The sequence below is a fragment of the Microchirus variegatus genome, assembly GCF_963457635.1.
Source record: "Microchirus variegatus genome assembly, chromosome: 8".
Classification (NCBI taxonomy): domain Eukaryota; kingdom Metazoa; phylum Chordata; class Actinopteri; order Pleuronectiformes; family Soleidae; genus Microchirus; species Microchirus variegatus.
This window is the reverse complement of record NC_139809.1, coordinates 26,370,764-26,492,659: the sequence shown is the minus strand read 5'-3', so window position 1 is coordinate 26,492,659 and position 121,896 is coordinate 26,370,764. Positions and strand designations below refer to the sequence as shown.

General features: G+C 41.0%; 2 protein-coding genes across 3 annotated transcripts; both read right to left on the bottom strand.

Moving 5' to 3' along the window:
• Positions 1-6,493: 6,493 nt before the first annotated feature.
• On the bottom strand, positions 6,494-62,895 carry trim44 (tripartite motif containing 44). Of its 2 annotated transcripts, none has more exons than XM_083894409.1 (6): positions 62,698-62,895; positions 59,717-60,381; positions 56,686-56,763; positions 44,263-44,559; positions 37,247-37,269; positions 6,494-8,768 (listed from the first exon to the last, which is right to left on the bottom strand). In XM_083894409.1, exons 2-6 carry the CDS (start codon positions 60,341-60,343, stop codon positions 8,684-8,686), a joined length of 1,110 nt encoding a protein of 369 aa, XP_083750535.1. In that variant the 5' UTR covers positions 60,344-60,381; positions 62,698-62,895; the 3' UTR covers positions 6,494-8,683. The 2 variants fall into 2 exon arrangements, with proteins under 2 accessions (XP_083750535.1, XP_083750536.1); XM_083894410.1 differs by having other exon boundaries at positions 59,717-60,377.
• Positions 62,896-93,806: 30,911 nt separating this feature from the next.
• fjx1 (four-jointed box kinase 1) lies at positions 93,807-99,288 on the bottom strand (the record flags this gene model as incomplete). Its single annotated transcript, XM_083894301.1, has 2 exons — positions 93,807-94,014; positions 97,982-99,288. 2 exons carry the CDS (start codon positions 99,286-99,288, stop codon positions 93,807-93,809), a joined length of 1,515 nt encoding a protein of 504 aa, XP_083750427.1.
• Positions 99,289-121,896: the final 22,608 nt, after the last annotated feature.

Genomic DNA, 121,896 nt, shown 5'->3' with positions numbered 1-121,896 from the left:
GCGACTGGTTACCAGTGAATTTTAGAAATAGAATTTTTACATTTTGAGCCTAACCTTTAGAGAGTTGCAAAGTTAAACTCCTCCTTAGAGTCCGAGGTCAGCAGGTCACATGTTATTTGTGGTCCCAAAAACCCATTTCAAGACGCGAAGCACCTAGACCAGGGGTCTGCAACCTGCGGCCCCAGAGCCTCATGTGGCTCTTCAGCCCCTCTGCAGTGGCCCCTTGAAGTGTCCTATTTTTTTGATATATTATTTGTGCATTACATTCGATGTCTACGTCAAATGCGATATTGAAAAACCTCCCCCGAAAGGCTGTTGAATTAAAGTAATGTGTACATGAAGAAGTACACAGTCGGAGACATTTTCTCCTCAGGCATAAACTACATAAAATCGTTTCATTTCATTTCTTTTCCCCCACACTTTATAAGAGGTGTCAACTGTTTTTTTTTTGTAGTTCTAAAATGTCATAAATGGGCCAAACTGTAGTTCTTTAAAAATAGTATATATGTATATACAGTATATATATATATATAAAAACTTACATGATTTTAACTTAATTTTAAGAGTCAAATATTTTTTTTTTTTGTGGCTCCAGATTGATTGTATTTGGGTGGAGAAGTGACAGAATGGCTCTTTTAATTCTAAAGGTTGCAGACCTAGACTGTGGAAATCTTTAAAAAGCAGTTCAAAACTAGTTAGACTAGGGTTCTTGTTGTTTTATTCCTTTTATTGCCTTTTACCTTGTTTATTTATTTATAATGAGAGTCTATGGACAAAGATTTGTGTGCCTTGGACAGGAAATCCAGCGTTTTTTAAACAACTTATATATTTATCGAGGGCCCTGATGAAACTGCAGATCGCAATCCATCTCATCAAACCTGGAAGCATGCATCTAATCTGGCAGCCTCGGGGGCAGACCCCGGAGGCCAGGCGGCCGCACCCTTCCTCTCCTCGGGGCCGAGACTAGAGCAATTACCGCTGCTGCTTCACACACAGACCTGTGTCACGGACGCAATTAACAAGCTCCGGAGGAGCCTGGGCAAGCAGAGAGGGACAGACTGTGTACACAGCATGAATGATGAGAGGCATGAGCGGGGACGAGGAGCGAGGACGAGATGGAAGGGAAAACAAGGGGAGGGTTGGATCAAATGGAGTTGCCAGGGTTTTTGGAGAACAGTTAGCGTGGGTGGATGTCAAACTCCTCTGAAAGGGAACAGGAAAAACCTACATCTAAGGGATGTTAAAGAAATCCCTCACACACACACACTCAAATCCTTTTAAGGACTGTCACTGACTTACATTTTATTTGGAAGTCAGTTAATGCCTAACCCAAATCTTAACCTCATCACAATTCAAATAAAAGCCCTAAACGTAATTATTTGGACCAGGTTTTGGTCTCCACTGGTGCCAGAAAAAGGGGTCCTTAAGAGTTAATAAATACAAGCACACACACACACACACTTATGCACACTCAGCCATTTCTGTGTCAGCAAAAACTAACATTCTGACACCCTGCATACATTGTTTTCCCTTCCATATACCTCAGGGCAGAGATTTTTTTTTTTTTTTTTTTTTTGGAGAGCGAGCCTGCAAATGCAACACTCTGCCACCCACTTCTCAGTATTCTACATTCATCCTTGTCGTGAGGATGATTCATCGGAGCCGTGACAGAGCGGGTGTGATGTGTTGCAGCTCCCAAAAGCAACAGCAGTAGGTGTTATCTGTGCGGGGATGTTCATTTTATTCAGAGCCACGTTCTATTATCAGCTGGAGGAAACCAAGCATTATTTTTTATTTTTTTTTCCCACTGCACACAAAACCCATCAGCATTGCGATCTCTATTACCTTCGCATGTGACCAGTTTTATGTCTCCCTGTTGCAAGCTGAAATTTAAACTCTAATCCTCATTGTAAACCCTGGTACCATCTGCTGCTCTTTTCTGATCACATCCCCTCAGTCTCCTTCCTTTTACATCCTATTCTACAAGTGATTGAGCAGGACGTTCAGCCAGAAAAGGATTGCACAGAGGTTAGAGGCAGAAGCCCTCAGATGTCTTTGCCGACTCTGGGATGTAAGAGTGATGGAGGCTGTCGAGGGGAGAGATGGATTTCCTGGCCAGTCTCGTCTCCACCCAGTCATTGTTCATCAGCTGCAGCTGCCAGACAGCTGTCTGTACCTGCCTCCTCTGACAGATGCCTGCCGTCAGTCAGTCAGTGCGGGATGGTCCGCAATCTGCATCACCTCCTCCCGTCAGCTGGGAATAGATTTGCTTTTCATATTTAGCTTCAACTCCATTTCATTTACGCTCAGCGTGCAGGGCTCGAGAGAAAGAGGTGTCCGTGACTGAAGATACACACAAGTGTTAGGATGAAGATGCCCTTGATTTTTAGTCAACGTTAAACGCTAATTTCACCCACAAACCAATTCCATTTTGTTATCTAAATGCATGGCAAACACACACACACACCCACAGAGCCACAAAAGCCACCACGGGGGGATACAGTATCAAAGCCCCTCATACCAGCACATGTGATGTCAGGTGATGAAATCGTACGTTCTGGTGTTTCAACCAAAAGCAAATTGTGGGAAATGGGAAAACCTGTAATCTAACACCTTTTTATTGTGTGTGTATGTGTGCGTGTGTGTGTGTGGTGAAGCTAAAGGGTGAAAGATGAATGGAAAAAAAAGTGCATTTGCTTGTGAGACAAGTAATACATTCTTTTGAATGATAAGAACATGCAATCTGGGGAGGAGCTGCGGCTCTCTGCAAATGAAATGTCATTTTTCACAGGCTGGTGCACATTCTCTCTCTCTCTCTCTCTCTCTCTCTCTCTCTCTCACACACACACACACTGAGGCTGCTGCTATTAGGCAAAATCCCTTTTTCTCCTCTGAGCTCATGTACACTTAGAAACAGGATCATTAAGGCGCCTTGTGGTGGCCCGATGGCTGGTGGAGCGGCTCCATTACTGCGAAGCTACAGCCTCTAACTGTCTTTGAAAATGATGGCAGAGAAAAGACACAGAGAGAGAGAGGGAGGCGGCCGCCGTTAAAGGCAGCAGCCAAATCTCCATCACCACTAGGCAAGCGTGTCACGTCACTAATTCAATCACACGACCGATGAAGCAATTAATTCACGTCGATAAAAACTGCACAAATTGTCCCTCGTTTTTTTTGCACACCAGTAAAGAGAAGGTCCTCACAGCTGTGCTCGTGTTTATTTTCGTGTTTCCTCCTGTGATTCGGTCAAGTGAACCTGGACGAGCACTAGGTATAATTGGCTGTGGAGGGGAAAAAAAACAACAACCTGAGTGAGCGCTTGTGGTCTCCTCGGCTAAATAAGAAAGATCAGACGATCTCCTCTCCATTTCCTCAACAGGCCACGCCGTCCACATCTCAGTGTGCTATTATTGCTTTGATCAGGTTGGGCCTCACAACAGATGATGGCATAATGACAAGTCACAGACTAGGTTTGCTCGTATGTTGTTGTACGGCTGTTTGAAACATTTCTGCTTTCAAATATCTAAAAAAGCATGATTCAATCTTTCCAACTGTCTTAAAACCCGTACTTTGTAATCATATTCAAGGCAACGGGATGTTTCATTCATTTAGGTCGCCGTGTTTTACAAAGGGTTTAAATAATAAGCTTTTAAACGCTCTAAATTGCACTCTGTATTAAAATAAAATGCCAGGACTCTATTAACTTCTGCATCTGCTGGGGGTCCTGCAAAAGTTTCACAATAAAAGCTTTGCCACAAACAGTAATGGAAAGAGGGAACAGAAATGCTTCTACTTTGAAACACTTGGTGTTTGTGACATGTGACGGAAAAAGCCATTGATGATCTGTTCAGAACAGCTGTAGTGAGGTGTCACGTCATGCTCTTCAGTGGCAAACAGTGAGCGAGGGGAAGTTCACTCAGGTCTTTCACTCAGTATACGTTCAGATGCACAGTTTAATCAAGCTAAGGCCTTAGTCCGACTAAGACAGACAATGGGAAAACTTGCCGAGTCAGAGTAAACATCCGGAGGAGAAACACGATTTATTGGCTGTGTACGTCTGACTCCGCCTCCATAGGTGGCGCTATATCTCTCTATAAGCTTGTGCATCTTGAATAAAATTCCTGCTGAAATTTACAACACAGAAAAACAAACAGCGAGATGAACAGTGAGATGGATCGTGTTGTGGTTCTGTGTGTTTCGTACATGCTGTACATGTTAATCTTGATACAAATTAGACAGAGCAGTGCTCTTGTGGTTACTGTCTGGGTCAAAGACTAGGGAGGAAGTCCAACTGCAGTCCGACTAAGCGCATACGAGCAGGAGTAATCGGACTATGAATCGCAATAGCTAGGTATCATAGTATGACTAAGACTAACTCGATTTAATCAGACTAACATGTTTACATGACATTAAGAAAACTGAATAATTGTCAGAAATCTGACTTTTAACATGCACGTAACACTTAAAGGGGAAATAAGTAGTTTATAGTGCCATCTAGAGGAGAGGCTGAAATTTACAACAAAGACCTGCTGCTCTGCTCACCCCCTCCCTTCCCTGAGCGCTACGGTATCCGCAGCTGGTCAAATGTCGTCCTTGTCGTCTTTCTCCGTGTCAGCAGATGAGGTTCGTGAGGTGAGGGAGAGGGCGAGCTACCGCGGCCGTAGCAGACGAAGCGGAGAGAGTGGAGGTGGGACTTCCTCTACAAGTAAAGAGACGCTTGTTTTGTTCTCTCGCGTTTGTCCTTACAGGCTCCGGTAGAAACATGGCGTCTCGCTGCTAACAGTGGCTATGCAACCGCGGTCCGCGGTCATGTTATTTAACATGACTTTTTGAAACACTACGAAAATGAAACAAAAACTATTATACAGCGACTAGACAATGCAGGAGCACATAATATGTATAAACAAGTGGATTTTGGGTTATATAAACCCATAAATACTACATATTGTACCTTTAAAAAAAGCTGAATGTTTTGTGATCAAGTCAAGTGGAGCGAGAACAGCAACTAACAAGAACTCTGAATTTGTTTACCTTTGTTCTATATTCAATGAAGTATCTTTGGTACAAAACAACATTTTCTGAAGAAAAATAAGTGCAATTTCAACAATATTATGCCTAAACATTTACACAGTCACAGGTACCTGGAAGTGAAAATAGTATTTCCCATTATGATTAGACCTTATTCATAAAGTGAAATTTTAACAAATTCATCCTATGAATGGCCTGTGGGCCAGATCCAGCCTACCAAAGGGTCCAATCTGGCGCACAGGCCACATGTTTGACACCTCTGGTTCAGATGATGTGACTGGTGAAGTAGAAGATACTGATTAGTGTCTAATGGCTATGTTAAAGGCCAGCAGAGCATGTGGTGTTGCACTGGAAATGGTACATCTCTGGCAAAAGTAGATCAAGTGAAGAAGAAATTAGCTCATTCTCCAAGGTTCCCACTGATGCTGATCGGACCCTGAAAATGATGAATGCATGTGTGCATTGAATAGTTATTGGACCTGGGTGTGAATGCTGCATTAACACATTCCCACTGTTGAAAAAAACAAAAAAACAGGATAAAAACAGTTTTTTTTGACCAGCAGGAAACACGTATGAATCAGGAAATGAGTTCAATCTCATAATGCCATGATTCTCCCCCGACTTCTTTTTACCGTGTATTTAGTAGTGCGATAGAAAGAAAGAGTCCCCTGGTGGGAAATAAATCACATGCCGTGCGTTTAAATCCATTTACAGAGACAAACAAAATCATTGAAGGGTTTTGGTGCTTGATCATTCAGGAGCGACTTAGGGAATCCTGACGATCGATGCCTCATGTGCTAAATCATTAGGCCCCATTATTTCTGTACAGGCACAAGAGAATGCCAACCCGGGCGTTTAACCACCGAGACTCCAGTGGTCATCAGCTGAATTAGTTTTTCCTCTGTCGATATGTCAATTAGCAGAGATAAGGCATGCTGAGAAGTCATTAATGGAACGGATGAAGCAGCTCAGGAAGAGAACAGGTGTGAAGCCACCGTGTGCCACATACTGCGAGTATGAGAATGCTTTCTGATTGTGGCTGTGACTTGAAGAATAGTGGTTTCTAGCTGGTTTGGGTCTGCAGGCGTGAACCCAGTCTGCATTTAAATCAATGTTCAGAGAAGCAGAGACCCAGTGGAGTTCTCGTGCTCCAGTCCCCCTTTTTGCTCCCAAACCTCTTATTCCCAGTCCTATCTGCACGGGTTGCCGCTTTGAATTTTAATGAAAGAAAACTAGAAATCCCCCTTCCTGTCTGAATTTTCTCTATAGACTCCCTCTCCACCTCTCTCCGTCCACGTACGTTCAAGATATTCTCATTAATGAGTCTAGGATGACTGGTGGTTTTCAGGCATTTACAACTTATAAATAAAGTACATAGTTCTTCAAGCAAATTTGAGACACTGGCCGTTTATTGATAGATTTAAGACAAAAAAAATAAGCTAAAAAAACATCAGAGAGACTGTTGACAGTCAGACTTCTGTTACACAAGAATAAAGAAAGAGCTGTTGGAGATTTTCCAACAGGCTGCTGATTCACCAACATTCCCCTTAAGCACATTTTAGTGCATCACTGCAGTTGTGAAGTAACGCTATCAAACATGTCTAACATCTATTAGTTTTTTTCATCCCAGTTTAGATGAAACAACACCCACTAAGAAAAGACTCAACAGAGCAACCGAAGGCTTCTCTGTTAAACCCGATCAATGGGGGGGGGGGGAAGTGGGCGACGGTCTCAACACGATCAATCACATTAAAACAAACTGCTGATACAGACAGGCTTGCGGCGGTACATCGTGAGTGAATGCGATGGCTGAGCAGGTCAAGGTACAAAGTAGTGGACAGTAATCTGTCACGCGCTGCAGATTAAGCCAGGAGTAATGAGCCTTTACACGGGAAACTGAAGCTGAGAGAGAAAGCTATTTTGCAGAGTCCAATTACAGTTTGATTTTCACCAGAAAAAGGCTCAGCAACATTTACTAATCAATAGGTATCAAAACGTACCCCGCATCTGATAATGGACTAACCAACCACTTTATTATTAGGTACACAGGACATGGTCTTCTGCAGACCTTAGTGGTTTCAAGTGGTTATTTGAGTTACTCTGGCCATTCCAGTCTGGCCATTCTCCTCTGATCTCTGACATCAACATTAAGGCATTTTTTTGCCCAGAGAACTTCAGCTCACTCGATCATTTGTCTTTTTCGGACGATTCTCTATAAACCCTAGACATGGCTGTTGATAAAAAAAAATCCCTGTAGCTCATCAGTTTCTGAAAAACTCAGACCAGCCACCAACAATGATGTCAGATTTAAGGTGACATTTCTTCTTCCTTCTGACGCTCAGTTTGGAATTGAGTAGGTTCATGCCTGTATGTATTAAAGGGGACATATTATACCCTATTTCTCCAAGTTAACCAAGTTTCCGGGTGTCCTAATGAACATGTCTGTGACATGAAGCACCACAGCAGTTCAATCACCCTGCCAAAACAGCCCTGTCCAGAACGCTCTGTTTAGTAGTACCTCTTTAGGTCCACCTTAAAAAAAAGTAAAATGAAAATTAAGAGACAGGAAATGACATCAGCCACAGAGGCTACTGGGAGCTAACAGCAGTTAGCATTTGGAAAAGTGATAATTTGCAAGCTCTAGCAGGCAAATTGCCGTCATATATAACATGTATCCACTGGACAGATAAATCCTCTGAGGATGGAAGTTTGTGTAGAACTCTGTGCTGCACTGTGGAGCCAAGAATCTAACTTTTCGTGGACAATTCAAGTCTTGTGACGTCCCAATGAGCGCGGAAGTGAACATCGAATGTTTTATCTCCTTTACTTAGACTAAAGAGGACCACAACGTCATCTTTTTTCACACTTTGCTGACTGATAGGGCTAAAAAAGTTGATTTTGCATAATATGTCACAGATATATCCAATGAAGTGAAGCGTGGATTTTACAGGCACAGGAAAAAAGTCATGACATGAATATACAAGATCATAAAGAATCAGCAGGTAGGGCAGAGTGTCATGATCACCGAAAAATCCAGTACAAAACACAAGTCATTTACATTTCCTTCTCTTTGTTGTTATATAAATATAAAACCCTTAAAAATCTTTGTAGTAAATACTTTTGATGTAAGGCACTGTGGCATCTGACAGACATTCCCCACGCATCTCTGAGCGCATCCTCTGCTTTTGCCAAAACAACAATATGAAAATGATACTGCGAATAAATGAAGAGTGAAGCTCACAGCGGTACAGATATTTCCCATCCCTCACATCTGTTGGGCTGAACAGATGCTCCGCTCGGCTGCCGACCCAGGCCTCCTTTCTCTCTGACTCAGCCAGCCTCGCCAGTAAGCCAAGGATGTGCTTGGCTGTGAAAATTGAGCCTGATGATAATTGATTGCACACGACTTGCATGCCTCAATTATAGAAAGTTGGTAGGTAGTGAAAGAAATTAAGAAGATTTTAAAACAGAAAAGACATTGGCCATCCATATTTGTCTCAGCAGCCTTCTTCAAGGTCATTTAAGGAGAGAGGGAGGGAGGGAGAGACAGGGTGGTAAAGAAGGAGATGGCTGACAGAGTGAGGGCCAGGCTGACAGCTGGCAGAAGCAGACACTGAAGGACAGGTGGATTTAGGAAGATTCTGCTGTGCTGGTATCACGGGGCGTGGTCCATGGATGGGCCAGAATCATCGTCCTCAAAATCTTGAGGGCTGAGGGGGTCGGCCCTCGGCTCTTGTAGTCTGAAAGACAGAGAAAAACAGATATACGCAATCCTCTAAAAGCTTCATTCACATTAAAATGAGCAGATATACCTGGGATGATACCTGGGATGCTGACATTATGAGGAAGTGAAAAAACAACAACATAGGTTGCTTTTATAATTGATTATTTTACAGAGGTAACTATTGTGTGTCTTTTACTTTGGTCACTCAATTGTGATTGATTTGAAAAATATTAAGTGCTGACCTAAGTTGTAAAAAGTAAGGTTAGCTACTAACATTTATGGCGAGCAGCCACAGATGAATGCGCATCATAGAATTGCACTGGCAATGCTGTGCCCTTAGCAAACTGAAAAGAAATTAGCATGTTCACCCCCGTAATGTGCCCCCACTAACGCTAATTAGAAACGAAGCTAATAAAAACCAGTGTGCACTGCGGCGTCATTTGACCTTGGAATGAATGGCAATCAAACACAATTCCGCTGGTGAGAAACTGGAATTAAACAGGCTTTCTGATAGGAACGGGAACTGGGTATCACCCTCTCTTTCACAAACAAACACACACCCACTGCCAAGCACACCCATCATGGAAACAAAATAAACTCTTGTGATACGTAATCACCTTCAATCAAGCTACGCCTTAAGTAGAAATCATCCATTCTGTCCGTTTTGTATTAGCAGGCCTGCGGTGGCAAAGACAAAGTGATAGCTAAACTGTGGGGACCTGTAGCGACTCGAGCCCCGGCTGATAGATTCATTTCCACTTGAGACAGTCCACACTAATCATATGCTCTAATTGGACAGTGTCGTGAGGGTGATAGAGCGCCGCTCCTCCCTCGGCAACAACACTCTCACCTAACTTCCCTCCATCTTTCTGACTATAATACCCCCTGCATTAAATCGACAGCACCATATCCACTTTAAGAAGACGACACGTCAGTATGTATTTTGCAAACACTTAAGGTCATTACATGAATGAAGTAGAGGCATCGACTGAAAGGCTGCACATTCACTTTAAATGGGGGCAGTGTTGGCCGAGATGCCCCCCCGTGCGGCACAAGTCAAGAGGTGTTTTTAAATCATTGCGAGCACCACCCTTTAACATTATGTGATTCGAGTATTCCGACACAGGTGCTACCCAATCGAACCGCATTCATGACCCAAAGCTCAATCGGCACACTGGCCAAATCTAGCCCATGGACAAGGCTGTCGTCTAGTGATGGGAGGAAGATTTGGCTCTTTTGGCTCAGCTCACTGAGAAAAGTCGCCTCTCTGGCTCCCAAATGGCCCTTCATTTAGTATCACTCGAAGCCTAATTTAGTAATTAGGCTAAAATTTTATTTTTACATAATGGTATGATGATAGTCTGTCCTCGCATGGGATTGGCCGCACGGTGTGTGCCCATCAAAATAAAGCGACTCAAAGATTTGGCTCATTTGCGGACGACACATCACTTACTTTGCTTTAACAACATTGCCAACCAGGACCATGTACTGTATGTAAAAAGTGGATGTAGTCTTCCGGTTTGCTCAGTGAAGCCGACCAGGAAATATGAATATACTGAATAGCCACCAGGGGGGCTCCCTGAGAAAGTAAATGGGGAAATTCTTCTTCTTCTCACTTGATTAACAATGTCAGTAAACATCTTCCTGAGGAGTTAATGGTTTTTAGGTTCTTCTTCAACTGAACTGTCAGTTTCATAAATGATTTGTCCATTAAGTGGAAAATAGACGATTAAGTGCGGCACATGCGAGTGAAAGCTTTATTGACAGATGGTGTCGTTCAATAGGAGCGTGGTTGGAGGTGACAAAACCTCAACATGGCATCAGTCAAATCGCAATTCTCACCATGCCAGACACACCCAATGTCAACACTTAAAGAAACAGACATACTTCAGTCAGCCTCTGAAGTGCTGCATTTCAATTAGATTTCTCCAATGTGGAAAGTTTTTTGATTTAATGAATTCTTTTACTTTTTTTTTTAAATATATATTTATATATCTTTTTTATAATTATAGATTAATTTGGCATTGTAAATTACTGTTGTTTTTAACCAACATCTAATACTGGGCATCCCTAGAAACTAAATAATAATTTGATATTATGTCAAATAGGTAATCATGCAGGATTAAAACAAATTCCAGATGAATCAGTTTGATTTTCCTACACTCTGTGCATTTCTGTGCCCTCTGTCTCTGTCAAGGACACACATACATCCATTTCTGCCACTCTGATGCTTCTGTTTCTTGATTCAATACTGCTCCAGCACATATGTTTCAATTCCTCTGCCATATGCGGCGTAGTGTCTACTTCCTTCGTGTTGGTTAAAAGGCAGCGATATCTTCCTGAGCTCTGCTCCGCCGAGTGTTTCCGTCTGACATACTTCTGCTGGCAGAAACAAATAGCAGCTTCCTCTCCTCTCCTCCTCAAGGAGCACATCCTCGCACAACAATAACTCGCAACAGGGCGTCTCATCAAAGAGCAGTCGCTAATGTGTGCATGGGTGAAAGCAAGCTATAATACCAGAGCAAAGCTATAAGCAGAGTCCTGTTAGCCTTTCAAGCTTTAACAGAGTTACTTGGAGGCCACACTATAAACAACATTTTTTTAGCCTTTTCACAAGGCTGCGACAACAGAAAGTGCCAGACATCACGAGGCAACAAGTACAACTCATGGACTGCCCAAAGAAATGACAATATTGGACACTGTACGCATCTATATCGGGTTAGTTGCAGTAAATATCTGAGACAGCAATTATTAATAACTGCCGTTTCCTTTCAAAGCCTTGGCAAATTGACCACCTGTATTTTTATTTGCCACGCAAATCTTCGTTCAGTATTCAAATTGTCTCCTGCATCGTACAGGCTGTTCGCACTTTGCTGTCAGTGCAGCATACAAAAGTCTGCATTAAAGCTGAGCCAGGCTCGGCGCGCTCACATTCAGCATTCAGCTCCCTCCCGTCCAACACAGCATTTGGGGTAAAAATGTCGACGGATTTTTATTTGTGTAAGGCAATTTCTTCTTGCATCTCCAGTCAACCAAAACAGTCAACCCGCTCTTTGTGAGGAGAGAAAAAAAACATACAAAAATATATTCATATGGTACAAAGCAAAGCTTCCACTGTGGCAAATGAACTATTTATATTCAGATGGCCGCTGCTAAGCCTTAGGACACACGGATGTATTAACTTATTTATTCCACCCTCAGGAAAAAGGCCATTACACAGAGAGAGAGAAGAAGAGAGCAAGAGAATGGCAGGATTTTGTCTATGAGAGAAAAGACAGAGTGGAGCTTCAGTATATGACTAAATGTCAGTGGGTGGGTAATAAATTTCCCAACAAGTCAAAGCCCTCGCTTTGTTCTTTTTTCTGAATGTTCATCTTCCCTGGCCTTAGTAAAAGATCACTTTGCTCTGTGTGTGTGTGTGTGTGTGTCCTGCGACTGGGTTCTTTCCATCCATGACTTATTCATCAGCTTTAATGCAGTCGATGTATTATTGATCAGGACCGATCATTGCCTCCTCCTCCTCCCCTTGGTGTGACCACGCTCTGTGGACAGTGGTGAGCTAAGGGATTAGGAGGGCTGCTGCAGAAATCTCTGTCTGGGCCTCGGTAAACGGCTTTATATAAAGTTTTAGAGGGTAAAGTAAGTAGTTTATAGTGACATCTAGAGGAGAGGCTCACATTTACAACAACAAACTGCTCCTCTGCTCACCCCCTCCCTTCCCTGAGCGCTACGGTATCCTCAGCCGGTCAAATGACGTCCTCGTCGTCTTTCTCCATGGTGCGGGCGTACGGTCAGGTACTGGTGTTCCTTTATCCGCTGTAAAATCATGTGGTCCTCCATTCTAAACTCGTAAAATGATCCGCTTTCAGCCTCGCCTCGACGCTCGTTTTGTTCTCTCGGGTTTGTCTATACAGGCTCCCGTAGAAACATGGTGTCGTGGCAATGCAACAGCGGCCCGCGACCATGTTATTTTACATGACTTTTTGAAACACTACGGAAATGAAACAAAAAATATTATACAGCGACTAGACAATGCAGGAGCACATAATATGTATACAAACGTGGATTTTTTGGTCATATAAACCCATAAATACTACGCAGTGTCCCTTTAAAATACTTTTTTAAAAATGTGGAAAAAATCCGGGTCACCACAAAAAGACGAAATTAGTCGAACTAGGGCTGCACGACGTATCGTTCAAGCATCGTCACTGTGATGACGGCAGGGAGGGTTTTCCCTTTTTTAGAACATGTCAATTTTTGTTAGTTAGAACTAAAGGGAGGGAGAAACTAGAGGAAGCGACGGTGGCCACATCCAGACGGAAACAGCACAGGATATATCCAAATTTCAGATAAAAAAGTGACTATTTATGCATGGAGGAAAATAACCAATAACTGTAGTTGTTGCAGCCCAAGAAGGGGAGCAGTCCACATTCTGATTTCGACTTAATTCCCTGCTCTTGGATGAGAAGCTACTGGAATCCACTCCTTTTGAGCTGTGGCAGCCTTGCGAACTCGACCCAGCCTCATTGCTGTATGAATAATCATGCTGCAGTGGCAATGGGAGGAGAAGGAGCAGCTGAAGAGCAAAGTGGGAGTCAGTGATAGGGGAGCGAGGTTTTTTCTCGATTAAGCCAACAGGTTGAATGAGAATATATGCATTTCCAGTGGTGGTGATGCTGTTTAAGTGTGCTCCCTCCCAGGAAGACAGGAACCATTTCTCAAGCCCTGAGGGCCAATGAGGTTTGGTCTAATGAGAGAAGATCTTTAACGGTTATTGATAGACCCTTACTCTTAGCCTTTACTTCCCAGTGAGACAGTTCACTCTGTCACCACTTAATGACGTAAAACGTGTCACTTCTGTGGGATGATTGAACACTACAAACAGCTTTGTGACTGGAGATGACTGTCATATGGAATATTATATCACATAAAAGAGTGTAGCACCATAATGATCTGAGGAAAACAGTCATTGATTTGTAGAATGCAACCTAATTTGAAAAAAGTCAGACCAAAGGTTATTATGGGTCATTTAACATGTCTGAGCTAATGCTCTGCAAAATCTAATTGCCATTGTCCTGTAAAGGTTTACATCTTTATCTCTCGACTGCTGCCAACTTCCCTTTCTCTCTCTATGGATTTATGCTCCTTCCTTTCATCTGAGAGCCTCATCTAAGGATGTGCAATTTAGAAATAGCCCCTGCGCACACTTTTCCTTAAGAGCACCCATGTGATCTTCCTAGCACTTTGCACCGTGATGATCCTGCCAGCTGCAATTTAAAATAATGGATGTGTCCTAACGAGGGGGAATGTGAAGGAAAACCAAGAGGGGCAAAGAAGTGACTCAAAGAGGTGAAGTATGTAGACATTCAGCAATGTGAAGACAGGAGAACAAACGGAGGATACTCGTAGCAACCCTGACCCTTGACAAGGAGTGACGTCATCTTTTCTGGGACTTGAAGCTAATGCTACAGCCACACTAATCCATTTTGATATTTCAATCAACATTTTTAATATTTTAATCAACATTGCCCCAGAGTTTGGAGCCCAAAACTCTGCAAAGGCTGCAAGCTAATTTAAAGTTTAAAAACTAATTCTACAAATTAGTGCTACAAATTATACGAACATATTTCGAAAAAGCGATTGTTTAATACATCCTTTTAAAAATAAATACAATATTTGAATTCTTTGAATATTGGTCTGTTGGGCAACATATATTTTCTAGGGCTTACAATTCAATTTAAGTGCTGTTAAAAAGATTTCAATTTGATTTGGAGAACTCTGACCATAACCTTCCCCAACATTTAATAAAATTACCTTGGAAATCATCCAAAATGCCCAAAAACATCTCATAGGGCCACAAAAGAGACAGAGACCTTTTAAAACAATGACATAGTTACCCACATTTGCTTACTGATTGGTTCTTAGAGAACATAATTGCACACAACTGCCACTTTTAAATAAAAACATAGTAGAATGGCTGCAGCTGAGGCTAAGGGACAAGCGATGGAGAGGTGATGTGTAAGATCCATGACGAATGTGTTTTTCAGGAGTTCCTATTAGATTCTCAGAGCCTCAGGTCACACAGGCCATTATCAGATAATGAGGTATTTTATTTCTGGCTCAAATGCCAAGAAAAGAAATGTGTGAATTGGAACACAATCATGAACCATCTATGGGGAATCCTCTGCAAATGTCACATGTGCACAAAAGTCCTCTGCACAGCAAGTCACTGGTGCCTTTCTTGATAAGATGGACCATTGGTTGATGCATTAAGTATCCCTTAAGCATTAAAATCGGGGGTCTCAAACTCAAATGACCTGGGGGCCACTGAGCATCTAGCCTGGTCAGTTGGGGGCCGGTCAACTGTCGACTGTTCAGAAGGGGGTGGGCGATATAATCATAACACTAGTTATAGTCATGTGGCACACAACAAATCAAGAAGCTGTATTTCTTTTCAACAGAGAAACAAATTCATCATACAAAAATCATCTGTTTATCTAATAAGTTACAGCTGGTGTTACTAATTCTGTATGAGCTGAAATCATCCGTTTTGGCGCCTGATAAAAAGGAAATTGTCAGTTTCCTCAAGGCACAACATCTTAAAGAGCTGCTCATGTTATCCTTCCCAACCTTGATAAATGCTAAGATCGTTTCCCTTGAAAAGCTTTAAAGTTATACAGCTCTTCCAGACATGACTTCAAGTGTTGTTGTTGACATTACATTTTTATACACAGGCCTGATGTTTGGGGTATGTTAGGTTTTCCTCTATTTACATTATATCATAATGTAAGCAATGATCTGTATTTACAGGTAAAGTGGATCCTGAACTGTGTCTATGTCATCTATGTCATCTTAAACATACTGTATGAAGTCGATATTCTACAATTATCTACAGAACAGAAGTTCCTTTTTTATTTGACAGTAACACTTATTATCAGCATTGACCATTGCTTCTCATGTCAAATTGGACCCCAATTTTCAGAGCTTACAGGAACATCACCATAAGATTTTTCCTTTAATCATTTAAAAGAGAACAACATGAAAAATATCAATGCCCACGTGAATACAGCACACACACAACACAAGCAAATCCACATTGCTGCTATATTGAAAATTTTGTATTTGATCCGTATTTTATTGCATCTTATTGCTTTTTATTTTTTATTTCTTGTGTATTGTAAATATTTTATATTTATCTGGAAATTCTTCTAAATTTAGATTTTTATTTTATTATATTATACTTTTATTTTATTTTATTAGTACTTCACAGTTGCACAGAGGGGCTTGTTTTGCAATGTCATTTCACTGGGGTGTACTTGTACATCCACATGTGACAAATAAAAATCTTGAATCTGTTATCTTGTCTTATTAGATAGTGCAAGTGTTGCTGTTCTTTTACACTGTGACATCAGATCTCATGCCATGTCTCTTTTAAAATGCAGAAGCTCAGGTTTTCACTGCTAAAAGACAAACAAGAAACCTGTCAGTTACTGGCACTAACACGTAATCTAAGGAACTAAAGATAATTGTGAAAATAACTCAAGTCTCTGGGACGTCACAAATAAAGAACATGGAAAGATAAGGCTTGAGAGGTCAGGAAAATCTTGTGGTCATTACTTTAACAACTTTTCAAAGCCAGATTATAATGCAAATTGTGTTCACTCTTACATCTTCTGTGTAAAATATCATATTCTTCCAGAGCTTCTGTCCTACCCTGGCAGAAAGAGAAATACCCTCAGTGAGCATGACGGCAGTTATCGAAGAGTGAGGACTCTATTAAGATTCTGTGGGAGCACAGGTGCTGCCATCTGTGCAGGTGTTGTTGAGCTGTTTCATCAGTCTTTAAAACCTCTGACACATCAGCTGAACTGATCCGATGTGTTTTGATGATGTGACATAGGAGGCTGGATGAACTGGACACAACCCAACAAACACAACTGATGAATGTATTTAGCATCTGTTTGCAGCAGAAGTATTCAGACATAATATGTTAACCAACTTAATAAGGAGCCTGGGGTTTATAAAGATGAGACATAGCAGCTTAAATAAAAGTTGTCTACCGTATCCAGTGTTTTCTAATGCTAATGTTCACACGTACACACAAAACAACCACAGAAGATAGCAGAAATATTTATATGGATGTCAAAACTCCCTGGGCATATTAACGATAAATCCATAAAATCCCTTAAGAGCCCACATTGGAGCAGCAGCCACTGTTGCAGAATTATTAGCTTTGTTTACATTGTGATTTATTGTGCTGGGGGAGATTAATTTCCCCCAGGAAATAAAACTGTCTGATTGTGACATCCACACTGACCGGTGCACAAAAAAAAAACCTGTTGAAAAATAATATCTAAAATTAAAATCTGATAAAAAAATATGAGGAAATGTGCTTTCTGCAATTACATGTTGAATCCAGTTTCAAACTGGACTCAGCCTATGTGTATCTACAGTTCCCAACCTGGCTTTTGACCCTTAAATAATAAAAACAGCCAGTACAGAGAAGATGAAGACAACATCAAGAAAAACTGATACATTCTTGGACTGATGAGGATGCCGAGGTTTTGCTTTGTCGGCTCTTTTAAAATTTAAAATGATTAAGTTTTATGGATAGTAGAAGGAATTTCACTGGACATGGAACCAACTAGAGAACACAAATTGTTTTGGTCTGTGAAGTAATAGCGTTGCTAAGATGGACACTCTTTATTCAATAAATCAATTTTCTGCTAGTGCTTTCATAGGAGTCCTAGTAATAAGCGAAAGCTCATGCAATCCCGTCGTGCAACAGTTGGAACCAGAGCTACGCCATATTGGCAGGAGGCTGCGCTGTTCAATTCCACACATAATACAACCAGCAGCATATTATGTCAGCCAACTTTTCTTTTCACCGGCTGAATTCATACAAAGCGAAGATGGTGGATATCTGTTGTGTTTCAAGATGCCAAAACAATGAGAGACAAAAAACAACAACAAAAGATCATGAGAAGCAACCAAATTCTCCAAAGTATTATGAGGGAATGTTTCTCAGAAAGTTGAAGATACTGCAGGTACAGCTACAGCTGTCCTCATACTCATGAACAGCACCCAAGGACATTTTAAGGATCAGATTCAGGTTTGTCAGGTACCCAACCCCCATTGCTCATTGTTAATTGGACAATTGACCCGAGCCACTGGTGGGCCACATCCAGGGTACTCCTTGTGTTGGTCATAAGCTCGGATAAATGGGCAGGTTGCATCAGGAAGCCAAATCAAATATGTGGATCATCCACCAAAAGAGAGGGAGAAGCCGAAAGACAAAAAAAAAAAAAACAAGGTTCTGTGATTGTGAAGTCTGTCAGCTTGAAAAGGGCACTGGTGCAATTCATTTTTGCAGAAATGCTTCCTGCCAACATGGAGGAGTAAAGAAACTGAGTCACATATTATGGACTTGTGTATGCATGGAAGCATGCAGACTGTGTGACCCTAGAGACAGCCTTCCATTCCATATATACTGTATGATGCACTTTCTGTACTGACTGTTACAAACAGTAATAGTCAGCTCCTTTCAGAGTCACCACTCTATTCACATCACATTCAATGGGATTATGTTCTCCTACTGGAAAACAATGCGGGCACCCTGTGGTGTTTCCATGCTGCTCCAAAGACTTAATCAGTTCACGGAGGAAGCGGAGAGACAACGCACAACAGGCAATGCATCATGGTGCTGGGGACATGGAGCTGGGGGCTCTTTAATACGACCCCTTTGTGAGCACCACAGCACATTCCTGAGAGGAAAATGGGAGCGGCTAGCATAAATCCATCTTATCATCCAGCAGATGTAGCGCCTCAAGAATCCCCCCCCCCCCCATGTTCATGAATGACATTATCTTAAAACGTACATCAAGAAGTGTGGTGCACACCCAAGACTGTGTGCAGTCAACTCACTACTAGATGATTGCAAGTATCACTGCCTCTCTGTGTTCCGACCGTGCACAGTGAGCCAGAAGGGCTCAATGATGTGGAAATAAATTGTGTGCTGATGCTCCTCCAAACAGAATAATCACACAGGTTTGTCTGCGCTGCAGCCGCTGCAACGATTTGCATGAGCTAATTTTCTTGCTCACTTCGACGCAGGTGCCCCGCCGTTCATCATACAGAGGAATTAATGTGAAGCAATTCAGATAAGAGCGTTGGACCACTGTAACGTCTCAATCTTACATTGGTTCATTTGGTGATTTTATGATTTCTCTGGCCGTGGGGGCAATTGAGGAATTAATTGAGGAGAACTGCTGCAGTGCCGTGCATGCAAGTCGGAAATAAAACTGCTCATTAATGTGAAATTAAAATTGACCTGAACATAAAGATAAAGTGTGCCTGCTGTCACTTCCTTCATGTATGACTGTGTGTGCTCCATCATATCAGGGGAAATACTACGGATGAACCCAATATGAAATACACAAAGAACAGGACATTGGAAAAAGAAAGACAAAAAAATCAGACAAGATCCAAAACTAGGCTCAATACCACTTTTTTTAAAACAGATATCACAGCCTTCAGTTACTACAGCTTTCCTGATATCAGTCTTTTTACGAAATGCCCCTTATCTTTATAACTTTCTTATCTTAAATGATGTCCACATAGCTCAAATGCTCACTACAGTGTGACATTCTGACCACATGACTTTGATGGAGTATGTCTCTCTTTACAGCCTGTGCTTTGTGAAGCATTTAAGTCGTATCTAGGGTTTTTCGATCATATTTGATTTTATGTTTTTTTTTTTTCCGACATGTGAATAATTGATTTTGACCCGTAGTGGACGGATACCAATACAGAATATTGTAATAGTTCGCCCTGATCCAAACCCTCGAAATTTACCATAAATATTCCACAGAGCACAGATTGTAAAAAAAATCTGGGCTGTTTATTTCTTCCTTATGGGAGCAAAATATTTTTTGGACAGTTTCGAACATTATGTTTTTGAAAGCTGGCTAAGGCAACATGATAAATGAATCAGCGCAACTGCCATAACAGCTTGGTAGTTAAAAAGATGCAAAAATGACTGTATGAGACTGACTTCGGTATCAGTAGATGATCAAGATTATGAATCTGTATTGGCGCTGGACAAGACAAAGTGATACGAAGCCATTCCTAGGAAATATCTTTCAAGCTCTTCTTTTACTGAGATACTATCTGACAATCAACAATTACCCTGAGCAGTGCACCAATTTTCCAGAGCTGCTCCTTTTGGTCACAAATTAAATAGCAATGAAGGACGTTAAGAAAATCCTTTTTTAAAGGAGAGCAAGAAGGAGATAATGGAATTGCAGGCTTAATGCGTCCCCACTGTATAACAAAGAGAAAGAAGAGAGTAGAGACAAGTTGGGTGTAGTCTGCTAACAAGATTTTAAGGAGGGTTAACTGTGTCAGTTTTCTTCTTGTGTTTGACTTACAAATATGCAGCTATTCATTTTTAAAGCTCCCATAGAACGGAATTTCCAATTAACGCTATTTTTTTTTTTCAGCCACTGCTGAGAACGCTGGGTTTTATTGTATTCTTGGGCTCTGCAAGCAGTCTGAAAAAAGGCTGGATCCAGAACAGCAGATCCTCCTGCTCCAGGCACTAGTCCGGGCACATCCAGTTGCGTACATTGAACCGCAGAAGAAGAACTTCCGTTGTGGAGGTGTTTCACGAGCGACAGTGTCTTCCGACTCTGGGTCTGACTCCGGTTCAAAGGCGTAAAAGGGACTGCGACGGGGAGTCGTGACAAAGCCATTTCTAAACATTGTTAAAACAATGTTTTGATAATGAGTAGCAGTGCATCCACTGTTCCAGAGGGAGGAGCTGTGCTTCTGAAAGCTGACTTGTTAATTATTTCACTTCCAGGTACCTGGCCAATCACAAGACAGTCAGGAAAGCTCTCGTTGGCTGGCCAATCACAACACAGCTCTGTCTTCTGGGGGTGAGATTTCAGTCTGAAACAGCGCAGCTGACGAGAGCTTCAGTGAGGAGAGATTTTGATCGGCTGGTTTGCAGCAAGTAGGTTTTTGACCATAAAAACAAGTTAATGTATGTAAGTAGACCTCCATAAATCACAGGACCACTCTATGGGAAGTTTAAAACATAGTAACTCTCTGATCCATGGTGAAAACCCAATAAGTATCTGCATCAAAACAGAGAAATGTGCTCCTTGTTTATGTTTTTGTTTGCCGTTTCAGTGAAGACAAGACCCAGCTCAGGAGTGTTGCTGCTCAACTTAACAAGTTCAGTTTACAGAGCACAACGGAGGCAATATAACACAAAATGTACAGAGTAGCTGACAATGAAGATATTACATAAACATACAGCTTTACTAGTTCTCAAAATGATTCCCCTTTAGTCGAATACCATTAATATTAATTATATCTGGAATAATAAACACACATTTCTCAGGTGTTGGCAATAAAACAGGTTGTGCTTCCGATTATCATCAATAGATAAGCCCACAATTTGGTGATAGTGTATATTTGCCATGCTTTTGATATCTTTATTAATGTACATGGAACATTTACATTAACAAAAACTAATAGTAATACTAATTCTACTACTATGATACAGTGTATTTAATTGTACAATATATACAAAACCTATAAAAAGAGCATTAGAATTCAGGTATTGAAAAGTGAGCACCTATACTGCCTCACACTCTCCTATAAATTATTTCTTACATGCATGTTGAAAAATCGATACAATATACCACTACACTCCTGTACTTTTTACTTCCTTCTGTATATCCCTTAATTTGCCCACACCGGGTCTGCAATGCTGGCTCCCGTCTCTCTTTCCATGCCCTTTGTCATCTCTACAAACGCCATCGTTTTAGTGTTGCTGAGGAGAGTCCTTCCCACATGGATCTGCAGAGTCATGTGACCGCTGAGTTGGCTCTGGCTCATGGCCACGCAGCCATTACAAAGACTGACTGGTCACATCGGCACCCCCACACTTGGCATGCTGGCAAAGCTGCCCCCCTGTTGCCTCTTTCAAACAACTCCCTTCATTTACAGCAGAACGCCGGCGCCACGTTGCATCATTGAACTGCCCAGGTCCTTCTTGAGCTGCCCCAGGAATTGCTCTGGAGATGTATTAAAATTAAAAGCCTGTTTACAACACACTCGGAGCAATGATATCGACTCCCCTACACTGTCTGTACTATCTGAGATGGAGAGTTGTCAGATGCACATAGTGCCAGAGGAAAGGAGGAGGAGAGAAAAAAGAAGGGAGAGAAAGAGTTTGTCTGAGAGGCAGAGAAAAACTGACAGCGTTAGACAACAGACTGGCCATTAGGCAAAGCCGTCTGTCACATAAAATCTCCCCTCTTCCCTGAATCCAAGTCCTGTCATCCAAGGCCTCAGTGTGAAGGACACCCAGACAGACGGCACAAAAAGTTTGGGCCGCAAAGTGTCACAACTCTCATTTTGCCTGATAAAAGTCTGCTATGCTTCATCCATCGCTCACACGATTTTTCCTATTGCAAAATGTCTGCCACTCTGTGAAGTAATGGACTTTCCTCTGGGTGCTGCAATAACAATCTTCTTATTACAGCACAGAAGGATCAACATCGATTATCTCTCTACTACGAACCCAATTTTACAAGAAAATATATGCAAATTGTCCAGTGAAAAACAAATATGGCAAAACTTAACACATAATTTGTGTTTCATTTATCTAAAGTGAAATTAGTCATTTTTAAAAGCAACATGGTTAAATGTTAACACTGCAAACACAGTGAAATACGGTGACAGCTCCTCTGTGCTGCCTGTCCAATAAACTTTTATGTGTGCTAATGCATCCTGCAAAGCATCAGCTGTAAAAGGCTGCCAGACCCCTATCAGACATTTCAACTTTAGGCAAACTGGAAGCAATTTCATAGTTACAAAAATCGAGACACATCCCCCGTACGCTTGGGATTTTATCTGTAACCACGGGTGAACACATCATTTCTCATTAAAACATGCAAATGGGCCTGTGCACGTGGACATAGTGCTACAAGGTCAAAAAGCAGTGACGGTTAATGGTTTACAAAAATGACCAGTGGGCAAATGGGACCCCCCTCCCGATCAGAAAAAAGCTATTAATTTTTCACTCACATCCAACCTTTCACAGACCAGTGCCGGATTAAGGTGATTTTGTAAAGTGCATGTTAAATCTCCCACCCATTAGAATACCGAGGTAGTTCAATCCCAGCCATCTCCTCATCCGGCACTATAAATCCACATGGTGACGAGGGCTGTCTTTAAGCAGCTGAATAAAACATACAAAGCCATGATGACTGCCCTGCTGAGCCCTCACACACATGTGCTGTGAGGTTGTTGTTAAATCCGGCTGAGGAAAGAATACGTCCTCCAGTGCTGTGTACACAACCGGAGCCGCTCCTGTGGTGACAGTTAATACCTTGGGCCACAGGTTTGATAAGACACTGATTCATTGCCCCTTGGTTCAGTGTGTCACTGTCATCCTCCCACATCTACGACATACTAAAATCAGACCTGCAATTTCACCTAAGGGGTGAAAACACTGTGATGCATGTATGTGTGTGTGTGTGTGTGGACTTGTATTTCTTACCTCTTCAGGACCTTTTATGGCATAAACACTGACTTTGTCAGGACTAGTAGTCCGTCATGGAGACCAAAACCTGGTCCTAAAGAGGCAGAACATTGTTTCTGAGGAACTGGTTAAGTTAAAATTTGGGATAATGCTTTGGTTAGGCTGTCGAAAAGAATAGAACTCATCCTCTCTTTTGCAGACAAAAGTAAAAATGTGTCCAAAGACTCCTTCCTTGCGGGCTGTGTCTTTCTACTTATTATCTTAGCCATGTGACTGTGTGTGTTGTTTATGTGAGTGTTTTGAATTAATAATTCATGTTTACACACACTTTACTTGTGTGTGCAGGAGCACTGCAAGCATGACGGCATGTACGGCCAAATGGCCACAGATCCAGTGTGACCATGTGCCTTTAGGATAAAACACAGGCAGAGGAGGTGTGTGAACGAGTGAGTGAGTTCCAAGAGCAGGGCAAGAATAGACTGTGATTATGTTTGTTGATATATGCACTGACACTTTGCCTAACGCATGTCTACACACCAGTGATTTCCTCAGGTGTTGAGATGAACTTGCTTATCGACACAGCTGAGGAAGTTCAAAGGTACCAAAGTAAGAAATAGGGATCAAATAAAATGTATAGATGTGGCTATGTGAAAATTAACGAGAGCAGCCATTCCATAACAAAGGGATATCACAGCTTATTTGAAATTCTGAACATGAGGCCCATGAAAACCTTGAAAATTGCAAGTAGAAATTATCTTTTAAATATTTTCCTGGGCATACCTAGAGGATACAACATAAATGGTCTATACAGTTATTATTGTCTATAATATATCTTTCAAACGAATGGAACAATTTGCAAAGCAGCTACTCAAAATCAATCAATCCCTTGTGAACAGAAAAAGTGCTTGATTGAATGAAATTGAAAATCGCTCCATTTCTTTTATTAACTCTCATCGCCCATGTGCAATACTTTCACAGCGCACCAGGAGGATCACTGAACAGGACAAATCACTCAGAAAGCACAAACCTGTTCAGATCAGACCAAAATCTAATAATTCCTTCCTTGTGTTCTAAACTTCATGTCTCGCAAATGTCCATCCAATTGAGGTGTACCACACCTCCAGCTACTGGAGAAAGAGTTGTTCACAGACATGCATTGTCTCCAGAGGATGAACTCCTTTGGCTTCTGTGATGCCATGAATTTGTGTCACCAGATACAACCATGATAATGAACCTGTGGTTGCTACAGAAGACCTTTACCTCACCATATGGGATGTCCATCCTACTAGAAAAGCTACTGGGTAAAATTAAAAACTTTTTTTTTTTTGTAAAATGTCTTGACAACTACTAATTGGATTGCTATTTGTGGTTCAGTCCATGTCCCTCATGTGGCACTGTTATAACATTTTTGACTTTCTGTGCTTTTCTCCTGCAAAACAATCCTTAAATAAAATGGTGGAAAGAATAAATACCACAGTGCTAGCATTATTTCTCTCCTTAACTAAACGTCATTAGTCATTTCCCTCTAAATAATTGTTGTCTCGCAAATAAATGAATGTGTGCAGCAACATCCACACACGCAAACACACACACAAACACATTGAAAAACACAAACACATTCCACGAAGTATCCATTTTCAGAGAGGGAAGTGAGCTGTAATTAACACATTTGGATGTATTATTTCTTAAACTAATTCCTCGCAGCCTATCTCTTCACAGAACACACAAACCGCAGAGGCCTCTGTGACAATGTGATTATAAGATGAGACAGCTTGTGAAATATGGCTGGGTAATCTAATAAGCAGGTGCAGAAAAAAAAAAGTGTTTACAAGACAGGTTCGGAAAAAGGATTGCTGCACCTAGAAACACCATATTCATAAATAATGAAGTAGATAATGACACATCAACACATTTTATTACATGGCATCATGTTCCGACTCAATTTACTGTCACAGAGACGGCAAAAGGAAGGAACGACCTGGGGGAAAAAAAGTGTAGTTTCTCACACTTAGTGACTCAGTGTGTGATGTTTCAAACCGGGCTGCATGCTAGATAGTACAAGGTTATCAGGACGAGTATTTGGACGAGATATCACAAAATAGGGACCTGGTGGAAGTGGAGAAAATGGTCATAGGGAGATAGTTTAGTGAAGTTTACATCACAGACAAACCTATTGTTGCTGTTTTCTCCACTGGAGCCTACATAAATACTATCTTCAATGCTCTCTTTGCTTTATTGTGCAATTTCCTTCTGTTTCACCACTGTGCCCAGAAAGCTCACTCTAGTGTCCCCATTTTAACCCACTCCCACCCCAATTTTTATTTTTTTTTTTTAAATCCTTTCTCTTCAGCAGTCACCTCACATGTTCCACACTGCAGTGTGGAAATGTATCTACACCCCAAAGCTATTCTCCTGTCAGTCTGGTTACACTATACCAGTGTTCACATTCAGTTTCTTGGTCTTTTTTACAACCATTTTATCCTTTGAATGTCTCTATAAATATGGAAGCTTAAAATTATGTCAACGCAAAAAAGTCTAATTTTTCAATTTCTTTTAACTTGCACAAAGTCCCTCTGGATCAGCGAAATATGAATTGCAAAGGTTCTCAAACCATTACTGTATACTGTCTCACCTGCTTTTACACTTTAAAGGCAAAGTTCAACAAATATGAATATTTTAAGAGTCCTGCGCTGCTCCTTGTTAAATTGTTAAATCCCTCTTTTTCAATGTCAGCTGAACAAAAGTGACAATCGTTTCTTTTGTCAAGGTAGTAAGTCACTGATAATAAAGAAATACAAACATAGGCATGCATACACACCAAAACGTACAAGAGAAGCACAATGCACACATACCACAAAATCAGCAGAAGTCTGGCAAGCCAAGGTATGTGGGAGCGAGATGTATTTTACACACATGAATTAACAATCCATTATTCATAGGCTCTATGGGCTTCAAGCATCAACACAAACACAGCTGTAACCCAATTCTGCTGCACTACGGCCCTGAATGCATCACTGACACTTGCTGCTGACTCTCTGCTCTCAAGCATCGCAGACAACACACAGAGCACTTGGCACGACCCTCATATCTATCTACGGGAGTGGATCGATAGTGAAAGCAGCCTTAAAGCTCTGTTTAAAGCTCAATAGACTGTATTTCTGACTCTTTTGAGCCTAAACTGTGGGAAATGAAGCGCTGAAAAACTCCAGCACTAACCCGACAACTTCAAAATCCCGAAATTCAACCAAATGTTACACTTACAAATCCAATTGCAGTCAAGGCTAATACCAACAGAGCGAGTTTGTATTCACAACCGATCCGTGTTTTGACAGGTGGTTTACTCATGATTCTCAGATTTAGTTTCCCACCTTGCTCTTTAAACCGTCACGTTTCAGTGAAAGGATGAGACAGAATCTATGAGACAGCGGCATCCATAAATAAAATAGATGGTGGAGCTAAGCTAACGATAAATCTCAATCTGAGGCATTTTTGTAGGTAAATTACCTCATTTGTATTCAGTAAAAGTTTCAGGAGAAACAAATAACCGCCATTAGTCATCACTAGTCCAGCCAACTGGACTGTACACACGCGTGACTCATTTTTCCCTTTAACACCTCTGTCTGCACACACTTATCCCCCCCACCCCTTTTCCCCAAAAAGATATTTGATGGTTAAGTGATGCCAGTGGTGACAGTACGCATAAAATGCACATTGCAGCATAAAAAAAACCTGGAGAAATGTTGTGAATGTGGCATGAATTATGGATGCTTACAGTCTTCTATCATCTGAATGTATGTCTCTCTATTTGTCAGTTTGGTTTGTGTGCTTTGCATTAATGTGGGACCTCAGATCCATCCCTGTGGAATAGTGATGGCCAACAGATGGAAGAGACAAGACGACAGAGGCAGCGACAGTGGGCGGGGGGGAGGAAAAACAGAGAGAAGGGAGAAAGTCTGCAGCCTTTGCACATATGGAAGATTTATTCTACAGGAACAGCTCATTCAAACTTGAGTGTGCACTTCCTTTGGTCCTGAGGTATACGGTCATAGGGGCGACAGTAGCTCAGTGGTAGAGCGAGTTGTCTATCAATTTGAAGGTTGTGGGTTTGATTCATCAAGACTAGAAAAAAGCGCTCTATAAATGCAAACCATTTACAGTATTCAAGGACCGACAGACAAAACGTTGGCTTCTATGTTATAGTGATAATGTATTCATTATATTGGTTGATGCTTGTACTGTATTGAATATTTTTAATCATCTGTCAATGTTAATTTCTTGTACTGCCTTAGGAAAGTAATAATGCTTTTGTGAACGTGAATTTGAGAAAAGGACAGAGGAAGGAGAGTAATGAAAAGTTTCTTTGGAAAACTCCTAAAAAGCCGTTGGCTCTTACACATTGGAAACGATATAGATGCATCTAGCTGAAACATTTTAAATTATTAAACAAGGGCAGGATGACACACACACACACAAAGACAAAGAGTGACTCAAAGGCAGGAGGCCCTGCAGCAGCCCCTTTTGTAGCAGGCCTTGTAAATTTTTAATTAGAGGAAATGCAACTCCCTCGCTTCAGGCCTTTATCTGAGGGGCTGTGTCCTGTGTCCTCTGACCACACTCCTCTGACACCTCCCTGCCTCACATCGCTCATCTATTTGATCCAAGGGCGATGAGCTCAAACAGACAGACAGACAGACAGGCAGAATAACGTGTGTCCCCATGCAGTAAGTTGAGTTTTCGTCACTGTCAGCTGCCCTTTCCTTTGTTCGGGTGTTCATGGGAAGGGACCATTTTCCGCATGGTTCCCATCAGTCAGAAAACATGTAATGGGCAACATTTATGGACATAAATATAAAGGGCAGGGTGTGCACATGTTGCATCATGTATTGATTTGTAAGACCCAACAAACTATGATTGGAAAATGTGGGCGATAATTTGAAAATTGATTGACGAGCATGTAAAATGTCGCCAATGTGCAATAGTGTGTGGGTATGTACTGGTATAGCCGTCTTTATGGGGACCAAAAAAATGTATAAAGCCCAGGAAGCGGGATATTTTTTGAAGGTGTGGACAATTTTGGATGGACCTCACACCTTAAAAGGGCTGTTTATGGGTTAAGACCTAAGGTTTATCATTTAGTTGTGATGGTTATGGTTAGGGAATGCATTATCTATCTGTCTTTACTAAGAATGCTGAACAAGAATGTGTGTGTGTGTGTGCATCCATTTCCATGTGTCTACATTGTGATTTATGGGGTCCATAAACCAGTTTTCTTTAAGATGTAGTGGAATTATAGCCTCTATAGATACATGAGGAGGAGGATCATTGATTACATACTAAAGCGCTCATGCTGGAGTGAAAAAAAAGATGAGAAATTAGAGGAAGCATGGATACCTGGCCTGGTCTGAACCTGCCAGGATGGACAGAGTTTGGACACATACAACATTATGCCCATCTGGTTCGGGTCTGGCTTGGTAAGTAATCGCTTGGGTTTGGGTTGTGCTCTGATGGACAAATGTAGCCAGAGATCTAATTTGAAAGTGATATCTCAGCCAGTGAGTCCACCAACATCTGCCAGGGGAAAGGGTTCGCGATCTTTTTAGGATTGGTGGATTTCAGAATTACTGGATGCCTGATGATTCTGCAATCTGTAAGGTCTCACTGAATTGGACCAATAAAGGACCACCAGGCACCATCGAGTACAAAAATGAACAATAAAGAATGATGAGGTTGTAAGGAAAAGTTGGCACTCACTACTGCAAACGTGCTAACGGAGATATTTAGTAAGTTAAAGCTATACTAACCTTTCTTGCATCTCACAGCACTTAGTAAAAATTTGAACATGAACTATGCACGATTCATTAGCAGCCTGGACACAGAGGTTATCGCTGCTCTGACTGTAGGCTTGGACTGCGGAGGTTACTGTGGTTTGGGAGGTGATCCTGGCAACACACGCTACACGAAACGTGCTTTCACGTGAGAGTCTCCAAAAACACCACAAAAAATGGCAGATTTAGTGACAAAGTCGCCATGTTGGCAACACTGCTCTGTCAGAGATGCGTGCGACTCGCAAGCTGTGACAGCGATCGGCGAGGCGTGCGACAGAAGACTGACAGGTAGCCCTGCCAATTATTTTATTCGGTCCGAATATTTTGATTGGTCATACTTTTATCTTAATAATATGAGGATTAAATAATTATTTCAAAACCTGCTGGGTTTATCTTACGTTTTAGAGTGCCATACGGTTATTAGGAGCAATCTAAGATTACAAAAGAAAAGTGTAAAAATGCAAGAAAGGTAAGTTTAGCTTTAAGGAACCTCCAGGAGTTACACAGTCTATGGATTCAACACCCTGCTATTCAACCATCCAGGTTTTGATGCTCCTCTAAGTGTACTCCCAAATTGTTAAATCATTGTCTAATCTCCATCTTATCCCCCACATCTAAAGGAATAAATTGTTATTTTCTTTCTTGATGGAATAGACTGCAGAGATCTGCATTAGCTTAGAAACAATCTAGAATAAAATCAATCCAGAAATTGGATTTCTACACGAAACTCATATTTTACAAAATAATCATAAAAAAAGTTTATGAGGTGGCAGCAGTGTATTATATTCACAGCATCATTCTCATCTCAACATTTACGAGTATCAAAAGTATCCCACAAGGTTAAAATGATTTTCTGAATCAGAGAGCTGAATATAATAAAGTGTTGGCGTCCTGAGCTACCTCTGGTTCTTTGAGACCAAAGCAAATGTTCTATGAACACAGCAATTAATCAGGTAAATTAATAGAATGACATTTTGAACAATTAGAAACTAAAGCATCAATCAAGCATTGCATCCAGTGGGTGTGCTGTTGTGGGTCCTACTGAAATTAATGATGCCTTCAGAGGCTACTATAAATAATTATATGACATATTATAATAATAATAATTAAGAAAAAAATCAACTCACAACATCAAAATAGGGTTATTTTTTGATGAACTACCTAACTTTAAGAAAAGAAGAAGCTAGAGATGAAAAAGGAGAAATTGGAAAAATCATTAATTCTTTGAAAACAGGATTAACAGCAGACGCAGAATGTAGGAATACATCAATAAAATTGTACTTAATAAATAAACGTTACCCCTCTCACCCCTTATAGCACCACATTTAGACCATCAACAATGCTTGTATGACAGTGATGTGATTTTATACATAAAATATATAATATAAGTACAAAACTTCTGGCTGTGAAAATCAAAATATTTGGCAATACTTCTGAATATAAAGTAAATAACAAAATGTTCTGTTTATTGCATATATTTAAATAAAAGACAGAATCTGCACCAAACTAGTCGAATGACAGGTGAATTAATATCTCTTATGCTTTAAAGGAGCTATGTTTTTAAAGAGTTAGTCTTTTCCTCGAGTGTGTTCTATGTCGTGTGAATGGAGAGCATATTATTTATATCATGGTCTAAATGAATGTAGGCCATAGCTCTGTTGAATGTCTTTACATGTAAAAAAAAAATGTGTAGTGAAAAGACTATGGGGACAGAAGTAAAGGATCTTCTTAGCAGCCAGCTGTGTGTTTTTCTGGGCCATATGTACATACAGTGAAGATGTGAGTGATGAATGAGCTTGGGGGTAGGGTAGGGGCCAAAGTGTAATTAAATGTGCAAGACTTTCCATTGGTCTTCAGTGCGATTACGTAATGTAATGCATTTGCTGCTTCCATAATTCTTGCTGAGCAAAGCTGTCACATGTTGCAAAGCGTTTTTTTTTTCGCTTTGGTTACTGTGTAAATCAAAGCTACTGACATCAAATAAAATATCAAATTTGACTGCATCCCAGTTACTTTTGCCTGCTTTATGTCTATCACTTATTTATACACATCTCTCTGTTTCAACCGTTCTACCCAATTTCCATGTTATTTTTATACAGTGGGCCCAGAAGTTTCACAGAGTTGAAGTTCTTGTTTCTTCCATCTTGTCTTTAAATAATTCATTTCTCCAAATAAAAGCAGTTTTCAAAGAACAGAGAGGTAGCAATCTATCAAGTTCACATAAAAATATTCTTTAAAATAAGATCAATGGTGTCATTGTTCAACTGCGGTGATCAGGACTCTGCTTTTATTTAGGGAACAATAAAATATCCACATTTTCCTGCATGGTTAAACAGCTTTAAGCAAAAGTAATTGCAAAAGTTATAAGTTGGTATGAAAAGCTTTTATTCTGAGATAATCTGCACTTTGCACATATAGATTTAGGTATAGAGCTTTTACGTTTGTAGATGCTCGGCAGTGAATTGTGACTGGAAATTTGTTCAAGGGTGTTTGTACGCAGACTACACCAAAGAGAGAGGACACCTCACTGTCACTTATACGTCGACACTGAATAACACCGGATTGTGCAGTAAAATGAAGATTTGCAAAACAACCTTCAAATCATTTGGTGGGTGATAACTGCAGTCACATCTTGTGACTTTTATTTCCAGTTCTTGATGACGCCTGTGATTGATTCGAGACAGCAATACTTCTTCTTCTGAATCTATACACACAATTATGCCAGTGAGTAAACTGTTTACACAACACCCCACCTGTGTGTCTATTGACTGACCTATTTGATTTTTTTCCCCCATTTTGTTTCCCAAAATACACAGCTTTTAACAGTTAGGCGACACCAAAGCTGACAATTACCCACAATTCTTCCACTAACGAATACAGAAATCGGTGTGTCTTTGTGTCCGTCCTTTGATTTACTCGATATTCGCTCCTCTGATCCTCTTCAAACATGGCGGGTCCGTATTTGAAGACCCCTCCCAGGGACCGAGTTAAGACCCACGTGTAACCCTACTGCGCCCTCATTTATTTTAAACCAATAACACAGAATTACGTGTCAACCCCAGTGAGCACATTTCTGACACGACCGTTAGCACATTAATATTTTAGCAATTATGCTACACGCTTACTGACAAGTGGACTTTGCCTCTAAGGGGGAATACTTGTCGACTAAAACAAATCTTCCAAAGCCACAAGTTAAAAGTCAAGTCCTCTGAATGCAACTCTTCTTCCCACACCACGACTCTCTCACCGTCTTAACATTCATTTCTCTCCTATGTACTATGTCTCGGAAGACATTAAAATGCTGCTGCAACAATAATCCCTTTATCCCATCCCTCTTTTGTGTGATAATGTGTGTACAGTCAGTCAGAGGCGTTCTCCTTTCCTGTAATTATCAGTTGCTATAGTGACTATTGATGTGCAGTGGCCATGTGAGACCACTGAGCACTCAGACTGCAAAATGTCAAAGTAAATGAATTGTGTATTGGGGCTGCCTGAAAGAAATGTCCAGAAATGCAAAGCTCCAGTGTGTAAGACTTTTATACTATACCGTTCGAGCACAGCGCTGCTCGGCTCAGCTTGACTCTCAAACTGAACAATGCCGAAACAAAAGACTTAAAAAGAAAACAGGCGTGATCTCTAACATTTAGCAAGGCTAAAACCTCAATATTTAAGAGAGGAGACAGCACTGCTGAAAGCAAGAAATCTTGAGCCGCATCAGAACCCATTCCGCCGTATTGTAGTTCAGTGACTGTGTCAGACGGAGTCTGTGCTCCGGTCATGCAGGAGGGACTGAACTAATCTTTTCAATTAACCGATTCTAATGATTCATTACACTGAAAACAAGGCAATCAGAGATGGCAGAATTCACCCCATTCAGGCAACAAGCCTCTGGCGGCCTCTATTGGTCATGTGAGGTGAAGTAACAACTGCTTTGCTCGTCAATAGTTTGTGTCACATATAAAGGCACATCACAGCGGTTTTGTGCAGCCCATGTTGAGCAGGTACTATGGAAAACAAAGTGCATGATACCAAACTGAGTTGAGTCGAACCATGCCAAACTGAGTCGTGGAAGCACTGTATAGTGGAAAAGCACCATTAGTGATGTCTAACAGTGAGGCTGCAGACTGTAACAAATGCAAGACTCCTCCGCTCACTCAATACAATACCAATCATGGAATTGGAATTTGGCCTTCGTCATTTTCATAGTAAGCTTCTGCTTCAAAACATCAAATGCACTCTCTGGCTGGTTTGTCCATTCAGGCTTCTGTAGAAACATGATACGCAAGATGGCAGCCTCTGTTAGGCAAGGTCCTCGCCTATAGTACATGTAAAAATCATATTCTGAATATACAAAACAAAACAATTTTTATTCTAAAGCAATAATACACCACAAATATACTTCTGGGTAGCATATTCAACTTCTGCAAACAAACCCTCCTAAATGTTACACACTTGACCTCTAATTGTTGGTATGAAACAAAAGAAGAAAGAACAAAAAAAATATCTCATACTAAACAATTCACACATAAAAAGTGAAAGTCAAAGACTGGTTGCAATGATGGTGTGGGGGAGGAAGGAAATGTGAAATTTGCAATGCATCACATTAGAGGCAGGAGGGTGCAATCACTGGACTGTGGGGGAGTAAAGTGAGATTTACATTCATGTTAAGAGACTTGAAGAGAGGCCTGGGATTGTATTGATGAGGAAGTGCGGGAAAGATGCGTGCGGTTGCAGGATTGTGGTCCTGCGGGGATGCTCTGTCTATGGCAGTGATAGGGGTCTCAGACAGCAGATTAGTGTTTCTGCTCCATAATCAATTTCCTGTCTGGATCCAACTACACATAAAACCTAAAAGGCCGCTCTTCACTGCATCTACACTCTTTGTTTGCTCAACCTTCAAACTGCAATATCTTAAACGTCTTGTGCACAACCAATAAAAAAGGCTCATCACTATATTTTCTAACTTCTCCAAACTCTTGCCTTTTATCTTCAATATATCTATTTGTTAATGGATTTTGCATCCACTGTGTTTTAGACTAAGCTGACAGACTCAGTGTGTGTGTGTGTGTGTGTGAGAGAGAGAGAGAGCGAGAGAGTACAGATGTATAGGTTAACCTTGGCCAAGGACAAACCATTAGCGCCATCCAACCCTGGGGTCCAAGCTAGCCGCCATCTGCTCCAGACCTATAGGGGTCATATTACTGGTTCACCAATCAATAATATATTACATGTTGAGTGCTGGGTGTGGACATTACTTTATTTCCTTATTAAAAGTAAGGCATTCCAGAGAGGAAATTAGGTATATTTCCCTTAAGCAAAGCAACGCTGCAATAAAAATAGTACTAAGTCAAATCAAAATTTCAATTTCTCTCTAGAGAAAACAAACACATTGTCCGTCAATACTGTACTATGTGTAACATCAGACTATTTTTGTATTCTTTGGATAAAGACTGGAGGAAAATCTGGTTCCTCTGTGTGTGTGTGTGTGTATGTGCTGAAGGTGGTGGCATGTGTGTAGGTGTGTGTGAGTTTGTGCCTTTTAGATGAAAGCCCAGAGAGACAGCTAAAAGGAAAGCCAGAGACAGCAGGTGGTGCTAGGTGCGCTTTTGCTATGGCTCAAAGAGACAGAAAGGTTTTTGGTGTCAACAGATCAATACCTGAGAGACGGGAAAAGGACTATTCATTTCAGACTGTCTGACACAGACACATATAAAGGTGAAGGATGTAGTCGAAGCAAAAAAAAAAAGAAAGCAAAAGAAAAAAAAGAAAAGACACAAATAAACAGCAGCTGAAAAATATCATGGCTGCATCTATCCACACTGGGTTTCTCAGGCTTGGTTGAAGTTGTGTTAAAATGTACTATGCCATCATTGTGGTAAACAAACAAAAGATCAATTAAAACAAAAACTTTTTTTTACTTTTACTGTCGGATAGAACTAGCGCAAGGAACAATGCACACTTCGTAGTTCAAGCTGTCTTGCGATACGTGTTGATATTGCAATATCATATTTTGAATTTATCTTGCACCACTTTACATATGGGTTATAGATAACATTCCTATGTTTTTAGGCTATGTTCCGATATATAAAATATATAGCGTACATCTGAATATATTTTGCTATAAAGCTCGACACACACGTTTTTGTGCTTCTCACTGCACAGTGACATCTTAAATACTGTAATAAGAAATATCGATCCTGAGAAATATTCAAGCTGTTTATGATCCGTATTACATTCTTAAAATACAGTTACTTTTAATACTAGATGAGATCTAGTTTATTTTTTTGGCTTTTTAATATCGAGGATATATTTACATATTTAGGAAACAATGAAATTGAATATAAATATGCTTGGATTTTTGTTACATAAGGTTATACAGATCCCATGTCTTTTTAACCAATGTTTAATTTAATAATAAAAAAAATACATATTTGACTACATGCCTTAATATCAGTACTGTCAATCAAGAAAAGACACTACAGATACCATATCACAATATAACAAAATCTACAGTAAGACAAAGTCTTGTCTCATGTCATGATATTGATTGCCCATTCCTAGCCCCACTAACAAAGACAATCACAAATCAGAGGGTGAGGCTTGACAAGCAACAACTTGTCTTAACATCAATCTGTAAATGCATACATACACTAAAGCACACATACTCACAACCACGCACACACACACACACACACACACACACACACACACACACACCGACCTGTCAGCAACTGTCAACAGCCTTCTTACAGGACCAGGCGGATGGTCACCTCCTCTGATTCCAGCAGGCACACACACAGACGAGGGCCACTAATTGCCTTACTGGGGCACCGACGTGACTCGAATTTGACTTGCATGGTTTGAAGGCAGCGGACGGCTGAAGTGCACGCTGGTGACTCTGTGTCTGAGGTGAGTTTAGAAGCTCTCTGTGAGTAAAAGTTGGAATTATAAAAACAGAGTGTGCGCCGTTTCCTCAAAATTGATACTTGTCAGTGGCATGATTGTCGATGGCACAAGGACCTAAGCAAGGAGGCTATGAAGTGTCCTTCAGCCTGGTTTATACTTGCAGCAACGTGGCAGGAATGCCATCATCACCGCCGGCTCCAAAAGCTCTCATGTCGCACACTTAAATTTTGCCCACTACAGTATGTGTGCACTGTGCATCAAAATGATGCTTCTGAGTGGTGGAGCAGCTGTATGGATCACAGAGACGATCAAATGGTTCTGGGTTCTTGAGAATTAAGTAATCCACAAAACAATACAAGAAGGGACTTACTTGTGACCTCTATCAAACACTGTTTGAGACTAGTCTGACACGCCTCGCCTCGGCACAGCTATTTTGCTTTTCCACTAGCAATAGTACCAGGTGCCTGGTGCTTTTTGTAGTACCTGCTCAGGTGAGATTCCGAGCGACCTGAGCCGATACTGTGTGACATTGTCAGACTGTCGTGCACAACAATCTTGAAAACGTGGCTTAATCTCCAACAGTTCATGTCTAAAATCTCATCATTTAACAGAGGAGTCTGGTGTATTTAGCAATATTCAGGCCTGTATTTCAGTTCAGTTACTGTGTCAGACGGAGTCTGTGCTCCGGTCATGGAGGAACTACAGAACAAATATTTTTTATTAACCGATTCTAATGACTCAGTACATCAAAAACAACTGTTACAAGTCACTAGGCAGATTCATGCAGCCGTGCTGTGATGACCCTGCTCACGTTGAGGAGGTACTATTGTAATGGAAAACCAACCAAATCATGTAGAGGCGAGCCGAGCCGGGCCGAGGCGGTACTACAGTATATCGTGGAAAAATGCCAATAGAGACTTCCTACATCTATCACAGTAAAAGAGGTATTTTACTGCTTTATTTTGGCTTATTAGATGCGTAAGATGAATAATGTATATAAGCTGTTACATTAATTCTATGTATTTCAATGTAAACTCTATACATCAGCAGACGTCCTGTTGTTGGAGACTAGCTTCTTTGTTGCAGTACAGAGAATAACACTAAAACACCTCACCATCTGCACCGCAGCAACCTTGCGTGAGTTCAAACAACTACTACTACTTTCCCTACAAGGGTAAGTAAACGTAAAAATGAGTGGCTTACCTTTGCCTGGCTTCAGTGTCACGCTGAAACAAGGAGACAGAGGGAAACAAGGGAGAGGAGGGGAGAGGGAGAGAGAGAAAATAACATATTTATATATTTGCGCAGGTGTTGTGGATAACAAATGGAAGGTAAACAACCTCATCTACAACGTGGTCCACAGCTGGTGGTTCTAAACCTGACCAATTAATTTTCAGTTTCATCCACAGTTCTGCTCATGTAAATTCATGAGGAGCAGCTTGAGAAATGAGCTGCGAACATTATTCATGGGCTGGTTTCTTCCTTTTTTTTCTTATTTATTATTATTTAATTTTGACTCGGACGTGAACATATATTTCAGTGTCAGAATGATGGATGCGATTTGTTGACTTCCAATATGTGAAACGCAGGCAAACTGAAAGCCAAAGGAAAATGTTTTTTTTTTTTGTTGTTTTTTATCATATTACAATTTCAGGTCATTTTGAAGTAAATTCCTGGGTCAGGTAATTGTATAATTTCACAAGGCTTACTTACTGTATGTAAATGATAGCACAGAATTTAGCCATATGATAAATGGACTTCCATTTAGACAGCACTTTCCTAGCCTGTCAACCAGTCGGTGCACTTTACTGTGCATGCCTCATTCACACATACACACATCAACAGTTCATACAGTGACGATGCAGCATCACGAGCAGTTAGGGGATCAGTGTTCTGCTCAAGGACATTTTCTGACACACTGTGAAAGAGCTGGAGACTGAACCAAGGAGAACAAGACAATACTGCTCTGCTCAGCATTTCACATGCCAGTTTCACAGCTTGGATACACTGTAAAGCATATGGGAAATGCTTGACATTGCTAAAGTCAAAATTCCACTTATGCCATTCCTGATCTTCGTTGCTTCTTTTGCCTCTTTTATTAGCTCGAAATGCTGCCACGCACTAATTGTACTGTGGGACTGGACCAACATTACCAGTGCTAAAAAGGCTGATGCAGATTAACTTGAAGTGTCTTGAAGGCAGTGACTCCTGAGCACCGTAGCAGATGACAGGAGAGAAGATGAGTGGAACGCTCTGGAGCATTAAATGGCTGTCTGCCTCATTTTAAATGTAATTAGCTTCAGATCTGGCCAAATAAGTGGTTTCAAATATTGGAGCTCGGTGAGATTTTTCTTGGTTTACTTTGTCAAATACCTCAGCAGACTCAAAACAAAAAAAAATCAATTTGGGGAATTATTGTGCAAAACCAAAAATAAAAACTATTGACTGGAGTCCTCTTCACAAAGTACACATTTCTTGATTGGTATTGCACACAGATTGTACAGGCTAACTGCGACCTGTATAGAAAATGTCAATTAAGTTTTCAAATTGTACTAAATTGCATAAAAGCTACATTTTAGGGGGAAATGTGCCTATTCAAAAACACAATTACAATTAAAACAAATATATTTAATTATTATTTTTTTAAAGATTAACCCTGAGGAGACTGAAATCATGTGACAATGACAATGTTGGGCAGTTTTAGTTTCAATTTATTTTAATTTGGCCGTATTAAAGTCAAATCAATTTTATGTATATAGCCTTATTAGAACATCACAAAAGGGCTTTACAGTTTGTATATGAAACATGAAATAAAGATGTGCTTTTAAGCACCTGGCCAAACTATTTTAAGAAATAAGACATTATTGAAAGACATATGCTGTTGAAAGCTGTTTGCTGTTTGTTCTGTGTGCATTTGCCAGTTTGCAACAGTAAAGAGAAAAATCAAACCTTGAAAAATAACAGATTCCAATTTCCCTACCATAAGCATGGCTTTGGACATTTCAGTTAACACACACAGAAATGTGGTCTTTCAAGGCTGAGAACACATACATTAGGTTTAGTCTTAATATTTACAATAAACCCAAATTCATCTGCAAAGACTTGGGGGGCAACCAACCTTTGCAAAGAAAATAAATATACACTTTTTTGAGCTATTTATTAGCTCAACCATACATATTTCAAATGTAAACAGTGATGTAAACAGTGAAATGTCTGGGGGTTTTCTTAGTGCATGAGGGGATTGCAACCGACTTAAGTGATTAATTTTAAATTATTTATCATCATTTATCAGTTTTCGATGCTTTATATATTAACATATTCCAAACATGCATTTGTATTAAATCCCAAAATGAATTGCACAAAGAAAAATATACAACCTTTGATGTTATAATTCAGCCTTGAAGCAATTTCTCTTGACCTGGGTCAAGAGTCAGGGTGAGGTCGCTCTTCCCGTGCCCGACTAATGAGCCATTTTGGCTTAGTTTTCTAATGCCAGGGGGGATTTTACGGCTTTAACAGCATTGAACATCCGCCTCCAATTTTTATAACATGATCACAGACTGAAGGAACCGTGTAGACCTACTTTAGCCATACATGTGAAAATGTAGTCAGACGCAATTACACAGTGGAGTCACTCATGTAAACACAAATGGGCTGGCATATACACAGCCATGCCTGCACCAACATACTATTGATATTCTACTTTTCTCTACAATCAGGGAGGTGTCATCGTTTTTTTTTATTGTGTACTGTAGCAAAAGTTATATATTAATATATGTATAATTACTGCCAATGCATCAAATTACTACATCAACCTTTTGGCAAATGAGATGACATTCGCTAATAAAGACAGATGTTCTGGTTAAAAATACCTTCTTTGGAGCTAAAATGCCTTTTAAAACTATACTTCTTAACCCATATACCCACAACCTATGCATTCTAAAGAAAAATACCATTCCATTTTCGCCAACTATATGAACACACCTGAGCAAAAAGTACTCAAAATGTTTAAAATCGGATTTAATTTGTGAAATTTGGAAAAATGTCGCAGTTCAAAGTTCACTTGGCTCCCTTTGATGTAAAAAAAAAAAGGAAAAACGGTCTATTTTGTAACTTCTGCACTATTATTGCTACTTTAATCACTACTAAAAATGCAACATAAAATGAAACATTAATTTGACTCAACAACACAAAAGAAATACACCTTTTTTAAAGCCCGAATATGTGACCTATAAACACCCCCCCCCCCAGGATGTCCATATAAGGAGTTGTGTATTATCCCCACAGCAATTTACCATGGTTGCACCTGCAGCCCAGATCTGTGCCACATGAGCACTAAGCGTTATGTATGAGTTGTGACTTGAAAGACTTAAAGGTCCAGTGTGTAACATTTAGGGAGGTTTAATGGCAGCAATTGAATTCAGCCACAGGTAGTATACGTGTTTAATTTGGCAGCCTTAGAAGGAGAAGCCTTTTTATATATACTTTAGGCAAGGGCTGCCATCTTGCACAGCCATGTTTGAACCTACAGCACCTATACCCATTTATTTATTATACCTCTTTTAATGTGTATTCAGAATATGTTCACAATTCTCTTTGAATCTGTCGGATTGTGCTGAATGGTACACATGTCTCTGTGCTTACACCAGTCAGACTCTGTCCTGCCAACATCTGACAGTGTATTAATTACTGTACAATGATTAGTAAATGTTCAAGTAAACACATTGTGGTTGTACAAGTGCATACCTACTGGCACTTTTTAATGAAAACATGGAGATAATAAATGGACCAAGACAAAGTCTATTCATATATTCTGGTAGTTGTTGATTACTCAATTTACAAAAAGCTTTTTTTCTCCCCTCTTTTGCTGACCCCATTTATTGTGTGTGTGTGTGTGTGCATCGACAACTGTGTTACTCTGTCTACATCAAGAGTAAGACAGGAGATTATTGAGACAATCTGTGGTGTTTTGGTTGTTAATCATAAAAACTAACTTAGGGGGTTTAAAACTTTTATTTCATGCAGGTGAGCAGTATTTTACATCATATTTTCCGTATTTTAAGCTGCACTTATACGTGTTTGACGTGCTTACAAAGCCTCAGTAGCTTTTCTGACTTGGGTCTGAAGCTGCTGGTCTTTCTATTCTTGTTGGAAAAACATAAGAATCAAGGTTTTTTCGTCATAGTGCCTGTGGCTACGACTGTAGCTCTCCAACAATAGTACAGTACACTGTGAAGGGAGCTCAACAACAAACAGGATCATTATATTGAAATATAAATATACTTTCATTTAAACAATGATGAAAGTCTCACATCAGCTGTTTCATTAATGGACACAATGCATTTAAGTAATTGTACTGTGTTTCGATTTGGATGTTGTGCTTTGGTCACATAGTGATTTTGATTATTTGGCAATTAACTGTACAGCCCTATTCAATAGTATCAGACTCATCATTATAGTTCAAAGTAGCTGCAGCAAAGAGCCAAGTGAAGGATTGTGGTTCAATTTTAGAAACAGGCAGACAGTGACGTAGTGAGAACAAGTAGGAGGATTAATGTCTGAGTCAGTGTTTCTCTGGATCCTGCTGTACTACAAATATTGCTGGTGGTGTTGGGAGAGTTAACTTGAACTTGATGCATCTCCTCCTCTCAACAACTGTTTTGGTATAACCTCATAATTTATTCACATCAGATCTCGCTGTCTCTCACAACTCTCCCCAACTCCACAAACACACTTCTACACAACTCTCTTTGAAATATACACACATAAACAGAAAGATATACACTTGCTGAATACATGAATTGCTGCATAAGCCCCTTCTTTACACCCACACACATTTCTCCTGTGGCCATACATCTCCAAATAAGACCGACTGTGACTTAATATGGCAATTCAGTACTCGGACACATAATAACTAACCCATGAAAAACAAACAGGGTAACCATTGGCATTCAATTAGGGTCTTAATGAACCTGGCCCCCAACGGAATAATTTCTCAGCTTGAGAAGCAGTCTCTGCACCATTACTGCAGCCTCACTCACACTGCACAGCACCACCAGGGAACACTCAGGCCCTCTTTCGCAACTGTGGGGACTAAACCGAAGGCGATGAGCAGTAAAAGGCTCCCTATCTTCAGTGTTCAAATGAGAGATGGGGGAGTGAAATGCTGCAGACTCTGAAGTCATCTAAGTGCATTAAGATGGCTTGCTTAAGAATATGCAAATGTACAGATTGTAAACTGTAACTGCTCACATGATCTGGTGTAAACGGTGCTTTGGAATGAGGGCCTAACTTTGACTAAAGGGCTGGTACATAAAAAGAAAGGACAAACCTAGACGCAGATTCATTCTTTAAAGCCACCATATGTAAGAATGTGGCCAAAAACGGTTACTACACTCAAATTCAAAATACCAAGGTCTTTTAGGTTTCCTTTTCTGACGTAACTGGCAACCCGTGGTTACTCTGCAGCTGAGACTCTACTGACTGCAATGATTGGTAGACGGCGGTAGGTGGTGCCACATGCCAAAACATGATTTCAAAACATAAACATGATTTGCAGTCTGCAAAATATTTTTTTTTTAATGCAAATACTTTGGCTGTACTGTTGTTGTTGGTGAGTTCAGTTTGTTATATGAACATTATTCCTGAGTCTCTGTGACATATTAGGAGGATTTTATTTAGACTTATTACATAATACACCTTTAAACATCTGCATGTCCACAGAGGACCACTCCGTCCACACGACATACACGTCTTCACCCACCGATGTACACGATGGCACAGAGACTCTATCCCGACATATGTGGGCACCCCACCAGTTGACAACAAAGAATAAATCAGCTGTGGACCCTTGTTTCAAGGGAGGTATGGATATAAGGAGGTCAGCTGGAGGTCAGAGCCACACCTGTGCAACCACCCCTTTCCCAGACAACACAAGGACTGTATATGAGATTGAGTACACATGCTTGGAAAGCTAGACTAAAACAGACCCTCATTTTTCGTATGAATGCAATCGCAGCCACACGGACAGTGTAAAGTATGAAAGGGAGTTAGACTCATGCTTCATCAGCACAACGGCACAGGATTTATTTGCATCCAACTACTTAATGATATAAGTGAACGTTAGAAGAGAAAACTGCATTTTTCTACTTCTCTAAATATTGCTTCTCTGAGTAAATACAGGCAGTCGCTCCTTTCATGTAGAACAAAACTATATATCGTGGCAGCTGCTTACCATATTTATGTTGCTGTATTGACTATGCTGCAGGTGCCACACAGTCATTAGGAAGATAATTCTGAAGGTGGAATCATGCCTGGCTGATACCAGGCTGCTGAAGCATCTTTAAGAAAAGCAACAAGCCTCGTCAAGCAGGAAGTTTTCTTTCTTGTCCACAACCACACAAAGACAGGTTGAGATACAACGGCTGATTAGCCTCTACAATGATTTATTGACAATAACCATTTATAGCATCCCCTCTGAAGTCTATGCAAAAAATGTTTTAAAAGCGTTGTGCTGGTTGGACAACTCTAATTGTTTATTGTCAAGAGCAATAGGGCCTGTTTTTAAAAGGCACTCCAGCAGTAAAAGCTTTAGAGCTCGCCTTCTGTGTGTTCAAAGTTTACATTCATTAATTATTGACCCATCTTGGTTGTCTTTTCAGATAGAAGTAGACCTTGTGCGGAGTTATGATGTTGTCAGCCCTGCTCAGTAATGTGCCGCATAATCTGGACAATATGCAAACGGCTTTTAAATCGCAATAAAAATCTGACAAAAGTTAGTTTGCACTATTCACTCAGGTGGATCAAGATTCATTTGTCAGAGAAATATTACCAGATACAGAGACTTCCTTAATAATTTCAATTTTGTTTGAAATTAGTATGAAAATCCCATCAAATTCTTGACATTTGTTCTAAATAATGCATAAAAACTGTCATCAAGAAAATGTCTGCTTCATTCAAAATAATAGTTTCAAATTCTAAAAGTCTAAAATGTTATTACATCATACACATATTTTCTCTTGTCACAATTTATACTGTGTATTAGGTCACAATGGTTTGTCGTCTATAAAAAGCGGGTCCCCATTAAAAAAAGGTTCTATAATACATGACGGTATGCTTGGTCCATCATTTCATTTTAAACATGTGGACCTCTCCTACCACTTTATGGTTAAGTGAGTGAAACTCAAAGTGCTGATTCAGGAGGCAGAACTTTTTCTCACCTTGTATGAGTAGGATGGTCCAGGTGTTGCTGCAAGAGCCGCTGCTACCACAGCAGGACTCGCAGACTCCGACTCGGCTTGTTCAAGCAGACACAGCTGGTTCGTGATGTTAACCAGCTCCTTCTGCAGCCTCTCCGTTTCCACGCTGATCTCTGCCATCTTCTCCGCAGCGGTCGCCGTCAGGAACGCCTCTTTGAGGTCCACCAGGTGATGGGTCCTCTTCTGCTCCAGGAGCACCAGCCTCCGCAGTTCATCAAACTGCTCGGTAACATAGTCCTCCAGCTCATCTGTGGTCATCTAAGAAGTGTAGAGGAGACAGAGGGGGGGGGGGAGAATAAATGCATGAACTGGTTGAACTGCTATTTTACTACTATTCAAAATGAAATATCTTAGAACGAGTATTAAAAATGAACTAATATAAAAGAAGTAAAAGAGATAAAAGCGCTTGAGTATAAATTTAATATACAGCAAAATAAAAAACGATGAATGACCACAGTACAGGTGGCAGCCAGAAATGTGTTCAATACGTGAACGTTAGTGTAAGATTAGGTGGAATATTTCTATGCGAAAAAATGGAATTGCTTTTTTAAAGGTGAAGTAAGTAGTTTATAGTGCCATCTAGAGGAGAGGCTGAAATTTACAACAAAGAACTGCTCCTCTGCTCACCCCCTCCCTTCCCTGAGTGCTATGGTATCCTCAGCCGGTCAAATGTCGTCCTCGTCGTCTTTCTCCGCGTCAGCAGATGAGGTTCGTGAGGCGAGGGAGAGGGCGAGCTACCGCGGCCGTAGCAGATGGAGCAGAGAGAGTCGAGGCGGGATTTCCGCTACAAGTAAAGCGACGCTTGATTTGTTCATTCGCGTTTGTCTATACAGGCTCCGGTAGAAACATGGCATTGTGGCAATGCAGTAGCGGCCCGCGACCATGTTATTTTACATGACTTTTTGAAACACTATGAAAATGAAACAAAGAATATTATACAGCGACTAGACAATGCAGGAGCACATAATATGTATACAAAAGTGGAATTTGGGTTATATAAACCCATAAATACTACACAGTGTCCCTTTAAGTGAGCAAATCATATAGTGTATTCATAGTGAGCCCTTTATATTTACATCAAGAGCAGGCCACTATGTTTTTTAAATGGACTAAGTAAAATCTCTTTAGTTTCAAAAATAACTGAAGGCTAATTATAGCGGCCAATCGACATAAAATGATTTCAATGACAAGCCGCTGTAGGCTAAACACGGGAGCTTAGTGATGATGCGCATACAAACACATGTAGTTCTCTGTGCCCCCCCCTTGCCCCCCGTAGCTCCGCCCCTAGATCTACCACTTTTATATACAGCGCTGCACATTAGACTCCATAACGTTCTCATTGTACTCGTGCTATTAACAAAAAGGGAAATAAAAATCAGAACACAAAATGACTTCGCTCCACCGTGCTCACACTACGTCATGACTGACAACCAGCAACCAGTGAATCGGGGACAGCAGTCATTTATCGCCATGTAGTTACACACCCATCACCAATATACCAATCCCAAGTGTGCACCAATTCCAGCATCATTCAACACAGAATAAACAGGCACAACTTACATGTATGGCTCCTACACTGAGGTGAGACTCCTCCAACAGATATTACTTAACGCTACACACTGTATCTTTAACTTCATACATCCTATATATAGATAGAGAGCTCAAAGGCTCCTTCTAGCACAGCAGGCCATCTGTTTGACTTTCAAGGAACTTGAACCGCTCACTGAGACTCCTTTTTGAATCCAACGCCAGTTCCCCAGTGAGGCTCTCCTTAGATATGACTCATTAGACTAAAACACAGCAAACCTGATTTCTCCATTCAATCAACCATGATATTTGTTTTAAAATATTGTATAATCCGTTTAATCAATAAACATAAGTTGCCGGCTCTTTTCTCTTCCCTTCATCAGAACTTTCTGCCTTTCCATCTATTTTATCTCATTTCCCCTCAGCCTTCATCTGTCAAGTGAAGCAGGGAATCATCAGTCTTCACTGATGTTGGCAGAGCCAGGGACCCTGAAGCCCAAGGTTTTATTGCGTACTTGCCATTTCTGCGCAAGCAATCAGATTCCCCAAATAGCCCATTAAAGCAAGCACAAGACGAAGCATTTTTAATTGACTTTGAGCTGAGAAAAAACATGCACATTGTTAATTCTGAAACCGATGGTCAGAGTTAGTTAACATCTAATTGAAAAGAGTAATTTTTCCTGTTTGCCTCGCCAACATCGATGCCATGAACACACGTCTGCGACAAGAGGAAAAATAAACCACAACTGGTTTGAATTATCAACATGTTCCATTTAGGCGACGTGCGTTTGTGAATATAAAAGACAGAAGCGAACAGAGTAGCACTTTCCAAATTCATCTTTCTCCGACTCCGAATGAATGAGGTCCTTATGCTTTATTTTACAGAACAATGGAACAAAGTGCTCAAATAAAATGAACCCACAGTAAATTACGACACAGGCTGATTAAACCTTTTAGAAGACTCATCATTTTAAATGTGAGCAGTGAGCACTTACAAAACACATTAAAATATGACACAGTATTTATTACTTCATTTTGTGCAGTCACTGGAAATTAATGCTCAGGCTGTTGCTCATGTTCATGCTCCAGCTCCAACTCAGGTGACATCAGGACCGCCCCAAAGTCTTTATGGTTCTGAAGAGAATTTAATTTTGAGGTTCTGACCACCACAGTACGGCAGGCTTTTAAGCCAGCAGGGCGTCCGGGCGCCCTGGGGACGCCCTGTATGGAAAATAATAAGAAATTAGAAGCCCTACTTTTAGGCAGGACGCCCTAAAGACGCCCTATTTTTCCCCCGGTAACCACCGAAACGATGTTGTGATGACGCGTGGCTATAGACAGGCACGTGCTGGCCGTAGTTTTTGCCAGCACGCGCCTGTCTATACCCACTTAGGGCCCTATGAAATCCGTTTTATTTTTTTCCAAATTCTGTTTTATTTTTTTCCAAATTCCGTTTTAATTTTTTAGAATTCCGTTTTTTCCGTTTTATTTTTTTTTAATTCTGTTTTTTTTTACCTTTTACACTTACTTTACCACCATAGAATGGGTGCTTTTTGTGTCAGTTAATAAAATGTCCACTGAAATGCAACTTTCTTCTTGAATCCACTGACTTCTCAATTGTTCAATTGTTTTGACTTAAGTTAAATCCTAATTAAGTAAATGCCAGTGAATCTTAAAACAAGCCATGCAATGCTGGTCACATTTAAAAGTAAAATAATTAACATAAATAAAAAAGTGGTAGTGCCCCCTCATCTGGTGCAGACGGATTTCTGCGCACTGCCCCTGCGCTGTACTGTTCTCCCTCTCCTGCGATGTGCGCTTCTCCGTATCCGACTGGATCGTTTCTCTACACGCAATATTACCCCTACAACTCTGCAATTAAGGGAATAACAGATGCATCAGATGAGCCGATGTCTTTAGTTAACTGTTCAAAGAGAGAGAATGTTCTCTGGTGTGAAGTGAAAGTCGCGGGGAGTTCATAAGTTTCACTTTTGCGCAGAGACTTTCCAGCATTTAACAGGCGATGTTCCACAGTTTACTCGCCGCGTTTCGGCCGCCGAATTATCGGTGCATTCCTAAATATAACAAAAAAGTGTATATAAAGTAAATAAACAAGCAACACGCACTGGGGGAGACCCTGGCTGGGTGAGTGTTTGTGAGGAGATGCACGGGTGGTGCCACGAATGAGCGTTCCCCAGAACATTTCTCCAGACAAACGTTCCTTCTCCTCACGATGACAGCATTTCAGTCACATTCCGCGATATTCCGCGTTTAACATTAGATTCCGTTTTTATTGGCCAATTCCGCGATTCCGTCCGCGATTCTGTTAACACGGAAATCATAGGGCCCTACCCACTGTCCAAGATCAGTATGGAACACCACAAGATTCCAACAAGATGTGAGGACACGGTGGAACAGCACCTATTAAATGCTGGAAAGTCTCTTTTGGCTGCAGCGCAACGCGGAGTATGAACTCCCCGCGACAGAACTCCCTTCTCTCGCTCTCTCCCTTTGAGCAGTTAACTAAAGAGATCATCATCTGATGCATCTGTTATTCCCTTAATTACAGCGCTAAAGCGCCTTCTAAAGAAATAACGAGACCACGGAGTGAAAAGAATGAAAAGTGCGCTCTTGAGAATCTGAGAAACAGTTTACTAAGATCTACTCGGATCCCCTGTATTTCATCGCGACTGTACTCAATCCTCGTCATAAAGATCATTATGTATGTGTCTTATATGGATGTGTGGATAAAACTGCGCATAGAGAAATAATCCATTCCATCCATACGAAGGGTCCACTTTCATTCGCGCACAATGCAGGAGAGAGAAGAGCAGAGTCAACAGGGGTTCCGGAGGGCAAGGGGGGGGGGCACCCGCTAAAAAAATCCTAGCTAAAAGCCTGCAGTGTGGTCAATAATATCACCAATTTTCAACAGTTGACCATTTACGTAGCTTCAGTAGATACACCACAGCACATTCAGCAGCAGTTATCACGTCATTGACTGTTATTCATGGCTTTGAGCTATCAAAGGGAGTTAAAAAATAACTACAAGATTAATTTTAAGTGGAGAGCAAACATAATTGCTAAACATGGGTACATGCAAATTTTGAAGTAGCTAAAGATAAGTGCAATCTTTACTTGCAAAGAAGTAGGTGAATTCACGGTTATTATCATTTATTGGATTTGCAGCATGAATCATAACAACCCTGTAAGCTGAGAGCAAAAGGTAAGAACAATAGCTGGGAGGACAGAATCATAAATTGTATCATCGTAAGCTCCTCATGTGTCATTATTCTGGCACGTTTTATCACCACATCTTTTAGCCTCCAGGAATCCTGCAGAGCCCCCTCTGCCCTCTCGTGTGCACATGGCCTCAGCGGCAGATGGGAGCCGTGATCCTGGATCAGTGCTCTTTGTGTTTGTTGAGCAGGAGCCCTCTGCCCTTGGACCTTTTACTCAGTGACAGAGTTTCCCTGAGAATTTGTTCTGCTAGCAAGGAGGGAGCATTCATGCGTGCTAATCTTCATTTGCATTGCTGCGAGCTGAGGCCACGGAATGAGGCCTTGGGAGAGGTAGCGGCATACTACTTACAAGGACACGGATGGAGTGAGGACACAGGGTGAGAGAGGGTGAGTGGGAGTGAGAGCGTTATCGGACAGCAATTCAGGAAAGCAAACAGGTAGGTGCTTTGTATCATTACATTAGAACTGTTGTCTGACATATTCATTAACATGCAAGCAAAACATTTAAGAAATGTGTGCATGCAACAGCATCTGCAGTCAAAATTCTTTTAACAAGGACTATAACTATACTTTCATGATTCTAGGTAAATTATACTGAAGATGTGAAATGTATGCGAAAACGAAATCAAGAATCAAAATAGAAAACTATGCAAAGCATGACAGTACTAGCGGTGGGTCAAAATATAAATACTATATTAATAATACATAATTTGGTGATATACCGTCACCCTAAAGTAAACAGTCCCTGCCATTTTCATTCGCAAGGCATCACTACTTGATATTCAAATGAATGAGGGACACTTGGGCGAAAGCTACCTAGTAGGGGAAGAGGGACCTTACAGCGGGATAATGGCCGAGAAAGCTATATTAAAAGATGCCCCATAAACATTCAATACAGACTCTATGCACTTTGTTCTCCAGGTTGTGAATAAATCGATTAAATCCAGCACTTTCAACTTTTCACAGACATTTTGTTTTCTTTAGTTAGGCGGATATCGTGATGTATATGATTGTCTTGCAATATATCACAGAATCGAAGAATTGTTGAATCATGATATTATTGGTATCATGAGATACCCTGTGATTATTCAAATGGAATACACATCACGCACTTCTGTACACACCTGTGACATTGACACTCATTACCGTGAATTGGAAAAGATGCAGAAGTTTGCGAATTAAAAGACTAATGCATTTGGTGGGATATCAGTTAAAAATAAAAAAAATAAAGTGAGCTTTAAAATAAGCTGAATACAATGAGCAAAATATATAAGCCTTTAAAGTGACACAAACACATGAGCAGACCAAATTACAAGACAGTTTGATGCCCCATTGAAGCAATGGCACATTTAAAGGTGCCATATGTAAGAATGTGGCCAAAAACGGATACTACATTCAAATTCCAAATACCGAGGTCTTTGAGGTTTCGTTTTCTGACGTAACTGGCAACCCGTGGTTGCTCAGCAGCTGAGACTCTACTGTCCGCAATGTTTGGTAGACGGCGGTAGGTGGCGCCACATGCCAAAACATGATTTCAAAACATAAACATAAATTTGCAGTCTGCAAAATATTTTTTTTTAATGCAAATATTTTGGCTGTACTGTTGTTGGTGAGTTCAGTTTGATATATGAACATTATTCCTGAGTCTCTGTGACATATTAGGAGGATTTTATGGCCAGTTGCTTTGGATTCATTACATAATGCACCTTTAACTTGAATTAGACTATATTTTTGACACAAAATAAGGAAAGATGGAATATTATTTCATCCTACAGGGAAGTTATGAAGATAAGGTTTCAAATTGATAAATTATTTAATGTTCTCTCTACCCAGTTAGAGTTGGTGCTGCTGCTTATTCAGATGTCTGTTTTGTTTGATGCTTAAAAAGGCCTGGAAAGCATTAATCGAGAATTAGAGTAAATGGATTTGAACTGTCCTTGCCCTTGGCAATAGTGGCCCTTTTCCAAGTGAACACTACTCACTCCCTCTAGCTCTCTTTTTCACACTCACACATGCTCTTTTATGTTGATTCACCAATCTGGCCTGTAACAAAAACACAGTAAAGTTAATTTGAAGAACAGTGCATCTTAAAAAGTCATATAAAATGATAAAAAAAGAGGGGGGAGAAAAGCTAAAGAATTAATAAAAAATGAGACAGAAAGCTTTGGGTTTATAAAAGCAAAGTTTCAATATGCAGCACCTTTTTATTGGTTCTAAATGTAGGTGGAGCAATGTCAGCCAAACAACTTTCTGGAAAATGACATCAAGTAATTCAATTAAAATGCTGTGGCCAAAGATAGAAAGGGAATGAAGGCCATAAAGAGCAATGGGAGAGTGGGACCAAGGAGGGGGAATAAAACGACGTGGTAGACGGAGACAAGAAAAAGCAGGAGGACTAAAGCTAACAGCAGCAGCAGCCCAATCTTTTTATGCCTCTCCTGCTGATTCCTCTGCGTTGACTCGCTAAGACAGCTTTAATGTGTCTGCTGCTCTTGTAGATTTTATGAGACGAGAAGAATGGATGTAGCCACTGCACATGCATACACAGTTGTGACGTTTGCTGTACTACTTTCACATATCCAACTCCTCTCTCTCTCTCTCTCTCTCTGCAGCTGCAGAGAGGAGAGCAGCTCCACTGGCAGGGTGTGCCACAGATGACAACACACATGGCACAAAGTCAGCAAATAAAACATGAGGCATGGTAAACAGGCTAGATACCTGCTGTCGTGGTCTGAAGCCACATTCTGCTTCACATATCACGGTAGCTTTTCTGTGCGGGCTCATTCCTGTTTATGGCCTGTCTGTGGCTGTTAGAGAGAATTAAGTTCCTGGCCTCTTTTTGTCTCAGGTTGATATAGGAGACATACAGGTTAGTCTCTCTGTCCACCTTGTCCAAACGTGACTCCCTGCATCACACAGCTTTAAAGAGCAAGTCTAGCATTTTTCAACCAGGGCTTTATGCTTATAAATGTGGATTTGGAAGTAAAAAAGTTCTTCCCAAAACTTTTAGAATTGGTCCAGGGGATCAGTTCAGCCAGGAGCTGTGACACAGCACTAATGGCAATAATGCAATTTCAAATCTGCAGCATTCTACATTATGTTCACCCTGAAAACATTACTGAAAGCAATATTGAATTCTCACAGAGAGACGTGAGAGTTGCTGCAAGAGGACATCCTCAAATATGGTGATGCAGCGTTGAGTGGTTTCATCCAAGGTCACACATAAAAGACACTTGAGTCTTTGTCCCTTTAAAAGTGCGTTGTGTGACAATTAGTGTCATCGAATGTGAAACTGCATGATGCAACGGGACTACTGTTCACCCCTTAATTTCCCAAGCATATCAGGAAACTATGGTTGCCTACATCTTCACTTGCATTGTAAGCTTCCACTTTATAATGTTCGGACTCGTTTTTGTGTGTTCTGGCTGCTGTGGAAACGTGGTGGAACAAGGTGGTCGATAATACACTTATACTAATGTAAAAACATATTTATGGGCATTCATTTTCTGCCAAAAAACACTCCCAAATGTTACACTCTAAAAGTAGAAAGGAAAGGAAACAGTCACTGGGAGCTGCTGTTGCTTTGATAAATTGAACTAATGCCTCCTGTAATGATTGGTGCTTAATGTTTTGTTCTTCATCTATACTTTTTTTGTACCTATAGTTTTTTCAGATGTTATGTGCTGTTAAATTGGTTATCCAACTGCACATATTGTATGATGCCGATAACTGATTCTGGCATGGCTAGGTCTCACCAGCAAAAAGGGATTTAGAACTGAATGCGATTTCCTAATAAAAATAAAAGTTAAATAAATAAATATATATTATTTCTAGATTTATAATAAAAAGTTATTTAAGACAGGCTGACAGGTTGTCATCTGGGCCCCTCATGTTATGTTACGCCTCTGGTTTTCCATTAATATGTATGCAGCCTCATCACTGTTTTTTTTTTTAACATTATATTCCATTCCACTGTGTAGACGAGAGATATGGGCTTAACAGATACTGAACGTAAAAAAAAAAACCATACCTGCGGCAAAGTATGTAATTAAATGGGCTAGATTTAATAATGAAACAGCAGCTAAGGGTTAAATCTCCCCATCCACTCCCCATCTCCACACAAACAGCTGCTCACACCTCTTCATCCCTCAAGTCCTTATGGATGTCAGCCCGGGGCAATTTAGCCTCTTCCAACTTCCAACATCTATCTCCCTTTCTCTCTCTTTACTTCTGTCTCTTTCCATCTTTCTCACAACAAACATACACACACCTTTCTTCACCAGTAGCAGTCACTCTGACGGTTGCCTGTCATGCATAATAAGAAATGCTGACATTTCAGAGTGCGGAAAGGACATGCCGACAAATCCACGTAATGTTCTCCCTGTGCCCTGTGACAGAGCAGGTAAGTGGTTTTCACCCCGCACTGCACCTAAACAATGAAGGAGCAGGAGACCGTGTACAAGAAAATGTACAAGAAGTCCCGGGGGCAGCATTGATGGTTCAGTATGATAATAGACATAATAACCAATCAAATTAACCTTCTACATTATCCCACTGTGCTTGTGTCACATTCCTGCAGGCTCTGAGTAATGCTGCCGTGTGCCACCGCTCCCTGGTGATGGATTTTTAACACAGTTATGCAGCTGAGGCAGAGCATAGGGCAGAGCAGGAGCTGCAGGTGTGGTTGAGAGAGCAGGTGCAGCAGCTAACACCTGTACACGTAAGCCGAGTTCATAGCGCGGGCTGTGTGTCCTGTGGTGCTGTGGTGTAGTGTGGCGGCAGGGTGGGGTAGTGGTTAGCACTTTTGTCTCACAGCAAGAAGGTGCTGGGCTCGATTCCTGGGACCTTTCTGTATGTAGAGTTCCCATGTTCTCCCCATGCCTCATCCACCTTTTTTTTATTTTGGATTTTAGTAGCTTTTTGTTTTGGTTGATGACCGTGGCGACAGTGTGTGAAATGGAACTAAGGCTTTCAGGCAGCGACCAAGTGGAGGTGAAGGTTTACAAAAAGGTTAACAACATTTATTTCTACCTGGAAACCTCTTTGTTTCATGTGACTGACAGAGACAATCTGTGTGACATAATGTCACTTTTTCCATCAGTAGTGAGGTCAGCCTCACTGCGAGTAAAGAGTTGTGGATTTAAGATGTGAACAGAAAATCTGTACAATACAATGTAATCACATTCAACAACTAACTTTGTGAATGTTAGTCATGATTGAAATGTAATTTACGGGAGGTGCCATAAGCATTAGTGTTACATAGAGCCACATAATATCGAAAGGTGCTTTTTTAATATTTTTCCAGCTCATTTATTTATATGGAGAAGTAAAAAAATATTACAAGCCTTTTGCAATTTAACAGAGTGTGTAATACACCATATCCACTTAAACTGAAAGGGTTCAAAACAGCTAGAGGGCATTCACTATTCAAGTTTCTTCTCTATATTTTATACACAATGATGCCTATACGACACTTTCAAAACACAACCTCTGACTAAGCGCTGACGTGCTCAGTCAAAAAAAAAAAAAAAATGTGCCATCAACTGAGGCCTGAAAATGACATGACTCCGTGATCACACAATGACACCAGTTCTCCTAGACTTCAAGCACAAAATACATCCCAAAAGGAAAGATCTGTTGGGTGTGAAAGAGGCGGCATGATAAATATATGGAGTGAAATATTTGGCTCTCATGTTTACTACCCGGTGTCTTTATGACATAATCTCTTTTTAATCCTTTTTTATCTCATTCTAGACTGCTGTGTCTCCATTGCTGCAGTGTCTAAACCGCTGCAGTGCTTACTGCTGTACCCACTGAATTAGAAATGAGTGGTGTGTGTTGTTTTTTTTTTACTCCTCAATGGCTCCCAGGTTGGAACACGTTTCAGTACAAAGTTTTTCTTAGAGGAAGAAACATACAAAAGCAAATAAGAGGATATAATCCAACTGGATATAATTGTTTTGTTTTGTTTTTCCAGCTTTTTGAATTACAGAAAGGCCAGAACAAAAATAGTCACAAATAGTTTTAAATCTGATCATAAGCAATTAGTTTGAGTGTAAAATGTAAATGGCTTTCTGCATATACTTAGTACGTTCCCTTTAATGACCTGCATTTAAGCTGAAATGAGCTCCATAAATATAAAAAAAAAAAACTATGCGACAGCATTTCTTGTGACGTGTTCAAATGAACCCGGTCAAAGGGTTGAGATGAGGTGATGATGATGGAGGGAAGACCACGACAGGCAGGACTCCTTATTCCCTTACTCCTTTCTATTCTGTGGTCTTTGAGGTGTGTTCCGAGCCATTATCCTGCTGCAGTATGAATCTGCAGTCTGAATAAATTTAACCTTGATCAAAGTGTTTAGTCAGTTCTGCACACGTATTCAAATCCAGGAAGGGTAAAAACACCTCCAGACTTGCTTATTTCCACGACCACATTTATCTGTCAGTTTGATACATTGTGGTAGAATTCTCTCTCCCATTTCCCTTACTCACATAAACCTTTCAAACATGGAGTCATCATTAAATAGTACTAGGCTATCCTCTGTGAAATGTTTATTATTTACGTACAAGCATCAAGAAATTTCCAATCCTGAGAAATTATTTAGAGAATTGTTACTTATCCTCTAACACCACAACAAGACTGGTTTCTCTTGACATTATGTCAATCAGAGCCTTGTGATTGGATCTCTTGATAGATCAGATCCAGTGTTTGTGACGCATTTAAGAATTAAGACAACCCGAGTTAAACTGAGTGTGATCTGAATGCTTCAACATAACTCTGGCCTTTTGTAAAAAGTAAGTAAGTTCGTTGGAACTCCAAATGTTCTTAAATGTGATTGCAGATATAAGTCTTTGCACACCACATGTGCTTGTTTTTTTGTTTCTTTTTTATCAAGCCTTTATCCAGCCAATGTGGGTCAAATCCAGTCACATCAACAGCAATTTTCCAGCGAAATTACAGCTTTGTTTTGAAAGACATCCAGAAGTACATCCCTAAGCAATGAAGGGGTAATTATTCACAACTTAATTCCATTTATTTGCATCTGATGATGTGCAAACAAATACATGTTTACATTTCTTTTTAAATGTTTCCAAATCCATCAAATACATTTTAAATTTTTGTGGTCTCAAGTGCGTTGATCTGACTTGTTTGTATGTATTTTAAACAACTTGTACTTATATGCTTATTTGTTGTAATAGTAATGTTGTGTAAGAGTGTGGTTTAATAAAAGTAATAAGTAACAGTGTACTAAGCTACGGCAGCTGATTTGTTACAGTAAAGTCCCCCGTTTGGACATTTTGGAAAACAATTATCAATCTAAATCACAGCAGCTATTACAGCTAAACCTTGTTTGCTACAGTTGATCAGCTTCGTCTGAAATGCAAAGAGTAACAAATATCTGTGCACAGCACTGAGAGTTATCCATGAAAGTAAATCACACAAAACGTAATTGGCTGGACCACATAATGAACAGCAATACAATATGCACACGGCGCACTAGAGGGTGGGCATCCCACTGCAGATCATTATTAAGTGAGACGAGCGGATCGCTAATCATTTGGGAGTAGAGTATATAACTCTTGTAAGGCTGTTTGCAGGGGTCTGTACTCACTTCACCGCTGGCCCACTTGATCTTGATGTTCTCAGTCGCCTCTTGTGTACGTCCCAGCAGATCATGACCCAGTCTGCTCTGAAAGTACAGACACAGAAAAGAACACAGTGAACACAATGGACAACTAAATAATAATCGAAATAAAAACTCATTAAAGAATATTTAGAAGTGCAATATTTCTCAAGGACAGGGCAAATAAGGCAATAATGGACTTTGGATCAAACATTTCATTGATAATGTTACAATATTTCTGGGATGATGCACATCCCACACACTAGATGCAATGTAATTTGACAGGAAATCCTATCACTGTTCACAGAAGTAAAGGATTTCTTTCACATGAATACACCGACACAGGAAACGGGATAAAAGCTGAAGTAGGTTTCTGGTAAACAATGTGCCCTTGAGCAATGTGTGACAGACAGAAAGAGAGATGCCCCCCGTCTCACATTAGTCCATGCGGCCGTGTAAACTGGTGAAATGTGTTGCCCTACTTTTGTTTTTCAAATATACAGCCAAGCACAAATGCAGTCAGAAAACAGAGAGAGAGAGAGCCGTTATCGTTACTGTAGCTAAATGCTTCCTCTCATGTGATGACTTTCAAATGAGGCTCTTGCTGAGATTTATTTGTTGCTAACAAACAAAACCTTTTGCCTGTTGAAAATAAAGTTGTGGTTTGTGATACCATCACAGCGCCATTAATTGGTTCTCTGTGCAATAAAGCAGTCCAAATGCTCAGCGAGCCGATAATATCCAACTCTAAATGGTACTTTAATCATCGAAAACACAATGCAGAACTGAGCCCACAGTGAACGTGTAGCACAGTGGACCAACTGCAATGTTGCACCGAACAACTGGTGACCCACTGGACCTGTTAACGCCCGAGGATAAGAGACATCTGGGAAATGAAGAGGAGCAAATGGTGCCGAGCCAAATGGACATTGGGGTTTATTCATTATGTTTAATTTCCATTTCACAGCTTTAGTTGAAATTATTCATGTGGCTGTGTAATTGAATCAATTTATGAATGATGTCATGTGGGTGAGCACGGGACATTTTTATGCCTACAATATTAGAGCAGTTAAGGAGCCCTGGTGAGTTGCTTTAAAGAGAAACTACAGCTGCTGGCACACTACTCAATGTTGAATATGAAATGCAGACCAGGTGAATCTTTGAATACATTACATTAGACATTACAGTGCTGCAGCTGTCGTAGTGCATGCCATGTCATCATGATTAACCGGTACTACAGGGCGTACAGTTATCCACACAGCAATGGTCTCCAGGGCTAAAGGACCTGGCAAAATATCTAACAATATTTCTATTTTTACATATAATGTGATTTGATTTGTAATTTAAATGTTTATGTCAAGCTTCATTTCAATAGTTATTGTGTCATAGACATAAAACAAGAGGCAGCAATAGCACATTAGATATGATCAACATATTAACCACTGTAACTGTTATGTATGTATACTTGATGCACTAACTGGGAGATATTAATTGTTTCTGACATGTATTAGGGATGGGCATGCCTACTCAACGCAATGAATGCACTGATTCCAACAGACACACATTTATGTTCCTATTACCTAATGCCAAATTGAAATTGTCTAATTTGTAGTGCATATTACTGTGCGGTGGCAGCAGCAGCACGCATTTGGTTCATACAGGGCTTAACATGCTGCAGACCCTGCAGTAGTGATGAAATTTACCAGGGTCACTGAATGCATCTCATTAGCTGCTTCTGTCAGAAAATGCTGACAAATTTTGATAGGCGTTTACCAAACCTGGAAATGCTGATGTTCTCAAATGTCTTGTTATTGTTATTATTCCGTTTTAATTATTTATTTGTTATATGGAGCAAATAAACCAGAAAACAGTCACCTTTAAGAAGCTGAAAAATCAGAAAGCTTTCTTTAATTATTAAAACAAACACTCAAACCGATTACCAAACTAGTTGACGATTAATAATTGATTAATTGTTGAAGCCCTAGATCCCTGCATTACTCCCACTCACTCTGATGTACTGGAGTTTGTTTTTGTTTTTTTTCTTAGACAATTCGTGGACAATGGACCTTGGACAAAATCATGTCTGATGTAAAAACAACTTTTAAATGATTTAAAGGTGCATAGGTTTGGTTGGAATACTAATGTTTTTTGTCCTCCCATATAAAGACTGCGTTGAAGTTAGTTTAAAGGTGCCATATGTAAGAATGTGGCCAAAAACGGTTACTACATTCAAATTCAAAATACCGAAGTCTTTTAGGTTTTGTTTTCTGACGTAACTGGCAACCCGTGGTTGCTTGGCAACTGAGACTCTACTGACTGCAATGATTGGTAGACAACGGTAGGTGGCGCCTAATACCAAAACATGATTTCAAAACATAAACATGATTTGCAGTCTGCAAAATATTTTTTCTTTTATTAATGCAAATATCTTCGCTGTACCGTTGTTGTTGGTAAGTTCAGTTTGTTATATGAACATTATTCCTGAGTCTCTGTGACATATTAGGAGGATTTTATGGCCAGTTGCTTTAGATTTATTACATAATGCACCTTTAAAGAAAGCACACGCTGCTGAATGCCGCTGGATCTGAAAGTGTTAATGTGAGGAATAGTCAATCTAAAACTTATTTCACACTCAAGTACCATGTTGTATTCGCATACACTGTTCTTGTTTCTAAACTGCCTCATGAAGGACAGATAATTCATTTCTCTTTGTATTTGGTCTGTGTGCAGTGGTGGAGTATGGGCACACACATGTGAGTGTATGGGGGTCAAATAGGAATGTCAATCAGCTAATCCCCAGTGACTGTCTAATAGCATTTTCACTTGACCTGCCCATCTCTAGTATGTATTGCATTTTTAAATTGACATAGAACAAAGAACAAAGATTAAATTGAAGCCTTTGCAATTTGCTAATTGCATTGTCACAAACTGCAATTTCAATTTGAAAATGATTCATTGTTCGGCCCAACTGGTCTCCCAAACATAAACCTGTCATGTTCTCAGTCTGTGTGCGACTCACCTTCTGCCACACATAGGCCTCATGCAGAGTAGTCATCTCATGGTCCTTGTGCTCGCCCTGCACGGCACACACCACACAGATTATCTTCTCATCTGGTTTACAGTAGAGGGAGCCTTCCTCCCCGTGCTCTTTGCAGCGCAGTCTCTCTACTGTCACAGTGTCCCTCCTCCTGACTTCTCCGGCAGCCACGGCCTCCTGCCCCGCCTCTGCTCCAACAGCTTCATCAGCCTGGTTAGCTGCCAGTGGCAAATCATTCTGGGTTCCACTTTTCTCCTCAGCGCCATTGCACTCCTCCGCTCCAAGTAATGCAATATTGTCCTGATTGATGGCCTTTTCAGCTGCCCTCTCTGCACTAGCCTCATCCTCAGATTTGCCTCCAACATCAAAATCTCTGGAAAGTCTGTCAGCTTGTGTCCCCATGTGGTTATAGGGTTCTAGTGGATGATGTGTCCTGCTGGCATGTTTCTCTGAATGCAATGGGCAGAAGGCAAAGCTGCAGACATGGCAAACGTGTGTGGCCGGTTGTGCCTCATCAGGCTCACATGAGTCACATAGCCCGTCAATTTGTGGAAGCTCCTCCATTTTCACCCCCATGGCTCCTTCCTGTGGTCCCCCATTGTTGTCCATGGTGGCTGATGAGAATTCTGGGTATCAGCGGAGTCTAACTGGAGACACACAGAATAGAGGACAGGATATTAATAGTCGTGACCTTCGGTGAACAGCTCTCATATTTGCACAGGGGAAAGTCCAAACTCCTTTGGACTAATCCCTGATATAATATCCACTAACAGATGATGAATGGAAGGAGCCAGAGTTCAGAAGCGACACAACAAAAAGTGAATCATGAACACGTGACACGCACAAAAAAGCTGCGCCATTCTGTGATAAAGAAAAAGAACATATTTGCATTCCCCGGTCTCTGAACTGTCCTTGTGTGCCAACAAACTCCCTTTATTTACGGACTCACAAACAGAAAGTGCTGAGTGAGAGGGTATGTCTATGCGTAGTTTCAGTATGATCAAGTGCGCACGCACACACACACATATATATATATGCCCTCATCTTTAATCTCTCTCTGTATCAGAAACTGACCATTCCAGTTTTTTATCACCATGGAGGTTTTGTTTTAGTGGTGTTTGTCTCTCTGCGCACCATAACTCAAAATAAAGTAAAGGCCCGACTTTGATGAACCCAGATGAACACAAATGCAGATTAACAATTTATTATTATTATTATTATTATTATTATTATTATTAACACTTAGTTTAGCTTTAGGCAGCTGGTCTTGCTTTAGGGTCCATTCATGAGAATTAGTAAAGGGGAATCCATAAATGTGTTGTGAGCTCTGAGCTTTTTATTCACATGGAACTGGTGCTTTGGGAGCCCTAACACACTATTTTTGGAAAACATGTATCAGAGTGAAAATGCCACCCTTGCGTTTTCATGTAAACAACCAATGCACAATGTGCACAAAGAATGATGTCAAAGCCCCACTTGTCTAACTGTCAACGCAGGTATTTCTGTGGCAGTGTTAAATGATCACACATCGGCCTGGTATATACACAAACACATTGTGTGGGGTTTCATGTGGATGAAGACATTAAATGATGCCATGTTTGCAGCAAACTTTTCAAGAACAAAGCGAAAACAGTCGCATAGGGAAAGTTCTGTTTCCATGTAGATAAGGCCTCAGTTAGGTTGAAGACATCTCACCTCTCATTCAAGAGCTTCTGTTGCCATAAACACTATTAGTGTAACAACCTTCTGTAGACTTACCCCACGCCTCAGGTGAGTCTGCAGAGCTTTCTGAAAGGACGACTCTAGGTCCACATTCTACCTGTTCTCTTTGAACATTTGTTTCTCTACCTCACCCAGAGAGGTTCAGAGAACCGTGGATCATTTCTTAACATCACTGCCATCTCACAGACAGAGTTACAGGGAGCTGATGGGCTTAAACAGCATTGTGTGAACTCTTTCAACTATGGTTTGAATGTGACCAACACATTTTGTTTTTAATTATTATTTAAAAGTTAGTGTATCAACACCGTGGCAATCTGAGCAGCCTTGGTGGAGGTTTGTGCTATCCGAGTTCCCTAGTTTTGCTGTGTTTTTGTCTCTTCTCCCTGTCACTCTGCTTTGTTCTGCACACGCTGTTGGAGTGAGGCTGAAAGAATGAAGAGATCATAGTGCATGCCAAGTTGCCTGATGCACACACACAGACACACACAGAGAGAGAGAGAGAGAGACAGAGAGAGACAGAGAGAAAGAGGATGAGAGAGATGTACACAGCTATTGTCAGTATGACACTGTATTAGTGTGTCCCTAACTTTAGCTATAAATGAGTGATGGGAGAATACATGATAGTATTGTGCAGTGCAATAACAAGCACTTTAAATAAATTGATGGTGCCAAATTTCATTGTCATTATTGGGATAATAATGAATATTTAAAATTAGTAAAACTATTTATTTTAGTGTCACATAGGCAGATCTGCTTGTGTTTACAAATCTTTAAAAACGTAATTGTGACATCATCCTATGCCTAAACTTAACCTTATTACAAATCACATCTACCCCCAGTCATAAATACAAGTAATCATTCAGAATTTAGGTTTTGCCTTAATAGTACAAAGTCCTGAAAAAGTCAGTGTTTACACCAGAAAAAGTCCCGAGGGAGTAGCAAAGACAAGTACACACACACACACACGCGTATTCTCACTTTCTCTTGCTCCACTGAGCCTTTCTCTCTCCTGAGCTGTGTTTGTGTACTTTTCTCACTGCTGACACAAACAAACGCCAAAGAAAGTGCTGTAATGCAGAGAAAGAAAACTCCCCCTTTCCCCTGTCTGCCCCCACCCCTCTGTGCTATATTTTTCTGTCTCTGACTCACACACACACACGTACTGTGCTTCCTCACACAAACACACAACAAGCATTGTTGTCTCCCTCATGCAATGGAAGTCAGAATAGTTGGAAACTCACTGCAGTGTGTACGCTCCCGTCGTTGGTTTGCTTTCTCCACTTGTTTACCTCCTCTTTCTTTGTGGCTTGTTGAGCAAATATAAAGTCAATGGAAGAGTTAGCTTGTTGCGCTAGCTTCCTTAGCACAGCCTTGGTTTCCACGAAGAGGCTGTCGAGAAGCTAGCTTTAAATTTTTTTTACAGCGGAATAAAGAATAAAAACGCTTCAGATCGGACGCGACAGAGTTTACTTCCGTGTTTTCGTCAGCTGCTGCTGTCTGCTCTTTTTCTACTTCCTGGTTGTAGTCTGGAGCAGAGTGTGTGAGAGCGACAGAGACACACAGAGGCCGGAGAGAGAAAGCCTCGCCTGTCAAGCACAACAGTAACAGTGATGCAGGTGTAAAGATGAACATTTACAAAGTAATAAAGTTATTACAAATAGATATGTGTACATATTTTACCTTATTGTATTTTTTTTTATTAGAGTGTGATTTTTTACCATATTGTATTTTATTTTTATCCTATTTTTACGTTGTCTCTCTTTTTTACTTATTATGCCCTTGCACATTTCTGCACCTCTTGTCGCCTTAACTGAGCTGTTGTAAATGTGTGTCATAAAATTCAATTCAATTCAATTCAATTCAATATTATGGGCAGATAAAGGAATAAAATCAGATCACTCAGTGCGTTTATATGCATATTTAAAGTTCTATTTTCTTTATGTCATGTTAAAGGTGCATTATGTAATAAATCTAAAGCAACTGGCCATAAAATCCTCCTAATATGTCACAGAGACTCAGGAATAATGTTCATATAACAAACTGAACTCACCAACAACAACAGTACAGCCAAAATATTTGCATTAAAAAATAATTTTGCAGACCGCATATCATGTTTATGTTTTGAAATCATGTTTTGACATGTGGCGCCACCTACCGCCGTCTACCAATCATTGCAGTCAGTAGAGTCTCAGCTGCCGAGCAACCACGGGTTGCCAGTTAAGTCAGAAAACGAAACCTAAAAGACCTCGGTATTTTGAATTTGAATGTAGTAACCGTTTTTGGCCACATTCTTACATATGGCACCTTTGAAGAAATGGACATTTCTAAAATCTCAATATTTTACATTTTACCTGCTTGACCAAAAGCTAGAATGGTTTGCATGAAGCATGTACCTGACTTATGTTTTAAACATCAGCATTACTAATTACATAAAGGTTAAATAAACTCTGTATAGTCATAAACTCTCCATGTTAAAGGTTTTCTTATGTGGCTTTGTTTTGCCAAGTTTAGTAAGACTTTACAAGACTTAGATGTACAATTAAACAGCAGCAGTTACATCGAAACGTGTACAAAACAAGAAAATCCATAAACAATAATGTCATGTTATTTTAAAAACATGAGTATGGGAGCATACTTGCTGATTCACACTGTTGACTACTTTTGTCTTGTTTTTTTTTTTTCTCATGAAAATTATATGCATAGGGGGGCTGATGAAATATTGATGCAGAAGTTTGAGCGTGTCTATTTTTGACAATTGAAAATTGCTTTTAGAAAAGTTATAACTCAAAGCCAAATAGCGCTGCTGGTTCGATTGTTTTGAATTGAGCGAGTCTAGGAGTGCTGTGAAACTGAATTAAATGTGTGTGGCATGGCCAATACCTGTAATGACTCCTTTCATATATCATCTCAAAAATCCGGCTTCATTTCATCACTTCGCCATCTGCGATGGTAATTTCCTCAGTCTTCATTCACATGGGTCAATTTTGTTCTGTACAGTTGCCCATATTCTCCTGTCAAGTTTTTTATTTTTTTGCATGTGAAGTGAGTTTTGCCTCTTGCCAGTCATTATAGCCCCTTTTCCACCTGCGGTCCCAGCTAAGACTTACGACGCCACTGCGCGGTTTAGGTTGTGTTTCCGTCGTGACTTCGTTTTTAGAACGATTATTTTCATAATCGATTCATCTGTCGATTATTTTCTCGATGAATCGATGAATCGTTTGGTTCATAAAATGTAAGAAAATGTTAAAAAAACGTTGATCAGTGTTTGTCAAACCTCGAAATGATGATGTTCTCGAAGGTCTTGTTTTGTTCACAAACCAAAATGATTCAGTTTTAATGATTTCTTTCTTATGTGGAGCAAAGAAACCAAGAAAATATTCACATTTAAGAAGGTAAAACAATCAGAAATCTTGTTTTAATCATGAAAAAAAGCTTCAAACCGATTATCGATTAACAAAATAGTTGTCGATTAATTTAGTAATCGATTAATAATGGATTCATCGATTAATCGTTTCAGCTCTATTCGTTTTACACACTTCATACACACAAACGAGTGACTGGTATTGCCTCAGCAGGCACTAAAACAAGTACCAGGTACCAGGTACTATCGCTAGTGGAAACGAAAAAGAACCATTCCGTGCCGAGGCAAGTGGCGCTAGTGGAAACATGCCATTATGTTTTACATGCACAGTTTAATCGAGCTAAGACCTTAGTCCAACTAAGACAGGCAATCGAAAAAAAAAAAATTCCAGAGTCTGGCCAATACATTTATTTATTGATTGATTTATTGGTAGATGTACGTCTGATCTATCTCCGTAGGTGGCGCTGTATCCCTCTATTGTTGCAGCGGAGCCTGCTATTACAAGCTTTGTCAGACCAATTGTTCCCCCCCCCCCCCCCGGACAACTTACTTTATTTATTTATTTATATCTTGAAGCATGACGTTGGATTGCATTGTATTGTAAGGGCAATAACTCTCGAGCCTGGGAATAAAATTAAACTCAAGGTTTTCTTGCAGATCAGACGAGCTGAGCAGCAAAATAAATGTTGAAATGAGCTGGCGATACTTTATCAACTTTATACGAGGAGTCTTCAGGATGAAGCCACACATCCATTAGCGCTGTACGTATTTCATAATGAAACTCAGGGAGAAAATGTATGTATTCAGAGTAGTGCTTTAGTGCTTTTACTTTGAAACAGGAACAGTATTGTGTTTGTGATATATGCGACATAGATGATGACACTGTGGTGAAAGATAATTTTTGCTGTGAGACAATCACGAGACATCTATTCCCAAAAGGTGCTGCAAGGCTCACGCAGGTCTCATTATTTAACATGTGTGCCTACAATGAAAAGAGAGACGCGCTGCATCCTGTGTGAAACTGGCCTCCGAAATTACAGAGAAATGACTGGCAGCTATAAACCAAACGGAGATGTATTCATTAAGTGAATACAGGATGAGGTTCAGCTGGAAGAGTAAACAAATACTGAATTTTAATACCGCTGTTAACGGGGTGTTATAATTGTAATGTCTGCTTCACCTTCTGCTCACATCCATACTGTCCGCAAACCAGCGCCGAGAAAGACAATGGAGCAAAATCCGAGGTCCGGAGAGAGAGACGGAGATGAGAAAAACAAGCTGTTCTCTGTAGAGAAAGCTAAAGAGGCTATTAAGCTGGGCTTCACACAAGTGGTTTTGGCAAGAATTGTTGACTGTGATTTGAATGGCACGCTATAAATAATCATAAATCACGTTCCAAGTGAGCCTCCAGCATCCACTTTATATGGACGATGACGCAGTCTTTGCCCAATTTTTTTGGAGTTGTTTTAAAGTAGATTACTCTTTGCTACCAGAAAAAAGGAGATTTATTGTAAGACCATAAACGGGAAAGATGACTCAATGAAACCAAATTAGACTGGCAAAATTAAAACCGCCTTGGTGCGAGACTTACACTAAATGGTTCAGACCGAAAGGTTCTTCCAGAGGACATTTAAATGTCACAGATATATTCTTCTGATTACAGGTGTAGTTAGGATTGACAGCGAAATGACACCCAAGTTATGGAGTATTTTATGACACTGGACCACATTTCATAGTCAGTGTAACATTAAATTGTCAACTCCCTCGATTTCACAGTCTTTCACTTAATCCAGCTTTGGAAAACAGCAAGCGACAGCATCATTTTTGCACTGCAGAAATCCACCCAGAACAATTAAAAGGCTCATTGACTTGCAGTTCATTAGAATAAGGGGCTCAGTACGAATACAATACACGGTTTTTCCGAAATAAATTCAGATTCATTTTGCCTGTACCCAGGGAAACAAAGTGTTACAAGCAATACCAGCTAAATTTGTTTACCTGAATTGTGTAGCAACAGCTCGGGAAAAAATGGCATCACAAAGGGCTGGCATCACAAAGAGCATCAAACTCACAGAAATGCCAGCCAAACATGAAGAGGGAAGTATTTGGCAGACAAACAAAGCAGACCGGCAACACTTGTGCCTCCAGGTTCATCATTGTTTCATTGGCATGAGGTCAGTTGTTGGTCTCCCAGCTCCTTATTTGATCCTCTGGATTATCTCAGTTCACTTCTCCACCACTCACTCATCAATTCAGCTGAATCAATATGATTTAATATGAGGTAGGATTTGTGGATTCTTAAATCTGATTTTCAACATGGAGTTAAGTAAAAGGAAAAGTGTGTCACGGTATCCAGCTACATTTGTAAAGTGATTTACACCATGTGCCCTTTATGCTGTGTTGATCTTCAATAATATTTATTTCTCTGCATCTTTCTAGGGCAAGTAAAGATTGATCAGAGGAAGTAGAGAGGCAATAATACGACTGAGGTAGGTGAGAGAAGTACAAAAATAAAACACAAATCCAATATGAGGTGTCAGCTGGATAATGTGTATTCCTATGTACTAAATAGAGTGAGTATAAAACTGTAGTTTATCTAAACCAAACTAAGCAAGATGTCATTTAGATATACGTGTATTACCAAGGAAACAACTTTAATTGTGATAGTGATGCATGTAGGAAATATCATTTTGTCTTAAAGGTGAAGTAAGTAGTTTATAGTGCCATCTAGAGGAGAGGCTGAAATTTACAACAACAAACTGCTCCTCTGCTCACACCCTCCCTTCCCTGAGCGCTACGGTATCCTCAGCCGGTCAAATGTCGTCCTCGTTGTCTTTCTCCGTGTCAGCAGATGAGGTTCGTGAGTCGAGGGAGAGGGCGAGCTACCGCGGCCGTAGCAGACGAAGCGGAGAGCGTGGAGGCGGGACTTCCGCTACAAGTAAAGAGACGCTTGATTTGTTCTCTCGCGTTTGTCTATACAGGCTCCGGTAGAAACATGGCGTCTCGCTGCTAACAGTGGCTATGCAACCGCGGCCCGCAGCCATGTTATTTTACATGACTTTTTGAAACACTACGAAAATGAAACAAAAACTATTATACAGCGACTAGACAATGCAGGAGCACATAATATGTATAAAAAAGTGGATTTTGGGTCATATAAACCCATAAATACTACACAGTGTCCCTTCAAAATACATAATACCACAGAAGAACCATCCATCGATCCATCCATTATCTACCGCTTTATCCTCCACCAGAGGGTCGCGGGGGGTGCTGTGCCTATCTCAGCAGACATTAGGCCATAGGCAGGGTCACACCTGGACAGTTCGTCAGTCCATAGCAGGGCCACATATAGAGACAAACAACCATTCACTCACACTCTCACACCTACGGTCAATTTAGAGTGACCAATTCACCTAATCCCCATATCGCATATCAGACATAATGTAGAAAGATGTGACAAAGCAGATACCTAATATTCTACCCTGGTTTAATTCAAACAGTGTTCTTACAGTCTTACACTACTAGTCAGCGTTCCTTGATGCACCACCAACAATTTCTTCGCACTTCTGCTCACAACTTCAGAAATTAGGTGTTGGGGAATGATGATAATGTCGATAATGTTCGATTTCAAAAGTCCAACTCAGCTTATATGAAACTGTGGATTTTCACCAACTCAGTAAGAAGATGCAATTACGGTTGGAGTTGTTTTTCCTAAAGCAATTTGAAATGTGTCTTCCATCAGTTGTCTTGTGATTCATTGGCTTCACATGGGAGGCTTGATTAGTTTTTTTTAATTTGTTTTGTCCAAGCAAATTGTTTATGTTGGAGAAAGGCAACAAGGGACACCTGCCCCGCATTACATACTTCTTTTTTTTGTTCTATAAAAAAAATGAGTAATCAATATGTTTTAAAATATGGCATCATGTTCGGGAGCAACATCGTGAATGAAAGAAATCAATATTACAGATTACAGAACAAGTTTCCAGACAAAAAGAAAGTAATATTCCCTGCAGATATAAAACACCAGTGGTACACATTTTCAAACCCAAACTGCCTATTTATTATTTCACAATATTGTGGTCTTCAACCTATAAAGCAACTCATCACTCAGATCATGCAATACAAGCTTCATATGTCAATTTTTATTAGGCAACACATTGGAAAACTTGTTCTGGCTGACAATACTAAAAGAAAGCCATTCACTATAACCATAAAGCCACTTTCATTTTCATGCAGCATATCTGCCATATGTCAATCCTATCTCAAAACCACTCAAAAACTCATCGACACCTTTGTAGAAGTCATCCCAAATGTCCCAATTCTTAAATAATAGTAGTATTTAGAAAAAAAACTACCTTATTGTCCCAGAAATAATTGGAATTAACTGTCTGCGAGTAATTAATGTGAGAGGTCTGTTTACTGAAAATGGGAAATTAAAGCCAATTTCGAGCTTTGAAAGATGATCTCTATATAGACAGTCCGTTTATCTAAAGTCCATCCCTGAATTTACTGTTGGATTTCTGCCCAAAAGAAAGATTTTGGCAACGGGATGAAAGTATAGCTGCCTGTCTTGTAAAAGGTTATATATACAAGATTTTTAAACATTAACAGCCAACAGCTATTTTGTTACAGATTAATGGTGACATGAGCAGAGTAGTGAAGTCTTACTCCCTCTGGTGATAAGGTTATGGCGAAGGATGCTAACCAGCTGTTATTAGTTGCCGTACACTTACTGAATACATGATGACGTGCCAGTGACTGTGTAACACACGTTTACTGACCAAAGTATAGTAGTACAGTAGCTACAGTACTGCAGCATTGATAAAGTGTCACTGTCACATGATGTTTCTATGCAATTTCACATTTCTGAATTAAAATGTTAATTCAGCAACAACAGAGCCAAGCACTCCAGCACTTTGAAGCATGGCACACTAATACCAAACAGGCCATTATACCCAAGAAAAACCCAAGAGATCACTATGTGAATTTCCATCAGCCGTGTTATGCATTATTTTACATAACAAGCTACTTTTAACACAGTAATTTTTTTTTCCACCAGAGGGGAGTGGAAGTTGATGTATTGATAAAAGGCAAGGAAGGTAGGAAACAGATTTAGTCAATAAAGGATGGTCTTCAGAAATCACCAGAGGTGGAAAGAGTACTGAAAAATTCTACTTAAGTAATTGGACCACTGTTTTTGATAACAAAATGTTACACTATTTTGTTTAAAAGTTGCTTTTTAAGAAGGTTGGAGTTCTTTCTTGTGTCGTGCCAAAAGGACAAGGGGACACAAATCTCGCATTTACTGTTTTTAATTTAAGGCAAATCTTTACAATTTAAATAGCTGTATATGAATGTATGTATATATATACATATATATATATATATATGTTTATTTTTTTTTATTCAGGCCAACATTTGTTTACTCAGTAACTACTGATGTGCCTTAAAGCGTAGTAAAGTACCGAATTTAACCCCCAAAAAAACAAACTTAAGAACAAACTTAATTTAAAAGAAAGTACAAGTACACAAAAAACCTACTCAATCACAGTGATACGAGTAAATATACTATATTACTTTCCACCTCAGGAAATCACTCGACTGATACTGTCACTCCAGCTTTCCCATTTGCCTGCACTAGAAAAATGCAGATACTGTGGAAAGAGTAGATGTGTGTGGCCTGATGAGGAAACAACAACATTCCTATAGTGCAAAAGGAAAATATTACTACAATACATAATACAACAGCCACTGTCACTTTATGTATACAATATATGCATTTTTATCATCAAGTTACACCTTCTTATCCTTCTTTTGTGACCCTGACTTTAAAATTTGTTCCACCTCCTTATCTCGTTCAACCAACTCCCAATATTTGCCATCAGTGGATGGAAACACTTTATAAATGCACATTTTCTTTATCAATTTCTTATGAAACTCAATTTAAATTTGCAATACATTTGAATGGATTGTGGACTTACATACATACATACACACTCCTTAGTACTCCTCATGACCAGTCCTTGATCAAGAGGACTCCCGTGTCTTTTATTTTTTGAGAAAAGTCAATCAGATTCTTGTGTACTTCAGTTACATCATCAGTATTCTTGTGATCGGCATCTCAGTACAGTCTGGCAACTGCTCTATCTCGGCCATTTAAAGCACTGCGGACAGTGGTGAAAAGTCACTCAGCGCTTGTCAACTCCCCACCATTTTGGATGTCTAATGCATGTCTAGTGCCTGCAGAGAACGCGCCACATGGTCATGGACACTTCTCACTATGGTTATGAGCAGCACTCACTGCCCCTGTGAGGGAGGACGCTGTGTTCCAGATCCTGCAGGCTCAGGAACAACCGTTTATTATTCAGTTGCCCTTTTGGTAAACCCTGCACTGTGGCGATAAGGCTCCTAAACCACCCTTCACCATCATGCATGCATAGTCATATTGTTAAAACTGTTATACCACACAAATCTAAAGTGTTCATATCAGTAAGGCAAGGAGAAAATATTTTTTTGTAGCTACGAAAATGCTGCTTTATTAGTGTGCCATTGTCCTTGTATGAAAATAGAAGCTTTTGTGGTGCCATGTTTTATCTATTTTTAGTTAGTAGCTGAATGTCACAACAAAAATTAACTCTTGTCCCACAGGAATGGATGTAAATACTCAGTTTTCCTTGACGTTTTGTCGCAGGTAAACAGAAGATTGGCTGTTTCGGAAAGTGTTTAAGATGTGTTTGTTACAGATGCTCTCAGTCTTTCACTCGGCGGAAGAAATGAGCGAGTACAACTTAATGGGAGGTTTGTCTGAGATTGTTTTGTCTTGGCTTTGCTCATGACATGGTACATCTGGGCTTCATCAGAGGCGAACAAGTGTGTGCTTGTCACAGAGTCACGCTCTGCCGAGTTTGGAACACACCACTTATATGTTTAGATCGCCAATGTCCTCACATTTGAAAGCGGCTGTATGTAAATATGGGTGCAAAGAAAAATTAACATTTAAAAGAGTTTGCATACAACACATGTGCAATTATGACATCAACAGCCATGTGTGCTTGGCCGCATGCTGGACCACTAACGTCCATGACATCATAGCACAATAAGCAGAGCAAGGCATTGGCCATTTATAACAATGACATCCACTGTTTTCCTCTCACCAGGCCCCAAAAACGTGGGCGTAGGGTCGAAATGCTCCTCTGTGCCCCCCTGACGTATATGGCATCCTGGCACTGATGTGGCCCTGGAAAGTTCTCAGCGCCAAAACCCTTCCAGTCTTCCAAATCAACCAGATGGTGTTCAGTGTGGTTCACGCTGGATCGTCAGTGAGCTTATGAAACATGGCGAGAAGGAGACAGCTCTGAGGTGAGAGTGATAAAGCATGTGGAAAGAGAAATTTAGTTAAAATTGGCTGACAAGCCAACCAAAGTTTCACTGTTTGGCGTGTACGGATGATGACTGTTGGGAAAAGAAATGAGAGACATATTTCTGAAAAAGAAACTGGGTCTTTAAAGTAAAGCTTCATATCCCATCACAAACCTCTTATTATCTTGTGGAAGCTAAACTTCAAAGTAAGTTCATATGTTCTCTTATCAAAGTCTGGCATTGATGTCAAGGTATAAAACTGCAGCCGCCAATCAAAAGGGAGATTCTTTTTTTTTTTGTCTTGTCGTGGTGGACATTTTGGTGGAATTGAGTCGTTTGATGAGGTAATTAGTGAAAAAAACAAAACAATAATGAGCCAATGTTCATCAAAAAAGTATCGCCTGAGTCTCTTAATGTAGAGTCCGATCAGACGGTGTATTGATCGGGCGTTGTTTCAGCACCGCGGACAGTGCTTTATCCATCATACCCATCATGCGTTCACACCGGTGTGTGTGTGTTTGGGGGGAGGGGGGGGGGGGGGTCGCGGACAGCCGTGCATGTTAAATTGGTTGTCGCGACTCAAAAAGGTTGACAACCACTGCCTTACAAAATGGAGTAGTCTTTTGTGTGTATGTGTGTATTGCTTATGTAATTGATGGAGTGGTGACAAAGAATAGAGACGGGAAAGACGAGTGAGGGAAGGGGGGAGAACAGGTTAGAGGACAGAAGGAGAGAGAGTTCTTTTTCCAAAAGGGCGGGGCAATGCAGAGGGGAGTGAAGAAGTGTGTGAAAGGATGAAGATTGCATTTCACTTTCTCAGGCGAGAACACTGCCTGTGAGCGAACAAAAGGATGAAAAGTTCACCCGCTGCTGTTCTCTGATCGACGGTTGGACAGTCCCCCATCTTCCTGACTGCAGCCCCTATACCTTTTTTTTTTTTTTTTACTCCGTGTGCGCTGTGAGTCCTTCAGTGTTGTGTCCAACATCCACTCCTAAAACAATTACTGAGTTGCCAGAGGGTGGACACGGTGCTGAGTCAGCAAACAACTGTGGGAGACTACCTACCTGTCACTGTGTGTGTGGAGACAGCTGAGGACAAAGATATTGGGTGAAAAAAGTTAATAGCAATGGGAAGTGGAAAAAAAATTGCTCAATCATTATAGAAATGGATATCTTCTACTATTTTTGTATTTATTTTGATGGGTGCGTGGGGGGGGGGGACTTATTTTGTTACCTCTTTAGGACCTGTTCTGGCATAAACACTGAACTTGTCAGGACCACTACTCCTCATGGAGACCAAAACCTGGTCCTAATGAGGCAGAACCTCACTTCTGAGGTAGTGGTTATGTTTTGGGCTAAGATTTGGCATTAACTTGTTATGGTTAAAGTGTATCTATGCTGTCCAAATGCATGAACGTCAATGCAGTGTCCTGAGAAGAGTAGCTGCACACATCTGTGTGTGTGTGTGTGTGTGTGTGTTTTGTACTTGCAGCATACTGAGGACCAGTGAGGGTTTTTAACCAACAAAGTGAGGTCATTTTTACGAAGTGAGGACATTTTGGCCGGTCCTCACTTTGTTTTCATTCAAATCACTTCCTTAGGTCGTAAACATGATATACTCTGTTTTTAACAGAGGTCCTCAATTTGGTACAAAAACCCGTTTTTTCCAGCACTGGTGTTTCACACGCGTTTTGCTCTGGGGCTCCACCTGCAAACATTTTATGGTACTGCACCCAGTAGTTCTTTATAGATGTCATTTATGAAGTAGATATTTGTAATCGTGTTGATTTATAAAGTGGAAATGCTGGTCCTCACTTTGTCAGCAACCCGGCCCTCAGTATGCAGCAAGTACAAGAGTGTGTGTGTGTGTGTGTGTGTGTGTGTGTTTGTGTGTACGTGCAGTCTTTGTGTTCCCTATCTTTGACCGAATACACTATTCACAGCAAAAGCAGATTATAAGATTAAATGTGTGCTTCTGGGAAATATATATAAAAAAACTTAGATGAATGAATCCAGTAAGTACAATGACGCCAGAAGGAACTCATTTTAAAATTGTGCAGAGTGTGTGTGTGTGTGTACAGAGGATGAATGCAGTGTATTGTTTGGATATGCATTTTCTGCATAAGTACGTTGAAACATGTGATATAAAGAGGGCAGACTGGTTGCCGTCACTTAGTATTGCAGCACTGAGAGCAGGGGAAACAAATCTCTAAATCTGTAGGATTAATAATCAGCGATGGGTGGGAAATAACCTGCAGAGAATCACAATGACTTTGCTTTTATCTCATGTGCTTAAAAAAAAAAAAAAAAAAAAAAAATGCCCATCCACCTCAAGATTGCCTTGCAAGTACACCATGTAATTCCACAGGATTATATTTTTCTTTTCTTACACAGAACAGGACTTTGGAGAGCATCGTATAAATATGAAATCAGCGCTTTGATGTTTACAACTGCAGGGGCACCTGTCTTGCCTTTTCCGTAGTTCCTTCATTGCTACCCCTCTCCTGCTGCTGCTGTGTGTTTAGAAATAGGATCTTATAGCCTAAATCAAAAATGGTACTGGTCCACAACACTCAACACATGGCAGCAGATGTGTGGCAGTATGTAAGAGGAGGAGAGAAGGAAAATGAGACAGAGCAAGGGGGGGGGGGGGGGGGGCAGAAGGAAGAGAATGAAAAAGAGGACAAGAAGTAGGGGAAAGAGGAAGATGATAAAGGTAAAGTGAGAGAGGGAATCGATAGATGGTCGTGCAAGACAGATGAGAGATAGAGAGAAAGAGAGGGGAGGGAAGAGGAATGGAGAGGAGTTTAGTGGCTCTCAAACACTTTGCACTCCCAGCACAGCAGATGCCACATTCTGTCTGGCACAGTGATCTGTGGGCCTGCTCTATTTATACCCACACTGTGTCATTTCAGGGCCAGCACAACACACGCACACACATGCACACACACATATCTAGCATCAGGATTTTTGCAGAAGCTCCTCTGCAGTGAGTGAACGTAGGCAGGTTAGACAGACTCCCTGCAAGGAGAAGAGATGGAAGCCAGTGTGAGGTCATACACGGAGAGACAAAATGGGAACGTGATATACGCAATTGCTTCTGAGAGTATAAATTATTCAGATTGATTTTTTTTTTTCTTGCCCATCAGTTCACCCTCGATAACCATAAGCATTGTTAGGCGTTTTTGACACATGAGGGACTTAGCACAACCCAGAAATATTTTGACTGCACAGTATGTGTCGTAGTGAAATTGAATATGCTCCAAGTCAGGAGTCCAAGCTGGCCTCAATATGGCTCCAAGGACCAATTCCAATTCCTATCTTAACCCTCAAGCTCAACCCTTATCTTAACTGGCCCTCAAAACCAAGTGTTGAGGGTTATTTTGTCACTTAGAAATGGGACACCCCTTAAATGCAGATACGTCTTCAGACTGTGGGGGGCAGAATAACTCGAAAGCTGCATCCAGTCTGTCAACTCCAAAAAAGAAGAAGAAGAACACATTTACGTCACGATTATTTATTTATTATTTTATTTCAGTTTAGTTATTAGGTTGTCAGTTAGTTATAAGATGATACTCATACAAATACCACACACCACGGCTTATTGAAGGGTAAACGATAGCGAACGATCGCGTGTGCGCACCGGCCGGCTGTTGACAAAAGATCGTAAAATAAAAATAAATGTTACGCAACAATGACGTCAGTAATCCACAATATGGGTCTAAACTAAGATATTACAATGGTTTTCATAATTTCTATATCTCTATTAACAAAGGAAATACTTAATTTGTATCGCACTCGCTTCGCTGCTTTCGACGCCATCGTTCTTATGTGAAAACGCGCAATGCATTCTGGGTAGCCCTTGCTCCCAAGGGTGGTGTCGGAAAATCTCAATATTGAGGGCGATACAGCCCTTAAACTCGCCCCTCAACTTAATTTTACTGAGAATCGGGACAGCACTTGCACTAGAGGGAGGGCACATTTTTTGAGATTGAGGGTTAAGATTGAGGGTTAAGCAAGGAATTGGAATTCGCCCTAAAGCTGTGTTTCGTCATGGTAGCGCTTGGTTTGGTGCAGTACAGTATGGTTTGGTTAGCTTGTTGTCCAGTTGCCCTTGTCTCGCGGCGCTTCGATTTGGAACGGCGACAAATCTGAACTATGACACACAACACTGTCTGACGTATATCCCCCTGCTACTCTCCTCCCCTTCACCTTCTCCAGTAGCTGTGTTTCTGTTGTGTCTGTCATCCGCTCTGCTCGCTCTCTTCCTGCTCTCTCCTCTTAAAATGCATGGAATCACATCATCTACAATGTACCGCTCCATGTTTTTAGTGCTGGATGTTCGTTGTCACACCATATTCACAGTGTATTGTAACAGATTATACACATGCAAACCATCTGTTGGGTGTCCCATAGGGGCTTAATGTAATCAGTGCTCTTTATTCTACATGGGCCTGCAGTCCTACAGCTTTCAGATTTCAGTCATCAGTATAATGTAGTTAATTAATCACAGCAGTGTAAACGATGGATTGATAAACATCGATGAACATCGGTGTTCTAACCTCATCTCTTTCCCTCTTGTGATCTTGATGGTCTTTCATGTTCTCTCTCTCTTTCTGTTTCATTGTTACTCTCATATTGCTACATGCTTCGTCATAGGTAAGGTATTCGGCATTGCTTGATATTAAAAAAGGAGTCCTATCAAAAAGAAAGGTTAATTTTTTTTGAAAATAACATCCTGCTTTTTTTCTTTTTTATCATTTAATGATAATGGGGACGTTTTTAACTTTTGTTTATTTCCCCTCCTTCTTTGGTGTTTTACATCAGCTGGCATTCGCAGTGATGCATTACTGCTTCCTTCTTCTCTTCTCTTTGCACACCATAGCTATATATTGTCCCAGAGAATTACCCTTTAACAGCAGAGTTGCAGTTAGTTATTGATTTGCCTTATTTCCACTCATGTTGCCTTCATCACCCACACCTTCCTCTGTAGTGTTCCAACACCTGGATTGAAAATAAATCGACCGGTTTAGTCACTTCTTTAATTCATTACATAAAATCAAACATACTTAACTATATTGATTCTTACTCCAAACTGATCCTCAAATCCTTTGATGTGCCTGTTTCATCTCTAAGCTATGACTGGATAAGATTTCTTTTATTTTTTTTATCTGATTGATAGAGAGTTGCTGACATGATTTTACATCTGTCACAGTTTCCCCATCTCTCCAGAAAACGCTCTCAAATTCCCATTGACTTCAAAGTAAACTCTTTAATCATGTTTCTGTGATCTTATAATGTCCCCTGCACGTTTGTATACAAAAGAATAACACCATTTCCAGTATCCCTTTTGAAATTGAAGGGTTGCGATGCCCTCACATGTGCTTTGAGATTTTTGATGAATTATCTTGTACTCAGGAGATTAAACAAAGTGCAGTGTGAGTCGTTCGGCTGCCTCACCCCAACCCGATGTACCATTTGGATACAGCATGCCCTTTGAGGGGATAAGCCTGCTTTTCTCTGGTCTCTCCCTCCTCAGGCAGCAGCTATTACATAGCGGTTCAAACATACAGTGCATGGCCTCATTCCAGAAATTTCCTTCTCATCATCCCCTTCCTCAGACACATCACCCTCCGCTATCCCTTTGGTAAACACCACAGATGGAGGCAACGGCGGTAACGAAAAGACCTCTATAACAGAGGCCCCTTTTACACCTGGCATTAAAATGTGTTTTCTATATGATTGCATTACAATCGTAACGCAACCTGAACACTTGTCAGTACAGGTGTTAATACACCCAAGATGCATTGAGGACGGATTGTTATCCGATCCGCCAAACCACTTGGGGAGGTGGTTGGAGACGCATTGTGACCACGTTGTATAGAAGAGTAAATGCATCGGCTCTCCACTCCACCCACAACAACTATGTGACGCTGCAGTCTGCTGCTGGAAATCTTTGCAGAATAAGAGGGGGATGACTATGATTGGATAGTAATCTGATCTTGATGTGGCCACCAGAGCCGCATGTTAATACCCATTCATTCATTCTGGTTTAAAGGTGAAGTAAGTAGTTTATAGTGCCATCTAGAGGAGAGGCTGACATTTACAACAAAGAACTGCTCCTCTGCTCACCCCCTCCCTTCCCTGAGCGCTACGGCATCCGCGGCCGGTCAAATGTCGCCCTCGTTGTCTTCCTCCGTGTCAGCAGATGAGGTTCGTGAGGCGAGGGAGAGGGCGAGCTACCGCGGCCGTAGCAGACGAGGCGGAGAGAGTGGAGGCGGGACTTCCGCTACGAGTAAAGCGACGCTAGATTTGTTCTCTCGCGTTTGTCCTCACAGGCTCCGGTAGAAACATGGCGTCTCGCTGCTAACAGTGGCAATGCAACCGCGGCCCGCGACCATGATATTTTACATGACTTTTTGAAACACTACGAAAATGAAACAAAGAATATTATACAGCGACTAGACAATGCAGGAGCACATAATATGTATAAAAAGTGGATTTTGGGTTATATAAACCCATAAATACTACACAGTGTCCCTTTAAAGTGGGCCAGAGAGTAAGTCGTCTTCCATTTGGCTCCTCTAAAGGTCAATCAATGTGAGGACAATAGCCTCCCTCACACCTCGTTTCAACAGTGTGTAAATATGTGGAAGGTAATAGCATTCATTCCGAGAGCAATGTCATGAGCTCTTTAAAGTAATCTGTTGGGTTACTCACCTCCCCGACCAAGGCCCCTCATGGCCAGTTACTCAATTTGGTCTTCGTTGTTTTCAACTTTGAACATTTTACAATTACCACTGTGCTCCTGGGAGCACTTAATTCGAAGTTGGAGAAACGGTTTTATACCCTTGCCTTGATCTGTACCAGAGTAGTTTTATCATGTTCTCAGATTTTATGTGAGAGGAAAAAAAAAAAAAAAGGAAGATGCAGATTTTGCTTTTTGTAATGCCTGGCTGATCTTAGTTGGTAGGCCAGACCACAAGAAAGAGGAGACTTAACAAACACAGCTCTGATCAAGCAGCAGGACGACTGGAACATTGTTGATTGCCCTGGATACTGGGAATAACAGCCACGAATTACCACAGCTCTTCACCCATTTGTTGGGAAAGTCAAAGAGGGAAAAACAGTGCTGCTAGTGGGGAATAGCTGGCATTGCACTATTAATGTGAAAATTGTCTATCAATCATCACGCAGCTTTGTTTCTCGTCTTGGGTGATTACTTGCGGCAAAGGGGAAGTTTGATAACAGCACTGCTTTAATTTAATGAGCAGCTCACTGTGTGCAAAAGCAACGTTTCTTTTCCCATGCTTTATGTGTAATCTGATGTGAAAAGCTCTGTTGCATTGTTAAGAGGCAGCACCCCTGCATGTTAATGACCTTTGTTTGTAATCAATCAGCCCCAAAGTTACAGAGGCAGAGCAGGGTTCATTAAACATCCGGCTTTGGGGAACGACACTGCTCCACACATCCATCAACCTCACACACACACACACACACACACACACACACACACCACAGGCCTCTGCAGTGTAACACGACCGGGTTGGGAATGGAGGGGCTGCTTTCCCACTCAAATACAAACACTCTCTCTCACACATATACAAATATACACCTCCACTCCACTCACAACAGCTGTCTGTGACCTTTGATTTTTTTTGTACGCAAAGTCACACAAAGTGGCATTTGAGAGGAAGAAGAATACTTCATGCAGGTGCAATAACAAAATGCTCACATGCAATCACTGAAGGGTCACCTTTGAAAAAATTAAAGACTAAGGCCCTGTCCCAATACCTCCCCTAACCCTACATTTTCCCCCTAACCCTACATCATGTGCGTTCACGTGTAGGGAGGAGCTACGGGAAATGTGATTTTGCCCTTGTAATCAACCCTCAAAATGAAGTGAGCTCTGGTGCAGGCTTAAAAAGAAGTGGAAGATGAAATTACCCATGATGCTTTGCGGATTCAGGGATCCGGCTGATATACCATACATGCTAATAAGCATGTTACAATGTCGAATTGTGTTGGAATATGTTGGTTTGATACACATCCAACGGACCGCTGAGCTTTGAACACTAATGTCAGAAAATAAGTGACGATTTATGAAAGCAGTTGGCTCACTAGCTAGCGAGCGGCTACCCGCAGAGTGCCCCGAGAGAGCACGCCCACCACGCAGAGCTGCATGCATGACGGGCAAACGCTCTCGAAGCACCCGGCAAACAGCCGCCAGCCAGCTCTGCTACATCTGGATAGTTTTTGTCAGTGTTTTGGAAGTGTGTACCGGCGTTCACTTGAACACGATTACCCTGGACTTGTCAGATTTCAATCACAGTCGTGATATAGCGTTTACGAAGACGGAGAAAAACCGGCGTTGACGGAGAGAAACAAACAGCGGATCCGCCGGCATTTTTTCTGAAGGAAAATAGTAGCACGCTCCACCGGTAGAATTGTCAACATGTGATGTAGGTTAGCACGTTCGTTACGTTCACTACGCTAATATGCATGTAGTGATGTCCCAATACCACTTCCCTCAACGAGGGGAATTTATGGTTGAGGGCACTCAAAACCAAGGGGAAATATCAAGAGGGACGTATAGGGACGGAGCCATAATCTTGTCTGCAACAGTTCTTTTTGTCGTTGGTGTGTGAGGATATGAGAGGCAAATGTTGAAGAATCCACCTATACCAAGTCATGCATGTGACACACACACACACACACACCAAAATAAAATGGAATGGAAGCTATGAGAGGTGTTTGTGCGACTGTGTGTAAACCAGTGACTGAGCACTACAGCTGTCAGAGGCACAGAGGGGAAGCGGGAGCTGTGCATGTGTGCGCACCAGCGAGCGCCAGAGAGAACAACAACAAACGCTTCCTCCACTTTGAAGTGGACGCTATCACCTTCCCCCCCCCCTCCACTGCCCATCAGCAAGCCATAAATCCGGGCTCTCATCTGCGGGTTCGCCTCTGAAGTTCAGGAATGCCCACGTGGGATTTGAGGCCCGGTGAGTTATGAGAGCACCTGGGAAGGGGAAAGGGAGGGAGGTGAAGAACAGCCATGGAAAGAGAGGTAGCGAGAGGGTGCATAGGGCCATACTTATACCTATGAAGGGCAACATGTTGACAGGCAACAAGACGGATAGATTAGTTCTGGTGGTCAACTATCTTAGGTGTGGGTAACATGCCTTTGAATCATAGAAGAAGCATGAAATACAAGCCTGCTGACGGCATTCATGTACCCATGCACACTGATTGTTTTCACCAGATTGCTCCATGAGCGTGTAATACAGGCCTGCGTGTCCAGCAGGAACTTCAAACAGAGAGAAATTGCAGATATCCAGCGATGGCAGACAGACGGGGTGTTTTTTTTCTTTTTTAAAGGCTGGAGGTTATAAAAACAGGACATGGCTGAGGTCGTGGCCAATCCTGACTTTGCTGTTCCTGCTCAGCACGCTTGCATTCTTTAAGCCTGCACACACAAAGTCACCCATCTGCCTGCCCCTCTGCGAGCGTAGTCACAACATCACCCTCCACTTGTTTGTCTGTCAGTGAGAGCAGAAGTTTGTTTGAATCTGTGGACCAGGTGTGCGTCTCTGTTTCTGTTTTAATCTTCTGGTATTTGTTGTGCACATTAGGGCTGTGTATTGGCAAGAAACTGCAATTTTTATTGACAATAATTTACAATGATAAAGATTTTCAACATTTATTTTGTCTTTATAATTCTTCTTCTGTTTTTTTTGTTTTTTTTCTACAGCAAGCAGTTGGCATACATAATGTTATATTACTGCTTCCTTCTGTTTAGCTACAGTATACAGTATAGCACAGACTTTTTCCACATCTGTTTCATTCTGTTTCATTTGCATTTGAATAATAGTGATCCTCAAGCAGAGGCATCTCAGATCTCAATCTCAGAGCTGCAGTTAATATTTGATTCAGCCCCTTCCACTCATTTCCCCACTTCCCATGTAATGGCTCATCACCTTGGAAAAACTCTGGTCTACTATACATGATTCATTCGCTAAATCCTTGAATTTACCGAGCCCCCGAAGTGACAAAAAAGACGAAAACATTTATTTTTTTTGAATTCTCGAGTTTCAAAGTCGAGATCTCGAGTTCCCAAAAAAATAGAAAAACATTTTTTTGGAAAAAAAAATTAAATAAATGTTCATCTTTTTTTTTTCTTCTAAACCCATAGCTCTCAAACTATGGTATGGTGCATGGGAAACTATCAGAAATACTTATGAGCAGTGGAGTGGAAGGATTTTAACCAGAGCCTGGAGTTGAAAAAAAAAAAAAAAATAGCAATGTGAGCATCACCTTATCTCTCGCTCCAGTTTTGGCTCCCACCAGTGTCTGAAGCATGTGTGAGAAAAAGGAAGATGCAGATCCGATTTCTTATCAGATTAGGGTTTTAGAGATATCACATCTTTGTCACTGAAAGCATTACTTTCGAGGGAGGAAAGAGAGAGAGGAGCCGCACCTCGCAGTGTCTGAAATCTTGTTCTGGTGCTAGCTTACTTTGCAAGTGTGACTGTGGCTGAAAACACTTAACATAAATCTGCCTCCTGTGAAATGCACTTTGAAAGCTCAACATTATCTCGGGTTGCACTCAGTATAAAAAGTTTGGGAATCGCTGTTCTCGTCTATTTGAATGCTCACTTCAAACGAATCCCCCACCGCTCCGTGTGTTGACTGGAACACTGTGTCTTTTTTTATGATCCCTAAACTGTGATTTGTTAGTTGCTGATTGAGGAATGGAAGTGAAGTGATCAAAATTGTCTTCTGGTAATATCCTGCTGAATAATGAATAATTACTCATTTTGCTGTGGGATAGAGTCTGGAACCACAGATGACATATACATACATATATATATCCCATAAAGTTCACATGACAAAGCAAAGCAGGAGGGTCATAAAAGTCAACACACAAAATAATTAATCATTTAGTCACATTCGCTTTGCCCTTTACTGGGGATGTTTCTTAGTGCATCTCATAGCCCGTCTCTATATCCTTTCCATTACCTGATGGGAGGCTACAAATCTTGCCATTAAAATCGACTCATATACACTAGCTGATGTCAGTGTGATATTTCAAACAATATTTCAATAAGCACCTATTTTCTCCTTTAAAGGATAAATGATATAGAATAAATGAGGTGGTTCAAAAAATCGAAGGCTGGGTGGTGGTGGTGGTGGTGGTCGGGGGCTGAAATGAGACGAAATGAGGGAAAATACTAGCCGTTCCACTCTTGGAAGAAAGTGCGACGAGGAAAAGTGGAACCCTGAAACGATTTTGGTTCCTCTTTCAGTGGCATTGATTCTGTGGGGAAGATGTCTTTGTAACTAGCTCAAGTGATTTGGCTGCTTCCCCGCAATCAATCACTGCTCGCAGGATCTCACAATGGCAATATTTGCACGGGCCAAACAGAAGCGATGAGGCGAAACAGCGACGAGGAAGCAGGTCAGGAGGTAAGGGGAAGGGCAACGGGAGAAGGACACAGACAAACTGATAACAAGGAGCCACATCACTACTTTAAAAAAAAATCTTGTTTTGTTGAAATCAGTCGTGCTAATTCATAAAATGATTCAGCTCTGTGAATTTCCTGCAACCCCCGCCCTGTCTGTCCAGTGCTGTGGGAGAGTTAAACCTCCCACATGCAGGATGTGTGTTGTCTACACTATATTGGTAAAACCATAGCAGGTTTACTTGCTTGAATTGACTCTCGGTGAGAAAGGAAGTGAACCACTACACCCTGCATTGTTATCCCCACGGTATTGGTAACATAAGGATGTCATGAAGGGTTTAGACACTAAGCCTCACCCCGCACTTGTGTCAGAGTACAGTATAATTGCCGTAGCTCCTGGCAATGGAGGCCTGGATGTCTCAGACGTGTAATTTGAGTCAAGTTACAGGTGTGTGTGTGCGTGCGTGTCTGCATAATAGCATGCAATTAAGATTATCCTAGAATAGTCACCTCCAGATTTTCTTTGTCTGTGTCATTTTCAGCCATCCTGTTGACCTGCGGTGGATTATGTCATCTTATAAAAGTAGATGTCGACTTATTTAGACACTTTTAAGTGACACAACAGTCATCAAAGTTGCTCACCGGATACATATATACACCATGATTTTGTCCTTCTTTGTTACATGATGCTCTTCTTTTTTTTCCCCTCAGATTACCCACAACAAATTCTCAGTCAGTTACAGAATATGTTATAGCCACCACCTGTAAACCTGTAATAAACTCATAAGAATCTGAACAAATGTAACTGAAATAGACAAATGTAGCAACAACAGTGGGGAGCGCAGAGACAAAGGGTGAATTCCAATTCCTTGCTCAACCCTCAATCTTAACCCTCAATCTCAAAAATGCGCGCTCCCTCTAGTGCAAGTGCAAGTGCGACTCTCAGAAAAATTAAGTTGAGGGGCAAGTTTGAGGGCCGTATCGCCCTCAATATTGAGATCTTCCGAGACCACCATTGGGAGCAAGGGCTACCCAGAATGCATTGCGTGTTTTTACAAAACAAAGATGTCGTCGAAAGCAGCGAAACGAGTACGCTACAAATTAAGTATTTTCTTTGTTAATAAAGATATAACAATTATGAAAACCATTGTATTATCTTAGTTTAGGCCCATATTATGGATAACTGACGTCATTTATTTTTATTTTACCATCTTTTGTCAATAGCCGGCCAGTGCGGCCAAGCGATCCGGTGCCATCATTTGCTATCGTTTACTTTTCAATAAGCAGTGGTGTGCGGTAACTGTCAGCTGAATATGTCCGTGGTTGTGGTATTTGTATGAGTATCAACTTATAACTAACTGACAACCTAATAACTTGACTGACAAACGGATCGTAATAAATAATCGTGACGTAAATGTGTTCTTTTTTGGAGTTGACAGACTGGACGCAGCTTTCGCGTTATTCTGCCCCCCACAGTCTGAAGACGTATCTGCATTTAAGGGGTGTCCCATTTCTAAGTGACAAAATAACCCTCAACACTTTGTTTTGAGGGCCAGTTAAGATTAAGGGTTGAGCTTGAGGGTTAAGATTGAGGGTTAAGATAGGAATTGGAATTGGCCCTAAATACACTAGGGAGGCAGGGATAACTAAACACAGGTGAGACTTAAGTCTTCCCCACTCTACACTAGAGGATAATTGGCCAGATGTCGGTCCTGATGGCCCTTCCGACAATCATGGGTGCCTTCTGATTTTAGACTGATTTGAACAGATCATCTGGCCAAATGATCCTGTAATGTGAGAGGTTAACAGACACAATTTTGACGTTTGTAAAGTATTTGATATTTTTGACTGAGCAGTGATGGGGGGATTGATTTTTGTTTAGAACCGTAACTTGATTGATTCTTCTCAACTATGACTTCATCCACAGCTTTTTTTTTGTTGTTGTTGCATTTCTCAGCACAAAACATCGCACAAACAATAGCCATTAAATGATGACACAGGCAGTCCGCCTCCATGTCTGTTTATATTCTGAAGTCACGTTAAATCACACAAGTTTCTGTGAGATCAAATCCCTAGTATTTCCTCCCTGAATTTGTTTCATTAAAAGCCAAGTATGTGGTCATCATGCATATCGTGTAGTCTGTGCTTTCTCAGGACTCCCACGTTTTTTTAAGTCATATTTGAAAATCGTCTAGTGTGGGGCAGGCATAATAAGGCACGAGTGAAACATATTAGGGTGGGACAGACAATCAAAAGGGAACACAGGAAAGGAAGCAAAACTCAGGAAAAAACAGGAAATAAGGAACAGACACAGGAAACTAAAGGAGGTAAGGGAAAAAGAAAGAACAAAAGTGACCAAAGACAACTGTCCAAACAAAGGGCGCCTGATTAAATTCAGGGATCATGATCAATGTATTTCAACTTATTTAACATTTTTGGCCACACTTTAAACATAACGAATGATACACAAACTTGCAAACTTAAAGGTGCATTATGTAATAAATCTAAAGCTAAAACTGGCCATAAAATCCTCCTAATATGTCACAGAGACTCAGGAATAATGTTCATATAACAAACTGAACTCACCAACAACAACAGTACAGCCAAAATATTTGCATCAAAAAAAATAATTTGCAGACTGCAAATCATGTTTATGTTTTGAAATCATGTTTTGGCATGTGGCGCCACCTACCACCGTCTACCAACCATTGCAGTCAGTAGAGTCTCAGCTGCCGAGCAACCACGGGTTGCCAGTTACGTCAGAGAACGAAACCCAACACTGTTTCTCAAATCGGATTTTGTGTACACTGCATTCAAATATTTTGTATTCATTATAATTTAATATATCATATAATTTAATTTAATTATACGTATGCTTTTTAAATAAAATAATGTATGGCCTACCTTTCGCCCTATGTTAGCTGGGCTTGGACTTTGTCAACAGACAAAAACTTTAAGAGACTCACCAGCATTCATAAAGTTTGTGAAACAGCTGGGATACACCATGTTCGACACTATCCCCAAAAACTGTTATCAAAATTAAAATATTGCTCCACAGCGCTATAGTGGTCCAGAATTTTACAACATACCTTGAATTAAAACAGTATGTGAACTGTATGATTCCCTGTATGAGCCTTTGTTTTAACACAATCCCAGTCATATGAATTAATTTCTCTTGCACTCTTGCATAACCAAACCCTTAAACCTTGTCCTGGTATGTCCTATTGTGAAACTCATCACAAGACTGCTCTTGTTCAAAAATGAGCGCTTTCCCTGGCAGCAGCTGGTGCAAATGGGCACAACAGAAATCCGATTTTCCCTGGGATAATTCCAGTATAACAATGCGATCAAGTGACATTGTTGTCAAGGACAGACATGATAATAATGTTTGAGTGAGAGCAGTGACATTACATGGCTTGTAGAGCTGCCAAGATTTGAGTCCAAGTTTATGAAAGGCAGAGAAGCCATGATTCATGTTTCATGCATTTCATACACTACCCCATTCTTCTGTGTCCAATAGGCACTCCCATCTCACCCACAGTAAGCCATATACAGTTTTGTCAAATGACAGTCAAAGTGCAGAGTCAGCCATAAACCTCCCTAATGTTTGTCTCTAGTGGGCTCTTCCCACTTCCCCCTCCAAGGATAGAGCACCTGGACGCAACCCAAAACAACTTCCCTTCCTTATATGCCTGTCCTAAACGCCTTCCTCTATATGCATCTGACGACTGACTTGACATTTTCTCATGATTACCTTCAGTCATTTTTGATGTAACAGTGTACTATTGTGGAACGAGCCGAGCTATTGTGCGGTACAACATCCCACTATGGTGGCGAAGAGTGTAATTTACATAGAAACGACCAAATTACTGAGCACCAGTGCAGCCATTGAGTGCGATAAATTCAAAATGACTGCTGCGAGTAACTACGCGTAGGTTTCCAACTGGGTGCAGCCTCCAGCCAACACTAACATTCAGGAAGCATGTGGTCAGCCCGCAGGAGGAAATGTGCAGTTTCAGCAGGTTGAAGGTATTTTGTCATCAAGTATCACACGTCCCCCTTGCCCTTCTGCGTATCGATTCTCGCTGCACTTCAGGCATGAAGAGAGGACAAAGCTCTTATGACTCACAACACACTGAAAAAAGCACTAGTCACATTGAAGTATACTGATAATGAACAATTATTGTCATGCCGTTGAGCGCAGACGAAGGTTTTAGTGGTGAGGCATTTGCATACACCTTTGCCAGGTTTGAAAAAAACATCATCTCGCCGCGGTTAAACACACATACCCACAGGTACAGCTCGCTAAATTGGACCAATCGATGCTTTGTCTGGGAGTGGGGCTGATTCGCAATCTCCTGTCGCAGCATTTGCATAGATATCTCTTAATTACAGCCCCAGTCTCAGCGGTGTACAGGTGGCCATGAGAAAGAACACATCGATTATCTCCACATGAATGTGAGTATTTACTCCTCTTCATTTGCATGAGCATACACATTCACAATGGAATAGAGACGGAGTCAGATGCAGGATAGATAATAGCATTCAGAGAGCACAAACCTCTGCCAAGGCCACTCATTTTCCCACAGTGTCAGTAGATCCCATCATACAAGTCAGAATCAAAACCATTTTTTGGTATATAGTGGGCAGAGGCAATTGTTCTAAGGCGGCTCTGCTTATTATAAATGTCATAAAAGAAATACTGTTGTATTTACATTTCATTACTAAAAGTGCGCTAGATCACAATCAACTATATGACTAGTGTGTTCAGAGGGGGTCGTACCTATGTTCCCCTGGGGAGCATCCGACCTTTTATTAAAAAAAGGGTCCTATGTTCCCCACTTTGTGGAAGCCTGGGTGTGGAGCTCCAGGGTAAAGGGTTAGGGTAAGGGTAAGTGTAAGGGTAAGGGTAAGGGGTTAGGGGTAGGGTCCTATGTTCCCCGGGTCCTTTTGGGTGAACACCGGGGAACATAGGACCCTTTCTCTAAAAAAGGGTCCTACGTTCCCCGGTCACATACAAAGCGGGGAACGTAGGACCCGGGGAACATAGATACGGTCCCGTTCAGAGTCATCTGACTCAAATTCATACATTCCTGTAGAAGTGTGGTGCATTAAACCCCATGGAAAGCCCAGCTTCAATTGATGAGACAGCACAGAATAACAAAATTGTCACTACCAGGGAAGCTCAGCGTCTCTGGGAGTCAATGGAGCAGTGGGCTGGCACGGACAATTGGCTGATGCATGATGATTGGAGGAACAGGTGGCAATGTAGAAATATATACACAACACTGCAGCCTTTTCTGTCTCAATAACATGCATATTTTGCAATTGAAGTCTATAATCGTGAATAATAAAATAGCAGCCCGTTGTGTGTGTTTGCTCGACGATATGTAGCTGATTTATGTTTGTACATATTATACACTGTAAATGAAAAGACTATTATAGCATTTCCTTGTTTCAGATTTCCACACAGAGCCTTTTCTATTAAAGAAACAGAGAGCAGAATGTATGTAAAGAATAAACAACTGGGCCTGTTGTCACATAAACTGTTTCAAAGACCAGCAATCGCCACTAGGGGTGGGAAATCACAGAATACCTCGCAATACGATATGTGACACATGGTCCATAATACTAATAATATAATGATACAATGATTCTGCGATAATCAATATATTATAAGACAATCACACAGTGATAAAAATAAATAAATACAAGGATTTCTCTATTTAAAGTGGCGTCCAGTGAGAGAAACTGGCAGACTGTTGACTTTAGAGCGCCTTAATTTGTTAATTAGAATATCAATATTTCATTTCATTCTGGTTTCTAAGTGTTCTCTGGAGTAGAATGAGGGAGAGTTTATCTGAAATTTGAACATATCGCATTACTGCAGGTCTGGAATAATGTCAGCTGTGGGACAGATATATTATATTTGATAAGGGCCAGATATATTCAGTCTGTCAGTCTGTCAAGTTCTGTGATACTTTGTATTATCTTTGTTGGTTTAAAATGAGTGGTGAACTCTGACGGCTTGAAATGTTGTCAGAAGATGTCACGTGACCTCCTTACACTCAAAAGGATCGTTCTTATCAATATGAGTGATTGTTTTTGCAAAAGTTAAGGAGGTTGTAAAATTCATTGAATAACTTATTAGTTGTTTTTCATCATCCAGATCGGATCGTACATATGGCGCTTTTCCACTACACGGTTCCAGCACGACTCGGCTCGGCTACTTGTTTTTTGTTTTGCTCTCCATTAGCAATAGCACCTTTTTTTAGTACCTACTCTGGGGAGGTTCCAAGCGAGCTGAGCCAATACTAAAACATTCGTTAATCTCCAACATATGGCAAGGAAATGTTTAAAATCTCAATATTTAACAGAGGGGTCTGGTGTATTTAGCGACAGCACTGCTGTGTCAGACGGAATATGTGCTTGTGTGTCCATGCAGGAAGTACTGAACTAATCTATTTAACTTAACTGATTATAATGATTCAGTAAACAATTTCTTTATTAGTTTCGCCTATAAAACGCCACAGCAGTTTCATGCAGGAGCTGACTCCGCCCATGCTGAGGAGATACTATAATAATGGAAAACGATACCAAACCTAGAAGAGTCGGACCGTGCAGAGCCGAGTCATACTGGAATTATATATTGGAAAAGGGCCATTATATGCAAAAAAAAAGTTAGACAAAAATGACAGTTTTTTTTTTGCATGGCTTTTTTGTGCTGGATTTTATTTTTTGCTGTTTTTTTTTTTTTGGTTGGCCCTAATACTCCTTCACATGTATATACCGCACTCCCCTGTTCCATAAGGTCAACAATTTTGTTCTTCTTTTTTAAGTCCTGAAGCTAGATCTGTATTTATTTTCCTTTAACTGACATTTTCTTTATCTGTCACAGTTTTTTAAAATCACAGTTAGAAAAGATAACAATATTTTTTTATCCTATATCTGGATCCACAGCACCACCAAACACTCTATTAATGTCTTCCTTTGTGGCTATAACTTACATCCCCAAGACAATTTCACTACACTCTGTCCTTTATTTTTAGCTGCTCTTTAACAAACTGACAGACAAACACTGGCAAAAACATAACATTGGACTTAAAAAAAAGGTCTGTTGACTCTATCGATATTCATCAACCAGAGGAATATCAAAATTCTTCAAGCATGTCTTTCAAACTCTCTGCAACATTTCAATTACTGTAAGCAACGGGAAAAACATTTGAACACAAGAAGTCTTTTTTTCTTTACAAGGCAGCTAATGTCATGCCTGGATAATCCTAGATTAAATAAACACAACAACAAAACAACAACAATCTGCTACAAGGGTGATATGCAGCTGAATTTATCTGGCACTTCTGACTTACAACAAGGTCAGATATTTTTTTCAGGTGCATGCACTGTCTGTGTTCTGCTGGTGTGGCGGAGGGCAATCATTATAGCAACAATTTATTCCTAATGCCATGGTATATACGCTTCACCTGTAAGCTGCAAAACAGCCTTTTATATTATCAAATATGTCAGTAGATGTATTCCCTTTGTGCCGTAAAATGCAAATGTTTGACATGAAATCAAATGAGGCTTATGACTTCCTGCAGGCGGTGGCCTGACATTTTGGAGACAGAGCTCGGGGGATGAAGCATAACAAATAGGATATGGAATTAAGTGGTGAAATTAATCAAGGGTTTATTTTCATGTATGCTCGCGACTGTCACGAAGGAAAATCGTATTATGGGAAAGAAGAGAACGAGAAACCAGACTGGGGTTAAACAGTTCTTGTTTTACAAACAGTTTAACGGATTACGTGCAGATCTACACGTCTATTTTTGTACGCTATATTATTGCTCCATATCTAATGAAGACGTTTAATGATATGATTGAGGAATGTTCAAGCAGCTTGTGCCGGTGGTTCGTTCTTTGAGCGTAATGGATTTCTGTCGACATAAACTCGTCTACGTCCAAGAGTTGATTCGCAGAGAGGATTAAATAAATAAATAAAGGGAAAAAAGGGACAGGGTGAAATGTATGGCATCCAACAGCTAGACAGATGCAGTCTGTTCCCATCCATGACCAACTCAAGGATGCAGGTTTATCGGCTGGAAACATTGGCTTTTAGGTGCTATGGAAATCTCTTGTTCAAGAACAGAGGTTTCACTCTCACACAAACACACAAACTCTTCACTTCAACTTTTCTGATAAACCTCTTTTCGCTCACGTTTTTTTTTTGCATTTTTATGAGTTCTCATTCATCACACACTTTGTGTTGTGTGCTGAAGCAGCTGATTTTGAGAGTAAATCCATTAGGGCAGAGTCAAACAGAACTGCGAGTCCCTTGCGATGTTTTCCAGGTGTATAGACTTGTCAAACTCGCAAGCGTGTCATAACATGCCGCTGCGTAGCGTGAATCCAAAATTGATTGACAACCAACCGGAGCTCGAGCAGATGTTCATATCATCTTTATTGGTGATGACAAAAAAAAAGAGGACAGGATGTCTTTAGGGGTGGACAAACACATGCTTGAGATGAAAACAAAACACACATTTTTCTCGCCCCCCCTCTGTTACTCATTACCTTCTTCTTTGTCTTGAGAAAGAATGCCCCCAGAGGCCCTGACCTTATGCTTACAGCTCCAGTTTGGACAAAGCCAGGCTTTGTGGCAGCTCCTCAGGCAAAACCACAGTCTGTATGTCCTGCCTTAACTACCCTGGTCCATCGTTAACCCTTCGTAGCGTGTACCCACTCAGCTGTGGCTAAGTGACTCTCCCCGTAGAATGTGCTGTGTTTCATAATGAAATCATTCAGTCATGAGTAGGAAGTCCCCTCCACTGTTTAGCCCTGAAAGAATGTCAGCTATGTCCGCTCACACATGGTAGGTCCACTGGGGAAAAAGGGACAGTTTCAGTCACCCGATCTCTGCCTAAACCAAAGCAACCCATGGTTTACAGTTTATCTGATGTAAAAACCCACTCATTTGCTTTCATCGTATGTCAGCAAAAGAGACTTTTAAAGATTATTTTGTTTGCATTAATGATATCAGAGGACTGTATTTCACAGAAATGTTTCCATTTTCTCTTTTTTTTAATGAGATTTCTGGCTGTCCAGCCAATTAGATTATCGTAGGAGGAAAAGACTGGAAATTGAAAGAAACAAACTAGCTGGGTTCAAACGTAACAAAATCCACCTACAAGCACCTCTGGAGCGCACTAATTAACGGCGAGCAGTTCTGCAGGGCCTGCAACTATTCCTTGGTCAGGAACGGTCACTTCCTGAAGTCCTGTCATCACCATAAGGTTGCCAGGCAACCAACAGAGATTTTGAGAAATTGCTGTGGCTGAGAAATAGCAGGGCATATATACTTAGGATAGCACAAACACGATGAGTTTATTACTGATCTTTCAAGGCGTTTGTAGGATTATGACTTGTACCTAGCTAGGCTATGTGACTAGCTTGGAGATATTATATTGTTTTTTGACCTTAGACCAGGTCAAAAAACCCTCTCCTATTTACCAAATTCATTCAAACGAACATTAAATGTCATTTAAAGATGTCTCAGGAAATATGACGCTGATGTACTAATAGACTAATGATAAAAGACCCAAAGTCGAAGTGATATTTTCATCTAAAAAATGTAAAAGAAATCAGCAAGAAAGGTACAGTAATCATCAGTGCACGCATCAGTGATTTTCTTTTAAATGCACAGGAATTTGGAAAGAGACGGCAGATTGCAACGCACAAAGGACGTCCTTTTCAGAAATGTTTCAGGGAACTGGGGGCCTTCGCATACCAGAAAGAATATTGTTTTCCTTGCTTGCTTGGTAACCTTCTTCTTTAAAACCCAGAATGCAGGTTCTGTCCATTTACAGTGCAATAGGGCAAATCCTTAGTCTAAAGTACACATAAAAGGGCTTATTGTAAGGCTATATAATATAGCCTCGAGTGTCTTGAAAGGCGCCTTCAAATGAATTATTATATATATATATATATATATATATATATATATATATATATATATATATATATATATATACACATGTCTGGGTTGTATATTCAATTTCTGAAATTGCAGATCCTTAAACGTTCTACATTGGACCTTAAATATGAGTTATAACAATGTTTTTGTTTTTTTTCAAAAATGAATAACCCAGCCACCTTTGACAGTGGTCTATGTGCACAGCTGGTACTCCTTACACTTGCCTGCCCGAGTGTCTGTATGCGTTCCTGTATCCATGGAGATGATCCTTCTCAGCTCCTCTGGAATGTTTGCAATGAGCACAAAGAAGAGGAAGATCGGCTCCGAGTACCTGGGGTGTGTGCCGGGGCTTGCTGTGGGCCCCTGGCTGTATGAATGTCTCAGCCTGTGATTCTCTGTACTGACGCAAAAAAAACAAAAAAAAAACACCAAGCACATCTGGAAGGAACCACGGAACATTGGCATTGGCATAACTAACTGGAATACACTGCGTAACACCCACTGGTGCCACAATGTGGGAAGGTGCATAAAGGTTTGGTTGCCTCTGGGTGGAAAAAAGAGGGGGAACCTTGTGTTCACTCTAAAAGAAGCCAGGAGTCCCTGAATAGTGAGGACGGAACATATGAAAACTCTTAACATGGTGATTCCACGTCCTCTTTGATATCTGCCATTAGTGTGATTACAGCTGGCATGGTCACTGGTTAAAAAAAATTACTTTCTTCTGCTTAAGAACCTACAAAAAACTAATTAGGGAAATGGAAGTTTTATTGTCCATTAAGGTAAACGAATGTAGATGAAGCTGACAATCACGTTGTTAATAGAGAAGACAGGCAGGAAGTGCAAAGATGTGGGTGAAATCCAGAGGAAGGAAAGATTTGTGCGAGGCAGGAAAGAAAGAAAGACAGGCTGTGAGTCTGGTTTAGACATGCAGACCTCAGTTTAGCATTTGCGTTTAATCCCTCGTGTCTGCAGCCTGTCGTAAATCTCCCCCGCAGTGTTTGGCCTTAACAGACGTGCCCTGAGCACCGTGTCCAGCTGTGCGAGTGCAGACTTCGCAACCGGCCTGAAACACACGTGTTCACATAGTGACCCCCTCAGCCGTCAACTAGCACATTAACGTGACCTGCTTTTCCCTATACAACTGTCAGAGCGCATATTGATTCCCAAGTCCACATTACAGCTGCAGCAGGCAGGAAAAAAGCCTCCAGTTACACCTGCTTAAACCTCCTCTGCCGCTCCTCTGCGACTATTGCGACCTAGCAGGGAGAGGGTTCACAAATCACGGAGCGCACACATACCGTTATTCATTAAATGAAGCACGAGTACAAATCAAGTTACTATTTGAAAAAAAGACACCTCCATCCACTCATCCCACTCCCTGGAGCTGTACAAGCAGTAGTGCCGTGCCCCAGAGTTGGCCACATATAAAAAAAAAAAAGAAGTAGTAAAAGAAAACAGATGAGGTGCAGAGAACGGAGAGGCTGGAACATATTAAAGCCTTGAAAGTTTTGAATCACTTGACTTTCCTTCTGATGTCCTAGAAACAGAAATCAGACACAGAGTTGGGCATGTGGCGGAACTAATAAGGAATGGGTGCCTCCAAAAGGAGTCAAATTAAAGACTGATGTGAAGTGAAAGAGTAAACGGCAAAATAGTGTGGAACTGGAATCCAAGCAAACCTACCTGCAGTTTCCCATTCCACATCTTTCACCGTTACAAATTCAACCTCAGACAAAAAAAAAAAAAAGTAAAAATAGGACTGTCCTTGGAGAGAACAGCTCTCATTAATTGCAGGTTTGGCCTCTCAGACACCCACACTGAGGGAGGTTTCATTTGAACAGATTGAGCCAATAAGCCATTTAGCCTTGGCTGTAAATTGACTGTTATAGCACGAGAGTGACACATATTCTGAAATCTGTCCATTAGGTCTGAAAAGGTGGACAATTTGGAAATAATAAAAACCCTGTCAGTTGTCGCCCTAGATTCATTGTTTTGGGTGCGATTATAGCTGGGAGATTACACATGCCTGTGGCTGACAGAATGGCTCCAAGGGAACAGCGTGCCAGCACAAGATATTTCTACAGAGCAATGTGAGCACTGACTGTAATGGGCAAAGAATTCCCAGCTCTCTACAGGAACTAGGTAAACATGTGATGTCTTCTATTAAGGGAGTGAAGCACAAACTGCATTAAAAAAAACACAGACAAGTGTCATCAGTTAAATTAAATTACAGTGTATTTATCAAAAAAGACACATTTTGGAATGTTACAATGCGAGTTAAATTAGCGGAGCATCAAATATCCAAAACAGGTCAGTGGACAAAATGTATAACATATTTACAACATGTACAATAGTCGTATACACCTGTGACTGACTTTAAGGCCGAATATGCAATCCAAACACAATTAACAAGAGTGCAGGTGCTGCTGTAACAAGGTACTGTGCAAAATACTTTTTTTTTTTTTCTCTATAAAAAGCGAGCCAGATGTCAAACGTAAAGCTACATTCACATTACCAAAGTCCCAAATTCAACAGAGATCAGATTTGATGTTTCACCCTAATGCAGGTCACTGATGCCGCATGGTTTCTCATGGCCACATGTTGTAGTTGCAGTATAGGATGTAGGACCACAAAGAGAAACTGACAACTGGATCTCTGTGTTCACACAGCCCTTTAAAAAAAAATAAAAAAAATAAAAACAACTTCAGCCTGGTAATGTGAACGCAGAATAATTCAAGAATCAATGTAATGTTAAGGCTTAAGAGTTTAGCTTTAGGATTACTGAACACAAGGAAAAAAAACAAAACAAATGAAGGGCTGCATTATGATACTCAAGTCACAAATACACTCTTTACATTGATTCCTATTCAGGTAAGAGTCAGTGAAATAAGGTAGGACCAGAGCCAATGACCTTAAAGGGTCAGTTCATGTTTTTTTAAAATGGGGGTGTATATACGGTACTCATGTATAGTCAGTGTGTTACATACATTACAGCATTCAGCACGCTGTCTGTTTGGAGAGGGAGAACCGGAATGTATGATTTATACAGTGTTTAATGTCAACGGGGACAGCTGAGAAAACGTGCGATAGCCCTGTAAAAAAGAAAAAAATGAAAAATATCAAAAGCGCTCTAACTGCTTCATCATGCTGTCAGTGAGCCCGCTTCTTGGGCGCAGTATTTTCACAACATATTCCCACATGCATAAGCTGTATTACGATGCAGCAAATCAGCTGTTGTACAGCAAAAGGTTCGTTCGCAACCGAATACAACGCTGCGACGAAACATTTGTGTTAACATATTTGGGCTTAAGTGACTAGATGTCGTTCAAGTCAACTGCACATTGAGAGATTGAGAGATGACCTGACGTTAGTTGTTTGGTGTGAACCACTGAGACCAGGCGGAGAAGGAGAGGGGGAGCAAGGACATCGTGTTTATCACTTGAGTCAAGCTGTTGGTTGTTTGTTGCCGGATGGTTAGCTACAGCACTAGTCCCAGGTGAGCAGTCAGTGGCTGTATTTGCTTAACCAAATACAAATGATCCAGTAGAGCAAATAGCATGAGTAATGGGCTGTGTTCCCCATTAAAGGAGACATTTAATAATTTTTTGGTTGGCCTTCTACATCACATTTGAGTGGAACAGTTCACTTTGGTTCAGTACTGTATATATTTTTTTTGCATTTCTAATCAGGATTGTGTCAAAACAACGCTCCATTGTGGCACAACATTCCTTAGGGTACCTGAGTAAAATGGTATGTTAAGGTCAGAGAGGAGCTAGACTTTCTGCACCCACGACAGTGCACTGATATGGCAAAATGTCACTCGGAGTAAATATCCCATGGAAGTCAAGACAATTTTAAGTAGCCGCTAAAAAAAAATGAATGAGAAGAGGCCAGCAACAGTAACCATCCTGGTCCACACAGGTGTGCCTTTGTCTGTTGTGCCATCAGGCACAGCCCATGTAAAGGTACTGTATTAGTTGAAACGCAAGCCTGAACCCAAACCGTACTGTACAAAACTGAACCGTACCATGATGGAAACAGCTATTGTTCTCCTGTCTCCTCCTCCATACAGGTAGCATGCTAACTGCTGTCCTACTGTATGTAACACACTGACTGCGCATAAGTACCACATTTAACCCCTACATTTAAAAAAAAAAAAAAAAAATGTGAACTATCCCTTTAAGCATTCCTCTCCGCGAGGCAAACAGTGACAATCTGTGCAGAGGAAGCCTAGAAACGTGTTTAATATACTTAGTCGTAAAGTAGACAACACATTCTATTCACAAGAGGTAGTTGAGCTGGATGTTGAAGACAAGTCTTTGTGATGCGCATCGGTTTAAACACAGGTGTGCAGAGCTCACTGTTACTGTGCAGACTGCGACGACGACAGCTCGCTGTACTTGCCTTTGCAATGCAAAATGTGTCTGTATAATCGGTCTATCCTGTCCTGGAGAACAGCAGCGTGCTCGTCCGAGAGAAATCCCAATTCCACAGACAAAGGCTCGTTGTCTCTGTAAAGCTCCAGGAGCCTGTTCCTCGAGTCTCTGCGCCTGTGCAGCTCCGCCACGCGCTGCGTGGTCCTTTTTCTGAACACACACACGGAGCTCAGCACCGTACTGTGATATTTCTCCCACATGTTCAACACCCGAAAGCCGTGCACGAGTCCGGCCTCGTTGTCGATGAAGACGAGGTCGCCGCGCGGCGTTTTCAGGAGGTTGTTGGTGTCGCGCTCCATGACGCGCGAGTCCCACTGCAGGCTAAACAGGTTGCTCACGAGCCTGTCGAAGTTTGCGCTCAGGTAGTCCAGTAGGATCAGGTCTGTCCACTGCATGAGCTCCAGCAGCTCCGCGGTCGTCTTGTTCCGCAGCTCCTCCGGCACGGGGCGCAGCCCGGCGCTCTCCTGTCTCAGCGGCGCAGGTGTCACCACGCCGGTCAGGTTGGAGACCCACTCTGTGAGAGAAACCACGGCCCTGTCGCTCCACTGCAAACCGTTTATCCGCGTCTTCACCGCCGCCCATTGTTCACTGTCACTGCTCAGCTGGGACAGAACGAGAGGAGGCAGGTTCGTGATGCCGAGCAAAGTGGCGAGATAATAAGTCAAAGTTTCTCCCTGCACTTGATCCGCGTTGATGCCGTAGCGCACACACGCTTTGGTCCCGTCTGCAAAAGTGGCGAGCCGGTTGGAAATCCTGCCGCATCCCGGCTCCAGCTTCACTACCCGGTGTGTGCGCGCATTCTCTCGCCATTCCTGTGCATATTCCTCCGTGAAGCCCACAGGGCGCAGGTCTTCCAGCCAGTCTCCCCAGAACACCCCATCCTCCAGCGGGGAGCCTAACTTGACCGGCCCTCCCCGCTGCTCTGACCTCTTGTTATCCCCATTCTCATGGTAATCTCGACTTCCCGCAGATGCGGTTTGAACGGTGCGGTTGTGCGCCTCAAGTCTGGTCCCCAAGTGCGGTCTTTGTGCCGCAGGGACGGCGAGCAATGTCCGGAAAGTTTTGGCGGAGAGGTCCGCTGCTGGGAGACCCGCGTGGAGAGACGAGCCCCCGCCCGGCACCGAGATCCTCCGTTTGTGCCGCTCCAGACGCTCCTCCAGCGGGTTCCACACGTAGAACACGCTCGCGAGTGCGCACAGGAGGAGCAGCGCGAACAAGTTTGCAGAAACAGCTCTCATAGTGAAGATCCACACAGATCCGGATTCAAATAAAACACACACGGGAGCGTTTTTCTTCCATCCACAGCTGAGCTGTGAAGCAGCGCGCCCCCTGTCCCGAGCACACCCGAGGCTCCGCGGCTCACAGGCGGACACAGATCACAAGACGAAGAGGGAAACAGTTTGAATCTCATCTCCCGTCCCGTTCAGATGTCTTGACATATTCTTCCTCTGCGGGCAACAAATTTTTTTCTTCTTCTTCTTCTTATCACCAAAAATGCGCTTAAATCATCCGCTGCTCCTGCTTCACTGCAGCTCCATGGCGTGGTCGGTGCTTTCTGTCCGCGCTCATCCCTCCGTTTATCCTCATCCTCCTCCTCCTTCTGTCTCTGTCCACTGTGTTCGCTGGGTGAGTTTGATTTGTGTGGTGGTGTCGGTTCGCACAGAGACACTGGGCGGTGAGAGACACGTGACTCCAGTCCCGAGATGGTGGGCGGATCGTAGGAAGGAGGGTTCAAACAAGAGCGGAGCAAGTGCACCGCACCGCGTTGTGTGTGTGTGTGTGTGTGTGTGAGAGAGAGAGAGAGAGTACATGTATTCATATCTTTGTGAGGTCCCCCCCAAAAAACCTTACAAATCTGTCTTTATGGGGACATTCTGTCTGGCCCCCACAACTTCAAAGGGCGTTTTCAGTGCTAATACCGGATTTTAGTGTTAGGCACTTGTTGTGATGTGATGGTTCAGGTTAGTGTCCAGGACAGGGATCTGCAGCTCTAGAGCCACATGTAGATCTTCAGCCCCTCTGCAGTGGCTCCAAAAAAAAAAACTGTCTTTCAAAGTGCACACCTCTTATTTAGAGGTCAAGGTGTTAAACAAATGTTGTCAAATTAAAATATCTGTCACATAATTATGTCTGCATCAAATGTGATATTTTTTTTTAAAAAAACCTCCCCAAACTCAAAAGACATGTGTTTAAAATATGGAAAAACCATTCCCAACACTTAAAGGTGCCATATGTAAGAATGTGGCCATAAACGGTTACTACATTCAAATTCAAAATACCGAGGTCTTATAGGCTTCGTTTTCTGACATAACTGGCAACCCGTGGTTGCTCGGCAGCTGCGACTCTACTGACTGCAATGATTGGTAGACGGCGGTAGGTGGCGCCACATGCCAAAACATAAATATGATTTGCAGTCTGCAAAATTTTTTTTTTTTAATACAAATATTTTGGCTGTACTGTTGTTGTTGATGAGTTCAGTTTGTTATATGAACATTATTCCCGAGTCTCTGTGACATATTAGGAGGATTTTATGGCCAGTTGCTTTAGATTTATTACATAATGCATCTTTAAATGAAGTCATGAAGAAAGCTGCATCAAATCCATACTAGACTGAGACTCACACTTTTATTAATGCTCATCATGAAATTGAATTCCTCAGACTAAAATAGCATTGTTTTTTTTTTGGTTTTTTTAAAGAAAAGATACAATGGTTCAAAATATAAATACGGAATTATGTACAGGCGCCATAAATAAAACTAACATAGGAAAACAAAAAAATAATAGGGCACAATACATGGTGTATCCTCACTAAAATATAAAAACAAGTTTGTGTGTGTTTACTTGTTTTTGTTACCTTTTTAAATTTCATAAATAAATAAACACTGACCAAAGCCTGCTCCCGATGATGCAGCACCTCATTTAGGAGGTTTTTTTTTGGAGGAAAGTGGGACGGCACCAGGCATCTCGAGCTATCCCTTCCAAATGTAGAACGGAGGAGCAGCGATGATTTGTCACATTCTCGGGAGTCTCCCTCGTATAAAATTGATTATGTAGAACAACATTTCCCCCTAAAAGTGGATAGTACAGTTTTTGGCACAAACCCAGTAAATAAAAATGTGCAAAATGAAAGTTGCTACACCCTTACTGTATAAACTCATGTCATTTCATAATGAAAATGGTGATTAATCTCAAAAAATGTGTGACACGTGCAATGGTAATTGTGATAGGTAACAAGGGTAACCCTGCAAGTGTGTGTGTATGTTTGTTTTAAGGGGACTGCCTGCAGGCAGCGATGATTGTAATTGAGACCTGCGGCAGAACACATTGTCACATTTTAAACTAATTATTTTGTGTGAATGTGGAAAACTCAGTTTGCACATCTGTGGACAATACTAATGTTATATGCTTTGGCGCACATCGTTGTTGTTTTTCTTTCTTTTTTTTTACAGTTGTTTTAGCTCTGCACATACTGTACTGAATAATGTGTCACAGTGGATTAGAACTCCGGATACTCCTCTTCTTTTAGGGTTGTTTTCACATCCACCAGCTGGACAAGGGATTCATTTTTCCTTTTATGCATCCAACTTGAAGACACTGGAAAATACAGATGAGGCAATATTTGTTCCAAATTGTGGAAATATTTCTGGCCAAATAAGTCACGCGACAACAATCCAACCGCTCATGTGTTTCCAGCAGATGACCAGAAGGCAAAAAGCTCTACTGGAGTTAACTGCATTAAGGCCTGGCAGGGGAGTCACAGACTTCAGCCAGACACTGAATGGGAACAAATGCGACTAATTACAAAAATAAAATGAGATTTTTTTATTTTTTTTATTTTTTCATTTGCCTATACAACACATATTTCCCAAATATAGGAGACCTTCTCCTGAAGTATTTGTAAAATTTTAAATTGCTTTAAATAGCTCCGGTAAAGAGTCAAAATAACCCAAAAAATATATTTACCTTCCATACTTATTATGAAAAGTTGTTGTGTGTTTTAATTGTTGTTTTATCCAATCTGGACCAGTGTTTCCCACGCTTTGGGCTACCTACTTTTTAAAGATTACAAACGATTGTGACCAGATTGAAAATATAACTTGTGCTTATTTGTGTATAATCTCTACTGCTATTTTACTGCTATTTACTGCCGTTTAACACCTACGATTATTTTGCATATATTTTAGAAATACCAGATGTCTGATGATTAATCTCATATTAATTATTAAATTATAATTTTGGGGAAAATTCACAGGTCAATCTTTCCATTTATCCAAAAAGATTCCTGTGACCCATCTGTGGGTTGAGATAGTCTTTGGGACAGACTGACCTAGTCCCCAAAAATGTTTGTATGTGCGTAAAGACTTCCTTCCTCAATGTGTATAATGAATTTTATTCCATGAGTCCATACACACTGGACATTGTATGCTATTTGAAACCATTAATTTGAAACCAGCAGATCCGCTCAGTGATTAAATCCATGATAAAATGCATTTAGTCAGTATTTAATAGTTAATGCACACGTTTTGTATTAATGAAGACCACACTTGGCGTTCATTTATTTCACACCTGAGGAACAACAAAGTCAACTCCGACTTGTTTCATCCTCATTTAAGGCCTTTGTTCAACCAAATCTAAGATAGTTGCTCTCAAATGCCTGTGTGCATATCTGCCTCATTAAATTATACCTCATTAGCATCTCCTTGCGCTCGTTTACCATTCCACTCACGTTTTCACGCACTGTATCTAGAAACTCAGTTTCCTAATCAAATAAATTGGGTCATTTTTATAGCAACATCCTGGCATGCTTAATTCCCTGAGTTGATAAGACAGCCACAGAGAGGAACACTCAATTACACCCACTGAACTGGAGGTCCATTAATGTTTGCTTTCAACGCTCGAAGCTCTTCGGCTGTTGTCTCCATGCTGATATTCATTTTATTTTATTGGCTGAAAGGAGAAACCAAGTCACTTAATCTGATTGCATGCAGAAACAGACATCACTTGTAGACAGGCAGGTGAAGTGACTCTGATGAGGCTTGTGTTGCCCACACTTCTGCTTTGCAAAGCTGACTCTTTGAGGGCGATTCGCAGTCGGCAGAATAATTTGTCCAATTCGAAGCCTGTGTGTTTGATTCTGCGCCGCAGACTGACAGCAGTGGCAGTGCAGATGGAATGAAAAATCCTCGGGTTGAGTGCAGAAGTACAGAAGCATTTAGAAGTTCTCCAAGGATCTGTGAGAAATGGTTTTGTGTAGGCTAGTGGTGCCTGGCAGAGCATGCTTTTCTAATAAAATAGAGAAAAGAGAGGGCTTTTGTGGAGGTGGAGTTTCTCCCATCTGCTGTTTTAACCTAATTAGACTTTAGGAATTGCACACTCCCATAAATGCAGTTATACTCCCTTTATATGCCTTAGTAGAGATGAATATAGATAATAGTGTTCCTTTAGTGTCTTAAAGCTATAGTTTATAAGAAATATATTGCATAAAGTCATAAAATGACCATGATGTGTCATCAGAGATTAAGATTTTTATGTTTATATTTGGCTTTCGGCTGCTCCCCTCTTTAGGGATCGCCAACAGCAGATGATCCGCACATTTGATTTGGCAGAGATCTTGATGCCAGATGCCCTTCCTGATGTAACCCTTCATCTGGGCTTGGGACGCTATATGTGGGCTAAACTTAGAGTGCCCACTTCACAATGAGCAGCGGGGATTGGGAACCTCGCTCAGGTGTACTGCAGCCCATGACCGGGAGTCTAGATCTCCTTCCACTTGGCTATGGGTGGCACTCATCAGAAACCTGTATAATTGAAATAAAAGGCTTCACTGGTAACAACAATGGCACATGCTGATTAGTCACAATTTTAATTGTTTCATTTAAAATTCATTCAAACTCTGTTTATGTTTTCGGTTCCTTTGCGGTACCAATCCAATAAAGAAGAGTTGATGAAACACAGCGAGCTGCAGTTGTGGATCAGGAAATATAATTTTCTCCTGAACAGGCAGTTTACTTTCAGGCAAGGTTCTCTCGCTCTCACACACACTGTCGACGGATATTATTGCGGTGACTCCGCTGCTCGGCGCAGACACACGTTCCCTTTCAATTTCAATAGCTTCTGTTTATTTAAAAATAACACAGAAGGTGCTACATTTCTGCATGAACACAGTGTAACACCAGGCAGAAATGCAGCTCCTTGTTTCTGCGTTTCAGGAGCTGGCACCCAAAACTCTATGACCATTTGAATTGCGATCACATTATCTGTTTTAAATGCTAATGGCAGCCGTTTTACATATTTGACATGTAGTTTAAAGCTCACATAGAGTGGTCCTGTTGCACATATATGTTAGTTATGGAGGTCTACTTACATACATTAACTTGTTTTTATGGTCAAAAACCTCCTAGTTGCTGTAAACGAGACGATAAAAATCCTCTTTTCTGACGGTGTTTCCCAGCTGCGAGATTTGAGACTCAACTCTCACACCCAGAAGACAGAGTCTTGTGATTGGCCAGTACCCGGAAGTGACATATTCAGCACACCCGCTCTCAGAAGCGCAGCTCCCCCCTCTGGGACGGTGGATGACACTGCTACTCATTATCAAAACATTGTTTTAACAATGTTTAAAAATAGCTTCTTCACGACTCCCCGCCGCAGTCCCTTTTATGACTTTGACCCAGGGTCAGAGGACACTGTCGCTCGTGAAACACCTCCACAACGGACGTTATTCTTCTTCTGCGGTTCAATGTATGCAACCGGATGTTGATCTGCTGTTCCGGACAACCGTTGTTTATGTAACCGGACCGGGTTTTTTCAGAGATCTCGCTGAGCCCGAGATTACAATAAAACACAGCGTTCTCAGCAGTGGCTTAGAACCTTCAGGGCTTCTTAAACAAGGTAATGACGCAGATACACACTAAAAAAAACTGCGTTAATTGGAACTTCCGGTCTAGGTCCGCTTTAAGTTTGATTAAACTTTACATTACATCAGCATCTCGTCTTGTTGTCCCGGCCTCCTCGACCTTGGTAATTCACTTTCACTTTATAGCCTGTTAACAGTAAGATTCGAGACTTGCGGGGTCTAGACATGGGAATTGGAGAAAGCTTAAGTGCATTGCTGGAATTCTCTCTGATGTTTGTTGCTTTGCGGGAGTGCTGAGTAACTGTAATAACCGGCTCAGTCTGCAGCAGCAGCAGCAGCAGCAGCAGCAGTGTCGCTTTCTCTGAGCGCAAGTGTGGGCATGTTCCTATATCAAACCTATCCGTTTCTTGCCATGTGTTATCTGTAGCTCAGTCGCCCTCTGAGGCACCACCGTCACCCCCTCCTGCTGCATTCCTCCCTCTGCTTTCCTCGTAAATCCCACGGCCGTCCCAGGAGGGCTGTAACACCGGGAAAAGCTTTTTCTCCACCACTCATGGCTGTCCGTGGTCAAACGCTGCCGCGACACAGGAGAGCTCAGACCGTCTGTCATTCTGTCTGCAGCGACACAGTACACCCATCGACGGGCCGTCTGACCACGCCGCAGCTGTGATACAATCTCGGGTTCGCTGTGTGGTGCCCGTCTGCCCGTGCAGATGGACAAAGAGACGCAGAGGGGACATTAAGGGATTGGGACAGAGGTGGAGAGAGCGCACTGGGCTTCTGTCACATCCCCTGTATTCTAAGGTTAATTCACAATGAGCAATAACTCAGGGGTCCCTTGACACTTTGCAGCACTCTGTTTCCTGGGCTGAATAATGAATGTGCTGGGCTTCCATTAGCGTTGAAAGCTACGATTATTTCACAGGGCTTAACAATCACTCATGTGCAGGGGATTCATGTTTTCATCGATTGGAATAGATTCATCATCTCCTGCTTCATGTGAATTTTAAAAGACATCTTAATGTGTGTTCTTTGCAAGCATGTGTGTGCTTGGGTGTGTTTGTTCAAAAACAAGGCGAGGGGAGCAGATTATATCAAGGAAATATGGGGGATTAATTTGGTATTCGAGCGGTGAGGATATGCAGTATGCACACGGATTTGTCAATACCTGCTTAGTAGGACCTGGGATATTGCCATCTGCTCAAGAAACCCAGTTTGTCTTAGGAAAGTCTCACATTTAAATGGGGGTGAATTTGAAGTTATGGATGTACTATTTACAATAAATACATCTGTCGGTCACACACTGTGCATTCATAGGTGCCATGTTGTATCATCTAATAAATTGGAACATTGCCGGGGCACATACAAGAACGCAAACTCGGGTCTTAATGCTGCAAGGCAACAGCACTAATCGCTAAGTCACTGTGTAGTCCTAAATGGGATCATCATTAGAAAACTGATGAGATCATGAGATCAACGACAACCTGAAACTAGAGAAGCTTATCAGAAAAAATGTTTATTGAAGTTATAAAGTCTAAAGTATTAGAAGTAGGCTAATATTTCCCATTTAAACCAGCGTAGTCGCCCCCTGGTGGCTTATTGTTACGTCTGTCCTACTTCCTGGGCTTTACTTTTAAAACCAGAAAACGGTGTATGAATTACATAAAATGTACTTTTTTTTAAATGTAATTTCTTGGCTTTGAATAGCAGACAGATGTTCCTGGCATTAAATGAGGCGACACAAGTGAATCCTCGCCCCCTCGATTTTCCAGATTATTACGGTGTTTTTTATTTTGGTGAAAAGAAGCCACAGCCATCTCCTTCTTCAGTCTTACAGAGGCAGAAACAATTCATGCAAAAACCAAACCAAAATGAAGCTGTTGCTACCACAAGTGATCTGCTGGGACTTTGAGTGTGGCACAGAGCCACGGAACTGCTGTCGCGTTTCCTCCATTCGCTGCGCTTTTATTAGTCCGCCTTTGCTAATTTCCTTACGCAAAGGTGGAAGTTTTTTTTTTAGCAGTGACTCATTGACTGTTATTTGTTAATTAATAGGTAAGTGAGAGTGCAGGATTACACTCTCAGTCATAGAGAGGAAACAGAAGGCTTGTGTTATTGATGTACTGTGCTGCTCATCTCCATCTGGTTCCCATGAAGCGGCAGTTAAATACGAGGTTCTGAAAGAGCCGAGACCACTGAAATTCAGCGCTGCACAAGGGAGACCCTCTTACAAAGAGTGAACTCAGGAGGGAAAGAAGAAGATGTACCTTCAAGCCACTCCATAAGTGAATCAGTGTGCAATCTCCTAGAGTACACCCCTTGACCCGCAACACCAAATCCCCTATTAAATTAGTCCAGAATTGAATTCTTTTTTTTCCCTTCCCCATCTCTTAATGTGCTTATTGACTCAAGTGTGCTCAGTGTTTTGTGGCGATGCTTGTCTCCAAATTGACTAAAGTGAGGGCTTAGGAACACCTGATCATTATTAGGAAAGTCATGACATTTAAAGCCCTGGTGTACGTTTGGCAGATGAAAGGCAGTGTGTGATAAGGCTTTGCTCCAGCTCTGTCGAGGTCACACGGTCGGTTAAAGATTAGAGACTGGGGGTTAGATGTCCTACTGTTTCAGAAAAAAAAAAAAAACATTTAGCAGCTTGGAGTTCGATGGGAAACCAGTGTGAAGTTTTTGTGCTTATCATATCACATTGGAATGAATCGTGTATGTGTGAGAGAAAAGTGCTGCGGTCTGCGTGCATCTTCTTTCTCAGCTCCTCCCATGCCCTCTCTGATGATTTTTTTTAAACCAGTTCAAGAAACCACTAATGAGAAACATTTTTTGCCTTTTCAGCATATGGCTCTGGCTTGCATGGAGAGCAGGGGGAATTCACTCACATTATTTCGAACAGATGTACAGAGACAAGTATATCAGCATGATTTATTTATAATGTGCATTCTTTGTGCTTTCTGTGAGGATACAGTGTATAGAGTGAACTCACATGTGGGCTGACGAGATCAGATGTTTTCCTAACTTACAGTGTAGGAACCCACTTTTTAAAGACGACCCAACGACCATGACCCAAATCACTATATAAATCGTGACATGAGCAAATTTGTGCATAATATAGCAGACCATTTGCAGCTATCTGTAAAAAAAAATGCTTTAAAAATGCACATTGTTTAAAGCGGACCTCGACCGGAAGTTCCAATTAACGCTGTTTTTAGTGTGTATCTGCGTCATTACCTTGTTTAAGAAGCCAAAACAAAAAGTTTTATTGTAATCTCGGGCTCAGCGAGATCTCTGAAAAAACCAGGTCCGGTTACATAAACATCGGTTCTCCGGAACAGCAGATCGTCCTGCTCCGGGCACTAGTCCGGGCACATCCGGTTGCGTACATTGAACCGCAGAAGAAGAATAACGTCCGTTGTGGAGGTGTTTCACGAGCGACAGTGTCTTCTGACTCTGGGTCTGACTCCGGGTCAAAGTCATAAAAGGGACTGCAGTGGGGAGTCGTGAAGAAACTATTTTTAAACATTGTTAAAACAATGTTTTGATAATGAGTAGCAGTGCATCCACCGTTCCAGAGGGGGGAGCTGCGCTTCTGAGAGCGGGTGTGCTGAATATGTCACTTCCGGGTATTGGCCAATCACAAGACAGTTGGGAAGGCTCTACGCTGGCTGGACAATCACAACACAGTTCTGTCTCCTGGGTGTGAGATTTATGTCTGAAATATTGCGGCTCAGCACAGTGTCAGAAAAGACAGATTTACAGCAACTAGGAGGTTTTTGACCATAAAAACAAGTTAATGTATGTAAGTAGACCTCCATAACTAACATATATGTGCAACAGGACCACTCTATGTGAGCTTTAAATTTATACACAGAAATCTTAATGAAAGGTTGGGGATATTCTGCAAATTAGTATGGGGACCCAACAAACAATCTCCCATGACCTATCTGTGGGTCATGCCCCAGCTTTTGGGAGTCACTGTGTGTGATGATGAAGATTGTGGAAGGAAGAATAGATAGATAGATAGATAGATAGATAGATAGATAGATAGATAGATAGATAGATAGATAGATAGATAGATAGATAGATAGATAGATAGATAGATAGATAGATAGATACCATTTCCATTACCATTTGTGGATTAAACTGCTGTTCTTTATCCTTATATTTATTTACAATTTGTTTTGGCTGTGATGCTTCGAAGCTTTAAACGCTGCTCAGATATAATCTGGACCATAAAAAGAAATACCGTGTGCCAGCAGAGAGCAACTCACAGTTTGACAGCTCAGGTAACATTTTTTATTGATTGTTACAGAGTAAAAGTTAAACCGTACGGAACACTTGAACAGTCGATTACACCTCAAAGCTGTAGTTGATTTTTGCTGTTGTTATATTATATATTCTGCCACGTTTTGATCGCAGCAAACTTGCTGTGTGCTTCGTCTGTCAAGCAGTACTATCAGACGTGACAAAGGGAGCGGAACTTATTTGCGTTGTATCACTTTACTAGCCCAGTGTTGCTGTTGCTTCTCTTTGTCACAGAGAGTTAGAGTTAGTGGAGCTGATATAGGCTTAAGAAGCATTGTGTGAACTCATTAGCCTGATTAAGCATAAATGTGTATGTTATTTAAAATGTATGCACCACACCTTCATTAGCATGTCGCGTCATCGTGTCTGCTTCCCTTTGGTGCTTCACTCTCACATTATAGCTTGTTAACAATGAGATTTGAGCCTGGCAGGGCTACACATGGGATGTAATGTTTTAATGTAAAGGCATTTGTTTATATTTAAAGCTAGGTTAGTTTAAATTATGCTCTGATTCAGACTACAACCATCGAGGGCTGCAATAACGATTATTTTCATAATCAATTTGTTTTCTCGATTACTCGATGTACTTGTTTGGTCTGTAAAATGTCGAATGTTGAAAAATGTGCTAATTTTGTCCCAATGATTCAGTTTTATTGATATATGTATTATATGGAGCAAATAAACCATGAGAAACTTATTACAAAGCTTATTTAAAGTATTGAACAAAGACTCAAACCTATTTTTGTCGCTTATCAAAATTGTTGACGGTTCATTTAGTTACCGATTAATAATCGATTAACTAAATAATCATTGCAACCCGAGAACCGTCTAAAAAATAGATTTGCCTAATCATCAAACTTATAACTGCAGCATGGCTGGTGTTGCAGGGGTGAAAAGGGGGGGAGAGAGCGAGAGGGCCAAATTCCTGGACACATTAGTGACCCCTTGACCTTTTTCTACCCATGAGGCGTGTTGTGTTGACAGGACCCTGGTGGGGGAAGGGTAAACAAACGTGCCACATGGAAAAGACGTATAGGCAACTGCAGCAAGTGACTCAAAAGTATTCAAGAATCGGAATCTCACTCGTACAAGAGAGTATAAACTGGTCAAGTTAGCTGGAGGTTAGTTTTGCAAGTGTGGTTTTGTGAAAGTGCATATAATATAATCCCTGTACATTTATCTTTTGCTCTTTGTTCAGTTCCCTGAGCTGTGCTGCATAAGAATTCTGTCCTGCAACATGGTTAACATGTGAGATTCCATCATTTCAATCCCCAGAGTGGAGGCTCGATGCTGTAATGGCAATTTGATATCAGCTTCGTTTTCCCTGGAAGTTGCCAACACAGTGAAAGCCTGATCATTTATCGCCGTGGCCTTGTGGAATCAGCCCTTTCCTTGGGCCATGCTGTTCAGAGTGTTTTACTTCCCGGTGCTTCGCCGATGCCTGGGCTCTCTAATGTGGCAGATAGACGCTCCACACTGATAGATCTGCGTCCCGCAGGACAAGTTTGTATCACTGTTAGCTGTCAGTACATACGTTATGCTCTTTAAGCAAGAATGATCACTGCTATTAACAACAAAGCAGTCCCAAATGAATAATTTAAGTGGTGGGTATTGGCAGAAGCTTGTTGCTGATAAAAGAAAGAGGAGGAAGAGGAGGATTGATCAAACAGCCAGCCCTCACGCAGTATTAGGAATTGAAATAAAATGACATCAGAGGGATTTTTAGTCATGGTACCCTGTTCCAGTTCAGCGCCTATAATACTTACATTACTCTCCCACTGAAATCCTTTGCTGTGGATATCTTGATTCCACTTTGCTGCTTGGAATAGCAAATCAATAAACTCCACATAGATGGACGTGGAAATGACGGGAAGCACTGTCTGTGCAGTAGTGCACAGCAACATGCTGCGATTGTGTTACCCCCCCCCCCCCTCATCTTTCAGACTTGATTTGTGCTGGATTTTGTGACTTTTGTGCAGTTTGATAAAAAAAAAACATCACCACTTCCACGTCAGGCATATTTACAAATCCTCAAAGACGACTTAAGATGTCTCCTCATAAAAGGCCTCTTCTGGATTTGCAGGCTCTGACGCCCTCTAGAGGAAGTGAGATTTAACAGCCGAAGATAATGTGATCATTTCATCCCCTCACTTTTAAAATCACACCAGTTTTCACCGTTGGAAACGAAAAAAACCCAAAACGTTTTCAATGTTATTTATTTATATCAGATACTTTGACAGCTTGGTATTTGACAGCCATACAGTCCTCTGCCTCTTCTTAATAAGGTTTTTCACTGTTTGCTCTCACTCTTAATTTTAATCAGACTATAATTATGATCTTTTTGCAGATTTGTATGAATTGTTCCCTGATATTTCATTTTAAGATTACACCAGTAAATGCACCCACATCCACATATGTTCACTTTGACTGAAATGATCATAGTCACGTCCAGGCTCGCCCACACAGTTGGTGTAGTGGTTAGCACTCTTGCCTTTGCAGCAAAAAGAACGGGTGAACTGTCCAGGTTGGCACAGCAGCCCTTACCAACCCTCATGAAGATGGATGTCCAGGCTGGATGTGGCAAAGAGCTTTGGAACCAACGACTGGAGGATGATAATAAACTTTACATCTTATAATAGTTTTATGTTTCAACGACAACAGTTCTTGCCATGCAGTGTCTAGGGCTGCAACAAACAATTGACTCATCCAACCATTCCACACCCACCAACACTTTAAATAACAATTCATCATTAATGTCTTTCTTTTTTAAAGCTTCCCTAATGACCTCTCATGCTACGCTTCCATGGACCATCAGGGCGCTGCGGCCCACACTTAAGGAATCTCTGGATTCATTGATTAAACACTGACTGCTTAATGAGACACCAGTCAACATTTTTCACTACTTGCTGACATTTTATGGACCAAACAACTTGAATCAAGAATGAAAGCAATCATAGGTTGTAGCTGGAGTATGTGCAGTGTGTTCTATCTTCTATCAGTATGCGTAATGCATGATGAAATGGATCTGCAAGGGTAAAATGTATTAAGAGATAAAAACACAAACTCAGCTATCAGGAGGATTTATCACTAACTTCAGATCATGGTGCTATTTCTGGCAAATGTCTTTAAGTATCTTGGAAAAAAAAACTGGTTTTGATCTAAAATATATTTAATTCATTTATTTGACTTCGGAAGGAGGTTTTTGCACCTTTATCTTTGATAGGAACATTTTGTGTCAGACTGCCAAAATGAAACCCACAATTATGCTCGATCCATTTTCTTTTTCATATTCCCTCAGGATGATCCATATCTGCAGATGGTTTAGTCGGGCTGGAGGATTAGTTTGCTGATGTAACTTCCCTGAAACTAGACTGGGTGCTTTTTTTTCCACAGCTAAACAGATAATTTACTTTTTTTTTGGATTAAAAAATATTCCCAAGGGGACAGATTTTCAAGAAAATATTTTTGTAATGAAAAGCATCAGAGGGGTGATGCTGCATATCAACCGAGACCAGTGTAAAAACCTGATGTAGTGCTTCCGTCACATTGCGCTGTCCTTTGTGATTTTCAAGATTTTCACGAGACCAAAACAAGGCCTTGAAGTTGGTACAAATCCATCCCTGTCGCTCTTACTCAAGCATATGCACTCATGTAATTTGAATATTATTCTAGAGAAGAGATCCACCCTTGTTGGTCCATGAATTTAGTCCATGCCTTTCAACACTATGGCTTTTATTTTGAAAAGTTAGGAATGAGAGCAATTAATTTCTGTAAAACTGGTTTATTTAATCTCACAAAAAATACAAAAGGTTTTACCTCAAAATGCACACACACACACACACTGGTGTGGTCAGGACACAAGGCATTGATGCTCCTTCACCACAAGAGGCCGCTGTGCACATATCTCTCTCCTTTACACAGCTTTGGTTTGAGGAACATGAAAAGCCATTTCATGGACTTAAGGCTGCCCTTTATGTTGCAGTTTTTGCTCAGACTTAAGATGTCTGAGTGAAAATCAAAGCATGGTCATCAATTTCTAAAATATTTATCGCATCTTTTTGCCATCGTACAGAGCACGGATCTACTGAAACGCCTACAAAAGTTGCTCATAATATGGACTTATTATTATTAGGAGTGCAGACCTAAAATATGAAATGAATGTCTCATGTTTCTCCTTACCAGGAAAAATAAGAAAGAAAAAATTCTTAATGTTTCATTCTGTAAGGCTTCACAGGGGACTGTGGGAAGTATGGTGGGCAGGGTGGGAAACCTTTTTTTCACAATTTTACTGTACTTACTATGTATTGTCCTTTTTTAAAACTATTGCCCCTAGTAAATCTATTGTCTTCTGAATTGTTCTGGGTGTAACTGCAGATGGAAATGAGCTCAGAGAACTATAATCTGGTACAAAGCATATTTTCCTCTCTGTGATTAATGTCCCTCAATAAGATAAACTAAACTCAATTATTCATATTATGATATTTGTTTGTTCGTGTTGCTTCATTAGCATTTTGGCACTTTTGGACCTTTTAATAATCGGATTCATTGTATTGATTGTATCAGATTATTTGAAAACCATAGTTGTTATGGAAATATTGTGTCTCCACCAAAGAGATAAAAACACTTAAGAAAATGCAGTTAGCTTTGTGATAAGTCCAATACATACATTGTGTGATGTATTTATAAAGAAGATATCTTATGATTGGGTGTTTCTTTAGCTCGACCACATCCCAATAAATTGCGCTACATGCTACATGGACAGGCCTAATGTTTGGCAAGGTAGTGTTATCATGAAGACTGTGGAGCAACAAACCTCATCATAAAACTAAACACAAAATTGATGTACCCATTAATACAAGTAACAGATCAAATGTCAACAGGGTGGAGTTTGTGTGTCTTTGCTCTTCTCCCTGACATCTAGCACAATGAAATTGATCTCCCTCCTGTTTGTTTTCCACTTAAAGCCTCATCAAGTGGTTACAAAGCTTGGAATTCCTCCCGTCAACTATTCCATTCCTCAATCCTCACACGGCACTCTAACATTGAAAACACGTTAAGATCGCCCGGCTCTCCTGTTTGGAGACTCTTAAAGAAAAAGAGCTGTGTCAGATAGAAAGGAAAAACAGGAGTGGTATAAATGAGAGAGGAGACGCTGCTCTCCAGAAGCAAACTCGGAGAGTTGCTGTAGAACTAGATCATGAGGTGATGTGCTGTAAAAAAATAGCTGCTGTAAATGTGCTTTTGTGTGGCTGCTTTAAAGTAGCTTAGTGGTTCCAATTTTGCTCTCTTAAAGTGATATCACTCAGCCGAACATTTTTCGCTTTAATATTTTTTTTTTCTTCCCTTTTCTTCCAGCTCATCTACATTTTAAGTCTCTGACTGAATTATTTCCACCACAGTGGCGCAGCCTGGTGCTCCACTGTGTACAGCGACAGGAAGGGAATAACAACAACACCAAAAAAAAAAAAGAAAGGAAAAAAAACCTTGGTTGCCATGGTACACCAAAACAAACACTCTGTGTGGGACAGTCCTGCGGTTCATTGCCCGAACGGCTAGTGGCAGTGACACGACAAGAGTCACTTGATGATAAACACAATGAGGCGAAGGAAATGCAACTGTCCAACAAACATACGTAAGCAGAGTCACGTCTGTGGCACACTGTCTCCCTGACTCCACGTTTGGAACTGAGAGCAGATGGAAATTTTCCTCTTTCTTTCTGCATACCATACTTTCCCTCCGCTTCCTTTCCTCGTCCTTCTGAGGTTTCCATTATAATATGAGTGACATTTGTTTGCTCTCAGCGTGGTTCTGTCTCCTGAGCGAGGAGCCTTGTCAGCAGTTACTGATGGAACGTCCAGTCAGTGCTCCTGCAGACCAGGTCCAGTTGTTCCTCCCCTTTAGCAATTAAATAGCAAGGGGTTTAATAGCCACACTCATAAGACCCTGTTTTAGACTTCACAGCTGGAGTCTACGGTCTCCCTATAAATGGGCTGGAAAAGATTTATGATCTTCATGGGAGCTGTTTGAACGATGACAAGACTATTCTGAGATGACTCTCACTTACAGTATTGAAAGAGAAGAAGGTGACCTTGTTCAAAGTCTCATGTGTATTTTCATGGAAAGGGCACTTTATTATTTGATATTGGGGATGTAACAATATCACAGTCCCAGGATATGATAATACCACAGTAGGACGTCCATGGCAGGGATATAAAAAAATGAGCTCACTTTTAAACAGATACTTTTTTTCCTACTGTGAAATAATGTGTCAAATGTTTGGAAATACTTCCATATCTAATTCAAATCTTTGATTGATATTATTTAGGATAAAATTACATTAAATGCCTACTGCACATTATCACTAATAGTTTGAGGGGTATGCATCATAGACTGTATGTAAAAAAAGAGTTGCAGCGTTCTACTTTACTCACTGAACAGCCACCAATGGGCGACTCAGTTGTAGATCCACCCACTGTCTCACCCATCTTCCACCGCTTTATCCTCCACGTGTGCCAATTTCAGCTGACACAGGGTGAAGTGTGGTATACAACCTAATCTCCATATTGCATGATTTTGGACTGTGGGAGGAAACCGGGGAACCCTTGTTCGGACCGGATCAGATCTGTAGATCAGATGTTGCAAAAATAAGTGTAATTGAATTGAAGTCTATGGGGAAAAAAATGACTTCTCACTTGATTTAAAACATCAGTAAACATTTAAGTGTATGGTATCAGCCTGCATCACTTATCTAATTTGTAATCCTACAACACTTGTTTATTGTCTGGCATGTAATATAGTAGGGGACTGGTTATATCTGACTCTGTGTCCTGATGTAAACCACCAGTTCACTGCTCAGCATCAGTTGGTTCAGTTTGTCTGTGCTTGGTTTTTGGTGTAGATCTTGTTTTTCCTGTTGGTTCAGTGATCACTAGTCTAGACGTTGTAGATCCACATGTGAAATATGCTAAAGGTGCACAGTGGAGCAGTGCAAGTAGATGTTGTCATATTTAGCCTTTTATTAAAGCGATATGGTGCACCTCACAGACATACTGAGAGTATATGGCAGCTGTTCAATAGTCTTATGGCTTGAGGTAGGAAGCCGTTTCGGAGTGTGGAGGTTCTGCTACGAATGTTGCGGAACCTTTTGCCTGACGGCAGCAGATCAAAGAGTTTATGGAGACGGTGTAGGGGGTCTCTAACAATATTCCATGCCTTGTTCCTGCATCGACACTGGAAGAGTTTTTCGAAGAGACTCCAATTACCCTCTCTGCTGCCCTCACCGCCGTCTGGAGGGCCTTTTTGTCCGCTAAGCTGCAGCTGTAGATGCTGTATGTGAGTACACTCTCCACCACACTTCTGTAGAAAGAAGCAAGGACACTGCTTGGTTGTGCTGCCTGTTTCAATTTCCTTAGAAAACACAGTCTCTGCTGGGCTCGTGAATGGTCTTATATGACGAGTGGCCTTGTGGGCAAACAATTCTGTATGTGTATAGGAGGAAGAAGCAGGAGTTGTGTGTGTTATGGAAGCCTCGCTGTGAACTGTTTCAAAAATACATTAAAAGTTTTCTCCATGCAAATATCAAGGGCAATTGTATTCATTCTTTCATTTTCTACTGCTTTAACTTCCATATGAGGGTCACAGGGAGGCTGGAGGCGGGGTAAACCCTGGACAGGTCGCCTTATTATCAATTGGGCATGTTTTTGGACTGTGGGAGGTAGCACCTGAAGAGATCCCCACACACACTTGGGGAGAACATGTCAAACCCGGCACAGAAAGACCCAAGGTCGAACTTGGATCTGAACTGGTGACCTTATTGCTGTGAGGCAACAATGCTAGCCACTGTAACACTGTGTGTTCCCCAAGGGCAATTTCAGCTCTTAATCTTAAATTGTCATTCATTCCCTATTGTGGTCCATGGGACAATATTTATTGCAATAGTAATATAACTTGAAGTAGACATTGAAGTCTGCCCATTTGTGGTGAGTGAGGCTGATTGCACGGGCTTGTGGTCTCTTTGTAGACAGCTGATTTTAGTGTTTGACCTACATATGTACGTGGGATTTTGGATTATGTTATAGAAATACAACAAGATTTCCCAAACGACTTCTCATATTACTCGTATTCCCTGACGCGTAGCTCACTGCAGTCTAGCTCTTATTGTTTTCTTTCGTTTGTTTGTTTGTCCATGCACCTTTTTTCTCCTTCTTGACACGGGGAGACCGACGTGATTCCACATGTCAGATTTAAAAGCTGCAGGAGCATCCACTATTTCAAAATCGTGGATTCATCTCTCTCACTTCTTTTCTTATTGGCAGCTAACACTGGAATCCAGCATTTGTGTGAGCTGGCGATCCGTAGAGGCAGAAAGTGGAGTGCATTTTTTACCCAGAAGTCTAATACTGGATGGTATGGAGACACTTTGTCTCAGTACATGTGTACATATGAAAGGTGTATGAAAGGCCGTGAAAAGCCAAACATTTTTTATTTTAAAAAAAGATTATAAAAATGTAATACAAACATACTAATGGGTATTAAACTTATTTAATCAAATAATTCTATTAAATGTCACACACTGGGGCTTTACAGCATCAGTCGTAGTCTGACTAAAAATAATAATCCTCTATCAAGTTCCCATTTTATATTGTATTCAAATTGTGACTATATGCATTAAATACGTGAGTGGGCAGTACAGGATGCAACATGGTGGTGCATACGGAAGAGGCCATACTGCGTGCTTGATGTTACATCAAGGTGTGGCGATCACTAGATCACACATGCATGAGCATACGCTCAGCTATGCGCACTGTATCTCTATCATCTTGTGTGTAGGAAGCTATAATAATCTCCACTTTCATGTTGCACCCTGCTGCACACGGGCGCTTTTGCTGTGGGATTAAAAGGACGTGAAATCCAAGTCTTTGTAACTTCCAGGCCAGGGCTTTGTAGCATAGCTTCAATGGGTGGAGACCTTGAGGGGAAAATTTAACGTTTCTTACGAAGTAACGTGTGAGATTTTGACTCAACTGCGTGGATTTAGGTAAATCAAAGCCAGACAGGCACAATTTGGGAAAGTGACTTGAAAGAAACGAGCGGGAACATGTGTGTTAAAACTACATCAGATGCCTCTGACTCCATTACTTGACTCTGCATTGGAGGCGGGGAGAATGCTTTGAAGTATCTGGAATTGCATGGGCAGCGGCAAAAAAAGTTTGACACTGATTAATATGACCTCATTATCTCTTTCATATCATATCATATCACGCAATGCCATGTCATTATCACTGTGTTTATCTTACCTTTTTTTGTCTTCTGTCATGCTTGTTAGCGCGTGCGATAAAACAAAATGAGCAATGAGGTAAAAAGGAGAGACATTGCTCTCAAGGGACAGATAATTGTACATTAACTCAGAGTCTGTGAAGTGAGAGTATCATTAACCTTAAAAGAGTTAATTTAAACAAGTTGATTTGATAAGTGGACTTTATTAGAGCGTAGCACATCAATTAGAGAATTAAGAAGTTGGCATACAGTGTGACACCATCCTGCCTTATTAAGTTACGGGACTGTACATTGTCATGGCTGTTTAATCCTGGCAACAGTTACTTAAAAGACAACAACAACAACAAAAAAAAAAACGCTCCTGCAGGCATCTGTCTTACCTGTGAAGTGAGGCGGCGGAGTTTCCATCCAATGCATCAAATGGAGACGGCAGGTCGCGATAGAGTAAGCCAAAAACGTTGGGGGGGAGAGGGGGGGGGGTGAGCTTGTGTTTATTATGCCGTGTCCACTGTGTTACCGTGGTAATGGAATGAATGTGATGCCATGATTACATTCTGGTGTTTTTAAAATGTCTGTGTAGTAGGATTGCCCTTTTTATGTGGGAAACCCACACAGAGCCTTTAATCCTTTAACCCTCAAAATGTCTGCATGGACTTTTGCTTTTGCTTATTTTAACCAGAAAAGGACCAGAAAAATTGTCCTGTAATCAAGTGCTTTTACCCATTTTTGCAGAACAACTTCCAATATCTGGCAGTTATTTACAATTTACTGCATGTTAAAATAGTGTGAAGGTAACACAAAGGCTTACTTAGAAAAACACTGCAGTTGTACATGAACAACATGTTAAATTTGAAATTTGAACAGTATACAACATATTTACAATAACATAATCTCTCAATGTTTCTTTGTCAATGTGCAAAAACTGGCCACAAAAATGGAAACTACAGTAGGTACAGGTGTTCTTCCCACTCTCTCCTCTCTGACTGAAAGAGCACGAGTGAAATTACCGTAAGAACCACATTTGACCTGCAACTTCTCAGCTTCTGATAGCACAAAATGTCTACAATAACTACAGTAATGCAAAGTGCGCTTGTGCAAACGTGTTTCGCTCGGTGTTAAAGGGTTAAATACACAAGCACCAACAAGTGAAAGCTGTAGGAATCGCAGTGAACTTCTCAGGACTGGACTTTTACAAAAAAAAAACAAAAAAAAAAACAGACTCTAATGTGACAACAATCCTGCAGCCAACAGGGATTTCACACTGAATGTTATTAAGTTAGGTAATTTGTTTTGCCCTTACTGCACCACTCCCTTCATCCACTTGGTAATGAGATTTTTACTGTGAGCAGGGGGCCCATTCCTTTTGACCAACCACAGTCACTGTGGTGCCAGACAGACACTTTTATAATGCAACCTTGGATTAATATGATCTGCAGGCCATGAGAAAATGTTTCCCCTCAGCAGAATATTTTGACGACACAGTAACCTGGTTTCTATTCAAATGTATAGTAAATATTAACCAAATCTGTATGTGCTTCCATCCACTGTTCTTGAGCAATTGTTGGTGCAAAGCAGGTCTGGTTTTGGCATGTGGCGCCACCTACCACCGTCTACCAATCATTGCAGTCAGTAGAGTCTCAGCTGCCAAGCAACCACGGGTTGCCAGTTATGTCTGAGCTACAATGGCAGAGAAAACAAAACCTAAAAGACCTTGGTATTTTGTATTTGAATGTAGTAACCGTTTTTGGCCACATTCTTACATACGGTGCCTTTAACATCTTTTATTTGCTGAATTTCTTGCACTTTTTCACCTTTACCTTTTATCCATATACCTTCTAAAGTAAAACCTTTTTTTCCATGCATGGTTTTTTTAATGCATAAATCAGAAATGAACATAAAACAGGAAAGCCAAAACATCACACATCGGGGAGTTGTACCTATGCGACTCATGACATAGTAAGAGCCCATGGAAAATTTTGCTGGTATTTTTTTTTAAAGGTAAAGTAAAGCTTTTACGGTCGTTTCAAACCAGATGCATTCGAGCCACATAGTGAGTTGTACATTAATTGGTTGGACTATCATGTTCCATTTCTTTTAGCAGTTTCACGTCAGAGATGTACACTTTTTCCACTCTTTACTGTTTAATTGTCACTGTCCTAACTTCTGCTTTCCATCAAATTCCACTGGGTACGTGTTGCAGAGGTTAGGCTATTTGTGTCAGGAAAGGGGGTGCAATAAACTGGAAAGGGGAAAAAAAAACAATAAAACTGTATCGAGGTACGAAGGCTTCCTTAATGAAATAAAGCACTAAAATGATTAACTAAACCACCGCTGCCAAACAGCTGACTCAAAACCAGAATTGTCCAGGAGACCCAGAACACATGAAACGAAACGGTAGACTTTTGATAACCAAAAAGGTTGAAGTCACAACAAACTCTGCAGCACCACAAGTTATACACTGGGAAAACAGGCAATTTACATCAAACACACACACAGTCTGAGTTGGTGTTCATCGATAGACCCCCAACTTAAGAAACCACAGAGAGAACCTCTCACTGCCTCTGAAGGTGAGACAATGAGTGAGCACAGAGCACTGGAGACTCAGGGTATATGAACACTCCTCACACCTGAGCTTCATCAACACCAATCAGTGCCACACACACCTGACTGCAGTGAGTTGATTCTCCCACCGCTCTCACAGAGCCAGAAGACTAATGCCGCGTTCCAGAGCCCATCCAAACAAATGGGATGTAGGACATACCCTACCTGAATTGTACTAGCTGCTACTTCAAAGCGTTCCATCAATTGAAGTCGAATGTTAGAAAACATGGACGACTGCGGCGCTTTAGATTTATGTTTGAAGAGGCATTTTGACTGTCAGCAATTCAGTCTACTTACATACACAAGCGAGCCGTATATGTAAAAGCGATACATATAACGTCATGTGTATACTTTTACCGTAGCCCTACATATCTTCACGCTAATGGATAACAACAACGACATCATTTCACGCCATAACACGAAAAACAAGTTGTGATAAAATCGCTGTGTCTAAAACAACTCTACACGCAGAAAAGTAAAGTTTATAGCCTATTCGTGTGACTCCATGGGAGCTGCCATTATTCTCCGACGTCATTTTGTTGAAGTCAGGGTAGGTCGATCAGCCCCGACTTCGCGAGTAGGAGGTCCCACACGTCCAACTGGTTTGGATGGGCTCTGGAACGCAGCATGAGTGCCCTCACAATTTGAGGTCAAACGTATATTGTGGGGAGCTAATCTGTGGAAACAATGACCTTCTTGACCAATCTTAAATGTGTTCGTTTAGGTTTTGAAAACGTTCGCCTTCTTTTTGATCTACACAAAATATGTCTGAACCTTGATAATTGCCCAAAATGTGCCT

Coding starts and splice junctions, on each gene's coding strand:
- trim44 (XM_083894409.1), bottom strand. CDS start 60,343: ATGGACAACAATGGGGGACCACAGGAAGGAGCCATGGGGGTGAAAATG. Junction 56,764..59,716: donor AGGCCTATGTGTGGCAGAAG/GTGAGTCGCACA, acceptor CTGTACTTTCAG/AGCAGACTGGGTCATGATCT. Junction 44,560..56,685: donor TCAAGTGGGCCAGCGGTGAA/GTGAGTACAGAC, acceptor TACACTTCTTAG/ATGACCACAGATGAGCTGGA.